Source organism: Aotus nancymaae, unplaced genomic scaffold (genome assembly GCF_030222135.1).
Source record: "Aotus nancymaae isolate 86718 unplaced genomic scaffold, 86718_ANA_hifiasm-v0.15.2.pri h1tg000053l, whole genome shotgun sequence".
Taxonomy (NCBI): Eukaryota; Metazoa; Chordata; class Mammalia; order Primates; family Aotidae; genus Aotus; species Aotus nancymaae.
In genome coordinates, this window is record NW_026988467.1 from 14,687,913 (window position 1) to 14,832,091 (window position 144,179).

Consider the following 144,179-nt stretch of genomic DNA (forward strand, 5'->3'; position numbering starts at 1 on the left):
CGAGACCAGCCTGGCCGACATGGTGAAACCCCGTCTCTACTAAAGATACAAAAAATTAGCTGGGCGTGGTGGCGTGTGCCTGTAATCCCAGCTACTTGGGAGGCTGAGACTGGAGAATCGCTTGAACCTGGGAGGCGGAGGTTGTAGTGAGCTGAGATCGCACCATTGAACTCCAGCTTGGGCGACAGGGCGAGACTCCGTCTCAAAAAAACAAACAACAAAAATCCGGCCCTGCCTTTGACGAGTTTGTTCCCTCCTCAACTCCAGCACTTGCTGGACTACCTGGGCGGAGGTGCCTTCCCTCTCTGGTTTGCTGTGTTCCCTGCTTCTCCACCATATAACCTTCCACAATTTAGGGAGTGGAGTTGGTCCTCATCTTTGCCTTAGAAACCAGGCAACTGTGGCTCAGAGGAGGTAGGTGACTTCCAAGTCATCTTCAGGTCCGTCCCGTCAGGCCCCTCCTGCCAGGTCCGCTGCCTCCTCCTGCCCACCTCTGCCCACTTCCTGCCACCTCTCCCGCAGCACCACGTCTCCCTGCCACACCATCGACTCGGCCTCGTCACCGCGCTCCTTGCCTGCCACCCCCCAGTCTCCCCTCCACCAGAGGGATATTTTAAAAATATAAATTAGATCAGGACATTCTTTTGCTCCAAACCCTCCAGGGGTTCCCATTACAGCTAGAATGAAACTCACTGCCCCGTATCAGAAGTTGGCAAGCTCTTCTATGAAGGACCAGATAGTAAATATTTTCAACTTGGTGGGCCATATGGCCTCGTCGCAATTATTTGGTTCTGCTGTTGTAGCACAAAAGCGGCCACAGGCAATTCGTAAGGGAGTGGGCATGGCCGTGTTCCAATAAAACTTGATTTACAAGCACAAGTGGTGGGCCAGACTCGGCCCGCAGTCTGTAGTTTGCTGCCCCTGGTCTACAGGTTCCTGTGTGAGCCCTCCCTGCTCCCCTTCCCCACACCTCACCACCCCTCGCTCCTCCTTGCTGCCTCTGTCAGGGCTACTCAGGCCTTCTTGATGTCTCCCAAACATGCCAGCCTTATCTCAGGGCATTGCATGTGCTGTTCCTTCTGTCCCAAATACGGTCCCGCTGGATCTTCATAAACTGATTCTGTCATTCTACACATTTCGGGGCAGATGTTATCTCCTTGAAAAGCCTTTTCTGACCAGTCTGTCTAAAAAGCACCTTCCCAAGTCTGGCTTTGCTGGATCCTGTTTTATTTTTTTCAGAGTGCTATCCTTCTTTGAATTTATTTGCTTATTTGTTTGTTTGTGAATCCACCATCCATCTGTCCATTCATCTGTCTATCCGTCCTTCCATCCATCTGTTCATCCATCCACTCATCCATCTGTCCATCTATCCATCCATCTGTCCATCCATCCATCCATCTATCCATCCATCTATTTATCCATCTGTCCATCTGTCTCAGTCTGTTTGGGTTGCTCTAAGAAAGTACCCTAGACTAGGTGGCTTATAAACAACGAAAGTTTATTTTTTACGATTCTGGAAGCTGGGAAGTTCAAGATGAAAGTGCCGGCTGGTTTAGTGTCTGGTGAGGGCCTACTTTCTGATTCATAGATGGCATCTTCTGTCTATGTCCTCCTCATCTGGCAAAGGGATGAGGGAGCTCCCTGGAGGCTCTTTTATGAGGGCACTAATCCCATTCATGAGGGCTCCCCCCTCATGACCTAATGACCTCCCAAAAGCCCCACCTACACACACCATCAAGCTGGGGATTAGGTTTCAACGTAAGATATTCAGTCCATGGCACTGTCCATCTACCTATCTGTCTATCCATCCATCCATCCATCCATCCATCCATCCATCCATCCGTCCATCCACCCACTCATCCATCCATCCATCCACGGTCTAACCCTCCCTTCTAGAATTTAGGCTCCATAAGGGCATGACTTCGTCTGTCTTGGTCACTAACACAGTCCCTGCATCAAGAGTTATGGTAGGCAGTGGATATGGTAAATAACTAGACTGCCTAGCTGCTTGTCCAAGGCACCAGCCTGGCTTAGGCGAGTGCACAGGGCATCTCCCCGGGGGCTTCTCCCACCTCTAATGTAGCAGCTCCCTGTCTCTTCTGTCCACTCTAGAGCTCTTTGCCAACTTCTGCCCCCTCCTGACCCCCCCCATCTCCCCCCTTCCTTCTCCAAAGTGAAAGAAATTTAAAGAAATCAAATGAAATCACCACCTTTGGGCACCTCCCTGTGAGCGCATTGAAGGTTAAGCTGAGGAATCTCTGCTCTGCAGACCGAAGTGACGTGGAGGCACTTGAAAATGAAGTGTCTCCCGTACAAGTGTTTAATTATCCTATTATAGGACAGTAACTGGGCGCTAGGATTTTTTATAATTATTAATAGAGTATTAAACAATGAATTACCAAGAACAATTAAAATTAATTACATTTCTTGGAATTAATGAAATTATTCTTTTGATAGGACAAGTGGCTAAGCAGACATAAAAATTAAGAACCAGTACACCAAAAGTCTGCAGGAGCGGGGTGAGGTGACGCTGGGTGCCTTTTCCTCTCCAGCCATGGGGAGGGGCTCCATGCACAGGCTCCGGGCCTCTGGAGAGGAGGATGAGCCTCATCCAATCCATCAGGCCCAGCTCTTAGCTTATCTCCTCCTCTCTACCCTCCTTTCCTTTCTTTATTTCTTCCTCCCTCTTAACCTTTTATCCTTCTTTTTTTGGTGCAGGCTAGGCCTGCCCCAGGCACTGGAAGCACAGGGGTAAATCAATCAAAATTCTGTTCCTTTGTAGACTTCAAGGTCAAAGAGACCTAGCATCGTCTTGATGCAGAGGGGTGAGATTCAGCTTTGGACTCTACTTTTTACCAGTGTGTGACCTTCAGAAAACTATTTACTTTCTCAGAGCCTCAGTTCCCTCATTTGTAATGTGGTATCTCCCTCATGGGGCTGTTGAGGGAAAAATGAGTTATTATGTGTTGACATGGTTTGGCTGTGTCCCCACCCAAATCTCATCTTGAACTGTACTCCCATAATTCCCATGTGTTGTGGGAGGGACCCGATGGGAGATAATTGAATCATGGGGGTGGTTTCCCCCATACTGTTCTTGTGGTAGTCAATAGGTCTCATGAGATCTGATGGTTTTATAGGGGGAAACCCCCTTTGCTTGGTTCTCTCATTCTCTCTTGCCTGCCACCATGTAAGACGTGCCTTTCACCTTCTGCCATGATTGTGAGGCCTCCACAGCCATGTGGAACTGTGAGTCCATTAAACCTCTTTTTCTTTATAAATCACTCCGTCTCAGGTATGACTTTTCAGCAGCGATAATGGACTAATGCATGTGTCAAGCATTTATTAATAGTGTAGTGCCTAGAACATAGCAAGTGCTTAATAAATGTTTGTTTATATCATTATCATTGTGGCTATGTATTAATAATTGCTGTGACAGCCATAAGCAAGGGAAAGATACCTAACCAGGCCTATTAAGGTCAGAGAAGCTTTTCTGGAGAAGAGATCCTTAGTTGAGTCTCTAAACATGGGTAGGCCTTGGCTAGGTTGAGACACAAAGGAAGAGCATCTCAGGCAGAGGGAACAGCATGTGCCAAGGCTCAGAGGTCTTCCCATGATTTGAACTGCAGTAGTTCTGTGTTCCAGGAGTGTCGCCTGAACACTGTGGAGTGGGGAAAGAGGCGGCTTGGGAAGGTGTGGAAGCAGCCTCCCAATGACGTCCTGCCCTGTCTCATCCCCCGCATGCTGTGCTGGGACTGGTCTGTGTTGAGATCCGGTAGAGGGAATGAAATGTCACTCTCAGGGCTCCTTCCTCAAAGGCACTCTGGCTTCCCCCTTGCTGTCTTGCTTTGGGATCAGTTGCTCTGGAGGAAGCCAGCTGTCATGTCATGCGACTCTATGGAGAGGCCCTTGTGGCAAGAGACAGAGGTCTTCTGACAGCCATCAGCAGGGAATGAGATCTTAGCCGGTGGCTGTGAGAATCAGCCATCTAAGGAGTGGGTCCTCCAGCCCCAGTTGAGCTACAGCCTGACTACAACCACATGAGGGCCAGAGCCAGCACCACCCAGCCAGCTGCTTTGATGTCTTAACCCACTGAACCTAGGTGAGACACTGACTGTTTCTTTTTTCCTTTTCCTTTTTTTTTTGAAACAGAGTCTTGCTCTGTCGCCCAGGCTGGAGTGCAGTGGTGTGATCTCGGCTCACTGCAGCCTCTGCCTCTGGGGTTCAAGTGATTCTCCTGCCTCAGCCTCCCGAGTAGCTGGGACTACAGGTGCGTGCCACCACGCCCAGCTAATTTTTTGTATTTTTAGTGGAGACTGGGTTTCATCATATTAGCCAGGATGGTCTCGATCTGACCTTGGGTGATCCACCCACCTCGGCCTCCCAAAGTGCTGGGATTACAGGCATGAGCCACTGCACCTGGCCTGACACTGACTATTTCTTGTTGCTTTAAGCCACTACATTTTGGGGCAATTTGTCACACAGCAGTTGATAACTAATACAAGTAGTTAGCAGAGCTACTAACCTGTGAAGGGTCTCATGGGAGCCCTTTAAGTGAGAGCTGAAGGTCAGATTTGTAGGTTAGGAATATCATTCTTTACAGCGTAGAGGATGCATTGGGGAATGAAAAATAGCTGTTAGTTATTGCTCATTTATTATGTTCCAGGCACAATTCCAATACTGCACACGACTTAGCTTATTTAATCCTCACAACAGCCCTATCAGGTACGTACTATTATTATGCAAATTTTGAAGATAAGAAAATTGAGAAAGCTTGAAAAACTCACTCCATATCACACACCTAATAGGTCACGACGATGCTGGATTTTGCACGTAGGCAGTTTCTTAACCTCTCTGGAGGCTGGGAGCACAGAGATAAGAAGGGCAGGAACAGCCGGGGGCTGTGGCTCATGCCTGTAATCCCAGCTCTTAGGGAGGCAGAGGCAGGAGGATAGCTTGAGCCCAGGAGTTTCAGACCTGCCTGGGCAATATAGTGAGACCCTGTTCTCCACAAAAAGGAAAAAAACAAAAAGACAAAAAAAAGGGCAGGAACAGATCCAGGACCGAATGAGACATGAGGGGTGCTTGAGAGCTGGACTTGGCACTGCTGGGACAGACAGTAAGGGAAAAGGAAGCCACCGGGATGCAGGTTCCTATCTTCACCTGTGTTCCTTTCTTGGGCTTAGAGTGGATGACCCTGAGATGGGGAAACCATAGCAGGGGCAGGTTTGGGGCAAAGCAAGGAGGTGTTTTGGGGATGTGTTGAGGTTAAGATGCTGAAAGGCATGTAGGTAACTCAAGGAGATGCTAGGGCTGGAGACCCCTCATGCCCCACCGCCCCCTGTTAGCTATTATCAGACCACATGTTCCGGTCTCCCCAACACCTCGTGTCATTCCCATACCTTGTGTCTGTGCCACCTCCAGCCGCCGAATGCCAAGCATGCAGCTTGGCCTACGGCAGTGCCCTGGGGTTGTACATGGAAGGGTCCACTGAGCTCCGGGTCTTGGGTCTGGTGCTGCAGGCTGCTCCGGGGTGGGCGTGATGGAAAATGTGGCAGGCAGGTGGGAGCTTGGAGCTGTGGAGCATATCCTGATGGTGTGCCCAGGAGTGTGGCTGGGACCAGCAGCTTCACCCCATGTGCTGTTCTTCCCAAATTGACAGCTGCTTGCTCCCTCCCCAGCCCAGGGACACCAAGCCTGACCCCCGGAAGAGCCCAGTGTGTCCCGTGGAGTGACTGCCGGGGCCTGGGCTCACAGAGTGGGGCCTGGTTCCTGGCTGAGGCTGAGATGCAGAGTCACCCTGGGCCTGGGGGCTGGGTCAGAGGGTGTTGGAAGAAGACCTTCCCCAAGAGATCTTGAGGCTCCTTCCATCACCCCTGCCCTCCACGGTCAGAGCGCTGCTTTTGCGTCTGTGTCCTGTGTGAGTCCAGAGTTTCTCTGTTGCTCCGGCCTTTGCTGGGTTTGATACTGCGGTTCCATGGAGCAACTTGCCAGGACTGACAGCCAGGCCCAGATGGGCAGATTCCCTTCCCATTCACAAGAACTGGCAAAGGCCCAGGCCCTCGCACCTGCTGAAAGGCCCCTCAAATGGCTGGCACGAAATCTTTGAGCAGAGCTCAAGGGAGCCCCATTGGCAGTCTGGGGCCTGGAGAAACTTCAAAACACAGCAAGAGGCCTAGAAAACTCTTCAGAGCAGAGATTCCAAATAGAAGAGGGAGGCAAAGGGAGAGAGTGGATTTTGCTTCCCAGGGGACAGTTGGCAATGCCTGGAGCCATTTTTGGTTGTTACACTAGGGGATGGGGATGCTACTGGCATCTGGTGGGTAAAGCCCAGGGATGCTTTCCTGCCCAGGAAAGACAGCCCCATTTTCTTTTCTATTTTTAGTTTTTTTCTGAGGCAGAATCTTGCTCTGTCACCCAGGCTGGAGTGCAGTGGCACCATCAGGGCTTACTGCAACCTCGACCTCCCAGGCTAAAGTGAGCCTCCTGCCTTAGCCTCCCCGACCCCAAGTAGCTGGGACTACAGTTGTGCGCCACCACACCTAGCTAAATTGTTTTTTGAATTTTAGTAGAGATGAGGTCTCACTAGGTTGCCCAGGCTGGTCTCAAACTCCTGAGCTCAAGTGATCCTTCTGCTTCGCCCCCCCCCCAAAGTGCTGGGGTGACAAGCGTGAGCACCTGCCAACAGCTCGCTGTCAATAGTGCACAGGTTGAGAGGCCCTGCTTTGGGGATCCGGAGCTTCAGGGGTGGGTAGCGCTACTCTGTAAATCCTGGGGACATCATGAGGTTCTATGCGGAGGTGCGTTTGCCCAGCCCTGTTCCTGGGACAGGACCCAGGGTCTCACATCTGCTCCAATCTGAGGCAACAACTCAGACTTCAGAGAAGAGATACAGCCCCAGAGCTGTAGAGGCAGGTCCCTACAGCCATCCCCTGTCGTACCGCTTCCCCCTTCGGCCTGGGGCAGAACTTTTCAAACTACGTTTCTAGAACCTCCCTGTGAACCAAGAGCGGGGGCTGAGTGGGTGGGATCCGGGGCCCGCTGCTCCCTAGCTGCTCTTTTTATTATTTTTAAATTGAGGGGCCATCTAGAGAGTGACTATGAATTTTCAAGCCACGTACTCTGGTGTGCAAAGAACTGTAACTTTATTTTTCTATCACAGAACTGAATTCCCGTCCCAGGTTCCCTTTCCGCCTGAGGGCAGAAAATGTAATCTCAGACAATTCCAGGTAAACTCAGTCATTTCAGGTTTAAGCTCAGTCGATCTGGGACTTCCCTCCCTTTCTGCTGCTCGGGATGCCATCTAAGTTCCAGGGCTGCTGTGGCATCTGCAGGCAGTGCCCGGTGCCTCGTCCTCAGCTTCTGTCCGCGAGAGCTTCTGCTGGGTGGGCAGTGCCCAGCCTGGCCCTTTGGTGCGGTCACTCCTTCCTGGAGCCATCTACCTTCCTAGCTGATCTCCAGGAATTAGGTTTGTGCTTCATCTCTGCCTCTTGAGGAACAAGACAGGAAAGAGGGTGCTCTCCTCCTCGTCCTCCTCCTTCCTCTTCTTTCTTTTCCCCAATCCCTTTCCTCTTCCCCCTCTTCCTCCTCCCCTCCCTATGCCTTTCCCCTCCCTGGTAGAATGTAGCAAATCTCTCCACTCTTCAGTGCAGAAGACCAGAATTTAACCCCCATTCCCGAGGGGCATTTGCCTGCTCAAGTTGTGTTTGCAAAGTGCTTCGGGATTCATTGGCTGGTTTCAGACATCTCAGGTGAGCTTTTCGGGGGGCAGAGCTCTGAGCTTTTGCATAAAAAGCCATGTTTACCCAAGAGCTCTGCGTCTCCACTCATCCACCATCTAGAGGCGCCGCTGAAGAGGCTGCCCAGGCCTGGAATGGTGGTGGGTTGCATGAGGAAGCCAGGTGCCCTGCGCGCACACAGGAGGCGGAGAGGAGACACCTGCCTTTCTCCAGGAGGGGAGACTGGGACTCAGAGAGGGATGGACATTCGTCAAGGTCATTTGGCAGCAAAGTGACAAGGCTGGCTTAGCATTCTCAGTGGCTGGGGAAGGGGGGAGGGTGTGGTGGCATTTGTGGAGGGGAATGAAAGTAGAATCTTCCCCATGTCAGTCCAAGCGAATGCCCTGCAAGAGATGGGCCTCTGGCTGCAGGGCCGTAGCCTCCCCTTCTCCCCTCTCCTTCCTGTGTACCAGGAGCCACCATCTCTTAATCCTCACAATGCATCTATGAAACAGACATTGCTATTCCTATTTTACAGGTGGGAAAACTGAGGTGCATACAGTGATATGCCCAGATCCCATTGTAAATCAGTGACAGAGATGGAAGTTTTAAAACTTGCCACTTCTTTATTTTATTTTTTTGAGATGGAGTCTCACCTGTTGCCCAGGCTGGAGTGCAGTGACATGATTTTGGCTGACTGCAACCCCGCCTCCCGGGTTCAAGCAACTCTCCTGCCTCAGCTGCCTGAGTAGCTGGGATTACGGGCACATGCTATCATGCCTGGCTAATTTTTATATTTTTGGTAGAGATGGGGTTTCACCACGTTGGCCAGGCTGGTCTTGAACTCCTGACCTCAGGTGATCCATCTCCCTCAGCCTCCCAAAATGCTGAGATTACAGGTGTGAGCCACCGTGCTTGGCCAACCATTTCTTTATTTTTAAAACATATGCTCATTAAAGCATTTTAAATAATTTCAAAGTATGTCAAATATTAATAGCCTTTATTACCTTTCTTCCATTTCCTGTTCAGCCAGTGCCCTGTCCCGGATGTAAACAATCTCCATTCACACCTATAAGTATATACAAACATATACGAACATCTGGGGACACTGGGAAAAATGTGGGGTGCTGCTGTCTACTCTGCAACTTGGTTTTCACTTTAATATATTTTTTCATCAACAATGTATTTTTTGCTTCACAGTATATTCTGGATACCTTAGGTCAATAAGACAGATGTCAATGACTCTTTTTAATCGTGTTTTAGTAGCCAGTAGCATGCATTAGCATAGCTATTCAGCCAGCTTCCCTTCTGATGCACATCTCAGCTGTTTCCAGGTTTCCGTTCTCACTATAGTGCAACAGCCACCGTGGAGTGGGTGTCCACTGGTGATGGTGCTTCAATAAGGATCGATTCTAGAAGTGGCACTGTGGTCAAGGGTTTTAAACATTTTATGTTTTCATAGATTCCAGAGACGGGATTTGAATCCCAATATGACTGACTCCAAAGCTCAGGCAAGACCCAGGGTAGGCCGGGCTCTGTGGCTCATGCCTGTAATGTCAACACTTTGGGAGGCTGAGGCTGGCGGATCACCTGAGGTCAGGAGTTCAAGACCAGCCTAGTCAACATGGTGAAACCTCATCTCTACTAAAAATGTAAAAATTAGCTGGGCATGGTGGCAGACTTGTAATCCCGGCTACTCGGGAGGCTGAGGCAGGAGAATCGCTTGAACCTGGGAGTCAGAGGTTGCAGTGAGTCAAGATCACACCATTGCACTCCAGCCTGGGCGACAAGAATAAGACTCCATCTCAAAATAAAAAAAGACCTAGGGTAAAAGATGATGGCGTGACCCCTGGACACCTTCCTGGAATTGAGACTTCCTGCCCCAGCTGGTCTGGAACCTCCGGCCTAGGCTGCGGGGATTCGGGCATTCCAGCCTTTTCTGAGCTGCTAGGCTGTGGGCCGCAGCCACAAGCAACCCCCTTTCAGACCCAGCCTCTGCACGCACAGCCTCACCTGTCTTTGGAGGCAGCCTGTGAGGTGGGAAGGGAGGAGGTTGCCATTGCATTTCCAGAAACTCCTAGGTTGCAGAGCAGCAGGAGAAGGGACCGATCTGGCAGGACTGGATGTCACAGACTCCAGGTCTGGTATGGCAGGAGAGAAGCTGGAGGGCGACCAGGGCTGTCAGGGGAAAGGCTGCCCAAGCTGACCGTTCCTCTCATTGTTATTTATCGAACAACTGCTATGCTTTGTACACTGGGCTAATGAAGTGCATTTTCACATTGAATCTTCCCAACCACCATATGAGTGAGGGTAATCATTATCCACACTTTACAGATGAGGAACCCAAGGTCCTGAGAGTGGATTCAGGCCGAGAGTGGAGAGCAGACTTACCCAAGGCAACGCGGCTGGTAAGTTGGACCCAGGAGTGGAACTGGCAAGCCAGGGTTTTGAATCAGGATTTGTGGCGCCGGGAGGTGGACTCCGCGTGCTCTCTTGTGGACCTGCCGACCCTCTGCCGTGGCCTGGTCCAGCTGTGGGCACTGCACCGCCGTGGAGGGAGCATGAGGCCATTGTGCTCCTCCCTCCCCGCCCACACAAGCGTGCGCACTCCCTTCTGCTCCAGCTGTTGGAGAGGCTGGGGCGGGCTGCGCAAGGCACCTGTTAGTGAGATGATAGATGTGCTGTTTGCTTCCAGGAGAAGGAGCCACAAGAGGGGATCCAGGGAAGGGACAGCAGCAGGGCTATGTGCTGGGAGAGAGGATCCTGCTATGGTGCCCAGAAGCCTTGTTCATAGTCACTGACAGATGGGGACACAGGAGGGCAGGGTGTTGCAGGGATAGGCAGTGAGGCTGAGGGAAGGTGAGATCTCCTAGTCTGATGGAGGAGGCCCAATTTCTGCCTTCAAGGAACTACTGGTCTGATAGGGGAGGCACCGTTTCTGCTTCCAGTCTGATAGAAGAAGCACAGCTCCCACCTCAAGAGTGTAGTGAGGTGCCAATCCTGGCCCTTGGGGACCTCTCAGTCTCATGAAGAAGACAATAGAAAAATATTAGAAAACCTTGGTGTAGTTTTCAGTCACTGAAAACTCTGTTTAAAAAACACAGAAAGTGACATCTGCCTCGAGGACTGATGCTATGTGATGGGCAGTGTGGCTGGGGGGGAAGTACACTGATTTTGGAGTCACATAGACTTGGGGTGGAATCCCTACCCCAAGCTCTGTGACCTTGGCTGTGTAAGTCTGCCTCTCTAAGATTATTTTCTCACCAAATGCAGGGTTAATATTTAAATCAGTGAATACTCCTAAAGCTCCAATTACGGTGTTTGACTGTGAGCACCCAAAGCTTGGTAGCTACTCTGTCTGATCTCATTTGGGTGGGTTTAAATCATGGAGGGCTTCCTGTAGGGAGAGAGCATTGAGGCTAGACTTTGAGGTCTTGATCTCCCTTTAGAGTTCCCCTGGAGGAGCTCAGCCACTGAATTGTTCTCAGCCCTTTTGGGCCTCCTCACCTCTCCTTGCACCTTTCCTGGGCAGCTGAGCCGAGCTGCTCAGGAGTGGTCATGCACTGAAAGCAAGAGGACATGTTTAAAGGCTGCAATGGAAAGGTGTAATGAACGTAATTAAAGGAGCTGGAAGACGCCCGCTGGAAGAGCTCATAATGGAAAAGCCATCAGGTTTGAGTAACCTCGTGCTCCCTAGTCATGAATACTCTCTGCCATGGCCACATCAGTTGCCTCCCGGTCACCTGCCATGGCAACTTTCAACGCAGACAAATTGGATGCTGGAGCCAGGCCAGGCAGGCGGAAGTTGGAGCGTTAGCCAAGCACCATGGATGAGCGAAGAGGCAACAAACAGGGACTGCAGAGGTCGGGAAGGGCTAAGAAACTCCGAGAGTCTTGAAATGTAGCCTGGGAACCAAGCCAGGCTGCTGGGAGCCAGTCCTTTTTGGATGCGTCAAGCGGGCTTAAGGGCTGGACGCTGCTTGATCCCCTCCCTGAGCTGGCTTCTCTGGCCTTGACCTCCAAGCCCACCTGACCCTAGTGACTCGCCACTCCCTCTACTTAAACTCCCAGGCTTTGCCATATGTGGCTTAGGTCCCGCGGCAGAGCCGATGGGCATTGTTGATACTAGGATGACCAAATGGGGACCTGTGGGAAGTCGGAGGGTCACAGACCCCAGGTCTGGTATGGCAGGAGAGAAGCTGGAGGGCGACCAGGGCTGGCAGAGGAAAGGCTGCCCAAGCTGACTGTTCCTCTCATTGTTATTTATCAAACAACTGCTATGCTTTGTACACTGGGCTAATTCTGTGCGTTTTCACATTGAATCTTCCAACCACTGTATGAATGGGATAATCATTATCCGCACTTAACAGATGAGGAAACCAAGGTCCAGAGAGGCTAAGTCACTTTCTTCAAGCTCACACAGCTACTCCGTGATGAAGCTAGGGTCAGATGCAAGTCTATCTCATCCCAAAGGCATTCTCCAAGCAGGCTGTTCCTAGGGGGAAGGCCATGGGTGGGCCTCCCAGGAAAACGATAGGGTTGGGGGAGTCAGCGCTGAGACAAGGGAGGTTGGCGTCCTCTCCGTGGGCAGGGCTTGTCTGCACCCTCACCCCTCCTGCAGACTCAGAGATAGGCCTGTAGGATGGAGTCTCCTCTGGCTGAAGGGTGCAGCTCTTTGACCCCAAGGAAGTGCCCCTTCCTGGTCAGGTTCGTTCTTTTATCTACCGTCTGTGGCCCTGTGCCTTAGAATGCTCCAGATATGACCAGCTCTGCCAACTCACCATGGGGCACTGGGGACACTTGGTGACAATCTCAGTCACCATCCCTGATAGCCCACTCCAGGTCAGTTTCCCCAAGGGTCTTCATTAGACTTTCCTCCCAGGACTCACTCTTGGGCCTGACTCTGGTTCCCTCATTCAGCCTGTACAGCTCTTGCTGCTGGCTTTAGATTTTCTCTCCTTCCTGCCCTACCTACTCCTGGGTCCTCAGAATGTGCATCTGGTCCAGTATGGCTTCAGAGTCTGCCTGGGCCACTGGCTCTTTACCCATCCAGAGGTGTCTGCTTCCCAGCCTGAAGGGGTTGTCCATCCTGTTTATTGAAGTCTATGTTGACAAGAACAGTGACGGGAAGGGTTAAGGCAGGTGTGGTGCCTGGAAGGAGGGGAGCAGGAAGAGATTGAGAGAGAGAGAGAGAGAGAGAGAGAGAGAGAGAGAGAAACAACCCAGCAGGCTGTTCCTTCCAAATCCTCACTCTCTAGGACAGGGCTGCTCACAGATAAATGGGCAAAATAGCACAAAGGTGCATACTGACATAGAGTTATTTCAAAGTGATTATCTGGGATAACAGTAATTATGTCCAAGAACAGAGAAGGTCAAACTGGCTGGTCCCACTGCTAGACTCCAACAAGATTCTTGCCAAGGGAATGCTGCTGTGTGGAAGGAGTGGTGGAGGCAAGGGCAGGGAGGTGGGAAGAGGGAGGAGGAGGTGGAGGAAAGCCTGGGACAGAGCCTAGTCCTTGACCAGGGACTCAGAGGAGACACAGAGCCCTGGAGAAAGCTTCGCTGTCAGTTCCTTGGGGCCCCTGGGAAGCCTGGCTTTGGTTGGTTCTTGGATGGGATGTGAGGGTGACTTTCTTTCCCCAGGAGCCTTAGAATATACCTCTGTGGTGGATGTGGGCTGGGATAAGCCCTTCCCTCTTTTCTTCCCTTCATTTCTTCTCTGCCCTGTCTCTTCCTTCTCCTCTCAGGCCGACACATGTGTTCATCACCAGTCACCTTACCATCTATCTACCCAGACACCCTTCCGTCCTTACCCACCCACTCACCTGCCTACCCACCCATCCTCTCACCTATATCCACCTGTCACTGTCCACCTTCCCACATTTTCAGTCTCCATATGTCTACCTGTTCATCCTTCCAGATGGTCATGTTAACACTCATCCATGCATCCAAATGCCACTCTCACATTTTCATTTTTCTCCCTATCCATCCATCACCTTTCCACCCTTTCATTCATCTACCCACCCACCCTTCACTTTCCACTGTCCCACCTATTCATCTACCTACCAATTCTCCCTTCACCCTTCCCCGTACCCTCCCCTCCCCACCACCATTCATTGTCTACCTGTACACCCATCTCCCTTTCCATCCTTCAACCTTTTCTCTTCCATTCATTCATCTACTCATACTTCATGTTCACCCTCTACCTATCCACATATCCAACCTTCCATCCATCCATCCAACCATCCACCCACCCACCCATCCATCTATCCATCCACCCATCCATCCATCCACCCATCCACCCATCCATCCATCCATCCATCCACCCACCCATCCACCCACCCACCTATTCACCTATCCACTCACCCACCCACCCACCTATTCACCTGTCCACTCACCCACCCACCCATCTATTCACCTGTCCACTCACCCACCCATCCATCTCTTCATCAAGCCACCCATCCACTTCTCTACCCAATTACCCATCCACCTCTCCACCCATCCAACTAACCATCTATCTACTCATCTACCTATCCATCCATCCACCTCTTCACCCATCCATCTCTCCATCCATCCATCCATCCACCCCTCCACCCATCCACCTACCCATCTATCCACTCATTTACCTATCCACCCATCCACCTATCCACCCATCCACCTCTCCATCTATCCACTCATTCACCTATCCACCCATCCACCTATCTACCCACCAACCTATTCACCCATCCATCTATTCCCCCATCCATTCATCCACCCATCCACCTGTCCTTTTACCACCCTGTTTGTCCATATATCCCTCCATCCACACTAATTCCTTCATCTCCTGTGTGAACCTTAAGCCTACTCAGTGCTTTTCATAAGCCTCATCATTTCCTATTTCTGTTAGTTTGTTGATACTCTACCATGTCTCTCATGTCCTCCTCCTGAACTCTGATTGTCGAAATCATACTCACTCCTCAAGGTTTATTTTAGAAACTCTATTTCCAGCAAGCACAGAACACTGGAAAATAGGTGACTCTGCAGCCAGAAATGAGTGTTATCATTCTGGCTCAGCCATTCATTGGCTGCATGACCTTGGGAAGGCTGCTCAACCTCTTCAAGTCTCAATTTCCTTTTATGGGAAAGGGGCTAATGATACCTATGTTGTGAAATAATTGAAGGGTTAAATAAGATTGTCTATAAAGTGCCCAGCAACATACATGGCACCCAGGGGACACTCAACAAATACTAAACTCCATTGAGGAGGAAATGCACAACTGATGAAAGACCTCACGTATATATCCGATGGCTCTCAAGGTATATATGAGATGGCTGGCTGGGGCAGACATGCTTCCTGAGGCTGACTTCTGCTTTTGTTCTCTGGCTTTGCGTGGTCTCCACTCCAACCACTGATCTATCCTTCAGAGTATGAAATGCAGGGACAAAGGGTGGGCAATATAGACAGCAGGACATGGTTAAATCAACTTCATCTCAGCAGGGGCCTGGGATGGTACTGCGGGCATCGTGCCAACTGCTCATTAGAGACGAGAGACCTGCTCTGACATGCATAGTAATGACTCTTGTGGGCTGGGCTTTGATATTTCCAAAGGGAGCTGGATGTCTGTGGGAGAGCACTTTGACTGAATCCTGTGGTCAGAGAGGCCCCCTGCAGAGATGAACAGGTCAGCTAGGCCCCAAAGGGAATGTGCGCTGAATTTCCCATCCCCCATAAGGAAGCATCCCCAGAAAGGATCAGAAAGTGCAAGGCTGGTGCTGGCTTCTGAAGCGAGATGTCCTTTTTTGAGTGAAGATGGCTTTCTCTCAGTTACGTACTGGCCTAGTGGAGAATCTGAAAACCATACTTTGATTATGTAACCATAACGTTGCTGGCACATGTTTAGTAACGGTCTCTCGGGGATATTAATAAAAACAGGACCTGGTTTGTAGCACTTGCCAATTCCTGTGATGTAAACACTCCCGCCATGTCTGATCTCAAGCCACCCAGTGTGACATCATTGAACGTGGAGTTGGGAAGGGAACCTCAGTAGGATATCCTAGAGTACCTTGATCCTGCAGATACAGAAGACATAAATAAGCTCAAAAGCACAGGTGGTACTAAATTTACTAAATTAAGTATAAAATGATGACTTTTGAGTTTTAATCATCGTTGTTTTTAAAGTGATTTAATTAATGGCCAATTATGTAATTTTTTTTGAAGAATTACATACGTTGTATTTATTACAGTTAAGAACAGGCAAAGTAAAATGACATTTTAAAGATGTAATACACAGATGGCAAAACTGTACAAAAGGCAAGGGGTTATTATGAAATTCAGAAAACTGCTAGTGGGAACATGGGTATTTGTTATTAAATTATTATTGATGATCATTAATTGTATTAATTATACCAAACACAATGTGTATAGTACAGTTCATAGTTTAGATAAATTATATAATTTTGAAATTAATAATATAACTAGAATTGATCTAGTCCACACTCTTATTCAATAGGGAAAAATACATTGTACAAAGAACAAATGGCATTCAAATTAATATCAGATGCTACAAATTATTAGTTAACACTAATTAGATATTTTTCCTCTAGTGAGAGATTCAGGTGCAGATTTTCAATCTCTTCTCCTACTTTAAACACAGTCCCAACAAAACTTAGTCCCCTGTGTCTTAGCATCAAAAGTAAAAGAAGGCTGGGTGCAGTGACTCACATCTGTAATCCCAGCACTTTGGGAAGCCAAGGCAGGCAGATCACTTGAGGTCAGCAGTTTGAGACCAGCCTGGCCAACATGGTGAAACCCCATCTCTATTAAAAATACAAAAATTAGCCCAGCATGGTGGCACGTGCCTGTAGTCCTCACTGCTTGGGAGGCTGAGGCAGGAGAATCACTTGAACCCGGGAGGTGGAGGTTGCAGTGAGCCAAGATTGTGCCACTGCACTCCAGCCTGAGTGACCGAGCAAGACTTTATCTCAAAAAAAAAAAAAAAAAACAAAAACGTGAAAGAATTGCTTTGAGGAAGTCTTACAACAGGGACAAGTTTCAGCTGGACGAAGATGTAGGCAAAATGTATTTAGTTTATGTGATCTGATTTTTAAAGAATGGCTGTGTTTGACAACAGGCTCACAGAATTCCTGAACACTTGACAATGGATTCTCACAAGCTCCTGGAGCCTGCACCAGAACACCACTTTTCCTCATTTAAATGAGTTTGTTTCCCCTCCCCCCAAGCACTTTTGACTTGGAGGGTTGGGGAGAGCATCATGCCAAGTTATTAGCTGGAGAAATGGACAAAACCACTTTGGTTTTGAACTTTTTCTGGGACAGTCTCCAAGGTGGGTAATCTACAGGTTTGAGCTGGCGCCATACTCCCTGGAGAACAGATGGGAAAATGTGATATTCTGCATCATTTGCTCAAGAGATGGGTGGTGGAAACTGACCTGGGTTCAAGTTCAAGTTTTACCATTTGGTAGTGATATGATATGACCTCATCTGTTGAGCCTTTTGAGTCAATTGAATAATTTATTAACTCAAAAAAATATACAAGCACCCATTTTATGCAGGGACTAGAGATAGAGACATAAACAACCGGACAAAAAAAAAATCCCTCTCTTCTTATAGCCTGTGTTTTTACTGGGCGAAGTACTCGACTGTCTGCCATATAGCAAGAACTTTCCAATGGTGACTTACTTATTATTTAGGTATTATTTCCTCCTCCCTCAGAGGTTGGATGAGGTGACCGTGGATGGGTTTCTGGTCTTTTTCAAGACAAGGACTTATTGCTAGCAAAAGCACAATATTCTCTTTCATAAGGCTTGGGCATTTGTAACTTTTTAAAATAGAAATTGACTCCCTGCCCTGGTATGATTTGTCTTACGTGGATTTCACATCATCTCTATGTAATGATCCCCTATCCGCCCATCCATCCACATCCATCCATGCATCCATCCATCCATCTGGGAGGAATGTGTCTCCAACTCCAATGTTCCTTCACAGGTGGCTCAATTAGTATAATTCTTGGCCGCTCTCCATTCTGTCCCAGGGGTGTAGAGTGGTTGATCTGACTGGTGAATCTGGCTTTTCCCCTGAAAGCTTGCTGTCCGTAAGAGGGCAGGCATTGCTCCCTGATCTTCTATGTGTTTTGCTATCTAATGTGGTAGCCACTCACCACTTGTGACTATTAGCATTTGAAATGTGGCTAGTCCCAATTGCCATGTGCTGTTAACTTTGGGAGGCCTAGGGAGGAGAACCTCTTGAGCTTAGGAGGTCTAGGCTGCCGTGAGCCATGATGGCGCCACTGCATTCCAACCTTGGCAACAGAGCTAGACCCTTACTCAAAAAAAAAAGTGCTGTTAGCATAAGATGCACTCTGGAATTTGAAAACTAGTTTTCAAAAGGAATGTAAAATAGCTCATCAATGATTTTTTTATATTATGTGTTTAAATGCAAATGTTTTAGAGCTATGGGGTTAAATATAATATATTATTAAAATCCATTTTACCTGTTTCTTTTTAAAAATGTGGCTACATGAAAATTAAAAATAATATATATGTGGCTTGCATTATGTTTCTATCGGACAGTGTTGCTCTAGACATGAGCTTTGTTCCTGCGAGGGGACCGGGAGATGGGTGGCCTGCCTCACCTCGGGCTGTCTGTGACAAGCTGGGCTGGTCGGCTTGATTGCGGAGTTCACTGCCTAGGCCCACTTGCTTTTCACACGGTTCTGTGTTCTGTTTTCTAAATTAGCCTTCACGTTGGCCTCCATCTGTGAATCCTTTGTCTTATTTCCCAATTTGTTCAGAACTTACGTGGAGAAGAGGCAAGCTCTTTCTGGGAGTCTTTAGGGTCCCCCTGTCATTCATCCAAACTGTGTACCAAATGCTCACTTTGTGTCGTGGCCTGTGCTGAGCACAAAACAGTCGAACAATTCAGGTTGATCTCTGGCCTTAAAACTGAACTGAAACTTACAATGGTTGTCAGGCTGGAAAAATTCATAAACACACATCTACATCTACCCCCACTTTTCCTTATGAATTTAGGGAGAGACCTCGGTTTCTGGAAGAATATCCCTGGGCCTTCTAAGGGTCCTAGAACCCCTGGTAAAAAACAAATAAACAAACAAAAAAAACAAAAAAACAACTCCTTGTTTAGGCCAGGCACGGTGGTTCATGCCTGTAATCCCAGCACTTTGGGAGGCCAAGGCAGGAGGATCCCTTGAGCCTAGGAGTTTGAGACCAGCCTGGGCAATGTGGTGAAGCCTTGTCTCTACAAAAAAATTAAAAAAGTAAAAAAGATAAGCAGACATGATGGTGTGCACCTATAGTCCCAGCTACTTGGGAGGCTGAGGTGGGAGGATTGCTTGAGCCCTGGAGGTTGAGGCTGCAGTGAACCATGATGGCACCACTGCACACCAGCCTGGGCAACAGAGTGAGACCCTGCCTCAAACAAGTAAAAATGAAAACAAAACCCCTTGTGTAGAGTAGGGTTGTTATTGTCAGCGCCATCGATATTTAGAGCTGGATGGGTCTTCGTTGTGGGACTGTCCTGGGCACTGTAGGATCCTTGGGGGCACCCCTGGCCTCCACTCGCTACAGTCCAGTAGCCTGACTGCCCATTCTCCCTGTTACAACAAACAAAAATGTCTCCAGACATTGCCAAATGCACCCTGGGGGATAAAATTGCCCCCTTGAGGATCACTGAGGTGGAGGGAGCTACATCTGGCTAGATGCAGGCAATACTATGGGATTGGCCTACTTCTAAACAGACCATGGGCTCTGTGAATACTGAGGCTGTATCTTACTCATTCTTGAACCCCACGTGCCCCAGTGCCTGGTCTGGCCCCCTTGTCCTGCCTGGTGCTGGACCCAGGATAGTTTTGTTGAACAGAGACTATGAGAACTGAGCTCCCCTCCCTGCCCGACTCATCCTCCCCTTCCCACTGGCATGTAAAACTCACTCTTGTACGTAGTCCTAAATTTACTATTAGGCCCTGGGGGTTGTACTAGCTTTAATTATTTTAAATTCAGACTCTGCTGAGACATCTTCTTCACTTCCCAACAAGAAATCACTGCTTCTGAGCAAGCAAGAAAGAAATGTCCCTGGAAAGCCTCAAACCGGATGTTCCTGGAGGTCCCCGCTGGCCTCTGCTTCCTGCCCCTGAGGCTGGCAGCTGTGGATCTGACTGACACACTTGGGCTGCACACAAGCATCGTGTCCCATACCCCACAGAACCCTTCTCCTGGCCTATGAGTGCCTTTGCTGACTCAGCACTGACCCAGGATCGGGGCTCTTCATGGCCTCCAGAGAGCAGGGTTCTAGCACCCTCTGTGACTCAGGAGTTGGGGAAGAGCTGGTTTCCTGGAGAATGAATCAATATGAAATCAGATAACAAAAAAGGCAAGAGCTTAAATGTCACCCAGAGCCAGTTGAAATCCCAGATTCCACACTCTTATCGGCTGTGTGAGTGCCTGCAAGTGGCTTTCCTTCTCTGAGCCTCATTTCTCATTTGGAAAGTGGGTATGTGGGTTGATCACCTCTAAGGACCTTCCTGCACTGATGCTTGAGGGTAATTTTTAGTCCGCATGGCTGACTTTGGCTCTTGCTTCACCTTGTCACAGCAAATTGATTTTCCATCATACAGAGTTTGGGGACAAATTATTCCATTTTGTCAATTATTCTATTTAGAGGTTTTTACTCCAGCCTTCTTCTGCCTCCTGTGTCCTCTCTGTTTTAATTTCTAGGCTCAGCAAACACTTGAGGGATGATAGGTGTTTTGCAACTATTTCATTCTCTCTTTGCCTCTCTATGCTTCAGTTTTCCCATCTGCACAATGGACATAATAATTAGTTTCTACCTAACAGGGTAGCAGTAATCATGATTCTCCCCTTTTTGTAGATGAGGACTTGGAAGCATAGAACGCTAACACGCCTGCCCAAGGTGACCTCACAGCCCATGGTAGAGCTGGGATTGAAACCTAGGGAGGCTGAGGCCCGGGACTTTGCCTATTTTGAGACAGGTCTTCCAAGTTAGAGAGCCTCTGTGAGTTTGCATTGAGGGTTTGCACGTGTGCGGCGCTGCAGATGGACCCACAGGTAGGAGCATGCACGTACTCACCTGTCAGCGTGATGCCTGAGGGTCCGCTGGCACATGCCATCATTCACTCAACAAATGTTGACAGAGCATGGAGGGTGTGGCAGGCACCATGTGGGAACGAAAGGGCTGCCCTTATAGTGCTTACAACCTAGCAGTAAGAGGTGGCTTCTGATCCTAATAACATGTACGTTATAGTGTCTGCAAGAGGTGAGAGGTGTCATCACAGGCAAAAAGCAGAAACAATGGAAACATCCATCAACAAATAAATAGGTAAGCAAAATGTGGACAGAGCAGGTAAGGAATTTTAAATGGGGCAGTAATAGCAGACCTACTATAATTTGGATATTTGCTCCCTCCACATCTCATGTTGCTATGTGATTCTCAGTGCTGGAAGTGGGGCCTGGCGGGGGAGGTATTTGAGTCATGGGGGTGGATCCCTTATGAATGGCTTGGTGCTATCCTCATGATAATGGGTATGTTCTCACTTCATTCATTCATGCAAGAGCTGGTTGTTTAAAAGATCCTGGCACCTCCTCCCTTCTCTCTTGTTCCTTCTCTCGCCAAGTGATATAACTGCTTCCTCTCCACATACTGCTAGGAGTAAAAGCTTCCTGAGGCCTCACCGGAAGCTGAGCACATGCTAACTCCATGCGTGTACAGCCTGCAGGACTGTGAGCCAAACAAACCTCTTTTCTGTGTTACCCAGCATCAGGTATTCCTTATAACAACACGAAGCAGACCAACACAAGGCCTAAGCAAGGAAGTATTAGGTTGGTGCAAAAGTCATTGTGGTTTTTGCAATGAATGATGAGATGAACAGTGACAAAAACCACAATGAGTTTTGCACCAACCTAATAACATATAAGCAAGGGCTTGAAGGAGGTGAGGGAGTTGACCATATGGGTGTTTGAGTGAAGAGTGTTCCGGGTAGATGGAACAGCTAGTCCAAAGGCCCTGGGGCAGGCATGTTGAATGAACAGCAAGCAGGTGAGTGGGGCTGGTGCAGGAGGAGCAGCGTTTTAGGGATCGGAGAAGGTCAGGGGAGTAATGGGAGTGAGATTGTGTAGGGCTCTGTGGGTCAGAGCGAGGACCTGTGCCTTGACTGGCAGCTCAGAGTAGAGTGAGCACCCTGTCTTTACAAGAAGGTCATTTTTCCACGGGGCCTAGCTCTGGTGGAGGGAGCTCTAGGACTCCTTGACAGCAGGGCATTTCTGTGGAGTCCAGGGGTGTGGGGGCCCTGTGGCCTTGCCCCTCAGAGGTGCAGAAGCATCCAGAACCCAGCACTCAAGCCCAAAGCTCTGCTTGCTGGGGCCCAGGGCCCAGGTTGGGCTCCCTGGACGCACCAGCTCAAGTCAGAGTTTCTCCTCCCCTCCCCAACAGCCTGGAGCTTTTCATCTTACGCTTTGTCCCGTTGGGCAATTATTTATTATTTCCTTCTCCAAAGTGTCTCTGAGACACGGCTCTTATGAAAGATGCTACACTGAATAAAGTGGGACGGCTTCATAATTCACCCTCGCTCCAGCTGAAATATTTGAACGACAACACATTACTGTCCAATTTCGCTGCTCTCCGCTTCGAGGGAGAGGCAGGAACCCCCACTCGGGGTGCTCCAAGCTCTTTGCAGAATTGAATGAAATGGATTTGGCAGCTGTGGTGTTGAACGGGAGCCACAGGGAGCCGCGGGTGGGGGATGGTCACGAGGCGTGGCTGAGAGAACCCTCTGCTTTGCTGCCCTGCCTGCCCCATTAGCCTGGGAGGTCCCGCAGGGCAGAGATCCCAGCTTTTCCTCCTTCCTTGGGCTCTCCCTTAGGGCCTGGTTCCGGAGGCTTAGTGAAGTGTGGTGGAAAGACCACAGCTCTGGGCTCAGGCTGGTTTAAGCCCCAGCCCCATCCCTTGCTACACTGTACTATCTTAGACCAAACCCCTGGGCCTCAGTCTCTGTACCTCTGTAATGCGGATGCAGGTGTCTCCACAGGGCTACACGTGACACAGCGACACAGCAGTGAGCAACAAATGGTGAAGAAAGCGAGAGAGCTATGCAGGTGGCAGCTGCGACGTCTTTCCCCCACCAGTGGTTTTAATAAATTGACAGAGTTGTGCAGCCATCACCACAACCACTTTTAGGACATTCCCATCATCCCTAAATGTTTCCTTGTACCCACTTATAGTAAATACCCATTCCCACTCTCAGCCTAGACAGTCACTCTTCTGCTTTCTGTTTTTTTTTTTTTTTTTTTTTAAATTATTTTTATTTTGAGACAGGGTCTTGCTGTGTTGCCCAGGCTGGAGTGCAGTGGCATGACCATGGATTTCTGCAGCCTCTACCTCCTGGACTCAAGGGATCTTCCAGCCTCTACCTCCCAAGTAGCTGGGACTACAGGCATGCACCACTGTACCCGGTTAATTTTTAAATGTTGTTTTGTACAGAAGCGGTCTCCCTCTGTGCCCAGGCTGGTCTCACACTCCTGGGTTCAAGTGATCCTCCTACCTTGGCCTCCCAAAGTGCTGGGATCACAGCCATGAGCCGCTGTGCCTGGCCTGTTCTGCTTTCTATCTGTACGGGTTTCTAGTCACTTCGTTGAAATGGAATCATAGAATAGGCAATGTTTTCTTTCTGGATTCCTTCACTTAGCAAAACGTTTTTGAGGTTCGTTCATGTTGTTGCAGGGATCAAGAGCTCCTTTCTTCTAATTGCCAAGTAGCATCCCGTTGAATGGATATACCACATTTTGTTTACCCATTCGTTTGTTGATGAGCATTTAGATTATTTCCAGTTTTTGCCTGTGATGAATAACATAGCGATGAGCATTTACATGCAAATCTTTCTGTAGATGTGTTTTCACCTCTCTTGGGTCGATTCCTAGGAGTGGACTTGCTGGGTCTTGATAAATTATTGTTTATCTTTTATAAGAAACTGCCAAATTGTTTTCCGTTTTAAATTCCCACCAGCAATGCACAACGGTTCCGCTTCCTCCGTATCCTCAACACTTGGTATTATCTGTCTTTTTGATTAAAGTCTTTCCAGCAGATGTGTAGTGGCATCTCATGGTGGTTTTCATCTGCATTTCCCTGATGATTAATTGTGTTGAGCATCTTCTCATGTGCTTGTTAGCTGTTTGTGTATCATCTTTAATGAAATATCTATTCAAATCTTTTGCCTATGTAATTTTTTGTCCTATTACTAAGTTATCAAAGTTTTTTTTCTTTTTTGAGATAGAGTTTTGCTCTTGTTGCCCAGGCTGGGGTGCAGTGGTGCAATCTCGGCTCACTGCAAACTCTGCCTCCCAGGTTCAAGTGATTCTTGTGCCTCAGCCTCCCGAGTAGCTGGGATTACAGGTGTGCACTACCATGCCTGACTAATTTTTGTATTTTTAGTAGAGATGGGGTTTTACCATGTTGGTCAGGCTAGTCTCGAACTCCCGACCTCAGGTGATCCACCTGCCTTGGCCTCCCAAAGTGCTGGGATTATAGGCGTGAGGCACAGTGCCCTGCTGAAGTTCTTTATATAATCTGGTTATAAGCCCACAATCAGATATATGATTTGCAAATATTTTCTCCCAGTCTGTGGCTTTTCTTTTTGTTCTCTTAGTGGTATCTTCTAAAGTATAAAAGTGGTTAATTTTAATGAAGTCCAATTTATCAATTTTTCTTTACATCAATCATGCTGTTGCTGTCATATATAAGAGCTCTTTGTCCAACCCAAGGTTGTAAATTTTTTTTTTCTGATGTTTCCTTCTAAAATATTTAGAGTTTTAGTTCCAAATTTTAGGCCTAGAATCCATTTTGAGTTAATTTTTGTGTATGGTGTGAGGTAAAGGTGTCAGTTGATTTTTTTAACATGTGAATATCCAATTATCCTACCACCAATTGTTGAAAAGATGGTTGTTTCTCCACTGGAATGTCTTAGGACCTTTGTTGAAAATCAATTAACCAGAAATGTGAGGATTTATTTCTGGACTCTTCATTCTGTTCTGTTGGTCTGTGTGCCGACCTTTGTGGCAATATCACACTATCTTGATTTCTGTGGCTTTATAGTAAGTTTTGAAATCAGGTAGTATAAGTCCTTTCATTCTGTTCTCTTTCAGAACTGTTTTTGCTGTTCTACTTCTTTACAGCATTTCCATATACATTTAGGGATCTGCTTGTTCGTTTCTACAAACAAGCAGGGATCTTGGTAAGGATAGCAATGTCTTTTATAACCTTAAGGGTATCACACCATAACCTGTTCCTTCAGTCACAGAACAAATATGGTATCATATCAATGCTGTCTTAGAAGTATTGTGCCACCCCTTGTTCTTGGTCACAGAGAACAACCCTGGCGCGATGTGGGAGGGGGCCATACAAGATATGAACACCCAAAGTTGGCACCATTGGAACCCCCACTCGGGGTGCTCTGAGCTCTTTGCAGAATTGAATGAAATGGGTTTGGCAGCTGTGGTGCTGAACAGGCACCACAGCGAGTTGTGGGTGGGGGACGGTCACTCAGCGTGGCTGAGAGGACCCTCTGCTTTGCTGCCCTGCCTGCCTCATCAGCCTGGGAGGTCCTGCAGGGCGGAGATCCCGACTTTTCCTCCTTCCTTGGGCTCTCCCGTGGGTCCTGGTTCAGGATGCTGGACTCCCACCTATTGGATGTGAACATTCACTGGAAATTGCTGGGACACCCAGGAGGGATTGTGCCGCGATTCTCCAAACGAACCAATCGACTTCCACAAGTTCTCTCATCCTTCTGATGATATCAATGTGAATGTTGAAGTCCAGGGCCTGAGGTTGGGATGCACCAGAACCAGGAGATGAAGGGCTGCCATGTAAGTTTAAGTTTGCCGGATGGACGTGGATATTTTCAAGGGAACTTTGTTCTCTGCCATCAGACTGGGAACATGCTACAAGCAACTGTTTGTTCTTCCGAAGGACTGGACATGAAGCCTGGGTGTTCGGCAGTGGTTGTGGAACTCAGCAGGTGTCTCAGTAAGTTGGGGTACTGTAAGTCACCTGCTACCGATGGATAATAAGGCACCAGATCATGCCACAATAGGACCGCATAACAAATCCCCCCAAAACTCAGCTGGATACCATGATAAGCATTTCTTCTCAAGTTCACAGGACTAGGGTTCATGGGCCTGTCCTATGGCTCTGTTTCTGCCTGCAGGTCAGGTGGGCTGGGCTCCAGGCTGCGGGCTGGGCTCAGGTCTGCTTCCCCTGTGCTCCTTCTGGGACTTGGGCTGAGGGGCAGCAGCTGCCAGGGCATGCTCTTCTCAGGCTGGATTACCGGGGTACGAGAGAGTGAGCGGAAACAGGGCGCACGATACAGGCTTTGTCGTGGAACTGGCACACCGTTGCTCCCATCCACAAGCCCTCAGCCAGATCACATCACATGGCCACACCCAATATCCGTGGGGAAGGAAGAAAGTCACTCTGGTCTTTCTAATGGGTGGTTCTGTGAGCGTCCACGACAAAGGGTGTGGAGGTATACTTTTATAGGGGGAGGGCGTGAAGGATGATGACTGATGTTCAGTCCACCACAAGTGCCAATGTACATGAATGATTTGCCTTAGAAAAAAGTTAGAGGCTAGGCTATCCCCAGATGCCCTCACTTGCACTCATGGGCTTTCTGGGAAGTACAGAAACGGCTGAGTTACAGTTAAGGGACTCTTGGGGGCTTGCCTGTAGCCGCTAGCCCTCCTCCCTGGCTGCAGATTATATCTGCATGAATAAGTGAATAAGTGATCTTTCTGTGTTCTTCCTCCCAGGGCCAGAGATGGGCCAGAAAAGCAAGCCTGGCTCAGGAAAGTCACCATGCAGAGATGCTGTTCCCATTACACAGGTGGGAAGACTGAGGTCCCCTCTTTAGGTCCCAATTCTCTATTTGGGAGACTTGGGCAGATCTCAAGTTTCCAACAGCTGGCAAATCTTTCATTCTCTGTTCCCTCTCCCCACTTATGAATATCATATGTCTGAGTGTCAGGGTGGGGACATTGGTGGAGACCTCCAGTGTACGATCGCTACTAACACAGCTGACATCCTTGGGCAACTGCCATATAGCCGGCAGCATGCTGAGTAACCAGCTCGAAGCTTCTTCACAACGACCCTGAGAGGTGAGCAGAGTTATTGTCTCCATTTCACAGATGAAGAAACCAAGACCCAGAGGGATGAAGGCTCTGCAGCTCACCTGGCTGGGATGGGCACACACACCTGTCAGATTCTGTCTACTGGGCTTTCCTGGACTTCCTTTTGGGCAGAGGTTTCATGAAGGTGGATTTGAACTCATGTCTATGGAAAGACTTTGTAACTTGTGGAGCTAGCTGGCAATAGAATGGATGTCTTATTCCTGGTACAGGGAAGTGAGTTCCCCATCTTTGGAGGTATTCCAACAAAAGCCAGATGGTCATCTTTCAGGGATGCCAGGGAGGAGTTTAGGGGGAGTCAGAGGCTGAACCAGTTCATACCACAGATGCCTTCCATGTTGAGCTCTGAGGAGTCAGAGGTTTTGTTCAGGCCACCTGGTAAGTCAATGCCAGGTTCACAGCTAGAATAGGTGCAGGTCTCTGGACTCTCAGTTATAACCGTGGACTGCTACTTCTAGAAGTCCCTCAGTAGTCATCTAATCCACCCCTCCTCCCATTTTGCAGAGATGAGGGGTAACTAAAGAGATGACACAGGGACAGCTTCATTCTTAGTGGCAAAGCTGGACTTGAACCTTGAACTCGGGTCTTCAGGGCAGCCATCTATCTGCCTCTCCCTCTGTGCCCCAGGCTCTCCGGGAGCTAAGAGCCTGCTGTCTTGCCTGCCCCAGGCAGGCGGGAGTTAACAAGATAACTAAGTGACAGTCACTCTGCACAGCGTTGGTTTCTCGTTTAGAAATGCAAATAGCTTGCAAGGCCACGCTCAATGCTTCGCCTTTTTTACTCCACACAAATTGCTCTTTTTCCCCCCTCCCTGTAAGACTTGTCTAGGATTGTTTGTACTACAAAAACCAGAGGGAATTGAGCCATTTGCTGGAACAATCCTGACAAATCCAGCCTCTGGGATGAGGCCTGCTTCAGCAAGGAAGTTCCTCCCCCTCCCTCCCGTCCTCCTGCTGGCTGTGAGGCCCAGCAGCAGGGACTCAGCCTCCTGACCTTTCTGTCTTCTTCCTCCAGGAGGCCAGAGATGGGCCAGAAAAGCAAGCCTGGCTCAGGAAAGGCACCATGCAGGTGCTATTCCTATTACACAGGGAGGAAGACTGAGGTGCCACCTTCAGGTCCCAATTCTCTATTTGGGAGACAAGGGCAGATCTCGCCTTTCCAACAACCGGCAGATCCTTACTTCCATTCTCTGTTCCCTCTCCCCACTAGCTTCTTTCTACGCCCTCGGCAAGGTACTCGCTGTCGTCCTGTTGTTCTGGGCAGCCCATCTGTGGTTTGCAATGTCATTCTGGTTATCAGCTTAATCCTTACCATGAGAATCATGACCTCTATTTCACAAAGAGGTGAAGGGTCGGGTTGAACCATATGAGGTTATCATTTTTGTAGGTCAGAAAATGGTTGTATATTGGATATTTCATGTGGTTTCAACTTAATAACTTGCCCCAGTTCATATAACGTTATCCTTTGTTTAATGACAAAAAAAATGCATCTAACGTGTTTCAGACTAGCCCTCTTACTGGTGATGGACTTAGCTGAATCACTGGCTTCTGTATTGATGAGGAGTGTGAATTTGTGTAAGTCAGTCTGCATTGTCAGAAGCCGTATATTTTGTAATAGTCATCTACGGTCAGCCAACATGTATCTGTGGACTCTTCAGTGCTATCAAGGCATGAGCTCTTACTCCATTATCCCCTCAGCTGCACTAGTTATCTGTTGCCATGTAACACATGACCCCAGAACTTACTGGCTTAAAGCAACCAACATTTATTATCTCATAGTTTCTATGGGTCAAGAATTCAGGAGGAGCTTGGCTGGGAAGTTCTAGCTCCGGGTTTTCATGAAGTTGCAGTCGAGATACTGAACAGGGCTGCAGTCATATGAAGGCTCGGCCGGGGCTGAGGGACCTGTTTCCGAGAGGGTTCACTCACATGGCTGTTGGCAGGAGGTCCTTATTCCTCACCACGTGTATCTCTTCTTAGGATTGGTTGAGTTTCCTCACAACATGTTACTTGACTTCCCTCGGAGCACAGGGTCCGAGGGAGACAGAAAGACAGAAACCACATGCCTTTTGTAATCTTCCCTTGGAAGTCACGGTTGGTCATTTCCACCACATCCTATATATGAGAAGCAAGGTGCCAAGCACAGCTCACACTCTAGAAGAGAAAAATCTGTCTCCACGGAAGGGAAGGATGCCAAATAACTTGTGGACTTATTTTAATATCACTCTACTCAACCCTGGCCTAGATGCTAATAAAATGCAGAGAGTGAAGAAACTTCCTGGTGTTCTTCCTGAAGTTCTGTCCCTAAGCTGACCCCTTTTTTTTTGCTTTTGAGATGGAGTTTCGCTCTTGTTACCCAGGCTGGAGTGCAATGGCGCAATCTCGGCTCACCGCAACCTCCACCTCCTGGGTTCAGGCAATTCTCCTGCCTCAGCCTCCTGAGTAGCTGGGATTACAGGCACATGCCACCATGCCCAGCTAATTTTTTGTATTTTTAGTAGAGATGGGGTTTCACCATGTTGACCAGGATGGTCTCGATCTCTTGACCTCGTGATCCACCTGCCTCGGCCTCCCAAAGTGCTGGGATTACAGGTGTGAGACACCGCGCCCGGCCCAAGCTGACCCCTTTAACATTCTTCTTTGTGAGGACACAACAAATAACGTGGACAGACAGTCTGTGGTTCTTCTCTCTGGGAGCACATGGTCTTGACCATTCCTTGTTATAAGTAGAATTTTTAATGCTGCAAAAGAAGTAGCACTCTAATGTAAATTTCCTCAGCAAGGCAATTTACTTCTATAGAAGGGTGTGGCTCACAGATGGAACAATGGTGAGTGCACACCTGGACAAGGAGGGGAAGGTGTACTTATGCCTGATGGGGGACGCCCCTACTGCTGTCATTCTCCTAGGGTTAGATCACACAAGCTAGACTAATCCCGACTGGCTATTTTAAAGAGAGCAGGGGTCTGAGCTGGAGTGGCAGGGTGGGTAGTTTGGCAGGAAGGATGGTTACAGGCGGGTCAGAGCAGGTAGCCTGGGTGACTGAGGTCAAAGAAGGTGGCCAGAGCAGGTGACTGGAGCAGGTGACTGGGATGAGTCAGGACGGAGCCAGGGGCCGGGGCAACGGATGTGAACTACTGATTAGAACCGGTAGGGAAAATTGTTTACTGGAACTACAAGGAAGTTAAACTTTAAAATAGAGAATTAAAGAATAAGAGAGCTGAACATACTCACATACTGATTCTTTGAAGAGAAATTTGGGGTTCACTATATCTAACACCCTTCTTCCTTTGGATGGCTGCATTATTAGTTGATTCCCTGGAGCTTTGCTGGGGGATGTTGTAGGGTATCCTAGGACGGGCACTGGTCAGTCTGATCTGCACAAATGGGCTGCAGGAATCTCTCTGGGCACTAATAATGAAAAATTCAGCCTAAACTGGCTTAAGTAGGAATAGAAAATTTAATAACTTATGTAAATGAGGGAGATCAGGGGTGAACCAGGCTCCAGGAGCTGCCATGGGGAAGCATTCCGTGACATGGAGGTGGAGGTGGCTGGCTGGTCATCCAGAGCCCAGGCTCTTTCTGTCACGGTCTAGCCTGTTGCTTAGATGCAGCTTCCCAGCCAGCCAGGATCTACATTTCCCAGCATCCCTTGTATTTAGGTGTGACCATGACCAGTTCTCACCAATAGAAAACGGTAGAGGTGGCATGTGACTCACTTCCAGACCAAGGAGCTTAAGAGGATCTCCAAGGCGCAAGAGATGGTGTAGCACAAGGTAGAAGGATCCTGGACCCTGAATTACCAGAGAGACTCATGTAAGACTATTATGTGAGCAGAAAATATGTTTTTTTTTGAGACAGGGTCTCACTCTGTTGCGCAGGCTGGAGTGCAGTAGTGCAATCACAGCTCACTGCATCCTCAGCCTTCTGGGCTCAGTCAATCCTCCCACTGCAGCCTCCCAAGTAGCTGGGACCACAGGTGCATGTCACCATGCCCAGCTAATTTTTTAATTAAAATTTTTTTTTTAATAGAGATGAGGTCTCACCATGTTGCCCAGGCTGGTCTTGAACTCCTGGGCTCAAGCAGTCCTCCCATCTTGACCTCCCAAAGTGCTGGGATTACAGGCCTGAGCCACCATGGCCAATAAATAAATTTTTATTATTTAGGATTTGAGGGTTTGTTACAGCAGCTAGCATTTCCCTGACTAATACAGATCTCATCAGGACCTCTTCTCTCTCCAGCTGTCTCTTCTGCTTGCTTCTCTACTGGCTTCATTCTTCAGGCCTATGGGATGGCAACATAGCTGCCAGCAACTCTAGAATAACTAGAAGTCCAGAGGGTCCTAGGTTCAAGACCAGCAGAAAAGATACCACCCTCTTAATAGTTTTAATGGAGTCCCGGACTTTGTATCTCATCAGTTAAATCTGTGAGCTCATACCAGGATGAATTACTGTGTTTGTAGGAGGGGTAGCAGCACATGTTCACTCATGGGGCCGAGGGTGGAGTTAATTGCACATGGACTGCAGCTTAGGGAGGGAACAAGATTCTGGGCATTTGTCCATTGCCATGAACTTGAGCAGTGCCCGGAAACTCCGAGTATCAGAGTCCTCTCCTGATTCAGTGAGGGTGCCGGACACACAGGTTTTATGGAGGGTTTGACTGGATGGAATGACCTTGCCGAACTACCCAGGCATGAAACATGTGACTTGGTGATGCTCAGATTTCCTTCCTGCTGGAGCATCGTGGAACTGGCTCATTTGGGCCTTGGGTTGACTCTCCCAGCTGAGCATTTTCTCTCTCCTCCGTCCTTTTGTTCTCCCTCACATCCACGCAGGGCACCTTCTGAAAGGATATCCATGTCTGTGCCCAGAGAGCGCGGTTTTGAACATCACTCGCTCAGCCTTGCCCGCTGCCAGCACTCTGGTTGGTTCCGCTGCCATCCCCTATCCTTTGATCGGAGGGAAGTGATGAGAACCTCTTTCTCTCCCTCAGAGGCAGCGGGTTTCAAACCTTGAGGCAGCATTTTCATGTCCTCACCCACATCGCCAGTCCAGCCTTGCTTAATGGGAACGTGATCCGTGTGGCAGATAATGAGGTGGATGGCTCTTTTAAACACCTCCACCCAGAGGCCCTCCAGACTGCTGCTGTCCACAGGGTGCTCTCTGAACTCCCGGGGGGCTTCTGCTTCAACACCTAATAGTAGCTTGTCCTCTAAGCAAACAGCTTCCTACTTCTTGTCTTGTGCAAAGTCATTCAGCACAAGAATCTATTTTCCTCCTTCTCTTGTGTTCTCTGTGGGTCTTTGGGTAGAACTGAACACAGAATCCAGGAAATGAAATAAAATCAAGATGAGATTTATTTAACACAGACTGCCAGACACGCCACCGGGGGTGTTTGCATCTAAGCTTTCATTTGGTTCCCACCAACAGCCCTGTGAATTGGATATTCAGACACATATTTTTACACAAAGAAACTGACACTTAAGACAGACGGTGTCACATGCCCAAGGTCACATAAAGAGCGAAAGAAGGGCTGTTGATGCCATTTCTGGGCTCTCATTCCTTTGGCATTTACAGAGTGTCTTCCAGGCACCAGGCTGTGGGCTCGGCTCCCTGGGGGGAAATACTGAACTGAACAGGAGGAATCATTAGAGATGAAGGGAGGGAGGTCTCTGGAATTGGGCTCTTTGGGTTCAAATCCTGCCTTGATAGCTTTTGAGCTATGTCCCTGTGAAGCAGGCATTTCCTCTCTCCAGCCCTAGCTGTCTGTGTGTGAGCACCTGGTAAGATGTCCAGGGCCTGTGTCCATACCACTGCCCCACACTGCCTCATTTATCAAACCCTTACGGAGCACTTATTTAGCACTTACTATATACCTGAATGACTTAAAGTGCTTTACAATTTTCTTTTTTTGAGGTGGAATTTCACTCTGTCACCAGGCTGGAGTACAGTGGGTGATCTCAGCTCACTGAAACATCTGCCTCCCGGGTTCAAGCGATTCTCTTGCCTCAGTCTCCCAAGTAGCTGGAACTACAGGCACGTGCCACCACATCTGGCTAATTTTATATTTTTCAGTAGAGGTGGGGTTTCGCCATGTTGGCCAGGCTGGTCTCGAACTCCTGACCTCAGGTGATCTGCCCACCTTGGCCTCCCAAAGTGCTGGGATTACAGGTGTGAGCCACCATGCCCAGCCAAGTGTGTTACAATTATTAACTAATTTCATGCTCATGCAGTCCTGTGAAGAAAGTGCTATTATCCTTCCTATATTACAGATAAGGAAACCGAGGCTCAGAGAGGCTGAGTGACTTGTCCAAGCATTGTGGCTAGGATTCAAACCCTGTCCACCTGGCTCCACAGTTCCTGTTCTTAGCTTCCATCTTTTGCTCTCTGTTCACTTCATAAATAGTGGTTGAATGGGATTGAATTAAATCACCCGCATGATTTTTGCCTGGTCTACTTAGGGGTGAGTTTTCATGAGTCCCTGAGGGGCTGAGCCAGCCACATCCATCTTTCCTTTGGACTCTGATTCAGGGAGTGAAGTCACACTCCCATGAGGGCAAGTTACCAGCCCTGTAGACAGGACAGTGTGACCTCCGTGAGGGGCCCTGGAGGCTGGCCTGCCCAGTGGTGGTTCAGAGGCTCTGAAGTGGGGTGCCCTGCTCAGACCTGGCTTAGTGGCACCATGAGCTGCCAAGCCCCCTCTGTGGGCTGCACACGCCCCCCCTCCAGCACTCCTGGCACCCCCATTCTCTCCATCCTCCCAGAATCTGCAAGGAAAATGCTTCCAACTCAAGGCAGTCACCAGCTCATGCTCTGGTGCCTGTACTCCAAGGCTTCCCCTTTAAAAACACAGCGGTTTTCAAAGGAGTCTTGTTTGATCTTGTGGGTCTTTTTTCCCCTCTACTTGACTGGAAGCTGATGGCAGTGATCAGACATAGCCTCTGATCTACCGATCGGGGCTGCTGAACAGTCCCTGGCATGACCGATGCTGGCAGCCAAGGCAGGAGAAACAAATCCGCCAGCCAAGGGTGGCAGGACTTGGGGACAGACGCAAATGTGCCTTCTTCCCGTGGGACTTTCTTTTCCTTCTTGGCTCTGCCTATTTGAGGTTCAAGATGCCCTTTGAGGATGGCTCTGTGCTTCCAAAGGCACTGGTATCCGGGGAGGGCACGGATGTACCCAGGGCATAACTTCGCAGCCTGGACACCCTCCACGGTCATGTCCTCTTTCTTCCTCTTCTGCATTTCCCAAGAAGTATTTCTGCACACAGAAAGGTGCAAAGAATGAGAGGAACCAAGCTCTACTTACTGGCCACTAGGAGCTAATTTCCCCTTTCAGAAGTGTAGTGTTTCACACTTATGCTCAGGGATGCACACACCCACCCTGTCCTGCAGCTGGACACTGTGTCCAAATTGTTTCCATGTCCCTTGCCTAATTTGAAGAAGGCAAATTGGTATAACTGCCCCCATTTTACAGATAGAAAATGGAGGTTCAGAGAGGTGAGCTGTGACTTGCCTTTGGCCATGCAGCCAGAGAGTGGCCAAGACTCCAAAGCAAGACCTGACAAAGTCCATCCAGCCTCTTCCTGCCTATTCCCCACCAGAAGCCGGCACCCAGGACAGGAGGGAGCTCGATAGTCAGTGTCTGCTGTGTGCGCCCATTGAGTGAGGGGCATATATTCTCTATGTCCTCAGTCCCCTGGCACCCACTGACTGTCAGGAAATACTTATTTGATGGCACAAAGAGATAATTGTGTGACTCTAACTGTGGAAAGGGAAGATTGCATGGAGGAGGCATCGGAATAGTCACCCTTGGATTCTGTATTTGTTTCCGGGGACTCCGTGACAAAATACCACAAACTGGGCATCTTAAAACAATAGAAATTAATTCTCTCTCAGTTCTGGGGACTGGAAGTCTGAAATAAAGGTATGGGCAGGGCCATGCTCCCTCTGAAGGCTTCAGGAGAGAATACTTCTTGGTCTCTCCAGCTTCTGGGGGCTGTCGGCAATGCTTGGCGTCCCCTGGCTTGTCACTGCATCACGCCAGTCTCTGCCTCTGTGGTGACATGGCCTTCTCCTTGGTTTCTGTGTCTCCACAAGTCTTCCTCTCCTTTTAAGAACACCAGTCAGGTCAGGCGTGGTGGCTCATGCCTGTAATCTCAGCACTTTGGGAGGCTGAGGTGGGCAGATCACAAGGTCAGGAGTTTGACACCAGCCTGGACAGCATGGTGAAACCCCATCTCTACTAAAAATACAAAAATTAGTCTGGCATGGTGGTGTGCACCTGTAGTCCCAGCTACTTGGGAGGCTGAGGAACTAGGATCACTTGAACCCGGGAGGCGGAGGTTGCAGTGAGCCAAGATCACACCACTGCACTCCAGCCTGAATGACAGAATGAGACTCCATCTCAATTAAAAAATGGAAAAAACAAACAACAACAACAACAAAAAAACAAGGCTGGGCATGGTGGCTCACACCTGTAATCCCAGCACTTTGGGAGACCTCGGTGGGTGGATGACCTGAGGTCAGGAGTTCGAGACCAGCCTGACCAACATGGTGAAACCCTGTCTCTACTAAAAATACAAAAATTAGCTGAGCGCAGATGCGGTGGCATGTGCCTATAATCCCAGCTACTTGGAAGGCTGACGCAGGAGGATCTCTTGAACCCAGGAGACGGGGGTTGCAGTGAGCCAAGATCACGACACTGTACTCCAGCCTGGGCAGCAGAGCAAGATGCCATCTGGGGAAAAAAAAGCACCAGTCATTGGATTTAGAGGCCACCCTAATCCAGTATGACTTTCACTTCACTGATGACCTGCAAAGATCCTATTTCCAAATGAGGCCACATTCTGAGGTTCCAGGTGACATGAATTTTGGGAGGTACTCTTGAACCTCTACAAATTCAGATCCATCACTTGTCAGCAGTGTGTCCTTGGGAAAGCCTTGATGGGGTTGAAATGTCCTCATTTGCCAAACGGGGCCAAGAGGGCGTCCTTGTATGGGAATTGTGAAATGAAGTGTGAGAAGAGCGCCGTGGCACCTGGCGCACTGCAGACACCAAGCAGCCGCGGTCTGCCTTCTTATTAATACTGCTGTTTCTACATTCAGTGAAATGTGAGGTGAGCGTAAGAGCATGGCAAAGTTTATGTTTAGAATGGGATATATTTAGAAGGTAGTGAATTCCAATAGGGGCAAACACAATCTATTTATTTATTTCTGTGTTTGTAATTACTGGGCAGACAGCAAACAACTTGTTACTTGCCCAAGTTTAGAACGAATTGAGAGACAGATGCCTGAGTCAGAGAAAGGGAGATCAGACATCATTCTGATTGCTGATGAAGCTGTCTGACTTGGTCTTCAGCAGGCCTCCTACTGCCCAGACCCTGGCAGAGTGGGCAGTGCCAGTTCTAACCCGTTTACTGGGCCAGGCAGTGCCCTCTGCAGGCAGAGGAGGGTGGGCATCTCATGCATCTGGGGTGCCCCCTCCGGACTCACCAATCAGAGGCTGGGGGAGGGGAGAGAGGGAAACTGTGGGAGAGGGGTTGGGTACACAGCTAGTGGGTGGGAGTGTTATCGGGACACATGAAACCTGCAGAAGGCATTTCCCCTCCTGATATAGATAAGTAATCCTGGTCCTGCCACCTTCTAGCTGGGAGGCCTATAGACACCATGAGCCTCTCTGAGCCTCAGTCTTCTCATCTGTAAAATGGAGATGATAAGAGTTTCTAGCTTATAGGTTTGTGTGTGAATGAGATGATCGAATACTTGCAAGGCACTTGGAACATGCCCAGCTTCATAAGGATGGCTTCTATTTTTATTGTTCTTCTGATCACCACTGTGCAATGTGAGGGTCGGTGAAAGGCACCAGACCCTAAGCATGATCATCAGATGCTTCTGTAATAGGCTCTGATTCTGGGAGGAAGCGGGCCCCAAGATTCTTGAGAAAATGTGTGTGAAGGTGAGTGATAGACTGTCAAGTGCTGTCTGAAATGAAGGGATTATTGGTGCTGTCGTGAGGTATGGGAGCTGTCCCTGGAGCCGCCCTGCCTGTCTCGGGGGACTGGCAGGGCACTGGGATAAAGCCCTTTCCTAGTGCTTGGGCTAGAGTGTGGGTAAGGTTCATGGGTGGGTAGGACATCTTGCCAAGGCCTCGGTGGGCTTGTGCACATGGAGGGGACAACACTAGGGAAAGCTGGGACTCTGGGCAGGAGGGTGACATCACCAGGAATCTCCTCATCTCTCTCCAGCCTAGTGGGTAAAGGAGAGACGTTGAGAGAGGCAGAAAGTGGCAGCTGGCTGACTGGGAGGTTTTCTTTTCCTGTAGAATCTATCAAACTGCCCCAGGAGCTGGCTGCTGCTGGGATCCACCCTTCTGGAGGTGAGTGGCACCTGGTGTGGCCGTATGAAGTAGATTTGGGCCCCTCATCAGTGGCTCTGCAGGTCAGCTGCCTGGTGCTATATCTGAGCCCAGGGGTGGGGCAGGGGTTGGGGGTCAGGGGGCAGATGGCATTTCACTAGCTCTGCCCCAAAGGTCCTCATCCTAAGATGTGGTACCTGAGGCAGTGTCTGGAGTCCACAGGTATTAGTGGCTCTCTAAGTGGTTGACCTCTTCAATACAGTCCAAAGTCAAACAGAACCAATGTTGTAAGGAATTTTTTGACTGCCTGGGCTCCAGGCTCTTGCCCTGGTTTGGACAAGGAAGAAACAACTTGAATTTGAATTACTGAACAAGTTACTGAATGTCTAGGAGCCTCAATCTCTTCATCCATACAATGGGGATAATGATAAAGGACCGTCCATCTTATTGGGATCTTTCTGGGGATGCCTTCACACTGGGCCTGGCACACAGTGAGTGCTCAGTGAATGTCAGCTGTGACAACAGTAATGGCGGTGATGGTGGTGGAGGCAGTGGTGGGAATGATGGGGTGGTGACGATGGCGGTGGTGATGATGACAGCGGTGGTAGTGATGGAGGTGGTGGTGCTGGTGATGAGTGTCAAGCCTGGGCTAGGTGCTGGGGATACAGAGATTTTTTTAAAGGCAGGAAAGAGAAACACAGAATTGGTCATTACCATACTTCGTGACAGTGAGGAATGTCAGAATGAATTGGTCAACTCTTTAAGGACACGTGTTTTGAAGAAGTAATGATCTGCCATATTTTTAAGGAGGAAAAGGGTATGGCATGGAGCGGGAACCATGCCTGCTGTGGCGTGAAAGTAGGAAATGGCAGGGGGATCACTGTTGCCGGAGCACGGAGCCTGGGCCAGGGTTGGGGTGGTAAGGCAGGGTCTGCAGAGGTAGGCAGGGCATTGACTGCCACGTCAAGGTTTTTGGCCTTGCTCTTTTTTTTTGAGACAGAGTTTCACTCTTGTTACCCAGGCTGGAGTGCAATGGTGCGATCTCGGCTCACCACAACCTCTGCCTCCTGGGTTCAGGCAATTCTCCTGCCTCAGCCTCCCGAGTAGCTGGGATTACAGGCACGCGTCACCGTGTCCAGCTGATTTTTTGTATTTTTAGTAGAGACGGGGTTTCACCATGTTGACCAGGATGGTCTCGATCTCTTGACCTCGTGATCCACCCGCCTCGGCCTCCCAAAGTGGTGGGATTACAGGTGTGAGCCACCGCGCCCGGCTGGCCTTGCTCTTAACAATGATGGGGAGGCACTGACAGATCAACACAACCAGATCAGCTGGACCTGAGGTCCAAAGACACCTGATGTCACCAGCTTTTACATGTGGTGGGGTAGGGTGGGGGGAAGGTTGGATGAGCCAGACATCTAGGAAGGATGGGTGTTGTCTTCTGGCGTACTAGCTCTCCAGGGTTGGAGGTGGCAGTGAGTTTGGAGGCTGGAGCATGACCCATGGCTGGGGAAATCAAGATGGAGACTTGACTACCAAGGGGGTCCATTGATTTTTGTTCAGTTCCCTGGCCCTGGTGCTCACTACAGAAGGGCTCCAACATGATTCTCAGACTGACTTACCACTGGACACAGGCTGTTCCTGAGCCAGGGCCCTGGCTATGCCACGAAGCTCGATTAACATTCATTCATTCATTCATTCATTCATTCATTCTCTATTTATCGAGCAAGAGGCATTGTTGTATGTCCTGGGGATTATAGTGGGGACGTAGGCAGACAATCTCTTGGCCCTCAGGGAGCTTCTGTTCTAATTGATGCCATCTTTTACGGCTGACCCTAACCCTATTCAGTCTGCCCCTCAACCTTGGTCGTGGATTAGGCCCATAGCCCGATCCTCAGTGGATGTCTGTCAAATGCAGGTCATTCATTATTGTGCCTTCAACATGTTTCATGGGCACTATTCCTGTTAGTAGCGGGCAGGTGGAAGAGTCTGCAGAGGCCCTGTAGGTAGTGAGAGGGTCTGGATATCACAACAGAATCCATTCTCACTGCTGGGGAAACTGCCCTCCATGTCTCTTTCAGCAACCTCAGGGAAGAGTTGAATGTAGTCACCTCTTGGTGATAGCTTTGCCCGCTGACTACTCCACAGTGCTGATGGGGTGGCCTCAGGTGTGGGTACCTGTGTGTTAATGGAGGGGGAGAGGAAAACCTTCCTGGAGACAGCAAACCCTGCAGTCCTGAGCCAAGCTTTCTGGGCTTAGTACCAATGAAAGGGAGCCCCGGCTACTCCCGGCTGGGAGGTGAGAAGCAGATGACCCCTAGTGAGGAGGTGTGGCAGGGGAGATGTTGCTGTAGGTGGTGATGAGTCCTTTAAAATCACATAAAGTCTGCCTCTGGTCTTCAGGGTGAAGGCCAACTATTCGTCAAGGTCCAGGAAGCCCCTCACGTGGAGACCCCTGCTCACCTCCTTTGCATCTCATCTCTTACCCCCTTCTCCCATCACACTTGAGGGTCTAGCTCTGCTGAGCTCCTGGCAGTTTCTCCAAAATGCCCAGCTCTCTCCAGGCCTTGGCACAAGCTATTCTCTGTGCCTGGGATGCTTTGTCTTTCCATGTCACTTACTGCCAATTCATTACCCTTCAGCCTTTGCTCAGCTATCACCCACTCTCCTCCCTGTCCGGATCGCATGGGTGTCTCGTCCTTGTGTCCCTCAACCACCCATGCCTCTTAGACTTATCACACTGACTGCAAATATGTTAGTCTCTTCTCTAGACCGTACTCACCTTGAGGGCAGGGGTCCAGTCTAACCACCATGTCCTCAGTGCAAGACATGGAATATTCTAGGGGCTTTGCTAATATGTGTTGAGTGGTTGAAAGGAAGGATGGATAGATGGGCGGATGGGTGGGTTGGCTGGTGGGTGGGTGGATGGATGGGTTAATGAATGGAGGGATAGAGGGGGCTAGGTTCAGTAGACAGGCAGCTTCCACCCTCTTTACTTAGAACCAGCATCTCAACCCCCTGGCTGGTTACTAAAGGCCCAGGCAGCCAACCCTGCGGAAATATAGAGCGTTATCTAAATGCTAAATAGCCGCAGTAACAGCCGAGATGGGCTCTATGAACAATGTGTGGGCTTATTGGCCATCTCCTGCCTGCCACCCTCCTCCCACCCCATTCTGCTCTTGAAAGTTGTCGGGCCTGGTTAGTGCTTACACTTCGTCAGGACTGTGCGGCTCTCTGAGGGGCCGAGGCCTGCACACACAGCTGGACTCTGCAGGCTGCAGCCCCTGGAGGGCCTGGAGATGGGGCGGGGTAGGCAGCCCATGCAGGAGGAGCTAGCCTGCCAATGTACAGTCCCGGGGGCACTGCCACTGGCCCTCGGATGACCAGCAGATGACTGACATCCCCATACATCCTTAGGTTCCTCATTTATTACGAAAAGGAATTTTCTTACTGTCACTGAAAACCTACTATGCACCGGCTTTCCTGAAATTAAATTTGTAGAGCAAACCTGGGACGTTTTCCATTGTACAGAGAGACTGAGGCTCAGATGGGGTAAGAGACCCCCAGCTAGGGAGCGTTATAAATAGGATTTAGCCCAAGGCCACCTGACTGCAGACCTCCACTGCTTAACACGAGGGGCTGGGCTGGATCAGAGGTTTGCAAAATGTTTGTAGTGGAGGGAAGCTTTGTTCAAACAAAATCTCACCCAGAAATGCTTTATAGAAAACAGATATAAAGTAGAGCAGACCTGATTGAAGCAGGAGTCGGGGTGGGTGAGCAGGGGGTCAGTGGGCCTTCCTTGATCCCTCCTTCCCACACTGCAGCTAACAGGGCCCCACTGGGGGGCTTCTGGGTTTCTAGCTTCCCCAGGGTGAGGCTCACCTGGACAGTGTGACAGCAGCCACTTGGGGTCACTCAGAGGGTTGTATGATTTGAAAGTTCATGAATCCATTCTCCCCAAGAGGGGAGACACAGGACTCGCAGGGCTTCCCAGTTTGCATGCGAGTGTCCCCACTGGCGTCTCTGTAGGTGACCTGAGGCCTGTGGATTATAGAGGCTGGGCCCCCTCCAGTCACCTCCTCCAGAGGGGCTGGACAGGGTAGTTCAGAGTCACTGCCTTTTGACCCTCTGATGTTAGAAATAGGGATTGGGGAGGGTCTTGATTCTCCAGCCTCCCACACCTTCACCCACGCTGTGCATGGCTCACTGTGGACTGACTTATGCTTGGGGGAAGCCTGGGCAGGACCCCGTGTGGGGTAGGAACAGGGCTGTGAAGAGGGTGTGGCCAGCATAGCTGGGGGATGTCAGGATGTGGGCAGGGATATCTTCTGGGCTGGCACTGGAGCCCATGTCAGTAGGCTCTGGAGATGAGGGACAAATTCCAGAAAAGAGCCCCCAGGCTCAGGGAAGGGGATATGGGCTCTGAGAGAGAGGAGGGAGCTGGAGAGGGGAGGGGCTCTTGGGTGGACAGTCAGTCCCTGCAGGGGGTCAGATTGCTCTCAAAAAGGTCGTTTTTTGAGGACAGTTTAAATCCCCCCTAAAGCAGGCTTAATGGTTCTTCTTCTGGGGCTGGGTTTGGAGTGGGTCTCCCTCCCAACCCCCGCACCTGAGAAGTATCTGAGCTCCAAGTTTCCATTCTTTGCTCCTTCTGCTCCGCCGGCTCCACCCACTTCATTTCTCCACCCAGTAGTCTTGGGCTTATCAGAGCACCACCACTGATCCCAGACCCCAGCTCTGACCCACACCCACCTGGGACCTGGGAATCCTGGGTTCTAGTCCCAGCAGTGCCTCTGCCTGGTCCACCCCTGCCTCAGTTTCCTCACCTGTACATTGAGGGTGTTGGGAGAGTGTCCCTGGGCCTGGGTGATTCTGGAAGCCTGTGACTTGAAGCGACTTGAAGTCGAAATCTGTGCTCGCCTGTGCCCCCTCCCCCTCCAGCTGGCGCCCGGCTCAGTAGGAAGGAGGCCAAGGAGCCGCCAGGATTTCACGCTGTTTCGCCATCAGTCACTCTGGGTGGACTCTGAAAAGCCCATTTGGTTTATTAACACAAACACTCTTGGCATAAGCCCGGGAATGGCAAATTGGATGGGAGTTCACGGAAGTCAGGGGATGTGTTTATTGCCAACAGCGCTGTCGCTGCTCCTGGCAGCCGGGGAACGACAGAGGCTGGTCGCGGGGAGAAGCGGGGGTCGATGAAATCACCTCCAGAAAGCTACTTGTGCCTGACTGCAGGTTGCTATCTGCCTGGTGGCCAGGGATCCGCTCTCTGATCTGGGTTCTGTGGCCAGCTGACCAGTGCATGACCTTGGGGAAAGTCCTTCTCCTATCTTGGCCCCAGTGAACAGGGCCTCGAGGAACTGCTGGATTAGCCTGGACTGTGGCATCAGACCCTTTTCTGCTGGAGGCTGGCTGAGCGACCAGAACGCAACCTCCCTCTCCTCCCTCCACCACTGAGCCTCACTTTCCTCAACTGTAAAATGGGGATACTGATTTGTCTCGTTATTCATTAGCTGTTTATGATAAGCACCTCCTCTGTGCTAAGAACCATGTTGGAGCTTCAGAGATGATAATAGTAGTAGCTAAATATGTCGAGCATTTTGTGTACTCTATTTGTATAGTGTATTAGTCTGTTTTCATGCTGCTGACAAAAACATTCCTGAGGCCAGGCATGGTAGCTCATGCCTGTAATCTCAGCACTTTGGGAGGCCGAGGTGGGTGGCTCACCTGAGGTCAGGAGTTCAAGACCATCCTGGCCAACACGGTGAAACCCTGTCTGTACTAAAAATACAAGACTTAGCTGGGCGTGGTGGTGCATGCCTGTAATCTCAGCTGCTTGGGGGTTTGAGGCAAGAGAATCACTTGATCCTGGGAGGTGGAGTTTGCAGTGAGCTGAGATTGTGCCATTGCACTCCAAACTGGGTGACAGAGCAAAACTCTGTCCCTGCCCCGCCCCCTAAGAAAAAAAGACATAACTGGGACTGGGAAGAAAAAGAGGTTTAATTGAACTTACAGTTCCACCTGGCTGGGAGGGCTCAGGATCCTGGTGGGAGGTGAAAGTCACTTCTTACATGGCAGCAGCAAGAGAAAATGAGGAAGAGGCAAAAGTGAAAACCCCTAATAAACCCATCGGGTCTCGTGAGACTTATACATTATCATGAGAATAGCACAGGAAAGACTGGCCTCCATGATTCGGTTACCTCCCCCTGGGTCCCTTGTCCCTCCCACAACACATGGGAATGCTGGGAGATACAATTCAAGTTGAGATTTCGGTGGAGACACAGCCAAACCATATCATATAGTAAGTGATTAAACCCTCAAAACAATGCAATGAGATGAGTACCGTCCATTGCCCCATTTCGTAGATGAGGACCCTGAAGTACGCTCGGTTACAAGTTCTAATGAGGACAATGGCACAGGTGACATTATGCTGTCACCACTGTTGACATCTTGGAGGGGTTGTTGCAGGGGCTGTGGGCTGTAAAGCACAGGGACATCAGTCCCACCTAACGAGATCAGGAAAAGCTCAGCGAGAAGGTGACATGGAGTTGTGGCCATGGGGTGGACGGTCACCCCTGAGACAGAAGGGGCTGGGGAGAGGGCATTCCAGGCAGAGGGAACAGTGTGTGCCAGGGTCAGCCCAGTGTGCCTGGAATCAGCAAGTGGTTTGGTAGGAAAGAATTCTGAGAGGAGAGAGGCCTGCATGTGGCTGAGATCACGTCCATCATCTTCAGAGCATCTCTGAAAAGATTCAAGGGGGCGATTCCCACCCAGTGCAGAGCACCGTGCCTAGGATTGGAGTTTGATGGCCTTTCTGTTCTCTGACTCCCAAGACTGTGGCGTGGAGAGGATGGGATGGGTACTTTGCAGTCTTCAGGAGGGTCACGTGGCAGAGGAACACTGCTCCTTGGGAGGAACTGGGCTTTTTAGAGCCTCCTGGGCAGAAAGAAGTGGGCTGGGCTCCCTTACCTGGAAGCCGAGGGTCCCATTAAGCTGGGAGCCATTTGCATTAATTAATGCCTTCTTTTGGTCCATTAATCTTGACAGCAGTGCGTGCCTGTTCCTGCCTGCTGGGTGCTGGGAGAGGCAGGATTTGTTCTCACTGCACCTCAAGAGGCAATTCCTCCTCGGAGAGCCAGGTCTTGGGAAAAAGGTGGGGGCACCTGGGGTGGTGCAGGAATGCCGTGGTCTTGGAATCAGGCTGCCTCCAGCCCTATTGCCATTTTCCAGATGAAGAAACTGCAGTTTGGTGGGAGTGTTCTTAAAGTGACTTGTTCAAGGTCATGCAGTGGCTGTGAGGGAGTTGGGGGTGGCACCCAGTCCCCCAGAGCTAGGTCTGTTCCCTTGTACCAGAAATCCCTACACAGTAAGCTGCTCTTCGACAGAGGCTGAGGGACCCAGCCCTGTGCCCTTCCCTCTCTCCCGCCCATCCTCCCCCCTCCACTCTTCCCACCCGTGTTCTCCTCCTCCCGCCCGACCTCACACATCTCTTTCCAGTCCCCCCATTCTCCAAGCCCCTGGACCAGAGGGAGCTCAGCACTGCCTGCCCAGGCTTTGTCTGTGAGGACGAGCAAGCAGGGAATGTAGGTCAGGGAGATGAATCGTGCAGTGGAGGTGAGCACGTGGATGAGGGAGGGGCTCCAGCGCCTGGCCCTGACGGCTGCATCCTCTGGAACACTCAAGAGCAGAAGTCGGAGGACTGGCCCCCACCAGTGGGGTCTGTCTCTTTCAGCAGAGGCAAGGGAGGGTGTGGGAAACTCGTTCTGAGGTTGCCTACTCGTCCTTTGAGCATCTCCGGTATGCATCTGCTTCTCCGGTATGCATCTGCTTCTCCCAAACATTTTGGCGGCTCTGCTCAGCCCTGTCCCTTCGTGCACTAGGACCCCATAAACACTTCCTCATCCATCCTCCTTGATGCTGTCGGAGTGGCCTCTCTAAATCTGACCATACCCCTGCCTCGCTCTCACCCCTTCCATTACTCCCCATCACCTGTTGGACTTGAAGCTGGAGATCTCAGCTTGGCAAAGCCCTCCCTCTGGGATCAGGCTCCTCCCACCTCCAGCGTTGCCCCATCTCCCCCCACCCCGCCCATGAGCACCCACACATCACACTTGCAGTTCCATGGCAGGGCACACACTCACTCCCTGGAGCATCGGCTCTGGGTCCAGATCTCAGGCCTGTCACTGACAAGCTGAGGGGTGGGCAAATCATTGACCCCAATATGCCCTTGTTTCCCTATCTAGAAATTGAGGAATGTAACAGCGCTCCGCTCATGTGAAGAGCTCTCACGGCGCCCAGCAGAACAGAAGGGAGGTGCAATCGAAGAGCTATTTATTGCTGCTGCCGCTGTTGTTATTGTTACTATTAGCTCCTGGGATGGCTGGCCTGGATGCCCTCAAAGGCAGAAACCCATTTTATTTCCATCTTTGATTCTGCCCAGTGCTTGGTGCAGTGCCAGGTATATAGTACGTTTTTCAATGAATGCTGATTGAACAAATCAATGAGTGAGGAAGGATCTATTCTCTGGGGACCCCCAATCTGATAGGGAGAGGACACACCTCAGACCTTGGGACCTCACCGGCAGACAAAGGAGGCAGGTTGCGCTCATATGCAAACATTGCGGGGTTTCCAAAGGTATCACTATTAGACTCTTTTGGCGCCCACAGTACACCGGCGGGTCTGAAATAAAATCAGCCCACAGCAGCACCGGGGTGGGAGGGGCGAGGAAATTCAAGAGGACCCAGCTGATGTTTAGCACAAGCAGGTTTGGGGAGACACCCCTGCTGCATCTGTGACGGTGTTCCCTGGCCGCCTGTCACAACCCCCTGCTTGAGTGGTCTCTGCTGGGGAGCAGGAAAAGGGAGGTGAGCTAATGTTCCTAGACAGCCTCCAGGCCAGGGAGCCAAGGTTGGCTGCCATTGGAAGCTTCCTCATTGCCCAGCCCCTGCCTTCCAGAGGCGTCTGTCCTGATGTCCTCCCACAAGCCTAGTTAGCTTCAGCCTCCACTTCAGCAACCCCCACCCCGCAAATCCACACGCACACACCCTGATCCAGGAGCATGCTCTCCTTTCCAACAGCCTTTCCGGGTGACAGCAGGAGCTCAATTTTTACACTTGGGAAACTGAGTCATAGGTGCAGTGACTTGCCCAAGGCCACACAGCCAGCAGTCAGCACAGCTGGGACTGGAACCAAGAAAAAGTCCCCTCCCACTTCCTCTCAGTGTCCTGCACCCTTCAACTCTGGAGATGGTATGGAGGTTTTCCTGCCTCAGTTTCCCCATCTGCAGAGGTACTCTTCCTCTGACCTCTGCTTTCCTCTCTGGGCTCTGCAGGGTTAATCTGAGCCAGCTCCAGGAGCACCTGGGACAAGAGGTGCTATAAATAGAGTTTCTGTGGCAGGTTGCCATCAGCCACCCTTGGGCTCCAGGGCACGATTCTGGTGCCAGCTGTTTGCCAGCCAAGCAGGGGTTGCTGCTGGCAGCTCAGCCCCTTAGCAGTTTGCTTGCCTGGGACATCTCTCAAGAAACAGGATGTCCCATGTGGTCTCCTCTTTTCTCATGCTGGAAATCTCTTTTCTCTGATGCTTTTTCAGCCTCTTCCTCCCCAAGGAGGCTGGGTGGAGAGGCTGCTCTCACATCAGGCAGAGTCTGCAAATCTTCTAGGCCTCAGCTTCCACAGGTGGAAAACGGAGCCACACACCCTCAATGGTGTTCCCGAGGATATCAGGTTGTAATCCCTGGAAACTGTAAATGTGGCCTTATTTGGAAAAAGCGTCTTAGTGGATGTGATTAAGGATCTGAAGATGGGGGATTACCCTGGACTATCTGGGTGAGCCCTAAATGCTACCACGAGCATCCTTGTATGAGGGAGGCAGAGGGGATTTCACACACACACAGCGGAAGGCGCTGTGACAGTGGAGGCAGAGGCTGGAGTGACACCGCCATGAGCCGAGGAACGCTGACCACTCCCCGAAGTTGCAAGAGGCAGGGAATGCGCTCCCCTCCGTCTGCAGCCTCTGGAGGGAGGGTGGCCCTCCTGGCACCTTGAATTTGGCCAAGTGATGTTGATTTCAGGCTCTGGCCTCCAGAACTGTGAGAGGATAAATTTGTGTTAAGTCACCCAGTTGTGGTGGTGATATGTTAAGTAGCTTCAAGAAGCTAATACTTTGTTTATGAAGACGTGGCCAGAGATTCTTGAGAGAGAAGGAAGGGAGACCGAGGCCCGGGGGTGTATGGGAGAGGGGAACTGGGACCTTAGGGCCCTGGAAGTGTGAGACTGGTGCCTAGAGGGGCTGTCTTGGAACAGGCTGGGCTCAATAAGGGAGCAACGAACGCATTCATCAAAAGTGAAAAAAAGCTTCTTAGTGGACCTCCCCTCCCTCCCTCAACCCTCCCTTCCCCTCCCCCCTGCTCCCCTCCCCTTGTCTTCCCATGCTCTCCCCTCCCCTCCTCTTCCCATCCCCTCCCTTCCTGTTCCTCTCCTTTCCCCTCCCCTCCCCTCATCTTCCCATCCCCTCCCTTCATCTCCACTTCCCTCCCCTCATCTTCCCATTCCCTCCCCTCTTCTTCCCATCCCCTCCTCTCCTCTCCCCTCATCCTCCCATCCCCTCCCCTCATCTTCCCATCCCCTCCCCTTCCCTCCCCATCTTCCCATCCCCTCCCCTCCCCGCTCCTCTTCCCCTCTCCTCCCCTCTTCTTCCCATCCCCTCCTCTCCTCTCCCCTCATCCTCCCATCCCCTCCCCTCATCTTCCCATCCCCTCCCCTTCCCTCCCCATCTTCCCATCCCCTCCCCTCCCCGCTCCTCTTCCCCTCTCCTCCCCTCATCTTCCCCTCCCCTCATCTTCCCCTCCCCTCCCCTCATCTTCCCCTCCCCTCCCCTCATCTTCCCATCCCCTCTCCTCCTCTTCCCATCCCCTCCCTTCCTCTCCACTTCCCTCCCTTCTCTGTGTAGTGGCAGGTGCTGTAGGGCAGAGCTTCTCAAACATGATGCATATTACGATCTCCTGGGGAATTTAAAAAAGTCTTGATGCCCAGACTGCACCGAAGCCTTATTAAATTGGAGTCTCTGTGGCAGGACTTAGGCATTAGTACTTTTGCTTTTTTTTTGTTGTTGTTTTTTTGAGACAGAGTCTTGCCCTGTTGCCCAAGCTGGAGTGCAGTGGCACAATCATAGCTCACTGCAGCCTTGACCTTCTCAGCTCAGGTGATCCACTCTTGGCTTAATTTTTACACTTTTTTGTAGAGATAGGGGCCTTGGTATGTTGCCCAGGCTGGTCTCGAGCTCCTGGCATCAAGCAATTCTCCCATCTCAGCCTCTCAAAGTGTTGGGATTACAGGCGTGAACCCACACGCCCAACCAGTACTTTTACTTTTTAAAGCACTATAGACGATCCCAGCACACAGCCAGAACCTCGGGCCGGGGTTGGAGAGTCAGGTACCTGGTTCTAGCCCTGCTGTGTTCAGCCTCGCTGGGTGGAGTGGATGTTGGTTGCTTTACCTGCTCATGCTCTGCACCTCCTTCCTACGCAGCAGCATCCCCGCCTCCCTTCAGCGGGCCTCCCTCCCCGACTCACAGTCCATGTGGGATGGATGGGACTAATCTCCCTCCCCTGGTCCCAGGAGTGGGACGTGACCCAGGCCTGAGCAACCAGCACACCGCATCCTCTCTGGCTACAGAGATTGGCCACAGAGGACACACAACTTAAATCAGTTCGACCAGTGTCCACAGCCACAGGACTGGCTGCGGTTATCAGCAACAAGCTGTGCTCTTTCTGCTAAGGCCGCTGAGCTCGGGGGATTGAGCCTGCAGCTGCTGGAGGCTGCCGGGTGGACAGAACCTGGCCTGAGAGTACGGGTCAGCACAGAGAAGGGCAGGGCTGAGGCAGAGAGAGATCAGAGCGGATGATTCGTGTGAACCCTGGATGCAGCGGAGCCTGACAATGTTCTCCTGGGCACCTCAGCTTCCTGAGCCAGTTATTTCTGCTTTTGTTTGTTTAACTTAGCTTGAGCTGAGTTTCTGTCATTTTGCAGTAAGAGTCCGGACTAAAACACTACGTGACATTGGACAAGTCTCCCTCGGGCCTCTGCTGTCTGTATATAAAATGTCCAGGTCAGTTAGTCATTCTCCAGTGTCCCCTCCAGCCCTGGCACGCCACGCCTCACCTCTCCACCTGGCTCCTGGACAAGGAGGTTTCTCTGGCTACATCAGGGTGAGCATAGCTCTGGGAGTCCTTGTGAGGCCAGAGGTGCTATGGGGGGCTGTGGGCAGCATGGGTCTCTGTAAACTGGAGGTGTGACTAGAAAAGGGGGTGCAAAGGGACATGGTTACAGATGCCCAGGCTGTCAGTGCCCCTCTCTTTCCCCACCCAGCAGCTGGGCAGCAGAGCCAGGTGTGGGAGAGGCTGGGGGCTGGTCTGTCAGGCTCAGTGTCTTTGGAACCCCTCATCCAGGCCCCTGCTGACTATACTTTCAAATTGTGGCCTGCCACCTCCCTCTCAGCTTCTCCGTGGCTGTCATGCCTCCTGATGGGGGCCTAGGAGCACTTGCTGCTCTCCTGGCGCATCCTCTGGGCACCCAATATATCCTCCGTGGAACTGAAGGCTCCTGATATGAAGGCCGTCAGGTCACTCCAACCCTGCATTCCCAATGAGGAGAGTCCACAGGTCATGAACACAGGCTTTGGAGAAGGATACATCTCAATTCAACTCTTGGTCCTGCCATTCACTGGCTGAGCAATTTGGGGCAAGTTGCTGGACTTTTTGAAGCCTGTCTTTCCTCTCTGTATAAAATAAGGGTAATCATGTTTCTTTCTGCAGGATTATGTCAGGATGAATGAGAACAATGTAGACAAAGCACTTGTCTTTTGCTCCATGGATGTTATCTGCACTCCCCAAAGTCCTTTTGTGTGTTCTTGAACCGTTTTGTGCATTTTTGTCTTGGCACTGGACCAGCCAGGATTACTGAAATCTCTCCTAAATTGTCCCTCAAACCCCAGAGAAGAGTTTTCCAGGGCATTCCAGAAGGTACCAGAAATTTGCTGAATGAGACAGAAATGGACTTAGTTTTCCCAGGAAGGAAACCCATCCCGCTAGCTTCCGATTCCCACCACAAGCAGAAGCTGGTCCCAGAGAGGAGCCAACAAATGTAGGTTCTTTTCTCCTTTGCCAGATCTGCCCTTCAGGATGTGCTGAGGTGCTGTGCTAGAAATGAGAATCCCCAGACGGCCTTGAGGAGCTCCCCATCCAGTTATTTTTACCCCTAAGTCATGCATTATTGGCCTGAGCCCCAGGGCCTCCAGACCAGGGCCATAACTTGAGTGGAGACCAATTTGTAAGGGGGTATTTTAATTTTATAATAAGCATGGTGTTTGACTGCTTGCTGTTCCTATCCCAGTAGGGAGTAAGGATGTGATCTGGACAGGATTAAAGCATGATTCCTGGGAACAATGCTTTCTAGGCCTGCTCCTTCCCTGGGTCAAGGGCCTCACTCTTTTGGACTCCTGTTGGCTGCCTGATTGGAATATATTCTTCTTCATTGTATAGATGGATAAACTGAGGCCTAGAGAAGTCAGATGATAAAAGCCTTGGCCAAACCATGTAGACAGTTAGTGGTGGTGCTGGGACTAGAACCTGTGCTTCCTGACTCCTGGTTTGGAACTGTCTACTCAGAGGTCTGCTAGCAGATGGGAATTATGGCCAGGATGGCAATTATTGCTTTTTTTAAAAAAAAATGCAAGAGAAAACAAAAAAGAGCATGAGTCACTATTCTCATATCAGATGAAATAGACTTGAAACCAACATCAGTAGAAGAGGGCAAAGGAAGGCATTACATAATGATAAAGGGTTCAATTCAACAAGAAGCTAAACTATCCTAGGTATATACACACCCAACATTGGAGCACCCAGATTTAGGGAACAAGTATTTCTAGACTTAAGAAAAGACTTTGATAGCCACACAATAATGGTGGAGGACTTCAACATCCCACTGCCAGCAGTAGACAATTATTGAGGCAGAAAGCCAACAAATATATTTTGAACTTAAATTTGACACTAGGCCAGTTGGGCCTAATAGACATCTACAGAATATTCCACCCAACAGCCACAGAATATACATTTTTCTTATATGTACACAGAGCATACTCTAAGATTGACCACATGCTGAGTCATAAAGCAAGTCTCAATAAATTCAAACAAATTGAAACCATACCAAACACCCTCTTAGACCACAGTGGAATAAAAGTAGAAATCAATACCAAAAGGAACTCTCAAAACCACACAAATACGTGGAAACTAAACAACTTGCACCTGAATCACTTTTGGGTAAAAAAAACTAAATTAAAGCAGAAATAAAAAAAAATTCTTTGAAACAAATGAAAATAGAGACACAACATACCAAAACCTCTTGGGATGTCAAAAACAGTGTTAAGAGGAAAGTTTGTAGCCTTAAATGGCTACATCAAGAAGACAGAAAGATTCCAGATTAACAACCTAATCTCACAGTGAAAGGAACTAGGAAAACAAGTCTAAACCTAAAGCCAGCAGAAGAAAAGAAATAACTAAACCAGAGCAGAACTAAGTGAAATCGAGGACACCCAAAAATGTACAAAGGATCAATGAAGCAAAAAGTTGGTTCTTTGAAAGGATAAACAAGGTTGATTGATAGACTGCTACCTAGATTAGCAGGAAAACCAGAGATTGAAATCAGCACAATCATAAATCACAAAGGTGATATTACAACTGATCCTACAGAAATGCAAAAGATCTTCAAAGACTACTATGAAAATCCTTATGCACACACACTGGAAAATCTAGAGGAAATGGATAAATTCCTAAGAACACACAACCTCCAAAGATTAAGTCAGGAAGAAACAAAAATCCTGAACAGTTCGATAATAAGTAATGAAACTGAATCAGTAATTAAAAAAAAAAATCTAACCAAGGAGGTGAAAGATCTCTATGAGGAGAATTAGAAAACACTTCTGAAAGAAGTTGTAGATGGAACATACAGATGATGGAAAAACATTCCATGCTCATGGATTGGAAGAATTAATATCATTATGATGTTCACATTACCCACGGAAGTCTACAGATTCAATGCTATTCCTATCAAATTGCCAACATCATTTTTCACAGAATTAGAAAAAAATTTTTCTAGAATTCATTTGGAACTGAAAAAAAAAAAAAAAAAATCCAAATAGCTAAAACAATCCTAAGCAAAAAGAATAAAGCTGGAGGCATCATATTACCTGACTTTGAACTATACTACAAGGCTACAGTAACCAAAACAGCGTTGTACTTGTACAAAAACAGGCATTGTCTGGACCAGAATGGAGACCTCTGAGATAAAGTTGCACACTTACAACCAACTGATATTTGACAAAGTCAACAAAAATAAACAATGAGGAAAAGAGGAAAAGATACCCTATTTAATAAATGGTGCTGGGGAAGCCGGCTAACCAGATGCAGAATGAAACTGGATCCTTATTGCTCATCATATAAAAAACTCAAGATGAATTAAACACTTAATGTAAGACCTCAAACTATAGAAATCCAGAAAAAAACCTAGGAAATACTCTTCTAGACATTGGCCTAGGCAAAGAATTTATGATAAGACCCCAAAAACAAATGTGACAAAATTAATAATAGACAAGTGGGACTTAAATTAGCGAGCACAGCAAAACAAAAACCAAAAAACTATCAATAGAGTAATCAAAAAACCTACAGAATAGGAGAAAATATTTTCAAACTATGCATCCAACGAAGGTTTAGTATCCAGAATCTATAGGAAATGAATGAGCAAGAAAAAGAAATAACTCAATTAAAAGGTGGACAAAGGACATTAACAGGCACATCTCAAAAGAAGACATACAAGCAGCCAATAAACATATGAAAAAATGTTCAACGTCACTAATCATCAGAAAAATGTCAATGAAAATTACGATGAGATACCATCTCACACCGGTCAGCATGGCTGTTACTAAGAAGTCAAAAAGTAACAGGTGTTGACCATGTTGTGGAGTAAAGGGAATGTGGTGCAAACACTCGTGGTGGGAGTGGAAATTAGTTCAGTTCTTTTAGACAGCAGTTTGGAGATTTCTCAAAGAACAAAAAAATCAAATTACCATTCAACCCAGCAATTTCAGTACTGGGTATGTACCCAAGAGAAAGTAAATAATTCTACTAAAAAGATACTTGTGCTCATATGGTTATCACAGCACTGTTCACAATAGCAAAGACATGGAATCAACCCAGGTGCCCGTCAATGGTGGATCAGATAAAGAAAATGTGGTACATCTATACCACAGAATACTACGTAGCCACAAGAACGAACAAAATCATGTCCTTTGCAGCAACATGGATCCAGCTGGAGGACCTTATCCTGAGTGAATTAACACAGAAACAGAAAACCATATATGGCATATTCTTACTTGTAAGTTGGAGCCACATGAGTTGGAGTACACACAGATACAAAGAGGAAAACAGTAGATACTGGGATTTCAAAAAAGGGGAGATGGTGTGAGGGGAGTAAACATTGAAAAATAACCTACCAGGTACTACGTTTGCTACTTGGGTGGTGGGGGATTAGAAGCCCAAACCTCGGTGTCATGTAATATACTCATGCAACAAACTTGTACATGTATCCCCTGAATCTTAAATTAAACATTTAAATAAATTGATAAAACTTATGGTAAAATACATGTTACATAAAATTTACAATCTTAACCATTTTAGCTGTACAGTTCAGTAGTGTTTAGTATGTTCACATTGCTGTGTAACCACTCTCCAGAACGCCTCATCCTGCAAAACAGAAATTCTATAACCATTGAACAACTTCACATTTTCCTCCCCCACCCCCCAGCCCCTGGCAACCACCATTCCATTCTCTGTCTCTATGAATTGAATATAACAGGTACCTCATATAAGTAGAATCAAACAATATTTATCTTTTAGTGACTGGCTTATTTCACTCAGCATAATGTCTTCAAGTTTCATCCATGTTGTAGCCTCTGTCAGAATTATCTTCCTTTTTAAAACTGAACAATATTCCACTGTATATGTTCCACATTTCATTTAATCATCATCCATCCATCTACTGACACTTGAGTTGCTTGTCCAGGACTTTTGAATTCTGTCTCCACGACTTCTTAGCTGTATACTTTGGACAAGTGACTTAACCTCTTTGTGTTTCTTTCCTCCTCTGTCAAGTGCAGATTACAATAGTATCTTCCTCATGGGATTGTTAATCATTTTTGGAGATACTGTTGTCATCTGCCGAGATCCTCTGGTTCTCTTTTACTTATGTGTGCCCAGCCCCTAGTTGCTGGGGGTGTTACTGCTGAAAGCACAACTACCTCTAGAGGGTAGCCCTTGGGTGACTAGAGCTACTAGCCTGGGCGATGCCCTTACCTCCAGGGGTGGCCATTGGACATGGCTGCACGGGGAAGGGTGAATACCCTTGTGTAGGGGATACGGGAACCCAATTTCCTCTTCTTAAAGTGGGACACACTCTACAATGCAATTATGTTCTTGAACTCCCTGTGGGATCAGGCTGAAGATAGACCTTGTCTGAACTGCGTCTTTGCTTAATTTCTTGCTGTTCTCTTCCTATTTCCCTTACACCCTCTCAGATTTCTCTTGAGAGCATTCTTTGAAAAAAAAAATAGTCCCTTGCACACAAATTCCCATCCAAGGCTCTAAAAAACCTAACCGAATAGCTACCATTTTATCGAACATTTGCTCTACGCCAGACAGCATTCTAAGTGCTCCGCATATATTGACTAATTTAATCCTCTCACACATAGGCACTATGAAGAACAGTCTATGATGTATAGTAAATATTCCATTAAAAATTAACTCTTGAAAGAGACTACCAGTAAGTCAGCCAAAAGACAAGAAGCTCTCTCTGCCATGTGAAGACACAGCAAGAAGGTGGCTGTCCGCAAGCCAGTAAAGGAGCCCTCACCAGCAACCAGATCTTGATCCTAGACTTCCTAGTCTCTAGAAATGTGAGAAAGAAGTTTCTGTTGCTTAAGCCCCACAAAAAGAGAAACGTCAACATAGCTCTTATTACCATTATTGCCGCTCCAGTTGTTGGCTTGTCTGTCTGTACTAAAGAGGGAGCTGGTCGAGGGGGAAAGGAGAAAGAAAAATGAGAACCACAGAAGCAGAAAGATTATACAGTCCCACATGTTTCTAAGTGGAAAGAGAAAGCAAGACAGTCCACTGACAGCATGAGTTGAGCATAACAATCTCTCCAGGCTTGTTTTCTCATCTATGAAATGTTGGTCTAGATAAAGAACAGACATAGATTTCATCTTAGGAGTCCACTGTGATCAATTAGTAGTGGTTTCTTGAAGTACTGTTGGGAAAATGATTCCTGATTTGTATCTTTGCCCTGAAGGAAAAGAGAATGATGATCTATTGGTGATGTCTATCCAGGGGGTGGGAGAGAAGAGGGTCAGTGAGCATGCTGTGTATTTGCTATTTATGGATGGTTGAATTTGAAGGCCTCTTCTAACTCTGATGGCCTGTGCTTCTGTGATACTAAATTATAATAGTGTTTAGAAGGCTCTGCCAATGTGTTTGGAGAAAAAAGGGCAATAGTTAAGAAGAGAGATGAAAGACTAGCAGTGTGCAAGGGGGAGGCCAAGGCCAGTTAACAGATAACTACTGCTTTCTTACTGCTCCGTCCATTCCGTCTTGGATGGAATCCACTCCCTCTGCCTTCCTAATCCACTTCAGGTGGAATTAATCTCTGGATCTAGGGGTGGACATGTGATCTAGTGACTAAGATCATTGGATTCCCTTGGTTTTGTGTGTGACATAACCAGAGTTAGTCAGATGAAATGAGGCATTTGTTAGGACTCTTTTCTGAGAGAAAGGCAGTGTTCTTTTCCACTGGACTTGCACCTGGGAGGTTGCAGCCTGGATCTTCTGGCAGTCCTCCTGTCACCACGGGTTGCTTGAGAATGAGGCCAATATGAAGAAACATAAAGTCAAGAGATGAAAAGGGATTAAGTAATGGAGACATATCTGTGGCCCCTGGATCCAGCCATACTTGATATGGAGATCTGAATTCTTTAGTTATACAAGTCAATAATATTTGTTTTGCTTAAGTTAGTTTCAGCCTTAAAGGACATACCCAATATCATTACCATCAGTATCATCAAACCCTCATCTCCATCTACCGTGAGTGGACCTCTGTGCTGCACAGACTGAAATGTGCTATGCCCCAGGCTCCCACTGCCACCCCTGCTCTTTAAGACCCTCACAATTTAGGAGGCTCTTTTTTGAGGCCCTGGAGGACTCAGCCTTCATTCAGTCTATGAACTCTCCCTGAGCTGGATTCCCAAGATTAATTACACCATTCCTGAATGCTTCGTGGCAGAGGAGGAAACTAAATAAACAAAAGGAGCCTGGAACTCCTGTGATAGGTCCTGACTTCTGAGTTTCAGAAGGGACTTTGATGAATAAAGTTACTTTATTTTTAGGATCCCAAACTTGCCAATAAGGAAATAGAGGTGCAGAGGGGTGCACCGACATTTTCAAAGTCTCCCAGCTTCTTCAAAGCAGGTTTTCTCCTCCTGGCTGCAAGCCCCGGGCTGTCTCTACTCCCAGTTTGCTCACCTGTCAGCAATGCCCCAGGGCTTGCCTTCTTCCATCTTCAATTGGGATAGTGGTGCCAAATTCCACTGTTAGGGACTGTGGAAAGTGCTGATAGTGGCTTGCACACAGTCTATGCTCAGTAATTGTTGATGTGTGAGTTGACTGATAGAATGTCTTAGCCTGGGTTTCTCTCAAAAGCAGAGTCTGGAACAAAGACTTAAGTGAAGATCATTCATTTGTGAGTGTGACTCCAAGGCAGAAATGAAGTGGGGGTAAAAAAGGGAGGAACATGGCCACCATGAGGTCACCAGCCTCCAGGATAGCCCCAGTGAGCTGTGCATCCTGATATTAATACCCTTGTGTTGTAATCCCCCAACACTGAAGAGCCCTGACCTTTGTGACCCTATGGTATTGGAGAAATGATAATATGTGGCTTCCAAGGCTGGGTCATAGGAGGTATTGTAGCTTCAGTTGTGCTCTCTTGGATCACCTTCTCTCAGGGAAGCCAGGTGCCATGTCATGAGGACATGACAGTTCCCCCTTTGGGGAAGTCTATTTGATGAGGAACTGAGGCATCCTGCCAAGAGCCAGCATGAACCTTCCACGTGTTGGGCATAAGAGTGCACCAACTTGGAACTGGACCCTCCAGCTTCAGCCAAGCCTTCAGATGAGTGCAGACCCCAGCCAATATTGTGACTGCAACCTCATGAGAGACCCCAAGCCAGAACAACCCAGCTAAGCTATTTCCACGTTTCTGACCCACAGAAACTAAGATTTTTTTTTTTTTTTGGTATTTATTGTTGCTTTTAGCCATTGAGTTTCTGGATGATAATAAGTTTTGTCATTGAACTGGTCCCTGCTATCAGTCACTAGTTGTTTGATTCCAATAGACCTCTGTGAAGCCTGTAAAAATGTATCTTGAGACTCTCTGTCAAGGGGAAGACAGGGGAAGCATTAACCCACTGACTTCCATCTTCCACTGTCTGAGGGCTGCCTCACAGGCATCGTCTCCTCTGCACTTGTGGTCACACAAGTGTGTATGCAAGAGGGTTCCTGTGGGCATCTTACATCATGGAGTGAGGAATTCTCCAGGCAGGAAATGAGAGGATGTGATTAGGTCTGAGGTGAGAAACCACTGGCTCACATCCACACAAAGCTGACTGACACCTGAGGAGAACTGTTACTAAGTGGTGGCTGGAGCAAGAGGTGGCTGAGAGGATAGGAATTGATTGGGTGCCCTAGAGGGGTATGGTGCACGGAGTGACTGACTGCTGAGTAGGCCAATGTGTAAGTGAATGACTAAGTGGATAATAGAGTCAGCAGGGGAGGGAGGAGGAGATGAATGAGTCTACGTTGGGGCAGTCACCAACCTGCAAGCACAGCAAGAAAAATCACCCTCCTGGCCCTTTGGCGCAGTCTCAAGGCCCAGGCACAGCATGAGCCTTCCACATGTTGGGCATGTGAGTACACCATCTTGGAATTGGACGCTCCATCCCCAGTCAAGCCTTCGGACGAGTGCAGTCCCAGCCAATACTGTGGCTGCAACCTCATGAGAGACTCCAAGCCAGAACAACCCAGCTAAAGGGAGTGAACATACGAGAGCCTTTACCTCCTGATCCTGGCAGAACCCTCTCTAAGTGAATGGCCCCTTGTTCCATTCAGCTCTATCCCCTCTTTATTCTCTGCACAAAAGTCAATGAGGAGGTGTTGAGCATTGCCACTGAGCTCCAGAGGAATGAGATTTCTAGGACAGAGAGAAAGGAGAGAGAGGGAGAGAGAGAGGGAGAGGAAGAAGGAGACACCAATGCCTCCAGCTGGCTGGCACTTAGCACAAGGGAGAGTTGGGCCAGAGGGAAGAGACCACAGCACCTTTTCTTCCCAGCAGTGTACTGCTAGAGAAGTAACCTTGTTCTCTGGGAGGGTGACAGGAAGATCACAGACCTTGAAGACAATTTCACCACCTGGAATCTTGACCAGAACAACTGTTTGTGGGGCTGGGAATGCGAGGCTAGATTTCTAAGAGTATCAGATCAGTGGCCACTTGACTCAGCATCTCTGCCTCCCTTTCCCCCTAGAAGAAAAGAGATCGCAAAAAAACCTCTCAAACCTCACGCCATCCACATTATCATGATTGTTCCCATTTTACAGATGGACAAAGTGAGGCCCAAAGTGAGCAAGTGATTTGCCTGAGGTTATGGAGTTGTATGCGTGTGGCAAGAAGGGAATGGAAATTTGTTAGGGTTCTTTTTCATCCTCCCCCAAAAGAGTTTATAAGATGATTGATGTCACGAGGAAAAGGAAAATGCATTGTAGCATGGTTTTAAAAAAGGGTAGCAAGAGCCCTAAATCAGAACCCTGGAGACCTGGTTTGAACTCAAGCCCAGTCCCTAGCTGTGAGATCCTGAGCAAGTGATTCCCTACACTGCGTATTCCCACTCCCCGTGAGGGAGGAGGGAGCTGGGCTGAATGCACAGTTGTAGTTCTTCTGCCTGCAGCCCTGGCCAGGAATCTCAGTGGAGTGCTAGCTCACGTGCCAGTCACGACAAACAGCAAACATGCTTGTCCTCATAACTTGGTGAGGCTGGCACAACCAAGCACATTTATAAACCAAGAAACAGAGGCTCTGAGAGATTAGCTAACTTGCCCATAGGCACAGAATGGCTAGGGTATGGAAGCCACATCTGAGCCCAGGTCCATCTAGCCATCAAGCTATGCAGCTTCCTAAGGAAAAGCATTTAGTTTTCTTTCGGTGACTGCTGATGATGATAACATCAGCAACCACCATTTATCGGGCATCCTATTCGTCAGGCATTATTCTAAGCGATTTTACTTGCAATGTCTCTGCATCAGCGGCCACCTTTTCATTTGCAAGTGAAGAAATTCCACTCAAACTTGTTCAAGTAAAATGTTATTTATTGGCTCATCGAATTGGTAAATCCAGGGGTGGATCCCTGAACAGGCAGATCCAGGGGCTAGAATCCTGCCTTCAGTTTTCTTCATTCAACTTTCCTGTGTGACTGCATTTTCTCCTATGGGAGCTAGACTTTTTCTGTGTGGCTGCCCCCAGATTTCCATTCTCCCAACTTAATCACCCCAGTGGAAGAGAGATTCTCTCTCACCCAAAGTCTGTACAGTCATTCCAGGGAAGGCCTGTGATTGGCTCTCCTCTGAAGCATAACCCCATCTCTGGGCCAATCAGTGCTTCCAGGGTGATGGGATTTTGTGATTGGCCAGACACCCACCACATGCCCACCCCTGAGGGTGTGGTGGGGTGGAGATGGGGTTCAGTGATTGGCAGGCTCACTGGAATCACAGTGCTATGCACAAAAAAGACAATCTATGCCCAGTTCAGTCTCATTCACCCTCACATAGATATCCTGTGAGAAAGGTACTATGACATCCTGCACTTTACAGATGAGAACACAGAGGGTCAGAAAGGATGAGTAACCTGTTAAGGTCACACAGCCGACCAGTGACCCTGGGCAAATCATTCAGACTCACCAGAATGAGAATCTGGAAGACTGGAACTCAGTTAAATTGAATGAATAAAGCATTATTGAGCACTTACTATGTGCAAGGCTGCAAGGAGGAGCAGGAGACTTGCCCCTGTCAGCGAGGCGTCTCCCATTTACCCAGGGAAAGCAGAGTTAAAAAACAGCAATGGATTTGAGCAGTCTTTGGAGGCAGCAACGGAAGGGCTGTCGCAAGGCTGTCGGTGATTAATTGCTAAATGAGTGGTACAGACAATAATTGCTCCAGGAGTTCAGAGGAGAGAGTGAAGACTGTGGGCTGCAGTCAGGAAAGCGCTGCTGAAAGAGAGAAGCTCGGGACTTGGGCTTGAAGGACAAAGGTACTTGCAGAGGTCGTGAGAAAGAGGCAGGGCTTCTTGCGTGGCTGAGAGGGTGTGACAGCCAAGCATTCCGAGCTCTGCAATTCTGTAGCTTGGAAAAAACAAAATCTAGGTCCTGTTTAATATCTAACAAGTTCTAACCTCAGTTCTGCCACCTCTGAGCTGTGTGGCCTTGGGCAAGTCACTTCACCTCTCTCTGATCCTCTGGCTTTTCATCCGTAAACTGGGAGATAGGATTCCTCACCAGACTGTTGTGAGGATGGAATGAAATTAGGTGCATGAAAATGCCTTGGAAACTATAAAGTACGGTAAATAGAAGCAATGATTATAGATGGGAGGCCAGACACATTTATTCTTAGCCTGGGGGCTCCCGACAATGTGTCAAGGAAGACTTGTAATTCTTTCCTCTTATGTCTTGAGTCCTCAGGCTTTATTGTAGGATGGCCCAGTGCATAAACAGATTTGAAGCCAAAATTATCTGATTCCAAAGCCTGGCCCTGCCACTTACCTCAGGGGATTTATTTATTCATGTCTCTAAGCCCCACTATGAGGATTAAAAGAGACAGGGCATGAAAGTGCCTAGTACAATGCCTGGTATCAAGTGGGTGAATTTATTTCACATGCTATTACCTGGTAGGGGATGCCCTGCCCAAAGCACTTATTTTATGTTTAGAGGCAATGTACGGCCAGAAAAATGGAAGGCTCTGATTGGCCAGACCCAGGTCACATGACCAGCCGTGACCCTGGACATGTGGCTGGAGAGTGGAGGGGGAGGGTATTTATTTTTCCACTGTTGCAGCGGTCAGCAAACTACTGTTCAAGGGGCAGATCTGGCCCACAGCTTGCTTTAGTGCTACCCACAGCTAAGGATAGTTTTTACGTTTATAGAGGGCTTAATAAAAAATCACAACAAAGACTGCTACCAAGACTAACGTGGCTACAAATTCTAAAATATTTACTATCTGGCTTTTTATAGGAAAAGTTTTCTGACCCCTGATCTATCTCGTAAACAGAACGAACCAGCTAGCCTCAGATCCAACATTTAATAAGTCTAATGAGAGGGTTCTTCAGAGAGCAACAGAAGGTTATTTATGAATCAGCAAAGGTTTTGGGAGGTGTATCGGTCAAAACCCAATCAGGAAGACAGAAGCTGCTCTGGGTGAGTATTTAAAACAGCAGGGATAGATAAGGGCTTACCAAGTAAATCGGCATCTACAGGTGATGGAAGAGCTGGAAAATGAAACATTGGAAAGGAAGTTGCTATCAGCTCTAGGCTGCAGGGAGAAGGGAACGGGTGGTGGGACAGGAGCCCCAGATCTTGGGCAGCCAATGGGAAGCTGGAACCACAGCCACCCTGTCTCTGTCCAGTGGGGCTAGAGTCGTGGAGTTGGGGTGGCCACAGGAGAACTGCTTAGCAGAAGGTAAGAGGGAGAATGACTCTAGCTTCTCTTCCTCCTGCCCTTTCAATTTTCCAAAAGTGCCTCCTACTGGTTAAATTCCACCAGAAGCCAGTCCTCTCAAGAGTCCGCAACTCAGCCTGCAGGGTTGGGCTCTCCCCTGCTTAATAGACCAAACATAGGTTAGGCGGAAGGAGGGATGGGCAAACAGGCCCAGGGTCAGCCAGAAGGGATACATGGCTTCTGCTAAAATTCAGGCCCTCTGATGACCATTGACAAGGCTGAATGCCTGGGACCATGAAAAGAACATCTCTATGGAGGGAGGGGAGGGAAGGGTGAGAATTTGCACAGCGTCCGTGTTCATTGCAGTGCCCACCTTGGTCACTCACAGGAGCTAGTACCTCCCCATTTAGTGACTCTTGTTTGTAATTTGCATTCAGCTTTTATTAGTCCTAAATGTTCTTCCTCTTCTGACTTGCTGCCATTCCTTTCTCAGTTCAGGATTTCCTCCTCTTCCTGCTCACAAAGGTATAAAGAGTTTCTCAACTTCAGACATTCTTTGACCCTCTTCTCAATGTTCCTTACTCAGATATATCATGACTTCTGTTGTGTCTGTGTACCATTGTTTTATCCACTCTATGTTTGAACACATTAATGAATTTAGTAATGAAGAAAACTTCTGATCGCTGCTGTACATAGAAAATCAGAATCATACGCCATCAATATAAATAAATACCGTGAAACCCAATCAGTGTTAATTAAATTCTGGCTAGATCCTGCAGCTTAGGCAAAGACTGTGAGTATGAGGCTCTTTGTTAAAAAGGGAAAATGTTAAAAAATAAAAATTATAAAGAGTAGCACCAAGGGAGATGACTTGTTGGTGTAATCAGAGGGACTGAAATAGAATTTGAGAGGGATTAGCTCTGACCCTCTGTGATTTGGGGGCTATCAATGCCACCAATGCCATTTCTCCTTCCACCTGAAATCTGTGAAATGAAAATATCCTGGGCACCCAAAATCACTGAAGAAAACTCAAGCTGGGAACTGCTTAGGGCAAACCTGCCTCCTCTTCTACTCAAAGTCACTCCTCTTCTCATGGAGATAGATGCATGTCTGATTTGCCTCCTTTGGAAAGGCTAATCAGAAACTCAAGAGTCAGACTGGCAGTGTGGTGGCTCACACCTGTAATCCTAGCACTTTGGGAGGCCTACATGGGTGGATCTCCTGAGGTCAAGAGTTCAAGACCAGCCTGGCCAACATGGTGAAACCTCGTCTCTACTATAAATATAAAAATTAGCCAGGTATGGTGGTGGGCGCCTGTAATCCCAGCTACTCGGGAGGCTGAGACAGGAGAACCACTTGAACCCAGAAGGCAGAGGTTGCAGTGAGCCGAGATCGGACCATTTGTACTCCAGCCTAGACAACAGAGCAAAAACTCCATCTCAGAAAAAAACAAAACAAAACAAAAAACTCAAAAGAATGTTATCATTCGCATATCACCTGTCGGTGACCTGGAAGCTCCCTGCCTACTTCCAATCTTCTTGCCTTTGCTTCGAGTTGTCCCGCCCTTCCAGACTGAGTCAATGTCCATCTTACATATACTGATTGACGTCTCATGTCTCCCTAAATGTGTAAAACCAAGCTGTGCCCCGACCAGCTCAGGCACATGTCGCCAGGACTTCCTGAGGCTGTGTCACAGGCGCGTCCTTAACCTTGGCAAAATAAACTTTCTAAATTAACTGAGACCTGTCTCAGATTTTCTGGGTTCACAAATCATACTGAAATCACAGAAAATCTGCTATACACAGAGACGTGCCACACCTCAGGAAACTCAACACAGGGCTTTCTTTCACTCGTACGCTCTGTTAATCCTGCCTCTTAAGTTTTATTAGCCTTTCCCTTGTGTTTGTCTGAGTTCTTGCGTACCATTCAGCCGTTTTTCTTCTCTAAAATTTTTTGCGCAGTGAAATCTCTGCTGAAATCAATGGATGCTCGAAGACATTCCACATTCTTTGATTAATTAGACCAACACCCAGAAAAGAGTGAAACGCTTGGAAATGATTTATTTGCTGAATCAGGGCAGAGCGCTCATGTTGACTCTTCCACCTTGTAAAAATTCTAAGTTTGTTTTTAAGATGATTAAGTGATAAACAGTGACTTATAAATAGTTACAATCTACCTGTCATCTTTAACTATCATCGTTTATGACTTGATGACAAGGTTTTTATGCTATTACTGGTGTTTGTGGATATTTGCCTAATTGTTGGCATGTTCAGCTGGATTTTAGGGAAACATTTAAGTTGCGTGTGTGTATATCATATTACATATTGCATAGGATATATTGCAGATTATGTGAGATGTATTCTATACCTTTGGTAGTTACTATATGTTGGGCTCTGATTGTAGTGTTTTACATGACCTCATTCCTCACTGCAACCCCATGGGATGGTAACTGCCACAATCCCTCTTTTTCCAGAAAGAAACTGAAGTTCAGCGAGGTCAAGTTACTTGCCCAAGGTCACAGGCTACTAAGCATCAAAACTGGGTTTGAAATCAGACCTGTCTGGCCCCAGAGCCGACGGTCAAAACCACAGCACTGCATTGCATCTCTCATCTCCTAATCCCTCATGTGGGGAAACTGAGGCCAGAGAGGGGACCAGCCTTGCTGTCTCATCCGCACTGTCTGAGTCTGTGCCGAAGCCATCCCTCTGCCTCCTGCTGCCCTGTTTTAGCCACTCCAGACTCTTGCAGTCCCCAGCACGGGACGGGGAATCAGTTTTCCACCTGCTCCTCTGCACAAGCAGAACTGTGTCCGATCAGCTGGAAATATTGCTGCAATTTCTTCCAATTCTCCTGGTTTTTCTTCTGAAGACAGCGCGAAGCTTTTTTTCCTCCTGCAGGCCCTAATGTGATTATTTGTGTAGCAGACAAACATACAAATGTACATGACTTTGAATTATGGGGAGTGCCAGGATAGACTGTATTTAAAACAACAGCTCTATTACTCATAGCTTAAGAAGACGGGGATAGCATTATTAGGAGGCTTTCTGCCGAAGTTTGTTACGGGATTTCATTTGCTGATATTTTAGGTTGATCGTGCCTCATTCAGATTTAACTAATAATGATCAGTTGGCCTATTAAGTGCAAGCCTGAAAGCTAGACCTGAGGAGGGGAGGGACATAAAGAGAAACAAAACTTTCTGGTCTTGAGATGCTTCCTACCTTCCCTGCCATCTTCCTTTCTTTCTTCCCTCTCCTACTGCCTTCCTTTCTCACTCCAGCCGTTTTTTGGGGGGGGTCCCATTACTCTCTGTGCACCCTCATAAGGTATTCACACACTTTGACTCTGTGTCTCCACCCAAACCTCATCTTGTAGCTCCCATAATTCCCATGTGTTGTGGGAGGGACCTGGTGGGAGATAATTTAATCATATGGGTGGGTCTTTCCCATGCTGTACTCTTGTAGTGAACAAGTCTCGCGAGATCTGATGGTTTTAAAAATGGGAGTTCCCCTGCACGAGCTCTCTCTCTTGCCTGCTGCCATCCATGTAAGACGTGATTTGCTTCTCCTTGCCTTCTGCCATGATTGTGAGGCCTCCCCAGCCACGTGGAAGTCCATTAAATGTCTTTCTTTTGAAAATTGCCCAGTCTTGGGTATGTCTTCATCAGCAGAGTGAAAATGGACTAATACACATAGATAAATCGTGATCCCTTTCATGAAGATGCTAACAATGTCCTAGAATTGGAGGGTGCCTGAGCTGGAAGGGTCCTTGATGCCATCATCTTGTTTTAGAGTTGGATGAGCAGAGTAACTGGAGGGGTGAGTTGACTTCCCCAGGACCACACAGCTGGAGAGCCGCAGCTCTGGGGTTCATGCTGGGATCTCTAGGATCTGTAGACCACAGTTCTTTCTACCACAGTGGGAGAATGCAATTAGGATTTATACAGATTTGAGGAATTAAAGTGATATCATGTCCTTTGAAAGACCTGCCATGGCAGAAAGGAGATGAAGAGGGGATCAGCTAGCAGGAGGGAGACATGTGCAGCCATCAGGCATCCAGATGCCCTGGGAGGAAAGGGGATCCTCCCAGCCTCCGGTTAGCAGTAGGGAGACATGTGCAGCCATCGGGCATCCAGATGCCCTGGGAGGAAAGGGGATCCTCCCAGCCTCTGGTTAGCAGCTCTGGTGGACTCTGCATCTTCCCTTGGTTAGAATGGACTCCTGGCTCTACGTAAAGGGTCTAGAGGACCCTCTGGGGCACTTGCTGTGAGTCATGACAGAGCCTCAGGGAGGTGTTCCTTTGCCATGACCTTTTGTCTGCCTTGTCCTCTCTTAGGCACACTGTTCCCTCATGGCCTGTGACCCTGGCACAGAGCCATCTCATGCTCCACCATCAGGCCATTCTTACCTCCCCTGCTGAGACCACCTGGGCTCAGACTCAGCATTCTGGTCATGGTGGGCCCCGGACAGAGCCCTGGCAGGCAGCCTGTCCCATTCAGGGTTGACCAGAGTCCTCCTTAGAGACAACTTGGTCCAGCCAGTCAAGGCCAGCTGATGACAGAACAGCCCTAGAACAAGTCCTAGGCAGGACCCACTGGTCACCAAGTCCTCACCTTGCTCTCCCACCTGCACACTGCCAAGCTGTGGTTACCAAGTGACCCCATGGTGCTCCCCCAAGCCCTTGTCCCCAGTGTCCCAGGCTTGCCCAAACTTAAGCAATAAAATTATAGAAAGAATTTCTCTGCAGTGGGTTCAGGTTGTGACTGCAAGCCCCTGGCAGCTCTCTGACTGCCTCTCCTTCATTTGCTTATGATGACACTGCTTTCCACATCTGGGCAGCACAGCGAGTGGGGAGGAGTTGGCTCTGGAACTGGTTCCACCTTGAGCGAGTGACATATCCACTCCGTGCCTCAGTTTCTTCATCTGTAAAATGGAGGTGATAAGAGGACCCACCTCATAAAGTTGCTTCTGTAAGGATTAAATTAGTTCATGGGAAGTACTTGGTACAGTGCTTAGCATGCAGTGAGTGCTGGGTGCTCAAGAGCTTTGGTTTCCATGACTACAGTTGGCTACTCTGAGTCTTAGTCCTTGGGGATGGCTCAGTCCCCCTCTTGGCATCTAGGTCTTCTTCTGCAACCCACACTCACATTCTCCTTTCTTTCTTTTTTTTTTTTTTTGAGATGGAGTCTTGCTCTGTTGCCCAGTCTGGAGTGCAATGGTGCAATCTTGGCTCACTGCAACCTCCGCCTCCTGGGTTCAAGTGATTTTCCTGCCTCAGCCTCCCAAGTAGCTGGGACTATAGACATGTGCCACGACACGTGGCTAATTTTTTGTATTTTTAGTAGAGACAGGATTTCACTGTTAGCCAGGATGGTCTCTGTCTCCTGACTTCCTGATCCGCCCACCTCAGCCTCCCAAAGTGCTGGGAGCCACCACACCTGACCCCAAATTCTTCTTACTGCATCCATCAGTGCCCACCCGTGATCGGGCTCCGAACCTCAGCTTCATGGAAGACATAGCCATGATTGAGCTCCCACTGTCTACAAGGCTCAGTGAGGGACAGCAGCTGTGACACCCCAGGGAACTTAGTTACCCTCTTTGTACCTCATTTTCCTCATCTGGAAGACAGGCCTGTAAGTAGTCTTCACTTCACATGGCTGTTGTCAGGAATTAACGAGTTAATTGCAAGGGTCACAATTCCTGGCCCATAGTCTGAGGGTGCAGAAAATAATGCAAGCTGTGGGGATTGTTATGTGCAAGGTCATGGGTATCTGGGGGGTGTCAGCTGTGGTCCCTGCCTTCTGTCCTCCTTTGTCATAGACCCTACATCTCTTACTGCATCTAGCCTGCCTCCCCGAATTTAGATGAAACACCACGCCCTGTCCTGGTCTCATTCCCAGACTTGGAGTGACTTGTTTCTCCTGAGTCTCTGCCATTTGTTTGCCAAAGGGCTCCTTACGTGGGCAGAAGTTATACTCAGACCTTGTGGGCTATGAAATCTCCCTCAGTAGCTCCCTTTTGTGGAGAGCTTATCACGTTCTAGACACTGGGCTGAGTAGTTGACAAATATCTCATTGAATTTATAGAATGGTCCCATTTTACAGGGAAGGAAACCGAGGCTCAGGGAAGTTAAGGAACCTGCCCAGGGTAGCTAGAGCACTGAAAGGCAGAGCTGCCACTCCAGTGGCCAGAGCCTGAGCTTTTCGCCTTTAGGTCACTGTTTCTCCTTTCTGGTCTCCTGTCCCACACGCTTTTCTCCTGCAGATTCTCTCTGCCCAGCTCTGGGAAGGCCATCTGCCCCTGTCACGCTTCAAGCTGCTGCATATATCCCTGAGGTAGGGCGAAGACAGTCTCTGGGAGCTCCAGTTCTGCCCTCTTTCCAGTGGAAGGGCTTTCTAAACAGGCTTCCCATCTGTGAAAGGAAAATATCTTGGGCCCTCAAAATCATGAAGCTGAAAGGAAAATTCAAGCTGGAAACTGCTCAGGGCAAACCTGCCTCCCATTCTATTCAAAGTTATATTATCTGCTCACTGAGATAGATGCATATCTGATTGCCTCCTTTGGAGAGGCTAATTAGAAACTCAAAAGAATGCAAGCATTTGTCTCACTTACTGGTGACCTGGAAGCCCCCTCCTTGCTTGTCCCCTTGTCTTTCTGGATGAAACCAATGTATATCTTACATATATTGATTGATGTCTCATGTCTCCCTAAAATGTATAAAGCCAAGCTGTGCCCCAACTGTAACTGAAACCTGTCTCAGATTTTCTGGGTTTACAGATCTGACGCTCACTCTGCTCTCCTCCTACCCCTGCCCCTGGACCCTCTCTCTGCCTCCTGAGGTCACTCCTTCCATGGTGCAGCTTTGTTCTGCTGAGACTCTCCCATTCTGCTTCCCTTTCTGAACACACACCGTCCCCAGAGCGGGTGGTTTATGCCCCTACAAATGCACATGTTTACAAGAACCCTGAGTTCTCTCCAGCCAGGCCTCCCCAGAGCACAGAAGAGTGGGGAGGGCTTGGTCATTTCGTAAATCAGTGTGTTGATGTGTGTTCCAGTAACCCAGCCTGTGTAAGCCAGCCTCCAGACAGGAGTTCCTTGCCCAAAAGTCTCAGGATAAGCAAACGGCCACTCCTTGAGAAAGTCTCAGAATAAGCACACAAATTTAATTTTGTTTAATCTTACTTTCTCCAAAGAAATTTAACTCTAGGACTTTTCTTTTTCCATTTGCAACTCGAGTTAACATCTCAAAGAAGCTCTAGGCCAAATCCTGATGTGAAGCAGTTCAGAACCCCTGCCCCCCCGCCCCCCAAGTCTTACCTTTGCCTATGAATCCGACTCATTGTTCAAGGCCCTGTTTGAATACCCCTCTTCCAGGAAGTTTGTCCTGATTGCTTTAGCTACAACCTTTTCCTTGTCGGAAGCTTCATGTCAGGGACTTTGTTGAGTGTCTTCAGGGCAGACCCTGGGTGGCATGGTGGTTGAGACATGAACTTTGGTATCAGATGCAAGTTTGAGACCTGGTACAACCTCTGAAGAGCAGGGTGACCTTGGAGAGCATTACTCAACTTCTCTGAGCCTCATCTGTGAGTTTCCTCTACTGCAATATGGGATAATAGTAGAACCCAGTTGCAATGTTTTCACATGAACAGCTCAGCAGAGTACAAATCACGTAGTAAGCATTTAATGAGTGGCAGTTGCTACTATTACTGCTATCGTTATTATTATTATTATTACCACCATTAGGGATGTTAGTATCTCTTTGTTGAATTGATTTCAGTCCACACCAGGACATCACAGGGCCATTTGGAGTGTGTTTCTAGCCACAGACGTGAATTTGAAGGTAGGCAGTGCTGACCTCGCTTAAATCCCTGCTCTGGGAGATGCTCTGGTGTCTGGGGTGTCTCATGCCTTGAGTCAGATCCAAGAAGGAGGCTGAGTGAGGAGGCTGGGCTTCCCCCATATGAGAACCCAGAGATGCCAAGGCCTCCCTCTCTCTGCACAGGGCAAGGAGGGCCCAGAGCCTGGCGTGGGGTTAATGAGTAGCCCTCGCTCTGTAATAATCTGATAAATGGCTCTTCCTCCCCCGGATCCTCTATGGAACCTTTTGCTCCTTTCTTGGGCTGGTTGCTCCCTGGTGGAGACCTCTGAGCAGGCCATTATTGCTTAATTACTGGCTAAACGCTCCCATTTGTTCTCCATTTGTCAGTGGTGAGTCCCAGCCAGGGCAGCAGAGAGAATTTTGAAATTCCTCATGGAGCTTTGGCTTTGGGAAATAAAGACACCCATGTCTCCTTCCCCGCTGCCGCCCTGTAGCCACGCTGGCCACAGAGATGGCTGAGCGGCTCCTGGAGTTGGTGCTGGCTGTTGTCTCTACCACCATCTGAACTGCTTTCTTTGCTCTCCTGTTTGCTTTTTTTTTTCCTTTCTTATCTTGGCCTGTCCACTCCTTCAGCCTGGTGCGGGAGAACCTGGATTCCGCAGCTGGGAAACTTGGTGTGAAATCCCGGTTTCTAGATCTACTCAGGTCTACCCCTGTCCAGGTGGGCGACTGGATCTCCATATCTTTATATGCAAAATGTGTGCACCAGTAACACGGTACAAAATGGGTGCACCAGCCTCACGGGGGCATGGGGAGCAGGACGTCAAAGTGAGTGGGGTGCAAGCAGGGTTTCCACTGTCAACTAGGGTCGGGCATGCTGTGCGAATGCATTAATTCTCTTTTCTTCTATGTGCATGACCCGCCTCATATCTTTGTGTCACTTTCACAGGCCTCCTTCACAAACGTGGGAGGATTTGGCCCAGATTCCCCACTCATGCTGACGTGTCTCCCACCTCTTGTCCCCCTGGTCTTTCCCTTCTCCAATGCGGTGTTCTACTTGGATGGTCTGGGTGCAGGAGGAGATATTTTTCCTCTGCAGTAATGCTGTTGCAAAACCTCTGTGCTCCTTCTCCTACATGGAAAATCAACTTGCTAACATACAGCTCATCAAAAGTGCTAGTACATACTTGGCCAGTGGGTAGGCTGACTGGGCATCTCCACTAAGTAAGGTTGGGCATTTAAGACTGTTGCGAGTTGGGAACCACAGGAAGGAGACTGCGAGATGGAGCTTAGTGTGCAGGATGTTTATTAGGAAGCGCTTTTGGAAACACCACCCATGGAAGGGAGAGGATGGAAACAGGACTGGTCAGAGGGAGAATTTGAGCAGGGACAGAGTCTGAACATGGTCTTGGCCAATGGCAGTTGGCTAGCCAGAGTTTGAAGGGCTCTTTAGAGTCTGGACAAGTTGAGGGTGAGGGCTGGGTGTGGGCCTTTCTGGGGAGTGAGCAAGACTTGGGTGTGGTGACTTTCTTTAACTGAGGCAATCCTCGAAGGGGGCTGGCAATTAGGATCTGTGAGTCAAGAGCCCTCCCAGTGGCTGGGTGCCCGGCCTTTCACTCCTGCAGGACTACTTGGGTAGCAAGCACATCACAGAGCTCAGCCCAGAGGCTCCCAGATGTCTCCTCTAGGTCAGTCCTGCCCTGACCACTCTGGGACCCAGGTCTGCTTCTCCTGGCGCTGCTGTTCCAGGTCTCACTTCCTTGGCTGTACCTTTTACCCACGGGGTCCTGATCTCTTGCCTTCAGACCCAACCTGATAATCAGAGATGGTTACTAAGTGCCTGGGGAATTTCTCCTCTGCCTCTGGACTTCCCTCTGACCCCAGTGAAGCCTTCTCTACAGGAAGGACATGAGCCCCTATCTTCACCAGCCAGCTCCTGGTTTTTGCACTTATGGAAGGGAGCCATGTCACCAATCATGCAAAGCAGCAGATAATACAGAAGCATTTACATTTGCCCTTCAGTTGCAGTACGTGATTGCAAGGGGATGGGAAAAGTGTGGCATCAAGTAGGTAAGTGCACTCTGGATAGAGACCGCCTGAGTGTGTCCCTCAGCTCTACCACTTACTAGCTGCATGACCTTGAGTAAGTTCTTCAGCCTTGCTTTGCCTCAGTTTCTTAACCTAACACAAGGGGAATTTAATATTGGTACCTATTTGATAAAACTATTGTCAGCATAATAAATCATTACATATCCAGACCTTAGAATGGTGCCTGATTCATAGTAACTGCTCAATAAATGTTTGCCTTGATGTTAATGTTTGGTAGAGAGTTTTGTTAAAATATTTACTTGTATTAATATTTTTCAGAGACAGGGTCTTGCTCTGTCACTCAGGCTAGAGTGCAGCGGTTCATTCATAGCTCACTACCACCTCAAACTCCTGGACTCAAGCAATTCTCCTGCCTCAGACTCCTGAATAGCTAGGACTACAGGCACGTGTCACCATGCTTGGCTAATTTTATGTTTTCAAAAAATTTTTGTAGAGATGGGGTTTTGCCATGTTGCCCAGGCTGGTCTCAAACTCCTGGCCTCAAGTGATCCTCCCACCTCAGCATCCCAAATTGCTGGGATTATAGGCATGAGCCACTGCAACCGACCCAAATGTTTGTTATCTGCCATCATCTTCACTTAGTTGAAGTTGACCCAGAAGATTTGGAATGGCAGGAGAAGTTTTTCTGGCATTAAAGGACTGCCATGAATGTTCTAGAAGAAGATCAAGCCCAGACAACCATCAGTAGACAGGATACTGAGAAGAGTCAGCACCAGGGACAGCTCCCAATCACCAGCTTAAGAGAGATTTTTTCTCCAAAGGACAATGATCCACACAAACCTTGTCAACTGCTCATCCTCCAGGCCCCTTGACAAGCTAAGGGTCCCCCAGAACTAGGCCCCAAATGTTCATCATCCAGCAATGATGAGATTATCTGTGTCTTGATTGCCCACAGGAGCTATGGAGAAAAGACCAAAGAAGCCAGAGAGAGGGAACTTAGAGTCCTGGGTCCATCCTCACCAGTGCATGTACCTCCCTGCTCTGGGGCACCCTTTTCTCATCTGCAAAGCAAGGGGGTTTGTTCTCCCAAGACTTGCCGGGCTTTGGCGGGCTTTGGGTCCGAGCTGGGCCTTTGGAGATGGAGGCCATGAGTCCCAGGGGCCAGTAGATGGCACCCTCTGTCCTGTGTCCACCCCTGGGGCAAGCTTTCCTGGCTGGCAACCCGCAAGACACTGCTGAGGATCTCAAAGCTGGCTGGAGTGAGTGGAGTCCTTGAACCCTGCGTGTCTCCACTCTCCATTATCTCTTCATTATCTGCTTCCTGAAACCCCACCTCCTGCCTCTCATCACCATGGCAGCAGGTGCTGAGGCTGTGCCTGCCTTTGAGGTGAATGTTTGCCTTGCTTTTCTATCTGACCCTGTATTGCTGCCTGGTCCTCCGCCTTCCCCTGAGAGGTCTGCATTGCAGGGCTTGGGAAACAATCCACCCAGTTCCTTCTCCTCTCCCCCACCCCTCCTGTCCCCCACTGTAGGATGCTCTGGGTTGGTCCAGCACAGTGGAGCCGTGGGTTAGAAGGGAAAGGGAAGATCCAGCCTTGCCTCCTGTCCTGTAGTGCTCTTTTGCTCCAGGAGGGGCTTGTGCTTGCTGGGAGCAGGAGGTGATGTTCTCTGAGTCACAGGGAGGTCAAGAAGTGGAAATGAGGTCCTAAGACATGAGAGTGATGGGTACTTCAGTCTTGAGCACTTTCTCAGGGCCAAGCACACGTCTCACTTACAGAACACGATGCAGGCACCATCATTATGAACAAGTCTCTGGCCATAGAGGTTGTAGCATTTAGCAAAGGGCACACAGCTAAGAAGCGGCAGGGCTGAGCATCACGCCCAGTCTCTCTGACTCTGAGGATGAATTACAAACACAATGTTGTGGGGAGGGATCTTGGCCAAGAGTCAGCCAAATGGTTCTGATCCTGGCTCTGCTCCTGAATGCAGTTGTGTGACCTTTGATGAGGAGCTTCCTTGGTTTCCCCATTGGAAAACAGAAGGATTGGACTAGGATGCTCTCTAAGGATCCTCCAGCTCTAACAGTCTATGAATAGACTTTCTCTGGGATGAGAGCTTTTTAAAAACTGTTTGCAGGAACCCACATATGTGCAAGCCCAGCCTTATGTACAAATGGAGTAGGCGGCAGCCTGTATGGTGTGAATGATGGCTGCTGGGAAGGGCTCCTGCCCAAAATATTTCCATCGCTCATCCACTGCCAATGTGCTCAGAGTCCGCCATTACAGAGCCGTGCCTTCGCAGAGTTCCTATTTCAAAATGCAAGCACCCGAAGGAGGCCTAAGAGATTATGTCCTTCCTTTCTGGGGAAAGGGAACTTTTGTTTCGATGGATGTCAAAACTGGTTTGCATTTCCTGAGTTCAAAGTAATTCTCTTGCAGGTGAGAGTATCCTGCCCAGTGCCAACTGGGAGAGGAGAGCCTTCCTTTCATTTAGTAGTGGGGAGGGAACTGAGGAGGCTGCTGGAGGATGCCTGCTGCTTTATGGAGCATCCTCAGCTTTGGCTCCAGGTAGACATGGGCTTGAATCCTGGCAGCCAGGTGACCTTTCGGGATACACTCTGACTTCCTCCATCCTGGAGGAATGACTTCTTCTGGAAGAGGAGGTATCAGCCTTGCTGAGTGGGCATGTTCCCAGGAGAGGCTCTGAGGCTGATGCCTGGGAAATGCCACCGCCTCTCCCCTGGCTCCTCCTAGCAAGCCTGTCTCTGCACCCCTCCCTGTCTTTCTAGCAGCCTGTTGGAGGCTGATGGACAGGAAGCTGTCATCTTCTCCCCCCCACCCAATATCACCACCACTTCCCTCACCCTGTCCCTTCCTGGCTCCGGGTAGCAGTGAAACTCTTCCCAATGAGGTGTACCTGTACCATCCCAACCCTCTTTAAATGGAGAGCAGCTGTGCTCCGCGGGGCAGGTAAGATGATGTGGGAGGTGCCTGGCATGTGATGGGTGCTTGATGCATGTTGGTGATACCCCACCCCTTTCTGTCCTCCTTGCATTTATGAGGTCAAGTTGAATATGGGGCTCACAACCACATGGTGAGCTTGTGGCTGAGCTATGGCCACATGCACTCTTTCTCTCTCATAACCCATTGGTCCATTCAGCCCTGGAGATCTTGACAGAGGGCAACTGTCACAGAGCCATGAAATAGCAGTAGGGGACATTGCCTGGCACAGAGTAGGTGCTTGACGGATTGTGTCATACTTGGGATAACATCCAAAGTCCTTCCTGGGCACCTCTAGCCTCTGTAAGGCCTATCTGGCCCCTCCCCAGCTCTTTGACTTTGTGTCTTGCTACCTTCTCGCTTGCTGATTCTATCTTAGCTACATGGACCTTCTCTAACTTTCTGGAACGTACTAGGCCCTTGCAGCCCTCGCTCTGGAATGGTCTTCCCCAATATCTGCATGACTCATCCCCTTGCTTCCTTCAAATCTCTTTACATGTCACCTCAGCAGAGAAGCCTTCCCTGACCACCCTAACTAAACTAGCACCCCCATCACTCCCTCTTCTTCAAAGCATTTCTCTCCCTTACCTTACATACTTCTTTGTTTATTTGCTTATTGTGAGAATCTAGTGTCATACCTGATAATTTCTACAACTCATTTTTGTCTGCTGCTGTATCCTCAGCACTGAGAACAGTACCTGGCACATAGCAGGTGCTCAGTAAAGATCTGCGGCCTGAATGAATGGATGAATGAATGATACACGTGGGCAAGATCAATGTTCCTAACACAAGTTCTCCAGATCTCTAGAGGGTGCTGGAGGCTGTCCCAGGGGTTCTGCAGCTACTCAAAAAAGAACAAAGGGGACTAAGAATTTACCTGGGATTCAATCCACATTGGCTATTGCTTAATAAATGAAGTTCGGTCTATAACCATTCATTCAGAAAACATTTATTGAGCATCTACAATGCCAAGCATCAGCATTACAATGCTGAGAGAGACAAGCACATTCATGCCATTTTGAAGCTTGCAATGTCATTGGGGAGCTGACGGTGTTCAGAGTGGGATCCCAGGGTGCCTGCACCAACAGGATTTCTGACTCCATCTCCAGATGGTTCTGACAGTTTTCTTCTGCATTTGGAGCAAATCTGCCTCCTTGAGAATGTTTTCTTCTTCACCCCAGCCTTGGCCTTCCATTTTATAAATGAGTCATTGGTACAGGATGATCCTTAAGAACCTCTCTGGCTCCCACGTTTCCTTGTTTCCTGGGAAGAACTCAGGAAGACGGAGGCTTTGGGTGCTTCTGATCTTGGGTGAGCCTGGGACGTGGAGGGGCAGCTTAGCGCTGGGGTCCAGATGAGGACACTCTGATGCCAGGCTTGGGGGATGGCTCCTCCCTGCTTCCCCTTTGTGTGGGGAGATGGTTCTTTTCCTTTATCAGCATCCTGGCACAGCATGCAAGGAGCCGTCTTCCCTTGAGTGGCAAAAGCCAGGCCGAGTGCCAATTTGTTAGGAATAGCTTCACCACTACCCGGAGCCAAGAGGGGCCAGAGTGGAGGATGCAGTGGGGATGTTGGGTAGGGGGAGAGGATGACAGCTTCCCATTCATCAGCCATCAGCCTCTGACAGGCTGCTGAAAGAGAAGGGAGGGGTGCAGAGATGGGCTTGCCATGAGGAGCCAGGGAGAGGCGGTGGCATTTTCCAGGCACCAGCCTCCAGGCCTCTCCTGAGAACACGCCCACCCAGTGAAGCTGTTGCTGGCTGGATCCCACCACCCCTGGAAGAAGATATTCTAACAGCCTGTGTGTGCTGAGTCCTGAAGTGAGGGATTTGGCTTGGGAGGGAAGAAGTCAGAGCAGAGCTGGAAAGGAAGACTTTTATGAGGAGAGTGAGGACTGTCTTTATAGGGCCCCACCAAAAAAGCAGGAAGTGTTTAAGTCAGATACCAGGAAGAACATCTTGGCAGGACTTATTACATTATCAAAGACGACTGTGGATACCTGTGTGGAGGTTGCTGTTTCTGATTTCTGAATCATCCACCTGAGCTCTGATTCATTCATTCATTTATTCATCCATCCATCTATTCATCCATTCATCCATCCATCCATCCATTCATCTATCCATCTATCCATCCATCCATCCATCCATCCATCCATCCATCTTACTGTGTGCCAGCGCTGAGCTCTGGGCAAGGGAGATACATAAGACCAAGTCCCTGCCCTCCAGGAGTCTATGAGTGAGACAAGGCACGTGACCAGCTAACTAAAACACACAGCCAAAGTGGGTGGTGCCATCATAGAAGGACCAACAGGAGTTTTGAAGAGAGATGACACTTGGAACCAGGTGGTCACAGAAGGCTTCCTGTAGGAGGTGGTATTTCAACTGGGCTTTATAGTATCTCAGAATACCCAGGAAGAGAGGACAATGTGGATACAGACTCAGAGGTGGGAGAGTACAAGGCCCAGGCAGGAGTGTCAGCCTACTATGTGTCTGAGGCATGTGGTTTTGGCAGGGATGCTGAGGTCACCTGACCCTGGCCTTGGCAGGAAGGCTGGGCCACCTGACCCACGTCTGGCCTATCAGTAAAGTCCATTCTCCTGGTTACGTGATTGGTTCCAGAATGGCCTGTGATCCAAGGTGTTCCAGTGAGAATCAGCCATGGGACTTTTGCTGGAACCACCCTCATCCTTATGTCATTTACAGCCAATGGAGTTATTTTCTACACAGTCACTGGTGGAGAGATACCCAGACCAGGAATTGAGGTGTGGACTTGAGCTCTGGTTCTGTCCCATACCCAATATGTAGACATGGGCACACTCCTGCCTCCCTCTGGGTCTTCGTTTCCATGTTTGTAGAAGAAGGAACTTAAGGCAGATGACCTTCGAGGTGCTATAACTTTTTCACTCTGGAGTTGTACATCTCTTGGGCCCATCTCCCCTCCGTCCCGATCCCACCATCTTGTGTGGAGGTGGGTGGGAGGGGAGGAGTTCTGCTGTGTGTCTGAGCACATGAACACAAAAACATCCAGCAATTGTTATTATCTGCAATTTCTTGGCTCTTCCTTGCTGTGCCTCTGCTTCCCTCCATTTTAACAAGATTGGGGGGAAATTGACGAGGCTTTGCATATTGAAAGAAGCTGAAACCCCTGCCTGTCTCTCACCCTCCCTATCTGACTGCGGCTCAGGGAGGATGGGCTGCCTGCCTGTCACTCAGCAGAGCCCAGCTCCAGCCCACAGTGTGGAGGCTTGGGGGTTCTGTCTCCTCCTGGCACCTCCCCTGTCTCTGTTCCCCGTAAGACTTGGGAAGTTCATTATTTCCCTGACTGGCTTTTCTGGCGAGACTCAAATTAATTTTCCATCTCTCCTCTCTCAAGCTTTGCAATCATTAAATGCCAGGGAAAGTTAAATAAACAGCTGATTTACAGAAGCATTTTCTTTCTTTCTTTCTTTTTTTAAAAGCAGGAACCTCTCTTAATCAGTTGAGCTGAGAGCGGTCTGATTAAGCAGTTGGCACGCCCTTCAGAGGACCAAGTGTGGGGTCAGAGGGCCAGCAACTGCCAAGGGGCTCCTGATCAGGAATAAAAATAATGCAGGCCCCGGCCCCCTCCCTCTTTTCCCCATGGAGGTGGGGGGCAGGTCTTTTCTGCCTGGAGGGATGAAACAAGCTACTTGGCCCAGACCTATGGTCTCTCTGCTATCCTGAGCTGGAAGAGTTAAAAAAAAATATTTTCACTCAATTCCACTGTTATATAGAGACTCAGAGAGGGGAAGGCACCTACCCTGGGTCACAAAACAAGGTCACGGCAATGCTGGGATTAGGATCCTGCATTTCCATTTGGAACTGAGAGATGAGGAGGTTTCTCGATTTGCATGCCTTGAATAATTTGACAAGAAAAGGCACCCACGTCACATATACTGGCACAGTCAGGGAACCACAAAGAGAACATGCACAGAAATGCTTCTGGACATTCACACGGAGGCATCCCCAGGTGTGTGTGCACACAGGCACAGCTGCTCCTGGAGCTGGTACTTGAATTGAATCCCTGGAGACCACAGTGATTTTTTCCGTCTGCCCGGACAGGGTGCCCCACGCATAACCCCTTCCTGATGGTCCTGGCTGGGTAGAGACCCTCTGACCACCATCTCCCACTCCACTTAGTCTGGGGCTTTCAGACCTTAAACCCCGTTTCCAGCCTCATTGTGAAGCCAGCACAGCCAGCAGTTCCACGAGCAGAGTTAAGAACCCTGCGTCCTAGCTGTCGCCCTCGATGGCTGGTGACTCTGGGCCCCCTGAGACTCATCAAGGACGGTAAATCTCCCCTTCCCTAAAATGGAGACAGAAGTTCTCACTTCTTAAGGCAGTGGTGGGAATTAAATAAAGGTTTGTAAAGCACTTGCCCTTGGATTTGTTCAGCAAAAGTGTATCGAGGGCCCTGTTCCCCAGGGGCGCTCCATCTCTGGTCTTCCTGCCTTGACACATAGTAGGTGCTCAGTAAACAGAAGCGGTTGTCAGTATCATTCGCCCATCAGGTATTGGCTGAGAGTGACCTCACGCCAAGGTCCTGGGGCAGGTTCAGGTTCAGAGGCAAATGTCTGGAAGAATACAGCCGGGAGTCTCCAGGGAGGAGCACCCAGGGTAGCAGGTGAGAAGGACACATAAGAAGCTTATTTCAAATGATATCCAAAGTGCTATTAAAGTCGAAACAGTGCTCACCATGATAATTAGAGCTCACGTATCTAGGTGCTTACTGTAAGCCCAGGGGATGTGCCAAATGCTTTGCTTCTTTGCCTTAGGAGATTCTCACAACAACCTCATGAGGTGAGTACTGTTATTTCCATCATTTTAACAGATGTGGAAACTGAGGCACAGAGAGGGCGAGTAACTTACCCACGGTCACACAGCTGGTACGTGGCAAAAGGGGTAGTGAAAACACAAGCGTAACTAACTCCAAAAGGGGAGTCCTGGAGCGGGACACCTCTGAAAGGGAGAGCTTTGAGGTGGGCCTTGAATCCGGAGACCACCCCCACCCTTCCTTTTCTGCTCAGCAATGCCATCCTGTCCTCTGCTTCTCCCCCAGGGAACCACCCCCATACTTGACTCTCAAGAGGCAGTCACATGACTGTGCTAGGCGTGGATGATGGGACCTGGTGCACATCTGACCAACGAGACTGAGATCAGACCTGAGAATGTAAACCCATGTAACCAGGGAGCAGGAGGTGTGGTGGCCTCAGACTCGAAGCTCAGAGAGCAGCTAGAGCTGAGGAGAGAAAGAGAGTAGGGCAGAGGCCAGGGGTCGCGAAAGAGAGAATGTACCTGGTTTGCGTCTGATTCCTTACCATTTCTGAGTTCTAGAGGCCCAGCTATTCTTCTGGCTCCTGGGGCTCGTGGGCACCCTACGGCTTGATAATCAAATCCCTGGGGCTTAAGTGAAGCTAGCATGACCTCCAGTTTCTTGCCCCCAAATAATGCCAGGCCTAGGGCAGGTGAATGGACAGGTTCGTGCTGGCTGGAGGAACAGGAAAGGGTGCCCCTGGAAGGGAGAGGGGCTCCAGCAGAAGCCTGGACACCTGCAGGCTGCAGGAAGGGTGCGAGGGGGGGGTGTCAGGGGTTTTGGGAAGAGACAGCTCAGAGCCTTTGTGCCCCCCGCCTTGTCACAGAGGCCCCGTAACTCATTTTTAATCAGGCCCTGTCCCCAGCACACAGGCAGAGTTAATTAAACATAGCCTTCCCTTTAGCAAGGAAATAAAAAACAACCTCCTGATACAACAATTAGTGTTTACAGCCCCGCCCCCTCTCTTCCTTCTCCTGCCTTCTCCTAATACTGTGCCTTCATTATCTCAAACTTGGAACCTGCTCTGCCTGCCGTCCATCAGTTTAGCCTGAAGAATTCAGGAGGAGTGAGGGGAGAAGGGAGAGGGCCCTGGAATGGGGAGACTGGGCCAGCTGCAGCGCTGGCGGGAGCCTGTGTTCAGGGGTGGAGAGCCAGGCTGCTGAGCTGCTAAGAACAGGTGTCTCAACCTTTCTGTTTTTTCTTCCATATCACAGAGATTATACAGACATATATTAGACCCCAAAGTATACTTCCCAGTCAAAATGGCTGGCCTAGCACCAGCCCCTGAGTTAGACTGTATCATCCCATTCTCAGAAGCTCTTTTCTCTTCCTTCCTTCCTCTCTCTTTCTCTCTCTCTTTTTCTTTCTTCCTTTCTTCTTTATTTTCTTTCTTTGTCTCTCTCTTTCTTTCTTCTTCCTTTCTTCCTTCCTTTCTTCCTCTCTCCCTCCCTCTTTCTCTCCTTCCTTCCTTTCTCTCTTTCTCTTTCTTTCTTTCTTCTTTCTTTTTCTCTTTCTTTCTTTTTCTCTCTCTCACTTTTTTTCTTTCTGTCTTTTTATTTCTCTCTCTTTTTCTCTTTCTTTTTTCTTTCTTTCCAGGGGTTCTTGCTCTGTTGGCCAGACTGGAGAGCAGTGGTGCAGTCTTGACTCACTGCAGCTGTGACCTCCCAGGCTCAAGCGATCCTCCCACCTCAGTTTCCCAAGTAGCTGGGAACACAGGTGCATGCCTACCTTATAGGACTGTTGTCAGGATCAAATGAGATGTGTAAAGAAAGTGCCAAGCACAGTACCTGGCATGGACACCTGTTTTCCTCTTGCTCCCACAGCAGGTAAGACCAGAGACCTGGGCTCTAAGCCAGCAGGGCCACAGCCTTGCTGTGTGGCATCAGGTTGCCTGCTTGGCTTCTCTGGGCCTCTGTGTAAAGCACGTTCTCTGGAGAGCCGGAAGGCAGGCAGAAAGAAGCATGTGACCCCGCCTGACTGCTGTGCTCCAACCCTCCCTCACTCCACTGTTCACTTGCTGCATGAATTCATGCCAGCAGTCTTCAACTCCATGCTTCTCTTTCCTTGACTGTACAATGGAGGTGATGCCTGCTGTCCTTGAGGGGTGAAAAGCATTAGTGTCTGAATATTCAGAGCAGCGCTCAGCACATGATCTGTGCTTGAGAGATGTCAGCTATCTGTGTTCTTATTTTTCATCGTATCCAGCCCCTGCCACCAGACAGTACTGAAGCCAATCCGTGGAGCCTATTCTTAGAGGCTGAATCTGGAGTTTCCCTCACAAGTGATTCCAGAAAGGAGAGTCCCCCCTCTTGGACCACTGTTGTGAGATCTGAGATTGTGAAGGCTCAGGCGGGTTCTTCGGTGCCCCAGTTTCATCTTTTATGAAACAGAGCTGCTTATGCCTACCACGCAGGGCTGCTGGGAGGATGAAGAAGGATAAAGGTGCAGAACTCCTGCTCTGTGGCTCTTCCCTCCGTCACTGCCACCCTCAATGGACTAGCAGGCCCCTACTACCCTGAGTCTCCAGCAAACCAGAGCACTGTTGAGCACCTGCTGTATGTGGGCGTGACGCCAGCCTCTGGGACCGGAGGCAGAAGACAAACCTGGAGCTGTCTGCTCTCAAGAGCAGAGGTGCAAACCCGACATGCATTAAACCAAACGGTAGCTTCGGGCTCTGGGATATGATGAATCCTTCCCAAGGAGCAATAAATCTACAGCTGAGTGGTGAGATACAGATCCAAGCTCCGGAGGAGTTGAGGAACAAGAAAGGAGCTTCTGAGAAATGGATGGCACACTCTCACTCAGGGGCTGGCACTGGCCCAGCCATTTTGAATTGGAAGTGCACTTTGGGGTCCAGCCTGAATCTTTCCTACTGCAAAAAGATACTGTTTTCTCCTGATCCCATCATCCCAATGATGAATATTGTCAACTAGAAGCGGGGTTGACAAATGTGAGGTCAGACTAGCAAATAATTAGGTGGACTTCCTTATGGGACTCAGCAATGACTTGGAAGGCAATTCCCAAAGCAGGTCCAGCCGTGTCCGGAGCCCTGGCAGTGCTGAGCCCCCCATCAGGACACCCTGGAGGGGCGACATTGATGGCAGTAGGTGAGCATGGGACCATTGGTGCCAAGATCCATCTCTCTGCCTCACATGTACCCCTCGGAGGTGGATTTTCATTTAAAAAATAATTTTAAGAATTTTGAGATTTGCTAGAGTTGGGGTCTGGACACACTCAGAAAGGACAGGATTGTCTTCGGCCTCAGCCCCCTTCCCCAGTTGCTAATTATCACTGAGCTAATGGTCAGTGAACCTGGATGAGCTGCTCTCAAACCCAGTTCAAAATCCACCCCATTTTGGGAAAAGCATCTTTCTGATGCGTGTCTGAACAAGGCCGATGAGTAGAACAGGCTGTGATGACATGGTTTTCTTTCCCTACTCGCCTTTGGGGTGAATGACCCTCCCTTCCTCCCTGTCTCCTGGCCCAGCTCCTGGCGTGTTTGTTTCTGGGTCAGCTGAGGGATGGGGGATGATTCTTCACTTGACGGTCACCCCTGTGATGTGCTGCTCAGAAAAGTCCCCTCTTCCTGCCCTGGCCTGGGCACTGCTTCCTGCTCCAGCTCTGATTCCTGCCTTCATTTCTGCATCTGGACAGCAGGCTGGGCTGAGCCTGCCAGTGGGCGTGGTGGCTATGTGGGTGGGCAAGTGATTTTGCCTCCCTGAGCTCCAGTTTCCTCAACTGCAAAATGGAGATAATAAAGATGGTGTCTTCTGTGAGAGAGATGCATTTAAGGCACTTAGAACAACATCCAGACATAATACAAGTGTTTAGTAAATGAGAGCTGTTATTATTTCAGTTCCCTGTCTCTGGGACTGGCTGGGAGGTCTCATTCCAGGCCCAGGGGATCTGACAGATCCCAGTCCAGGACTCCAGGAAGAGCAGGAGGGTGACAACAACCATATGGCTGCCAGTGGAGAGGCTTCTCTGTGTTTCATCACCCTCCGGCCCTGCAGACAGAGAAGCCAGCAAGACCTGGGAGGTCCTGGCCCTCATGAATTTCACATTCTAGTAGCAAGAGGAAACAGACAGATAACACATAAGCTCCTCAGTCCTGACCCACTGCGTCCTCCATGTATCACCATCTGCCTCGCTGCAAAGTTGATGTATCTGGTGTGCCATCTTCTCCAAACACCAGATGCCAAGCTTCCTGTGGGCACAGACTTGGACTTGCCCATTGCTGCATACCCAGCACCTGGCATAGTGCCTGGCACAGAGAAGGCGCTTTCTAAATACTTGTTGAAGGAATGGGTGGCTGCCTGCAGGCAGGATGCCCTTGCAAGTCTTTCCTGGGGCAGGGGATGGCCACAGTCTGTGGCTTTCTGTCTCCCGACTCTGGGAGGTTCTGTCTTCCTTGCTGTAAAGTGGGAAGGCTGATCTGTTCTCATTACTCCTGGTCTGATTTTCAGCTGGGGCTGAGGTCCTTGGCTGGGTCCCCTCCTGTGGCTGTAATTCCCCTCCCTGCCACCCAGCCTGAAGAGGAGAGCCAGTGGCTTCCCTCTGCCTCTGCCCTCCCTCCAGAACTGGGTGGTAGACTCTGCCCCATCCTCTCTGCATGCACCTCATCTCATTGGTGAATCCTGTGCCTGTCATTCAATGTGGAGTCTTGGTACCCAAAGGTTAATTACCAAAAACAGACCTGGCTTCAACCCGCCATTTACCCATGTGTGACCTTGGCCAAACCCCTTCATCACTCTGGTTCTTGGCTTTCTCATCTAGATAATGGGTAGTAGCAATTCCAATCCCAAAGAATCGGTGTGAGGGTTAAGTCTGGAGACAGTGTCCCATGGTGGTTGAAAGCCTCACCTTTGAGTTTGTTAGAGGGGTTCAGAAACAGGTGTGGACAATTCTTAGCTGTGACTTTGGGCAAATGACAGTATGCTACTAAACACCAAGCTATTTCTATAGAACAGGGATGATTAAAAATAATACTGAATCCATTACTTTTGTGATGATTAAAAGTTAAGGCATGGAAAGTATATTAGCCCATTCTCACCAGAGACTTGATAAGTTATTTAAAAAAAAAAAGATTTTTTTTTTGAGCTGGAGTCTTGCTCTGTCACCCAGGCTGGAGTGCAATGGTATGATCTCGGCTCACTGTAACCTCCGCCTCCCGGGTTCAAGTGATTCTCCTGCCTCAGCCTCCCGAGTAACTGGGACTACAGGTGCCTGCCACCACGGCCAGCTAATTTTTGTATTTTTAGTAGAGACGGGGGTTTCACCATGTTGGCCAGGCTGGTCTCGAACTCCTGACCTGTGATCCACCGGCCTCAGCCTCCCAAAGTGTTGGGATTATAGGCATAAGCCACACACGCCTGGTGGAAAAAGAGATTTAATGGACTCACAGTTCCCCGTGGTTGGGGAGGCCTCACAATCGTGGTGGAAAGTGAAGGAGGAGCAAAGGCCCATCTCACATAGTGGCGGGTGGGAGAACTGTGTTCTCAGCACAGTTCCCTGCACAAAGGCTGTTCTATTAAGGAAAACTGTTCTATTAAGGAACTGCCCTTAATAGAACCATCAGATCTCGGGAGACTTACTATCACGAGAACAGCATGCGAAAAACCCACCCCTATGATTCAATGACCTCCCACCAGGTCCCTCCCACAACACATGGGGATTATGGGAGCGACAATTCAAGACGAGATTTGGGTGGGGACACAGCCAAACTGTATCAGAAAGCGTTTGGTATGGTGCCTGGCACATCAATAGTTTATGCCCATTGGTTCCTCTTTGTCTCTTTGGCTGGGCATTTAGTAGGTGCCAAAAAACCAATAAGTACTTGCACTTGCTCTCTTTAGGAGTCAAGGCTTTTGTTGTTGTTGTTATGAAGATGAATATTGGGAAGATTTGAACGTGCCGATTTCTGCTGACCTGGGAGGTTTACTGTCCTGGGTGTGGCTCTCCCTCTGTGATTGTCAGCAGAGCTCTCCTTGCCGAATGAATATCGACAATAGCAGAATCCTGTCAAACAAGTGTTTAGAGCCCTTCCACACCTCTCATCTCACTGTGTCCTTCACTATCTATCCCCATTTGACAGGAGAGAACATCAAAGCCCAGAGAGGTTTGGCAAGTTGTCTGGGGTCACACAGCACATGGATACAACCAACACTTCCAGGCTCTTGTTAAGGGATCTGAGTACCAGGCCACCAGCATCACCGTCATCACCATTACCATCCCCTATATGTGAATGGGGTACTAAGGTCTTCCAGCTATTTCCATAACCACCGTCTCACATGATCCTTTCAACAACCCCATGAGCTGTGCAGGACAGGACCAATCACGTGGTATTGCCGTTTTACAAAGAGGGAAATCCGAGACTCAGAGGAGGCTCAGATGGGCCGAAGGTCACAAAGACCCAGTGGTCTCCTGACACCCAGCCTGGTGCGGTGGCCCCCCACAGTGGTGTTGGCCTGGCTTCCCTGTGCCATCCACCTCCCACTCTCCAGCTTCTTTCCCACCCATCCCCCCACTCCCAAACCCCACTCTGGGATGCCTCAGCTGGGAGCATTGAAGGACTGGGCCCCTGTTATGAGACCTCAGAAACTGCATTACGGACCTCAGATCCCCAAACACTAACACGCAATGATTTTTCTCCTTCTCTAGAGGAGCAGAAGAGATTCATAGCATGCGACTATTGACTCTGCTTTTAACCAAGTTGCGTAGAAGCAACGAGTGTCACTTCTAGGAAGATGGATGATGTCTCTGCAGCAGGGATGAGAGCCCAGAGGTTTGCAACTTCGCTGGTAAAAGTTTTTTCTTGTTTGGAAATCACCTCAGGGTTTGAAAAATATGGATCCATTGGAGAACGTGGTGAAACTTGTCACGGGGAGTTTCCAGTGAGTTAAGGAAGCTGGGACTTAATGTCATTCCGGCCCCATCATTTCTTCCCTAAGGAGGGTAATATACGAGGTCAGACCAGCTCCCTACACTGGGAACATGCACTTGATCAAGTCCCCGACAAGCTCTGAGGCCTGGAACCCACCAGACTTTTCTGAGGATTAAATGAGTTGATGTAGGCAAAGCACTTGAACCCCTGTTCAGCACATAGCAGGCTCAAGGTCAATGTGAACCATTTATTATTACTATTCAGAGTATTCCTAGAACACCAGCTGGAGGAGAGGAGCCATGCAGGTAGTATAGTCTTATTTGAGTTTGCTGGAGGGAATAAAAGGAGAACAAATCTCTCCTGTCTCTGTTTCTGAATCTCGGGGTCCTGAACCTTGCATCCCAGTTGCATTTAATAAGAAGAGCACTGACAATAGCAACAGCAGCAACACCAAAGCAAGGCTCAGCTCAGAGAGGGGCCTCCATGTCCCAGCAGGTTCTCAGCCAGAAGCCCAGGAAGAAAGCCCAGAGGTGGAGCAGCAGTGCCAACACCAATTTCACAAACCAGCTGTTTCACCGGCCGTGAAATGTCATGGGTCTCTGGGCTCCAGGCTGGGAGCCTGTGGCTGGGGCCTGCAGTGCTGTGTTTAAACATCATAGGCTGTGATGGGCTTGTGTGCAGGGAGCTGAGACTCGGGATGCACTCAGGAAATGTCATCTCCGAGCCTGGGGCGCTGTATCTGGTCAGGAGAGACCCGAGCTGATAAGCCTTCCCCATTAGCTCCATCACCGGCTCCTCTGGCTTGGAGGGGGCATGGCTGCATCTCCCCTCCAGGACCAAAGCTACCGCTCTCTTTCTTATTCCTGCCTTTTGTCTGCTCTTCTGTCTTGCCCAGAAATAATCTTGGGGAGAGCAGGGCTGTCCAAGGGAGTGGGGACTGAGGTGTCTACTCCAAGCTTTTGTGCTACCTGGACCCCTTCCTGCACACCCCGCACCTGCTACCAGGCTGGGACAACCTCCTTCTAGATTCCAGGGCTGTCAGCTGGAAGGCACAGGGCTGTGACAACACGTCAGTAGAATGACTTTCAGAAAGCGCTTATTGTGTGCCAGGCATCAACCTGCAGGGTCTCTTTTCAATTCTCCCAGTAGCCCGCTGAGGAAGGTGTGCTGATCCCATTGTAGAGATGGGGAAACTGAGACTCAGAGAGATAAAACAAATTGTCCCAAATCATATTTTGAAAGAAGCAGAGTCAGCATTTGAACCCAGCTATGTGTGATTCTGTTCTTTTTTTGTTGTTGTTTTTTCTCTGTCGCCAGGCTGGAGTGCAGTGGCACAAACTTGGCTTACTGCAACCTCCGCCTCCCGGGTTCAAGCAATTCTCCTGCCTCAGTCTCCCGAGTAGCTGGGACTACAGATGCCCACCACCATGCCCAGCTAATTTTTGTATTTTTAGTGGAGATGGAATTTATCATATTGGCCAGGATGGTCTCGATCTCTTGACCTCATGATCCACCCACCTCGGCCTCCAAAAATGCTGGGATTACAGGCGTGAGCCCCCATGCCCAGCCGTGTGATTCCATTCTTAACCACTGCACTGCCATGTGCTTTATAAAATGGAAGTTTTGGCGTGGTGGCACACGTCTGTAGGCCTAGCTAGCTTGGAGGCTGAGGAGGGAGGATCACTTGAGCTTGGGAGGCCGAGGCTGCAGTGAGCTATACATGCACCACTGCACTTCAACCTGGGCAACAGAGTGAACTCTTGTCTCTAAAAAAAATAAATTAATTAAAATAAAATAAGATGGGGAATACTGGACAAATGTAGTTTTATTTCTAATTAAAAAGAAAATCCCTCCCCACTGCCCTTTTTAAAACAGATTTCAAAGTTTCCCCACTCATTAATTGACTTGATCCTCTGAGAAGGGCTGGGTGATTGCTTCCCCACTTCAGTGATGAGAAAGGTGAGGCCCAGAGAGGTGAGGTGGCCACCTCAGCCCCTGCCACTGGCATCGAGGTGGTTGTGTCTCTGGGAGGAGCCATCAGGGTGCTCTGCCAGCAGAAGGAATGCTTATCATAAACTCATTTCCCAAAGTATCATTCCCTTCCTCTCAGAGATTGGATTTCAGTCGTTAATAAGGGCAGCATTCTCCAGCCTTCCGTCCCCACCTCCAGTTTCTGAGCTTCCTCCCTCTGCAGCAATTTAACCTAGTTATTCATTAACTGTTATGCACCCAGAAGGTGTTTTTATCAACTGCGCATTTGGAAGTGTAGCAGCCTTCGAAGCATGGGTAACAAGTGGATGACCTGCCTGGGGACAAGGTAGGATCTAGGAATCCTGCTTTGCCAGCCTCGCCTTTTCATGATCCTGAGTGTGCTGAAGATAACGAAAGCCTTGATAATGGAAGCCTTGTGTCAGGCAGGGGATTGACATATGGGAGTATTGTCATTCCCTCACTTAAACCTTTCGGTGGTTCCCCATCTTCTAGCCAGCTCCTTCCTTCCTTCCTTCCTTCCTTCCTTCTTCCCTCCCCCCCTTTTTTCATTTCTTCTTCCCTCCATCCTTTTTTTCTTCCACCCATTCAACCATTTATTTTTCCATCCATCCATCCATCCATCCATCTTCATTCATTCATTATTTAATTAATTCATTTACTGACGGACTACCTCATACTGCTCTAATTTTCCTGTTTGCCTTTTTAACACACTTATTGCCTTTTTAACCCACTCAGTTATCTATCTGATATGGCTTGGTTGTGTCCCCACTCAAATCTTATCTTGAATTGTAGCTCCCATAATCCCTATATGTCATGGCAGGGACCCAGTGAGAGGTAATTGAATCATGGGGGTGGGTCTTTCCCATGCTCTTCTCATGATGTTGAGTAAGTCTCATGAGAGCTGACTGTTTTATAAATGGCAGTTCCCCTGCACGTGCTCTCTTGCCTGCCACCATGTAAGATGTGCCTTTGCTCCTCTTTTGCCTTGCACCTCCCCAGCCATGTGGAACTGTGAGTCCATTGAACCTCTTTTTCTTTATAAATTATTCAGTCTTGGGTATTTATTTTTAGCAGTATGAAAATGAACTAATTATCTATCTACATATCATCACTATTTACTGTTGTTCTCCCCTCACCACCATTTTCCATATCACACTAAAATAAAAGACCCACAAGGGCAAGAATCTCGTTGTTATTTACTGGTGTTCTAAGTGCCATCCAGGAGGTACTTAATAAGTATTTGTTGAACAAGTAAATGAACATGACTATAATACTGAAGAAGATACCAATTTATAGGAATTAAGATAAACTGGAGACTTCGAAGTATATAAAGAAATCCCATTGTCTATGCCCTGATAGATCATATTTCCTTCTATCTGCCTTTAGTTCTCATGAGGGAAAGTTTGAGACCACCTGCCAGTAGGAAGAATTCAAGCTTTTCACCTATCATCCTGAGCTCCCCAGCGTCCCACCCCTGCCATCCTCTCCTATGATTCTCTAAAAGGTCCCCCGCCCCACCCCACAGCTGGGGTTGGCTGCCTGTTCCAAACACACTCTCAGGCATCTTTCCCTACGGCAGACCCTTTGCATGTTTTTTCTCCTTCAGGAATCTCCTCCACCCCATTGTTCATCGGGAAAACCTTCTGCCCACTGTTTGAAACTGACTTCAGATTATATCTCATCTTTGAAGTCTTCCGGGTCTTTGTTCTCCCCAGTTAGGGCAAAATTAGATCAACCCTTCCCCACTTATAACTCTGTCTACTGAAGAGCATGGCAGGTGATAAATTTGCTTATTTCTGTCTGTCTCACCCACAAAAATGAGAGCTCTTTGGACCACAAACTGTTTCCTCAGCACCTAGGACAGAATGGTATTTGTGGAATCATTTCAATAATAACTTTTTGTGGAATTATTATAATGTTGGTGGCTATCTACTATCTATCAGTGACTGGTCTAAGCACTTCGACGTCAATACTCACAGTAGCTCTGTAAGGTAGAAACTGTGATTATATCACTTTTATAAATGAGAAAACAGACACAGAGAGATTGCAGTTATTTATCCAAGGTTGTAGTTAATAAATGATGGAGCCAGAAACAGAACCTTGGCAAGCTGGTTTTACAGCCTTTAAGCTGAATGTCTTTGTGGTATGGACCACTCTTTTCACATGTCTGGGTCTCCATTTTCCCATCCGTACCGTGAATTGTTATGGAAGACAAAGTTTAAGAATTCTTTCATTGAGAACTCTCTTTGGATTCTCTTCTATCCAAGGATGATGTCTCCATAGTCAGCAGCCTCCTGCTTGTAGAAATGTGGCTGGGACCCTACAGGGCTGGGGATGAGAGTACCAGCAAGTTCTCATTTCTAGGACAGTTTTGGTCTAGAAGGATGAACAGGAAAATGGGTGATAGCTTGAATACATCAGAGACCCTGGACTGTGTTAGATTATATTGTTTTTCCTCAATTCTTTCCAGCTCTCCCTTGCCATGACTCCTTGCCATGCATAGAATATACTTTCGCACTGACTTTGGACTTGGCCATGGGACTTGCTTTGGCCAATGGAATGTGGGTGAAAGTAATTCTGTGCTGTTTCCAAGACAAGCTCTTCAGAGCCACAGCAAGTTCCCACCAGCATTCTTGATGCTCCATTCCCCATGGGAAAGCCTGAGCCTTGGTGGTTCCTAGAATCAAGACACATGGAGCAGACCTGGTCCTTGTGAAACCTTCGAGTCCAGCCTGGCTCAGCTTAACCCACCCAAAATCAGCCAAACTGTATTTGACCTAGAAACCTGTGAGTATGAAATACGTATTTTGTGGTATGAACCACCAAGACTTTGGGACTGTTTGTTACGCAGCCTTAGCATAGAGGAAACCTGACCAACATGTAGATGAAGTACCAGACCAGTGTGAGTGTAGCATCCTTGTTGAATTATATTGTTCGTAATCAGAATGAGATCTAAGACTAGCAGTAACCCTTAAGCAAACAGATAACATTCAGACTTTTCTTCCTATCCTGGTCCTTGTTAGGCAACATCTTAGGTATGGCCTGACCAGACAATAGAATGACTTTTTTTTGTTTGTTTGTTTTTGAGATAGAGTCTTGCTCTGTTACCTAGGCTGAGTGCAGTGGCATGATCTCAGCTCGCTGCAACCTCTGCCTCCCAAGTTCAAGTGATTCTCGTGCCTCAGTCTCCCAAGTAGCTGGGATTACAGGTGCACGCCACCATGCCAGGCTAATATTTGTATTTTTAGTAAGACAGGATTTCACCATGTTGGCCAGGCTCATCTTGAACTCCTGGCCTAAAGTGACCCACCTGCCTCTCCCTCCCAAAGTGCTGGGATTACAGGTGTGAGCCACCGTGCCTGGCCTAGAATGACTCTTCTTCGTTCTTTGTATTATAGCCAATGAAGCTGCATTTCCTCTGATAATCAAACATGCCTCCAAATGAAGTACTCAGGCACAGCCTTGTAGAAGAAAAGGCTTGAGTGGGCAAAGCCCATTTCTTTGCCATTTGCCCTGTCCCCTCCATCACTTGGGAATATTTCATATACAGCCAGGACCTTTGTGGTTTGATCCAGGGCATGGAAGAGTCTGTTTCAGATGATTTGAAATGTTAGCAATGAAGGGTGATATCTCAGGAAAAAAGGCTGATGTGTCCTTTCTGCTCCCCAAATCTGTTGTACGGGTGTGGGTGGTTTCAGTGAGAGGGAGAGGGAGAGGGAGAGGGAGATGCTGAGAGGGAGATGGAAATGATGGGGAAGGAACTTGAAAAATTTCTATAATTTTGGAACTTACACAATCTTTAAAGAAAATCTCTCTTTCTGATTCAGGCTTGGTTTGGGCATTACCCAACTCCCTTGATATAGCACATGCCAATAAAATCTTCTAAGATCTTGCCAGCCTGTTGCCTTAGTTCTAAGGACCTGACCCTGGGGCCCTGGGGTCCTGGGGCTGTGGCTACAGTGGTAAATGGGTCCCAGTGTTCACCACTCACAGACACCATCTCACTGAACCCTGTATTCAGTTCCCACTGCTGCTTAAAACAACACACGTTCACTCTCCTACGATCTGGAGGTCAGAGGTCTGAGAGCAGTTTCACTGGACTAAAGTCAAGGTATTGACAGGGTTGGTTTCTCCTGGAGGCTCTGAGGGAGAATTTGTTTCCTTGTGATTTCCAGCTTCTAGAAGCATCTGCAGTCTTTGGTTTTTAACCCCTTCCTCTCATCAGTCCAGCCTCCCGCTTTCATCATCACATCATCTACTACTGACTTGAAGCCTCCTGTCCCCTTCTTCTAAGGCCTCTCGTGATCACATTGGGCCCACCCAGAGAGTCCAGGACACTCTCATTTCAAGATCTGCAAAGTCCCTTTTACCGTGCTAAGTAACATAGTTACAGGCTCCAGGAATTAGGATGTGGATGTCTTTGGGAGGCCATTGTTCTGCCAGACAAAGACCCTGACATTCCCTCCAAGGTAGAGAACACAGGTATTATCACCCAGTTATTGCCATTTTATAGTTGAGGAAACTGAGGCCAGTAAGTGGTAGATCCAGGACCAGAACCCGGATATCTGACTCGTACTTTTTAAGCTCTTGTTATTATTAATATTTACTCTTAATAATTTAATTAATAGTAATGGGTTAGATGAATTAGAATACTTTTAATTCATCAAATGTTTGCAGTGTGCTCAGCACTGTTCCAAGACCATTTACATATGTTGTGTACTGTTGTAGCTCTGATGTTACAGATGAGATAACTGAGGTCTAGGGAATTCGGGAAACATTCTTGAGCCGATAAGTGGTGGAGCTGGGATTAGAACCCAGGTCTTTTAATATCACTATGTAGTAGATGCTGTTGGTGATGCTTCCAGATCCCCTTTACCAGGCCAATGCACTGATCTCCAGCTGCTGGGAATGTTGGCTGCTAACAGCTCACAGGTGCCCCCTTCTCCTGAGAATTGCCCTCGGATCCCAGAAGTCATTTCACCAGGAAATGCCTGGAAGATTACACCTGGGTAGCTCCAGGAAGTAGTAGCTGACTGATACAGGTGAATACAGGTGACTACTGCTGATGCCCCTCACTCAAGGTGGGGCAAGTCTTTGGTGTCACGCTCCAGAGCTCCCATGGGATTAGGATGAGGTTAGACTTCAGCTGGCCCCACATCTTCATTTTGTTTCCCCCTGCCCTATCGTATTTTTCCCCCTCCTAAGTTTCCTGAGAGTGCTCCTTCAACCAATTGCTTACATGGGAATTCCCATCTCAGGCTTTTCTTGTAGGAAACCTGACCTAAGACACCATATCAGGTAGGTTTGGTCCTGAAAGCAGAACTAATAGGAATGATAAAGAATATGAATTTGTTTTAGGGATTTGACCTCTTGCAACCATGGGGATGAGTGAAATAGTCTATGCAAGGTTGTTGCTTCTGCATCTGGTGTAGATCCTGAAGTCAACCAGCCAGCAGGCAGCAGGGAAAAAAAGATGCATGTGAAACGGGGAAAACAATGACTCCTGCAAAGAACGAGCTAGAACTCACAGTGATGAGCTGGAACTTGCGTGTGTCTCTTATCACCTGCCAGCTTGCAACTCCCATGATGCAGGTGACCTGTGGAAGAAGCCGGCATGCTTCACCGTGGAGCTGCACAGCACCCAGCCTAGGACCCAGAGGTGCTGGCTGAGATGTGACAGGAGCTGGGGTTGCTGTGGGCCCAGCTGCTGCCCCACCCCAACAAGGTGAGCCAGGAGATTGGCAACCATGTGTGAGAATAGCAACCGTGCCTGATCCTACCCTGACTTCTGAATGCAAACATGGCTGCTGCTTCACATCATTCCTGCCTTCCAAATTCCAAGGAAATTTCTTTGCGACCAACCTAACTCAGAAGCAGAAAGTTGGAGGCATTCTAAGAAATGTATTTCCAGCTTAGTTAAGTTGACCCTGTATAAAACCACCGTAGGCTACCTCCCACATGCTTCTTTTAACCATATTTAACTTCCAAATTAAGATTATAGCAAAGGCATGCTTCCTCCTAGCATAACGCAACTGTCCCTTGTAAAACTGAAAGCATGCGACACTAACCTTCTTTTCAAAAGAATACACCAAGTCCCTTCGTCCCTCCTCTTTGGGTGAGGTTCATTCCTTTCGTAGCTGAGTCAGATTCCTTCTTCCATCTCTTATTTGAATTCTGAATGATAAGGTTAACTACTGTTAACAAGCCCTATGTTAGAAGGTAGGGGAATGAGAGAGGAGGAGAAGAAGTAATTAACATATGCACAAAAATTTCATATCAAAATAAGGAAGGAATACTCACTGTCTATTACTGTCCTCTTTTCTTCAACTGGTCATGTGGTTGTAGTTGGTATTTATAATTTCCTTCTTCTTCTACCCATTTCTTATCCCATTTACTCTCAGCAAGAACCTTGACCTCTTATGGGTCCTTGCATGATAGGGTGACTCAAACCTTGCCTATTTAAGGATCCAGACTATTAGCTGTCCTGTGTCACATGGGTGGTTGTAGTTTTCATTGATGTTATCACAGGGCATGCGTATACTGACAGATGACCATTGGGATATCTTCCAATCAAGGCATCTTCCTACTTATTTGCATTGTATAGTAATAACCTATATTTCTCCTTGATAGTCAGCATTGATCACCCCAGCTGGCATAGAGACCCCTTTCTATACCCATTGATTCATTGACATGGGAATTCCAAGTTTTCAGATAGCACTCCCACTCCAGTTTAATGGGAGCACTGTTATGTCTCAGTGGAGGCTTTCCTCACTTGGGAACTGAGACCTCTGGACCAACATAGGGACAGAAAGCAAACATTAAGCTAGTGGATTACATAGGATAATGGTGAGAGGAGACACTCTCATTTCCACCCCTTGAGTCCCAGACCCGGCAATTTTGGTTGTGGGATGAATAGCACCATATCTTGGTTGCTGGTTTAAGAGCATAGACTGCATCTTGGAGGGCATTGCCCCAGCATTGCAAGGTGCTACCATAAGGCTGGTGTCTTAACTGAGTCTTCAAAGCGCCATTCCATTATTCCATCAGGCCAGCTGCTTCAGGATGATGAGGAACATGGTAAGACTAGTGAACGACCTGGATTTGGCCCCACCTGGTGCCCGTCTTGTGCTATGAAGATTTCCTGAGTGAGAAGCAAAGCTATGGGCCTGCTGATGGTGAACGAGGCATTCTGCAAGGCCACAGATGGTGGTTTTGGCAGAGGCCCTGTGGTCAGGGAAGGCAGATCTGTGTCTGGGCAAGGATGTAGGTAAGTGGATGAGAGTGAAGCATGGGGCCATACCATGGGGCCATATTGGGAGTTCAGTGTTGGGCTCTGCTGTTGGTGCTTGGGCATTGGCAGTGACTGTAGCCAAGTCAGCCTGGAAGAGTGAAAGTCCAAGTTGCTGAGTCTGTGCATAGTTTCCATCCCCTTCCCTGTGGCCATTTTTATCATAAGCCCATTGGGTAATGATGGGGGGTGTGTCTTGGGAACCAAATGGATCACCTTGTTCACTCAATTCCTAAGATCCTCCTATATTGAGGTCCCGCTTCTGTGAATATTTACATGGGGAACACATATTGTCACCCTGTCTGCCAGTCAGAAAGCTCTCAGTTTTCCAATTATGGAAAATTATTTTGTAATAATAATTATTATTATTTCCAATTATAGCCCAAGGACCTGACTATTCAGCCAGACCACGAGCCACAGCCCATGCATCCACAGGCGGTGGTCGTCTCTCCCCGCAGGCTAAATAAACACTCAGGTTCACTGCTCAGTGATGCCCCTGGAGGACCGTCCGTCACCACTGTCCCAAAGTGCAGGCTGTGCTGTTTCAGTTGCCCTCCTGGGTAGCACCAGCATGCTGTGCAGGACTATCTGTAGCCAGAATCAGTTGTGACCTTTCACAATCAACTTATCTCAGGGCTTTCCACATGGGATATCGGTGTGGGGTGAGGGAGAGGAAGGATGCAGGCTGAGAGTAGATGGGGCATGTGAAGTGTTCGCTCATACCACTGCCTTGCATCTTCATGGTCTGTTCAAACTGATATTGCATACACCTACACCACTTCTATTTTATGATACAATTGCTGTCATGCATGCCTGATTTTATGGTTGGTTAGACCAAATCCAGTGTATGCCAGGCAGCTCAGAAGACATCATGACTTGTGGCTTGTCTTCAAGCTTTCAATCTCTATTAATGCCCTGTAGCAATCCAGAAGCTGTTTCTCAGAAGAAGAATTATTTTCAGAGAATGTCATACTTTCCCCCCAAATCATAAGGGCCTGTGCTATGAGTCACCCAAAGGCCCCTGCCAAAGTCTCCATACAGCGTCCCTCTCAGCCACAGACTTTGTCTGCTGGTCACACAGCCCATGTGGTAGAGCAGCTTGCATGGCGGCCTGCACCTGTTGGGGGATGGATGCACAGGTCTTGCACGATACATCCACTTCAGCATTCCAACACTCCCAAGGCTTTGGATACCTTCCTTTACAACCTATCAAGGAGATGCTGGCATTAGAACTTCATTTAGTGTAAGCCACCTCTGCATCCAGGTTTTAGTCAATCAACCAAGCAAATGGTTAGAGCCAGTCTCAGCTGCTTGAGCCAACACATTGAATCCAGAGTCTCTGTTTAATGCATCCATGGCAATGAATTTGGCCTGACCCAACACCCTCAGGGGCCGTTCCTAGATCTACACAGAGAAGGGAATTCTGGGAAATGTAGTTCCAACTGATTTGGATGCCACAGTCCAGAGCATTGCGGACACACTGCCTTCCTCTACTGGCTCTTTCACCTTCCAATGAAATTAAGTCTTGTTTTCACCTGCAGTGGAATGAGTGTCTTTTTAGAGCTATGAGGGTAAGTGCAATGGCATGATCTCCCCAGATTAAAATAGAGGGTCACTGCCATTTCCTTTTAGGCCTCAGAGTCACTGCCATCTTGTATTGGGAGTCCCTCTATGGCCAGGCATGGTGGCTCACACCTGTAATCCCAGTGCATTGGGAGGCCAACATGGGAGGATTGCTTGAGGCCAGGAGTTTGAGACCAGCCTGGTTAAATAATAATAAGAGAGTCCTGCTATCTCCATATTGATAATAGCTCCCCACCTACAAGCTCCCCTCAGCAATTGACACACACCCTGCCACTTAATTCTGACCACTTTATGCTGAAGGAATTGTTATCCCCATTTTGCAGATGTGGAAACTGAAGCCAAGAGGGCAAGCTAGTGTGATTGACAAGGGATAGAACTGAGATTCAAAAGCAGTTCCCTGCCTCTGTTGCCAGGGCAGGTTGTAGGGAACTTTCTGCACTCCCCCATTTTCTTTTGTCCAGCTTCTGTTAAAATCCACTCCAGGTCACTGGTGAGGGATTTGATATGGAATCCCAGAACCATAGATTGTCCTTGCTGGATGGGGCCCTCAAGAACACTTTAGAGTTGGGAAAATTAAAGAAATTGAAATTGCGGCAGTTTGTCCAAGGCAAGCCAATGGGTCATTAGCAGGACCTGGGCCAGAGGGTGATGGCCAGATCTGTGTCTAGGGGCTGAGAGTGAAGTCGGGGAATGAGCTTGCAGTTCCGAATGTGCCTGATGCTGGGATTCACATCCGCCTTAGACCAACATTGTGCCTGTTCAGGGAATCACATTCTTTTTCCTGTCTTACCCTCCGGTCCCAGCAGGCAGGTACAGCTGACCAGCTTGGTTGTAACCAAGCTTCACCACCTGCCCACCTCACTGGCCTGACAGCCTTAGAGAGAGTCCCTTTGGGCCAGTCCCCAGATGTCACTCAGATTTCCTTGGCCTCATTTGGTACCAAGGGAGCTGGGAGTCTCTTCTCAATTTGTTTGTTCTAGGAGAAGAGTGAGGGGTCCCTTGGAGGCAGATGACAGATTCCTCGAGGACTGGCCTGACTGTGTGCTCAAATAAAAACACACAAGCAACTTGGTCTTCTTTTGAGCTCATCTAAACCCATCTAGCTGGTGTGGACACTCCTATTCCAGTGCTGGTATCTGCAGTTTAGTGGGGGAAGTTCTCTGGGGTGTCCAGTGAAAGCATCATGGCCCGGACCCGTGGGCCTTTCAGGTCTCTATCTCTACTTAATGCTCAAGGAAACAGCAGGCACTGGCTGAATAAGGCTTAGGTGGGATTCACGTATTCATTCAACAAACACCCTTGAGCTCTTTAGTGCGTGGGCCAGCACTGCCAGCGAAGAGGTATCAGTGATAGAGCAGATGATGCCTTGCCCTTGCAGAGATACATTCCAGAGGGGAAATCAGGCAGCTAAGCAAAAGCAAAATAAATAGCTATATTATATGCTGTGGTAGAGGTAATAGGTGATATAAAAGGAACAAATACAGCAGGGTAAGGCGGAGCAGGGATGAGGAGCAGGGGGACAAGTTGCAGAATTAAGGAGGTGGTGAGGGAGGCGCTTTGTGGGTGTCTGGGGAGGAGCATGTCAAGGAGAGGATACAGCAAGGGCAAAGGCCCTGGGGCAGGGAAGTGCTGGTGTGTTCCAGGAACAGCTAGGAGACCATTGTGGGTGGAGCAGAGGGAAGGAGGGGGAGACATAGGAGAGGAGGTCAGAGAGGTGGGAGGGATGGGGGCAGATGCTACTTCTAATTCAACCATGGGAAGGATTCAGCTTTTTCTTTTCTTTTCTTTTTCTTTTTTTTTTTTTTGAGGCAGGGTCTTGCCCTGTCACCCAGGCTGGAGAGCAGTGGTGCAATCGTGGCTCACTGCAGCCTGGACCTCCTAGGCTCAATCCATCCTCCCATCTCAACCCATCCTCCCTGCCTGAAGCTGGGACCACAGGCATACACCACTGCACCAGGCTAATTTTTGTATTTTTAGTAGAGACGGGATTTTTCCATGTTGCCCAGGCTAGTCTCAAATGCCTGACCTCAAGCAATCCTCAGCCTCCCAAAGTGCCAGGATTACAGGCATAAGTTACTGTGGCCAGCCTTTGTTTTTTTTTTTTTTTTTTTTTTTGAGACAGGGTCTTGCTCTGTCACCTAGGCTGGAGTGCAGTGGTGTGATCATAGCTCATTGCATCCTGGACCTCCTAGGCTCAATTGATCCTCTTGTCTTGGCCCCCTGAGTAGCTGGGACTACAGGCATGCACCACCACACCAGGCTAATTTATCTTTGTATTTTTTTGTAGAGATGGGATTTCTCCAGGTGATCCAGGCTGGACTCAGCTTTTGCTCTCGGTGAGATGGGGAAGCGTTACCGAGTGTTGAGCTAAGGAGTGGCGGGATCCAACCTACCTTTGTCAAAGGTGCCTCAGGCTGCTACACGGAGAACACACTTCGGGGAGTCAAGGGAGGAGGGTGTGGCAGTAACCGGGTGAGAAATGATGGGGACATAGACCAAGATGTCCTGTCCATCAGTGATGCAGGAAAGAGACAGACCAGCTTGGGAAGCACCCGGCTGGCCTCTGACGCAGCTGTGCCCCTCGCTGGCAGCGTGACCCCGGGAGAGTCACCTAGCTTCTCTGAGGGATTGCTTTGAGGATGGGAGATGATCCCATTTGTATGTGTGACCCAGAGTGGAAACATTTTCTCAGGAACCGTGGTGGTCTTTTGACTTCCTGACATCAAGGGCCCAACACAGAGCTTAGCACGTGACAGGTGCTTGGCCATCCAATTTGAGGATGTATTTTGAAGGTGGAACCAACAGAATTTGCTGATGGTTTAGAAGTAGGGGGGTGAGAAGAACAGGGTCAAAGATGATACCAAGTTTTTCAGTCTGAGCAACTGAAGGGATGGATACCAAGTGGAATTTCCTGACTGGCTCTGCCACTTACTGACTAAGATACCCTGGGCTAGTTAGTTACCTAACAGCTCTGTGCCTCAGTTTCCCCAAATGTAAATTTGAGAGAATAGCGGTTTGAGCTTTGTGAGGTTATTATGAGGACTGACCTGGTACATAGTGAGTACTCAGTAAGCATTAGCTGTCATCATTATTATTAATATTATTGTTGTTGCTGGCATAGAATCTAACCTGGGAGTCAGCAGACTCCAGCCTGTAGGGTGTGTTTCTCTAAAGAACCACTGGGCCAGGGCCATCCTCATTTGTTTACGTATTGTCTGTGGCTGCAGTGGCCACGTAGAAGAGCTGCAGAGCCAAAAGCATTTTCTGCCCAGCTCTTTACCGAAAGTTTGCACATCCTGGCTCGACGCCGAATTGACCCTTTATCAGAGCATGTTTCAGTGCAGGTTTCTCATGCTTTTTCAGAGGTGGGGATTGGATTAATCCTGCACCAGGAGGTGGTGAGGGTTCAGTGGACGATGTTCCTGACCCCCTGCCCTCACCCTGAAACTGTCCCACCTGGGCCCAGAGCTCAGTGTGATGCTGGCTCTGGGAGAGATGCCTAGAGGTGCGCGTCCCACCGCCCCATACCCTCCTCCCTCCGTCTCTCCTGAGCATGTTGTTTGTGGTAATCACATGCCCATCACAGCACTTGGGCGACATGACACTATAGAATTACATGGCTGAGTGGAGGGATTAATAGCTGATGGAGCGGGTGGCCCTGGAGAGCCAGATGCTGATCCGCCAGTAGCTCTGGTGTGCACCCCACCCCCGTCCCTCCCTCCCTGTCATCGTCTCAGGGACTGCAGGGGCCTCTCCAGGCACAGGCTTCCATCAGTGATGCAGGAAAGAGACAGACCAGCTTGGGAAGCACCCGGCTGGCCTCTGACACCACTGTGCCCCTCACTGGCAATGTGACCCCCTGGGAGTCACCTAGCTTCTCTAAGGGGTTGTTTCAAAGATGGAAGATGATCCCATTTGCATGTGCAGCCCAGAGTGGATACATTTTCTCAGGGACCATGGTGGCCCTTTGACTTCCTGCCATCAAGGGCAGGAACTCAGCATGTGACTGGTGCTCAAAAAATAAGAGCCGAGTGAGTAAAGGGGTGGAGCATAGAGCCTGCGTGGGTGTGGTGCCAAATCACCATTTCTATTGATGACAGTAATCATCTTACTATTAGCTGTTTTATTTATTTGCTATTGATGATGGTAACAATTTTACTCCGAGGTCGATTCTTGGAAGCCTTCCTTTGGCCAGCCTGCAGGAGAAGGCATGAGTTTCCAGACACTGGTGGGGGTTTTCCAGCAGGGAGTAGGAAGAAAAGGGCTGTGGTTTTGGAGGACAAGGCTGCAGAGGGTGAATGCCTTTGGATTTCCACTGGAAGGTGGGCGAGAGAGAGAAGGCACAGGCAACTCTGACACATAAAGACAAGTGATGGATGGAAAGAAAGAAAGACTGACAAATAAATAGAAGACGGAAGCAAAGGTAGACAGGTTGCCGGGCAGGCAGATAAATAGATCTGTAAGTGATGGCTGGTGCCCTCTGCTCAGCCCCCACTCCTCCCTCGCTCGTCCCTCCGCTGTTGCATACTCATCGTAAGACAGAAAAAGAGCCCGGCATTGACTCAGCACCTTAGGGGGCTGAAGCCTTAGGGGAAATTCTGAGAGCAGCCGGGCCACATCACCTGTGTCTGCCTTTATGGGAAGGAACTAAAGATGCAGATCAAAGGGTGAGTCTGGACCAAAAGAGGCAGACTGGTAGGGGCGTAGGCTGGAAAGAGGAGGGGCTGGAGGCAGGAGCTGTGGATTTGAGACCCAGCTTATCCATCTCTTCCTTTTTTCTCTCCTTCTTTTTTCCTCCTCTCTTCTCTCCTCTCTCCTCTCCCCTCCCCTCCCCGCTCCTTCCCACCCCTTCCTTCTCCTTTACCTCAACTGCCTCTTTCTTTTCTTTTTTCTTTTTAAATATATGTAATATTTATAATATATAATATATTATATTATAAATATTATATATATTTATTGTACTTTAGGTTCTGGGGTACGTGTGCAGATCATGCAGGATTGTTGCATAGGTACATACATGGCAAGGTGGTTTGCTGCCTCCATCCCCATATCACCTATATCTGGCATTTCTCTCCATATTATCCCTCCCCAACCTCCCCACCTCATACTGTCCCTCGCCTAGCCCCCCACAACAGACCCCAGTGTGTGATGCTCCCCTTCCTCTGTCCATGTGTTCTCATTGTTCAATACCCACCTATGAGTGAGAACATGCGGTGTTTGATTTTCTGTTCTTGTGTCAGTTTGCTGAGAATGACAGTTTCCAGATTCACTCATTTCCCTACAAACCAATGAGCTCCTTCACAGAACTGGAAAAAAAACACCTTAAACTTCATATGGAACCAAAAGAGAGCCTGCATAGCCAAGACAATCCTAAGCAAAAAGAACAAAGCTGGAGGTATCATGCTACCTTACTTCAAACTATACTACAAGTCTACCATAATCAAAACAGCATGGTGCTGGTACCAAAACAGAGATATAGACCAATGGAACAGAACAGAGGCCTTGGAGGCAACATCACACATCTATAACCATCTGATCTTTTCTTTTTCTTTTTTTTATGAGACAGAGTCCCGCAGTGGCTCATGCCTGCAATCCCAGCACTTGGGAGGCTGAGGCATGTGAATCACAAGGTCAGGAGTTCGAGACCAGCCTGACCAATATAGTGAAAGCCTGTCTCTACTGAAAATACAAAAATTACCTGGGCATGGTGGTGCACACCTGTAATCCCAGCTACTCAGGAGGCTGAGGCAGGAGAATCACTTGAACCCAGGAGGCAGAGGTTGCAGTGAGCCAAGATTGCACCGCTGCACTCTAGCCTGGGTGACAGAGTGAGACTCAGTATCAAAAAAAAAAAAGGACAGAGTCTTGCTCTGTTACCCAGGCCTCACTGCAGCCTTGACTTCCTGGGCTCAAGCAATCCTCTCCCCTCAGCCTCTTGAAATGTTGGGATTACAGGTGTGAGCCACTGAGCCCGGCCAGCTACCCATTTTTATTTTTTTACTTTTTTTCTGATTGTGTGACCTTGAATAAGCTCATGCTTTTCTGGGCCTCGGTTTCATCTCCTGCCCTTTGAACTGTTGTGCAGGTCATGAGGAGAGGTGCCATGCCACTACCAGGGGCAGTGATTACAGACACCCATCTGACATTGGGCTAGGGGAGTTGAGTGACAAAATGCGAAGCGTTCAGTGATGATGTGGACACTGTGGGTGTATGCTCACCCATGTGTGGGTCTGTTGGCCTGCCTGGGTTGGAACTCGACTGTGAAGCTGGGTGATATGAGTCACGGTCAGGCAGACTGTCTGCCTCGTGGGGGAGCTGTTGGTGTGGGATCGCGGTTCCCTTGCATCACGGCTATTGCTGGCCCGGCCACGCCGCTGGAGTCAGGGCATACTTTGCTGGCCCCTGGTCTCACCATCATCCTGCAAATTCACCTTGACATCTGGAGGAAGGAGTGGCTGTGTAATTTGCAGAACCCTGGGCATAATAAAAATGTGGGGTCTCTTGCTAAAAAATTATTGAGAATTTCAAGATAGCAACAGCAGGAAGAGTAAACCAAGCCCCTGTGCCTGTACAGCGGCACCCCGCCAAGCCCACCCTGCCTGGGGCCACACGGTCCCTTGACTAGTGAGGTCAGGGTGAGGACAGGGGCTATGAGCTGTACTCTCCTCAGTTTTCCCACTCACTAGGTCTGTGAAATTGGACAGGCCACTTAATCTCTGTGCTTCAGTTTCCTCATATGTAAAATGGGGTTATGATAGCACCTACCTCCTATGCTTTTGTGTCAATTAAATGAGTGAATATACCTTCAGCACTGGGCACTGTGTCCGCCACAGGTACATAATAAATATCAGTGATTGTCATCATCCTGCTGGCCAAGTTACAGAGCCAGTAGGTGACAGGGTCTGAAGATGGAACCAGAGCTGCACAAACCCAAACTTCTTCCTCCAGGACAGATTCCAAAGTTAGCCTTTCCCAGGCTCTGGGGCCCAGAGATGAGCAGGAGTTTGCTTTTTCCCTAGAGGAGCTCATGGCTGTCCCTTTAAGAGAAAATCTGTGGCCCGCTGACACTGGCTATGAGCCCTTATCTACTCTTGAGTCATGCGCGGGGCTGTTCCTGGTGGCTTTCTCTTCTTCCTCTGTCAAGGAGCTGCCAATGCTCACTTTCCCTGATCTCACCTGTGTCTGAAGGTAGGGCCTGCAGAGGGGAGGCTCAGGGACAAGCGAAGGCTAATGAGGGGTGCCCGCAGGGGAAGGGGTAAGTGGAGGAGTGTTGGTGGGAAGCAGGGCAGGTCTGCGGTGCTTGGAGGCTCACCTGTATTCAAGAGCTTACCTCTGCGCTCAGGAGACTTTGGTCCAACCTTATATATGAAACTTAGACACATATTTAGCTCATAGATGAGCACAGATTTATATTTTAAAGAACAAACTTGGGCAGGTATTGCATACATTGACATGGGAGATAGACCAGCCTTGGGCAGGAGCTTAGATAGGAAGCACTGAGAACTGGGCAGATCAGGGAGGACTTCCTGGAGGTGATGTGGGGCTGGCAGCCATGTCTTGTTGTGCAGCCTTTCCCCTTCTCAGGGACAGCATGTTGCATGACAGCAGCCGGCACTGAGCCGGGGCACCGGAAGGGTATAGAGCACCACTCTCTGCGTCTAGGGGTCCACAGGTCTGGGCAGATCGAACACTGTGGGTGGAGACACCAGCGTGGACTGGTTGAGAGAGGGAGAGGCTGGTAGATGGCTCCTCGGGGCCTGTGGGCTGGGGCCGGAGTTTGGCTTTTAGTGTAAGTGGTAGAAGTTCTTTGTGGAGTTCTAGGTAGAAACATGACTTGATTTGACTTATGCTTTAAAAAGATCACTCTGGTGATTGGTTGGAGAGTGTAGGGTAAGGAGCCAGGAGTTCAACTGACAGGCCAGTTAGATGGATTTTCTCCTCATCCAGGCAGGAGGGGAGGGACTTGGGGGTGGGAGTTGGAGGTAATATACCTGTTGGAGATTGACTTTAGGCACTGAATTCCCACATCATGCCACCAGTTTTGAGGTGGGGGTTGCAGGAAGAAGGATCAGGTGTGGCTCCTAGGGAGTAATGGAGGCTGGAGGGGAGGAGGAGAGGGAGGGGAAGATAACATCTTGTTTGGGGCTTGTGGAGTCAGACGTTTGTGAGGCATGGTTGGGGGTGCTGATGAGGCGGCTCGGGACTTAGGGGAGGGGAACTCATTTCCTCACCTCCTGACTTAAGGGTTGAGTCCTCAGGAGTTTATTCTCCTCCCTGACAATGCTCTGGCTGTTGCGGAGAGACCTGAAGGTGGAATTCAGGTAGCAGGTGTGGGAGGTTGAGGGACTAGCTGGGGTGAGCACTTTCTTCAGGGGCCTCAGATCCTCTTGGCAAGCACTCCTCTGTGTTGTCTTGGGGAATGGTGGATCCCAGCTCTGAAATGAAGGATTTTATGTAGTTGGGATGAGGAGAGAAAAAGAAGAAAAAAGTGGGCCAGGCGTGGTGGCTCACACCTGCAATCTCAGCATTTTGGGAGGCTGAGGAGGGCGGATCATGAGGTCAAGAGGTGGAGACCCGGCCAGCATGATGAAACCCTGTCTCTACTAAAGATACAAAAATTAGCTGGGCGTGGTGGTGTGTGCCTATAGTCTCAGCTACTCGGGTGGCTGAGGCAGGAGAATTGCTTGAACCAGGTGGCAGAGGTTGCATGAGCCAAGATTGTGCCACTGCACTCCAGGCTGCACGACAGAGTGAGACTCCATCTTAAAAAAAAGAAGAAGAGGGAACCCAGAAAATGAGACAAACAAATGAGGTCAAAATGCAGGGGTGATGGAATTAGGAAGACGGAGCTGGAAAGAATAAGGCAGAAAGACAGAGCAGGTGGCAATGGGGTCGAGGAGCAGGTGCTGGTGGGGCAGGGAGAGGGAGACAGGGATACAGGGCGTATCGGTCAGGGTCTCCAGAGAAACGCTGGTCGCAGTCAGGTGTAACTGAAGAGAGTTTAATGAAGGGGTCTTTTATAGAGATGTGGGCAGGGTGAGGGGAAGCCAGGGAGAGAAAGCGCCCAGGGAGCCATGACTGTGAGGAGCCACAGCCCCTTCCCCAGCAAGCCCAAAGCCCAAGGTGGGGGGTCCCGCTTCCAGAACCCAGCAGGTGATGGCAGGGCCGCTGGATAGGAGCTGCAGCTGGGGGAAGAGAGGATCGGGCAGTGCCTGAGGGGGCCCCAAGGGAGAGAGAGGGGGGTCAGGCCTGGGGATACTTTTTCCTCCAGCCTCCAACCCACCAGTGCTTCCTGGGTCAACTGAAACCAGGGTCAGGAAGCTCTGGAGATGCACCTGAGAGGTCAGCCTCTTGAGGCATAGAGCCAGGCACAGAAGGGCAGGGCAGGGGTCTGGAAGGGCAAAAAGAGAAAGCCCAGCACAGAGAAGAGGAGACAGAAAGCACAGCAGACCCACAGAAAGCTGGAGGAGGAGGGGAGCTTAGAAGGTAGAGACAGGAATGGGAAAAGCTGACCCAGGGCAATGGAGATTGACATTTAGGAAAGAAAATGGCCATCAGCTGGGGATGGCACCTGTGCTGACCGATTTCCTTAGAGCCATGGCACTGGGTTCCCGCATAAACCCTTTTTATCCTTACAGGCAGGGTCCAGTAGCCAAGCCAGAGCCTTGGGGGGCTGCAGACCCTGTTTCCTCCATAGAGGCATTTGTCCCGTCCCTCATGATAACAAATGCCAGACAGCTAAAAGGAAATTCCTGCTTTGGGGTTTTAATATAGTTGATTGCAGGCATTCCTGCCCCATCTTGCCATTCCCTCTGGGGGCCAAGGATGGTCTGAGGATAAGGCGTTTGTTTTCTGAGCATCCTAATGCCAGCTGGTGGTTGGACCTCCTGCCACTCTACCTGGACTGAATTAAACGTGTGGGCCAGGACGTCAAAGGTGAGCCTTCAGGATGCTAGGTCCAGAGTACAGGCCAGGGTGTCCTAAGCCAGCTCCTGGCTGGTGAGGTGGCTTAGGAGTGTCCAGGTCTACAAGGCACCCTCCCGCCCCCCATTGATATGGAGTAATCGGGGCATGAAGTTTCTGCATTCTGATGTGCTTGAAGAAATGTTTCCCACAGGTTATGGGGCTTCAAACTCACTTTTGCTAAGAGAGAGAGGTGGTGGGAATCCATGCAGATAAGTCCAGAAAAGACCTGGGCAGCATGGGGGACCTTTGAGTTGCTGCCGGCATTTATTTATTTATTTATTTTTGAGACGGAGTCTTGCTCTGTTGCCCGGGCTGGAGTGCAGTGACATGAATCTTGGCTGACTGCAACCTCTGCCTCCCGGGTTCAAGTGCTGCTTCTGCCTCAGCCTCCTGAGTAGCTGGGACTACAGGTGTGTGCCACCACGCCCAGCTAATTTTTGTATTTTTAGTAGAGATGGGGTTTCACCATATTGGCCAGGCTGGTCTCAAACTCCTGACCTTGTGATCTGCCTGCCTCAGCCTCCCAAAGTGCTGGGATTACAGGCATGAGACACCACGCCTGGCTGCTGCCGGTAGTTTTTTTTTTTTTTTTTGTGGCAACAAAGCCCCATGTAGCGGGCAGCGTCTCTGCTTCTGTCTCCTGCAGCAGCAGAGACCACAGCCCCTCCTGGAGTAGCCCAGCCTTGGCCTCAGTGAGGGGAAGAGCAGGGAAATTAACACTGATCAAGCTACCGAGCCCATGCTGGAAACCCTCCCCAAAGAGCAGAGTTAGAGTAGAGTCTGGAGCCAGATGCTCAGGGTTGAACGGGCTCTGCCTCGGACCAGCTGTGCTCTCTTGAGAAAGTTGCTCAAGAGGTCCTCCTTGCTCCCCCAAGTCCCTTAACTGAGGCAGTGCTGTGGCACATCCCAGACTCACGTGGACAGCCTGTCCCTTGGTCTCATCTGGGCCAGCTGGGAAGTGGGCAGCCCTTCTCCTTGCCTCCCAGACTGCCAGATGCACTCTAGCCCAGGGAAGCAAGCAGCCAGCATGGGGCTTCGAACTCCCTCACTAAGGAAGTGTCTTCCCAGCTTCTCTAACAGGCTGCCCACAGTCTCTTGGCTCAGGAGCCAGGGAGACAGGTACCCAAGGATGGATGGCAGGCCCCACAGGGAGGGTGACAGGTAGTGGCCAGCTCAGGTGCCCACAGACAAGCTTTCTGCCCTGACAGCTGGCTCTGATGCTGCAGCCTGGCTACCCTGGCTCCAGGATCCATGAGGAATATCTCCCAGAATGGGTCAGAGGAGAACGGGCTAGATGGGAAGGATGGAATTTACAAGTGCCATCATGTTAGGACAAGGATGGTAAAGCAGGTCTGTTGAGTGAGATTCCCCTCGCTGTGCCAGGAATGACAACTTCTGACTCTTAATAATCTTAGAGTTGGGAATACAAGGTGAAGATTTCTTGGTATTATGACTTCATTTTCCAGATGGGAAAACTGAGGCTTGGAGATTGGACATTACTTACTCAAGGCCACATGGCAAAACTTACATGACTGAACTGGACTTAGAGCCCACATTTCTAGAGCCATAGACCAGCCTGCCTCTGCAGAGCTTTCCGGTCCTAGTCAGCATCAGGTCTCTGCCAAGCCATCCTCCCATGCCCCTGCCCCAACCCCACCATGCCAAAAACAGTAACTAATATTTATTGAGCACTTACGGTGTGCCAGTCTTTGTTCCAAATACTCTATAAGTATTCACTTAAATTTTATCTCACTTCTTAGGAAGTAGTGGCATTATCTTCATTTCACACATGGGGAAATCAAGTCACAAAGACTAACTTGCCCAAGATCATCTTACTAGGAAATGGAAGAGTCAGGATTTGAACCCAGACCATAGGGCTCCAGACTGAAAGTGTCTGACAGCTTACGAAGAGACAGCTTCTTAGGAGCCAAAGCCCATTGCCCTCAAGTCGTTACCCACTTACAATCTAATTGCTATTGCGTGCCACTGAATTCCTTTATAAAAGTCCTCTTGGCTATGCCTTCATTGGAGGGTCTCAGGGCTGAAAGTAGACAGATTCGAAGTGGTTTCATGAAATATAATAGAGGAAAATGATATTCATCTGTGGGAAAATCCTACAGCTTTAGGGAAAAAGATCAGAGCAAGGAGCCACAGAGAAAACTTTCATCTGGTGACCGGCCTGGGGCAGGAGGTAAGACAGGGAGCTGTAGTGACTGCTTGGTCCCTCCTCAGTGTGTAAACTTGGTCTCTTCCCACCCTTCCCTGGACCTCAGAATCTGTAAAGGGAAACATTGATCTAAGAGGTTTTCTCTCCCAAGGCTCTTCCAGCTCTGATGTTGGAGAGTTGAGTGAGTTCCTTTGGACAGTTCCTCTGCCGCCCAGTGGGTTTGCATGAGAAAGGCCCCTTGAGAATTCCTTCCACAGGAATCTGCTCTCAAGTGAGGTTTTCCCATCTATCCTGGGGCTGGACAATTTCTTTCGTAGGGAAGATCCCCTTAGGTCCAATGTAAGAGCCCCCACTCCCATTCTATCTTTCTTTCTTAAGGATCCTTCCTGCTGTTTTCTTACTGCCAGACAAAACTCAGAACGTGATTCCAGGCCCAAATTTGCCATCGTGTGCTGGGGCGCGTCCAGGCCTGTCAGAGATGCCACTGATGGCTTCGTTATGCTGTTGCTGAGCAAACTGAGCCAGAAGGGGAGAGGGTGTGCTCTTTCCCCCACCCCAGCTCGAGCTGCTCCCTTCCCTCCAGCCAGGCAAGATGAGGGGGAGCAGCTAAGCCCGCCTGCCACAGTGTGAACCCCTCAGCCAACTCACCCCATGACCCTGGTGAGGGGGTCAGCTCCCTTGGGAAAGAGAGAATTGACCTAGTTCACTCCCCATTCTTCTATTTTTTCCTTCAATAATTTGGGAAATATTTACTGAGCCCCTGCTGTGTGTCCCACTCTGGGATGGCATTTGGACTCTCTGGAGCCTGTGGATTGGTCAGAAGAAGCCTGTAGCCTGGATTCAGCTGGACCTGGGTTCAAGTCCTGATTCTTGCACTTAACCAGGTGTAAAATTTAGGGGGGCTGCTTCCCCCCTCTAATCTTCCATGCCTTTACTTATAAAACAGGCATATTAATATCAACCTCCTACAGTGGCTGGGAGGGGCCTCTCTGTTATCTGTTTGCTACCTGGCATGGGGTTGCATAACTAACTGTTAGCTTCCTTTTTCTATACTCTCCACCTCTGCCTTCACCCTCAACTCTACATGTAGTGGCTTTTGCAAGTATGTTTTCTACTCACCGGATCAGACAGGCTCTTAGTGTGCTCTCTCCTCTTCTACCAGCCCCTGATATGGTCTGGCTCTGTGTCCCCACCCGAATCTCATATTCTACTGTAATCCTCCCTAATGTTGGAGGAGGGGCACGGTGGGAGGTGTTGAATTATGGGAGCAGAGTTCCCCCTTGCTGATCTTGTGGTAGAGTTCTCATGAGATCTCTATCTTCCCCCTTAGCTCTCTCTCTCTCCTGCTTTGCCATCTGTAGAAGGTGCTGGCTTCCCTTTCACTCCTCTGCTGTGATTGTAAGTCTCCTGAGGTCTCTCCAACCATGCTTCCCATACAATCTGAGGAATCCTGAGTCAGCGAAACCTTTGTTCCTTATAAATTACCCAGTTTCAGGTAGTTCTTTATAGCAGTGTAAGAACGGACTAATACACCCCTCAAAGCAGGATCAGACTTTTCCTTTCGGACTGGGAGCTCCTTCTCCCATCATTCAGCTGATGATCCCAGGAGTACCAAACTGGCTAAGCCCACAGTAAGGAATTGAACAGGAGCTGACCAGGGTGCTGACTTGTTCTAGCTGCTCTCACTCAAGTGGAAGGAAACTGTACTCCACAAATGTCTCCACACTTCTACCTTCTGGCTTCTGTCTTCACAAACATTTTCCCAAGTGTGAAAAGCTCTTTCAGACTCGGCTTGTAGGAACAGGCCCAGAGAGGTGAATGGGTTAAGGTGACAGATCAAACCAAGGGTGCCAACTCCTCCTGCCCCCACTTCTCAGGTGATGGAGGATGGGGGATGATGTGAGTGGAAAACCGCAAAATGCACAAAAAGACAGCAATGAGATATCTTCTGCCTGTCTTATCTGTTGCATGTCCTTCCTTCAACCCAGGCAGAATGCTGCAGCCAGATTCATTTTCTTTTAGGTCGGTACAAATAAATAATTGCACCATTTATTTTTGTGTAAAGAAATAATGATAATTGTGCAAAGAAAAATCACACAGTTATTTTTAATGGCATCACTTTTAATGGCAAAAATGTAATTACTTTTGCACCAATGTAATACAAGTCTTCCTATTATCCGAGGAAGACTCACAGAACATTAAGAGCTAGAAGAAGCCTTTGAGAACACAGAGCTTACCTCTCTCATTTGATAGATAAAAGAATTGAGGATCAGGGTGGCTAAGACATTTTTCCATGGCCCAAGATCCAGTGAGGGTCAGAGATGAGACCAAGACCCAAGAATCCTAAACACATCTCCTTCTTTTGTACGGAGCATGGCAATTTTCAAATTGCTCTATAGTGGCTTATTAACCTTTATTTCCCTAGTGCCTGGAGCAAAGTCTGGCACAGATACATATGAATGAAGGCTCATGATGTTACCAACTTCTCACATTTAGGTTAAATAGGCAGAGTTTATGTTCCCATGAGGCTTCCGGGGTGGTGGTGGTGGTTTGTCTAACATTACCTGTAGAATAAGTGACATTATCTGCAGTATGTCTTCCAGATGTCACACTTTCCTCAATGTTCCACTTCTGTTGACAGCTGAACAACAATGAGACTCCGTAGCTTGGCAATTCAAGGGCTTGGGAATGTGGTCCTTGGGTTTCATCCCTTCACACTGGATCAGAAGTCCCTGATCTAGCCAGACCTCTTTCCTCATCACCCTACAGCCGTGCCTTAAACATGTGTGACCCACATTGTTTCTGCACACACAGGTCGGCAGTGCAGTGTTTCTGCACACACAGGTCGGCACAGTGCTGCTACTATGTGAGCTCACAATAAGCATTTGGGGAACGAATGCTCACTCCATCCTCCCCATTTGTGCCACCTCTCCCCTTCCTTTTCTGTTCAGATACTACCCATCGTTCTAGGCCTCAATCAAATCTCACCTCTTCCTGGAAGCTCTCCATGATCACCCTCATCCCCAGGGGTCGCTCCTTCTTCTAAATTCCTATATCTTGTCCATACTCATTTGACAATTAATCACCTACTCTGGGGCATTCTTTTGTTGTTTTTCTCTCTCTCCAATGTGTCCATAAGCTTCCAGCCAAGAAGATCCTTGTATGCCTTGACTTCAACTCCCCAGCCTGGAATTGAGAAACAGCCCATGCTTGATCAGTATCTGTTGAATACTAACAGTAAGGACTCTGGTACCCAGACTAAGGGAATGCCTTACAGAATATCCCTCAGCCAGCCGGTGGCAGTACTTAACTCAAATGCCTGCTTTCTGGACTCACAGTCCGCACCCTTCCTACCAGACTGAACCATGTCTGTCCCAAGCTTGCTTTCTTATCTGTTTACCATTGTTGCCTCCTCAGTCTCACTCCAGGCTGGGTTCTGTCATCTTACAGGTGGCCTTCAAGGGGAAAATCCCTTGCCTCAGAGTCAAGAGGGGCTGAGTTCTGATGTAGGCCTTACAACTGGCTCACAGCGACACCACGTCAATCCCCTCCCCTCTCCTCCCCTCTCCAGGTCTCAGCCTCCTCATCTGTAAAATGGGAATGACAGATCACTTCTGTCCTACCTATTCCCTGCTAAGATAAGATAATGAGATAAAGAAGCAAAAGACACCCTGAGGATGCAACCCCTGCAACTTCTCTAAAGCTGTTCTTGCCTCCAGACTGGTTTCTCTCCCATCTGTTTCCTGCTTAGGAGCTAAAGGGACCTTTCTAAGGTGCTGATGTGTCCAGATCACCTGGCCTCAAACTCTTCCATTCTTCCCGGTGCCCTCAGGTGAGATTCAGGCTCCTTGCTCTGGCTTGCAAACCCTCCATGGGCTTCCTGCCAGTCTCTCCAGTCTCAGTTCCCCCTCAGTGCTCTTTGCTATCAGGCACCACCCAGAGTAGATTTCTCCATGCTTCTTTTTCCCCTTGAGATCACCCACATCTTTGAGGAATTTGACCATGGTGTTCCCCCACTTACACAGGTGGCTTCATGCCACCCCCTCCAGGAAGACTTCCATGATCACCAAGATGAGGTTGGCCCTGTGCTCTCTGGCTCCCACAGACAGCTGCTCTCACACTGCTTCTCCCATTTAGAGGTGGAGCTGATTCCTCGTCCTTTGAATATGGGCTGGACTTAGTCACTTGCTCAATCAGTAGAATGCTGTGGCAGTGATGCTCTGGGACCTCCATGGCCAGGTCATAAGTAGCAGCTTTACAACTTCTGCCTGGGTTTCTTAGAATGCTTACTCAGGGGAAGCCAGCTGCCATGTAACAAGTCTCACTGCCCCAAGTCTGCCGTGCTAGGAAGGTCAGTTTGGCCAGGTTGGGAGAGACAGAGCAGCTTGGCTAGCATCAGCTGATCTGGCCGTCCCAGTTGCGGTGTTATACATGTGAGTGAAGAAACATCCTGGACTCTCAGCAGTTGTGGCACTCCCACAGTGAATACTGCCCAGTATTTCGATTCACTAAGTTGCAAGGGTGGTTTCTTACATGAGAGCTCATCCTCAAAACAGGTCCCTTGCTGTGAGCACCCACAGGACCCTGAGCTTCTCCTCTTAAGCATCCATCATGCGTTGTGATGACTCGTATTGGCAGAGAGGTTGACTCTTCAACCAAGACTCTGCTTCCCTTACGTAGGTAGTGTAGTTGTTGGGAAGTGGTCACGCAGCCAGAGGCTACCTTTTCCCACCCCCTTTGCAGCTTATCAGGTCCTGAGTTCTAGCCAATGGATTGTGAGCAAAGGCAATGTGCACCCCTTCCAGTCCTGGCCTACAAACATGTCCTATGCCGCTTCTGTGCTTCCTGTTTTCCTCTGCCTGTCATTTGGATGTGACTTTGGGCACCATACATTGAAGATGAAGGTGCTTCCATCAGCCTGCATCCCAGAGAACTCCCTTCCTCTTTGTAGTATCCCTAAAGGGATATTCTTTAGGCTACCTAAAGATTGACTTTTAGGCAGGAGAGAAATAGACCTTTACTTTAAGCCACTGAGATTGGAGGATGGTGGTGGTTCTGCTACACATCACCTTAGCAATACACTTGTTCATTGACAATTAATTACGTACTCCGGGACATTCTTATGCTGTTTTCCTCTGTCTCCCCAATGTGTCCATAAGCTCCCAACCAAGAAAACCCTTGTGTACCTTGACCTCAACCCCTATCTTGGAATTGGGAACATCCCAGGCTTGATCAGGATGCATTGAACAATAACAGTAAGGACTCAGGTACCCAGACAAAGGGAATGCCTTAGGCACGTCCCTCAGCCAGCCAGGACATGAGACAGTTTAATTCTCTTGTCCCCAGCTAGATTGTAAGGACCATGGTGGCAGAGACAGCCTCTGCCTTGCTCTCCATCATAGTGATGCACTAACCCAAAGCCTGGCACAGAGCAGACATTCAGTAAACACCTGGTGAGTGCAGACTATTTATTTTCCTGCCTGGGTTATCTGAATCACATGTCACCTCCAGGCTAAGCTTTGATGGCTCGGCTATCGTGCCCAGCCAGGTGGCAAACCTGAATGCAAAAATTCCTTGTAGGAAGCTGGGAAGTCCAGCTTTCCATTCCCCCTATTGCTTTGGCTTGATTTTAATGACTGATTTTTTTTTAAGGTAGGGAGGGTTAGGCGGTGGTAGCTTCATTCTAATCAGAAGCTAAAAGGCTCATTGGTTTTTCTGATATCCTTTGAATGGGCTCCTTCTCCATAGACAGCTCCTCACAGCTGTTAGGACTTCAAATTCCTCATGCATTGAGGGGGGCAGAGAAAAGATATGAAAGGCTTTTCGGCTGACACAAAAGAGGAGAAAAACGTGGAATAAAAACGACAATGTGGTTAATACATAAAATGGTGAAATTTCTGGCACTCGCTGTATCATTAATCTGTCTAAAGTGGCTTTGATCTCCTCTGCTTTAATTAACTTGTAATTATAACATGATGATTTCTGCAGTGGGGGGAATCTGGGAGCTGGGACCTGAAAGAGACTTCAGCCTCTGAGAGGCAGCCTAACAATATGTGTGGCACCTGCCTGTCAAAGAGAGTGTTTCTCATATCTGCCCTTGCATGTGCACACACACATACATGCACACACATGCACACTCAAGACTCCAGGCTTCCCATCGCACGCTGTCACAGGATAGTAGCTATGCGTTCAACCAGCTGCCTGGATCCTACATCTGAGCTGGGGGTTATCTGGGCAGCATCTCACAGGTTGAGTTGGTAGAGAAGCAGGGGATATCATCTCTGAATGCCAGTTCAGACCAGGAGTTTGAGACCAGCCTGGCCAACATGGTGAAACTCCATCTTTACTAAAAATACAAAAATTAGCTGGGCGTGGTCATGAGTGCCTGTAATTCTAGCCACTCACAAGGCATAAGAATTGCTTCAACCCAGTAGGCGGAGGTTGCAGTGAGCTGAGATCACACCACTGCCCTCCAGCCTGGGCAACAGAGCAAGACTCTGTCTCAAAATAATAATAATAATAATAATAATATTAAAATTAAAATTAAAGAAAATGACATCATGATATATGCCATTCATGGCATATCATGTGTGAATATGCATATCATGGCATATCATGAAGTGAATCTTGAAGATTCACTTCAAGACAGAAGGACCGGGCAGGGGTAGCAGTGAGGCAGCAGATTGCAACACTAAGGCTCTGAGTAGTGAAGCCCCTGGGAGTGGAGGCCTCTACCTTCTGAGACTTTCCCAGAGCCCATGGGAGCCAAGCACAAATGAGAGAACGATGAGGAGATCGCCTTTCTGAGAAGGAAGCTAACATAAGAGAAATCCAGCTGAAGAGGGAGGAGAGAGAAATCCAGCTTTGCAGACACAGTCTGAGCCCCTGGATCAGGCTGTGCCTGAAGTCCATCCTGTCCTAGACTTAGGAGTTGATTGAGCAAATAAAATCCCTCTGACCTGGGCCAGTCTGGGGCTGGGTTTTTTCATCATGAGGTTTCACTGCCTCTAAGCTCCCTGGCAAACAAATGCATGTTTGTCCAGAAGAGGCTAAAATTAAAAGACAATAATTCAAACAGTGATTTTTTTTCTGGTAATTTCTTCTTGGGGTAACTACTGGTCGTATGTTTAAAGATAGGGTGGGTTCAGGGCTGAAAGGATCCTGTGGTCTGTATTCTCTCATCCCACCCGCTCTGGCCTCTTTGATACTTTGCTTCCAGTGCTCTGGGCCATGAATTCAGAACCAGAGACCAGCGTTCTGCTGTTGAAATGTGGTGGGACTTTGAAGAAGTCAGTTACCCTCTCTGGAGTTCAGTCCAATTTGTGCTTGTGGCTTCAAAAGGGGTCTCAGGTCCCTTCCAGCTCCCAGGCCCCTTGCCTCCAAGCCCGCTGCAGGTGGGTCCCTTTCTGCCGGAAACACCATTTCTCCTCATCTAGTTGGAATCATCTTTCCAAATTCAGCACAGCTCACCTTCCTCAGGGAGGCCTTGCTGACTTGGCTCCTGCCCCATCTAGCGTGGGTGTCCCCTGTCTGGGCTTCTGATGGTTGCAGTCAAGTGCGTGGCGTTTTCCTCTGTGCAATGCTGATGGGACCGTTCAGAGATACAACTGCAGACTCTGGCACTCTAAGTACATGTGGACCCACCCTGATGCTGGGGAAATGAGCCTCTATTTAGCGAAAAACCTCTTGTTTTGGCAGAGTTTGGAGCCAGAGACTGTGGAGGCGGCCCACAGCAATGTGCAGTTACCAGCATCTCTCTTCCCCAGCCCTGCCTTTCCTCTTCTTTCTGTCTAGACTTTATGTGTATTTCCACCTTCCCTTCTTTGTCCTTGCTCCCTCTCCTTTTCATCCTTCCTCTTCAATAACCTCACAGACCCAGGGCCACAGTGAGCTCAGTTCCTCCAAGAAACCTGAGTCCCTGGCATTGCACCTGGCGGGCTCCAGCCCCCTGCACGTCTCTTCACTTATTTCTTGTGAGAGACAGCCTTGTTCTCCCAACCTGACCATGAAGTGGAGCTCAATCAGTTCAGTCATCCTAGCCAGGTCCCATACCTGAGAGAACCCAGCCAAGATCAGCAAAGCCGCTTCACTGACCTGCAGCCGACAGACTTGTGTGGACCCCACCCTATCCGGCCCTTCCCACCTCCAGCCTTCTCTCCTTCCTGAACCCAGCTTCCATCACAAAGGCCTCAACTGATGGCTCCTGGCCTTCAGATTTCCCATCTTTCCAGTTCCTTTCTTTCTTTTTTTTTCTTTTTGTACATGCAGTGTGTTAAAACTTTAAACACAGAGTGTTAAACATTTAAATATTGGATGCTCACATAGAATCCTTCTTTTGAAAAATCAGATCTTGGCCAGGCACAGGGGCTCATGCCTGTAATCCCAGCACTTTGGGAGGCTGAGGCAGGTGGATCGCTTGAAAATGGCAGGACTGAGTCTCACCTCTGGCTCTCCAGCATTTGGCTCAGGGCTGGGCATAAAACTGGCTCCTGGTAAACTGTTCAGTGACACGTATTTGTGTTTCTAGTTGTGCTCAGTGAAAGGCTGGAGACACATATGTCCTGGTGACTACAGGAAGGTGGGCGGATGGACTGAACTCACGCTGAGTGACTAAAGTACCACGCCTTGCAAAGTGCCTTGTGGATAGCATCTTGCCAATCTGCTCAGCAATTCCATGGGGTTGTCATTCACTGATTCATTCATTCACTCACTCACCCAGCCAACATATTTCTTGAGCACCTTCTATGAATCAGGCACTGCACTGGGCACTGGGATGTGGTGTACTTCCTGTGAGAAATCGAGGCCCACAGTGATAAAAGGGCTTGCTCAAGGCCACTCAACTGGTTTGAGGTTTTTAGGATTCAGACCCAGACCTGTCTCACTCCTAGTGTTGAGCTCCTAACTGCTGTGCAAATTGCATCTGCAGACCTCGCTTCCCTGAGCATGCTCTTCCTTCCAGGTTCTGACTCTCTCCTTTTGCCGTGCTGTCATTGCTCACCCACTCACTCACTGGATATTGCTAATTCAATCACCCATTTACTCAGCATGCAAGTATTTATTCACTCTTTTCTTTCTTTCTTTCTTTCTTTCTTTCTTTCTTCTTTCTTTCTTTCTCTCTCTCTCTCCTTCCTTCCTTCCTTCCTCCCTCCCTCCCTCCATCCCTCCCTCTTTCTTCCCTTTCTTTCTTTCTTTCTCCTTCCTTCCTTCCTCCCTCCCTCCATCCCTCCCTCTTTCTTCCCTTTCTTTCTTCCTCTCTCCTTCCTTCCTTCCTCCCTCTTTCTTCTCTTTCTTTCTTCTTTCTTTCTCTCTTTCTCTCCTTTCTTCCTCCCTCTTTCTTCTCTTTCTTTCTTCTTTCTCTCTTTCTCTCTCCCTTTCCTTCCTTCCTTCTTTCCTTCCTTCCTCCCTTCCTCCCTCCCTCCCTCCCTCCCTTTCTTCTCTTTCTTTCTTTCATTCATTCATTCTGGCTCTTCCTCAGCTCCTGGCCTGCCCAGACAACGTGCTTGGCACTGAGCACAGACAACATCAATCCTAGAGTCCATCTTAGGGTTTCCAGGGGCAAGATCCCAGCAGCATTGTAGGAGGAAGAGAGGGAGAGGGGCCCGCTCCCACCAGGCCTGGGCCAGCCAGGTGTGCCGGGTGTGGTCAGCCCCAGATAAGGTGAGCAGGTGAGATGACAGGGGTATAGAGGACACTGTTGGGCGCCCTAGAGAGTCAGGAGCAAAACTGTAGGCGAACGTCAGTATTTTTGGACAGGAAATAAGTGCTATGCAAATGAAATGCAAAACTATGCAAATCATGAATATTCGATTTCAGTCCAAAGCTACTTTTGGTAATAAGTCTGTGGCAGGGCTGGTAATTGGGGGGGGGGGGGAGGGGAGTGTGCGTTGCATGTCCCGCCTTTGAGGGGAAGGCAGAGCTGTGCTGGGGGGTTGTGCTCTGAGGCATTTTGTGATAGCTGCTGAAATGGGGGGTCATTATGGGGCTGGGCAGTGTGGGGTGTGAGGGAAAATAAGAGCAGTCGTGACTGGGATGAGGAAGGATTTCTGGAGAGAGGCAGGGTTTGAGAGGAAGATACAAGTCTGAAGCGAACACCAGCCGCTGAGTAGGGAGGCACTGGTCAGGAAGGGGAGCTCAGGAAAGGAGGCAAAGTGAGTGGTTGTCTGGGCGTGGGATTTGGATGCGTGGACATGGGGTACAGAGAAGCCAGGAAAGGTGGGTAGAACCACAGTCTGAAGGAGTTTGGCCTAGAGCCAGGGTGAAAAGCCCAGATGCCTCCAGAGGCCAGTATTAATGGGAGAAATCAGCTGTTGTCTGCATTTTAAATACATGGAAATATCCATCACTTCCACAAAGAAACATGCTGTCTTTATTTGCTTTGAATTCATAGGCCCTCAAGGTCTATCTTTTGTTTGCCAACTTTTGACAGAGACACATACAGAGAGCTTTGCCTAAAACCATGAAGCCAAAAGCATTAGATCCGTGGTGACTGTGCTCAGACTCTGCATGGGAGAACGGGAGTTGGTGACGAGGACAGGGTCAGAGTGCGGGTACTGTGCATGTCCCCATCTAGTGGGGTAGCTGCTCCTCAGGCCCAGATGGGCGGCGCTGTGCAGGAAGGCAGGGGACAAGATCTGATTTCTCATTTTTGTTTTTATTTTATTTTTTTGAGTCAGGATTCCACTCTGTCACCCAGGTTCGAGTTCAGTGGCATGATCTCAGCTCACTACAGCCTCGACCTCTCAGGTTCAAGGGATCCTCCCACCCCAGCCTCCTCAGTAGCTGGGACTACAGGCACAAACCATCATGCCTGGCTAACTTTTGTATTTTTCATACTGACACAATTTCACCATGCTGGCCAGGCTGGTCTTGAACTCCTGGGTTCAAGTGATCCACCTGCCTCGGTCTCCCAAAGTGCTGGGATTACAGGCACGAGCCCCTGTGTCTGGCCAAGATCTGCTTTTTCAAAAGAAGGATTCTATGTGAGTATCCAATATTCAAATGCTGGGTCAAACAGTTTTAAAGTTTGAGCATACTGTATGTACAAAAGAAAAAAAAAAGAAAGGAAGTGGAAAGATGAGAAATCTGGTGGTCAGGAGCCACCAGTTGAGGCCTTTGTGATGGAAGCTGGGTTCAGAAAGGAGAGAAGGCTGGAGGTGGGAAGGGCCAGATAGGGTGGGGCCCACACAAGTCTGTCGGCTGCAGGTCAGTGAAGCGGCTTTGCTGATCTTGGCTGGGTTCTCTCAGGTATGGGACCTGGCTAGGACGACTGAATTGATCGAGCTCTACTTGTTCCTCCAGCATTCTCTTCCAGGAATCTTCTCAGCAGAGGTAGAAAGGCAAACAGAGGTCAAAAACTCAGGTAACTCAAGACACAGGTTTGAAACTGGCACGTAGGCATGACCATTGATCAAACAAGCCTTGTGGCCAAACCCAGATCCAAGGGCAGAGCTGCACAGTCCCATTGCAAAGGGCGTGGATGCAAGGATAGGTGGAGAACTCCGGCCATTTTTGCAATTTATTTACAACAGCAGAGCTTTGGGTAAGTCTCTTGCTCTGTCTGGCCCTGTTTTAACATCTGTAAAACATGGAGGTTGCATAGGGTGATCCTTCTACTTAGATGACCTGAGGACCCACTTCATCTCTGGCTTCCAGGGCCCATCTGGATACCAGACAACTTTCTAGTATCTAGTGTGCAGGCTCTTGCCTCCATCTCTTCTCTGCTGAGCCCAGCAAGTGCCTGCTTTGGGATCCCGGGCACCTTTCATCTGAAATCAATAGCTCTTCTTGTTTCTTAATGGGCTCCCTGATGGTCAGCAGCTGTGGTAGAGTCATGGGGAGAGATGCATTAATCCCTCTCATGCCCCTGAGGGGCATTCATCCTTAATGGAGGAAGGGATTTGGTGGATTTGGTCTCCTCATTGTTTGAGATATTAATGAGGTTTTTATGGATGCCACCTTGCTGGGGAGGGTGACACAAAGGAGAGGACTATCTTACAGACCCAGTTTCCATGTGCTGAAGTCTGTAAGAAACTGCATACAAGGGATTTATTTCATGCATGCGTGCATTCATTCATTCATCCACCAATGCATCCATCCATCCATCCATCCATCCATCCATCCATCCATCCATCCACCTAAGCATCCATTCATCAGTCTTCTTAAGGCCTTGTATGTGGTAAGCCAGCTACAAAGAGTATAGAGATGAATAAAACATAGCTCCAGCCCTGTAGAGGAGAGGACACACAAGTAATCAGTCAATGCACCATTCTGGGTGTGGGGTGCAGCCAAGCATGGAGAAAGGAACCAGATAGAGTAAATTCTGTCCCAGTTGTGAGAGGGAACTGTATCCAGGCTGAAACCAAGGGATAGATGTGGCTGGCTTTCTGCAAGCTCAAATCACTGTCCTATTGATGGATCCCACACTGCCTTCCAACATGTAAAGGATGAAGGGTAATCTCAAGATGGTATATGAGGATCAGAGCCTTGCCTATCATGGACCAGCATTTAGGATGCTGACCCATGAGAGTCTTCATGGGTGAACACCATGGTGATGGGATATGTACCTCCTGAAGCCTTGGTGCTAAGCTCCTGACACAGTCCTGTGGCCTGGGCCCTAAGGAATGACCACTCCCTCCTGTCCCTGCTGCACTTGATCAGGTGTGAATAAGGATCCCAAGCCCCTTGCTTTGTGGCCACCCATGGGAAGGGCTACTGAGTAGCTAACTTCAGGTAATAGTTGTATAGATGGAGTGATGGCCCTGGGCTCCATCCATAACAAAACTCTCCCTACAAGAATGGGTGGAGGTAGGGGCCCAGAAGACAAGGAGACCCTTTTCCTCAGTAAGACAGAGCGCAACGCAGACTCTTAAATAGATGATGTTACCTTCTTTTCAGTCACAGAAAAATGTCTTTGCCCTCAAAATTATGCAAATAATTTTAGAAAAACCCCTAAAGTCCACCTTGAACCTCAGGATGAGAACTCCAACCTAAGGAGATTAGTTCAACTAATTAGAGTTCCAACTCAGGCCAGTAAAACTTTCTAGATCATTAGAGAAAGCTGGTACCCAAGATGGGAAGGAAAAGGCTTTTGACTGTAATTTTCAACTGCTGGCTCCCTGCTCCTGGGAGATGTACTGCCCAGGAAGAACAAGGAAAGCAGTCATTTCTCTCTGTAGCTAGAACCAAGACATGCCAGGCAAGGGGGAAATTTCACATCCAATGTGAGTCTTTTGCCATGGAAAACCTCAGTATCGATTCATCACTTATTACCTCTCTAGTTGCAAAGATGGATTGTGTAGATATGTAAAATAAGTGTAACAAATAAAGGACATACATTTAAAATGTACAAGAATTGGCCAATTTTGCAATATTTCACCTCAATTTTATATGCTGTCAAATACACTTGAAATACATGTGCGCTAAGCATGACAAATATATAGAAACTAAAGCTCTATTATTTTGCTGTAATGGGCCGGGGGAATATTTCTGAAATAATATTCTTCTGTCTGCAATAAAGGCTTTTCTCTGAAGCTGTCTTAACGCTGTGAACAAAACATAGAGATCTCTCAAGGGCTTCCTCCCTTGAATTACCGCCCCTCTCACGGCCTTCTGCCATGATAAGTTCGGCAACCACCTGGCGGGTGGATAGGGACCGAGCCGGTGAAGCGGCAGGGTTAAGGGAGCATGAGCTGCCGGGCACAGGCTGGTAGGCGTGGAGAGGATGGGTGAGTGTGAGAAGGCACACCCAGAGCCAATGGTGTCTGGGTGGCAGGCATGCCATGTTCAGTGCCCACACCTTGGAGACACACCTTACCTGTCAACATCTGCACTTAGGCAGCAGCCCTCAGGAACGTTGGAGGCAGATTCAGCTTGAGAGCATGACTCCTCTTAAGTGACCATGTGGCATGGCAGCTTGCTCCCCGACAGGAGGCAGGGAAAGAGTCTGAAGGCCTCAGGGAATCGGACTCTGCAGTCAGCCGGTGTCAGAGCTTCACTCTGCCGTTCACGGACTGTGCTCTGGGTCAGGTCTCGTAACCTCTCAGAGACTCACTTTTTTTTTTTTAAGACAGAGTCATACTCTGTTGCTCAGGCTTGAGTGCAGTAGGTCCATCATCGCTCACTGTAGCCTCTACCTCCTGAGCTCAGGCGATCCTCTGCCTCATTCTTACCAGTATCTGGGACTACAAGTGTGTGCCAGTACCCCCTGCAAATGTAATTAGTATATATATTTTTTGTAGAGTCGGGATCTCACTGTTGCCCAGACTGGTCTGGAACTCCTGGGCTCAAGTGATCCTCCTGCCTCAGCCTACCAAAGTACTGGGATTACATGTTTGATCGCTGTACCGGGCCAAGACTCATTTTTTTGGCTGTAAAAAAGCCATAACAATTCCAGCCTTATAGGATTGTTGTCACCTCACCCTACATCTCCAAGGGATGTTATTTACTTTGTACTCTAAGTAGATGATGCTCCCTGAAGTCGTGCAGTCTGCAACTTCTGCAGCAGTGCGTGGCAGCTGTGTATGATATAAAGACCCTAGTGCACAGTAGGATGTAATAGGTAATAGCTGTTATTATCATTGTGATTCTTATTTCTAAGTACAACTAACTTTAGAATGTTGGATTTGGAAGGGGCCCAGAGGGAGCTGTTTCGCAGAGTGATTAAAAGAGAGGACACTGGAATTCAGACAGGTCTAGATTTGAATCCCTGCTCTGCCCCTTCCTAGCTCAGTTATTTGTGAAAGTTGCTTAGCCTCTCTTTGCCTTAGTTGCCTCCTCCATAAAATGAGGATAATAAGAGAGCTCATGGCAGAAGTTGCTGTGAGGATTAAGTCTGATAATTCAAGTTCGAGCCTTTGTTGGACAGTGTCTGGCACAAGGGCGGATGTCAAAAATGTTAGTTTCCACGGAGTAACTGGGTAATAGAGGGAGAGTGTGTCCATCTTGAGGCTGAGAGAAGTCAGCGGCACCACACCAGGTGCACCCACAGCCACGTGGATCAACTGCAAAAATCCAGTGCCAGAACAGAAACGCCATTTAGTATACTAAAAATGCACACGCAAAACAGCAATGTGTCTTTCATAAAAGAACATACGAACAGGATGGCCACGAAACATGTCAGAAGGGTTGCCTACTGAAGGGAAGGTAACGGGAGTGGAAATTGAGGATAAGGGGGAATAGGTAGTTGAATAAGAATGGGGTGTGACAAAACCGTAATTAGCTGGTGTCAGTCTCTGGACAGGGCTCTTTCTTGGAGCCTCAAGTGGCAAATCACTTTCAGGTGCTTAGTCCTTCCCTCCTAGGGTACAGAAACTCTGTCAGCCCTCGTGGAATGTTTTGATTTTTCAACTAATCAGTTTGGGGATGTGCTCCTCAGCCCATTTAAATTCAATCGGTTACTTTTCTTTCTACCTGCATAGCTTTTGTAGACTTTTCCAGCACTGAAATTCGACCCCCACTGAATTTCAGAGCTTGGAAAGTCCACAGAAGCCATCCAGTGCACTCAAATTCCAGACAAGTTGACCAGGCTGGTCTCGAACTCCTGACCTCAAGTGATCCGCCCACCTCGGCCTCCCAAAGTTCTGGGTTCACAGGCAAAAGAAAGACAGTGGAGTGGACAAGTATGGCCTATGAGGCCAGTGACTGTGGAGAAGTTTCAATATGAACGATGCTGAATGCTCCACGGTAACCTCACCTTGCAATGTGGTAACCTTCCCACCAGCACTCCACATATGGAGTTGAGCCTGCTACGTCCAATGCCTCCAGTGGTAGTTTTGGAGAAAATTAGGAAAATGGGACAGGGTTCTATAGCTGGACCAGTGCAGCTGCAGGGAATGACAGAGTCTGATGGGGAGAAGAACGTGCTGGAGGTGACCACATGCACCTGATCCCCTAAGAGAGCTCAGAAAGCGTGAGGAGGGCATGAGGCTCACCACAGAATGTCTGCTAAAAGGCTTGAGTCAGTCACATTTTTATATTAAAGGCCAGGGCTCCTTGTCTCATACGGGGCCATAAGAGGAAGCTGGAAGCATCACCAACCAGCACGTCCCTGGGGGTCTCCCAGCATTTTGTAGGCATGTCACTAACATTGCAAAGGAAGCAGAACTAAAACTGCTGGACTGGGCAGTGTCAGGCAGAGACAGGAATGTCTTTTAGTTGAAAAATGAATGAATGAGCTGGCGGATGTTCTGTGCAGCATCTGCTACCTAATTTCGTGGAATTTTCCCATTTTTCAACTAATCCATTTGGGGATGTGTTCCGTGTTCCTTGGCCCATTTTTATTCAATTGGTTACTTTTCTTTCTGCCTGTTTCTCATCCTTCTCTCCATCCTCTTTCTCCCGCACCTGTGCTGTCTCCTGTCCCATCCACCCTCCTCACCTCCTCCTCAGCATGGAGACACTGCTCTGTGAACCTGCCACGATCCCGGTCTTTGAAGATGCTTCGCCATGTAGGAAAAAAATCATATTGCCCAGAAGAGCCATCTTATTTATTTATTTATTGTTTATTTATGAGACAGGGTCTCACTCTGTCACCCAGACTGGAGTGCAGTGGTGCAATCTTGCTTCACTGCAACCTCCGCCTCCCAGGTTCAAGTGATTCTGGTGCCTCAGCCTCCCCAGTAGCTGGGATTACAGGCACGCACCAAAACTCCCAGCTAATTTTTTGTATTTTTTGTAGAGATGGGGTTGCGCCATGCTTCCAAGGGTGGTCTCGAATTCCTGGGCTCAAGTGATCCACCTGCTTTGGCCTCCAAAAGTGCTGGGATTGCAGGTGTGAGCCACCACGCCTGGCCCCCAGAAGATCCATCTGCCTCAGCTGTCCACTCAGCCTCCTGCCTCCCAAAGGAGACAGAGGGCCTTTTGTGTCACCAATGAGCTGGCAAGGGTCCTGCATTCCACGAGGGAAGGGCTAAACACCTAAAAGTGTGTACACATGTGCACATTCTTGCATTCCTACAGAGTCAGAGGTGTAGATGCACACACAGCAACACAAACACGGGCACACAAACACACAAAAGCACGCCTTAGGGGCACCATGTGCATATATGCTCCTAAATATAGATGCACACCCAGACATGTATGCATACAAGGACCCACATGTAGGTATGTGCACATATATGCATATGCACCTAAGCATACAAGTGGCAATAGCTACACATCTATGTGCAACCAGGCATTTACAGCCAGGTGAACCAGGAAATGGAAGAGGAAAGGTCTTTTCCACCCACCCACTTCATACAGGTACACAAACCGACATGTACCACACAGAAAGCACCACACAGGTGATCAGCGTGTACACAGCCAGCGGTCCTCTCCCTGCGCCTCCTCCCCTCCTGACATTTGTGGGGCCTGCCTGCAATGAGCTGGGGGCTACAAGAAGCCAAAGCAGAGAGATACCTCATGGGACCCCCAGGGAAGCTGTGATGTTTGATCACGTGAGCTCTAACCCCCTCTGCCTGATCTAAAATTGCATCCCACCACAGTTTTGATCTCCTTCTTTCGCTTCATTTTTCTTCATAACACTTCCCACCACCTAACATGTGATGTGTTTTATTTCTTTTTCTTGTCTGCTTCCTGTCTCCCCACTATAACATAAGCTCCATGAGAGGGGGGTTGGACTCGCTCTGTTTATTGCTTTACTCATCCACAGTGCATAGCAAGTGCTTAATATATATTTGCTGAATGAATGAACGATCCTGCAAGGCAGGTGTTTTCAACTCAGTTTTGCAGATGAGGAAACTGAGGATCCTAAAGGTGCAGTGATTTGTCCAAACTCACAAGGCAGGGAACTTGAATTTGAACCCAGGCTGATCTGGTTCAGAACTCAAACATTGTATTTACACCACCTGGTTATCATCTGGCTGTTGGTAACCATGTTCCAGGCACCTTGCCAAAATTCCAAACATTTGGTTGTCAAACTTTGGTGTTCACCAAAATCAGGGAAGATCTTGGGGCTCCCCATAGCTCTAATGAAGTCAAATGGATGCTGTGGAACAGCTGGATACTGTTTTCTCAAGAGACCCAAAGACCCAAGATGTTACTTGCTAAAGCCTCCCACCACATTCCTGAAATCACTACCAGCAACACTGTCTTTTTGAAACTTACCTGTTTGGGTAGTGGTAGTCACAGCCAATTTTTTTTTTTTGTCTTTGAGAATGATTTTAGGAACATCACCTGTGTTGAGGAGACAGCCTGTTGTTATAGCTGTGTGCATGGACTCTGAACTCAGACTACTGGGTTCGAGGTCTGGTTCTATCACTTTTGCTAACTGTACAAACGTTGGTGACTTATTTAACTTCTCTGCACTTTCACTCTCCTACCTATGGAGTGCTGACTTTGGTGTAGATGATTGTCTCCCATATTTCTTTCTTTTTCTTTTAGTGATAGAATTGCTGCATTTCAGCTGGGCACACGGTCCCCTGATAAAGACTACATTTCCCATACTCCTGTGTTGCTAGGTATGGTCATGTGATTAGGTACTGACCAATACAATTTCAGAGGAAGTTCCAGAAACAACTTCCAGGTCATGCCCTTAAAATAAAAGGAAATATCCTCCACTTTTCCTCTCCCCTCTGCCTGCTGGTGAGAATGTTGGGCCACCAGGTGGAAGCCACATGTTGTCAACAGCAGCGAATAAAGTTGGAGGCCTTGTCCCTGACATTGGAAGCTACCTTATCAGCCCTGGATCGGCTGTTAGTTAAGAGAGAAACTTGTGTCTTATTTAAAGCACCCCTGTTTTGGGTTTTGTTACAGCAATTCAGTCTGTATTTTGACTCAAATTGACTGGTTCCAGAGTGGGTGCAGCCATGACAAGACTTAAACCATGAGGCTCTGGTTCAGTGGCCAAGGAGCAGGTGGTGAAGATGGAGATATCGCAGGATAGGAAGACGTCTCTTGTTATGATGAGGCGAAACATCTGGTGTTGCCTGCAAAACCTCGGAGGCAGATCATGTGCCAATTGTGTGTCCCTCTCGAGGTCTGTTGGAAATCCCAGAATGTAATATGTATTGACTTATTCTTTCGTGCTTAGCAGAGTCCTACAGGAGGGATAATGTCAGGCTCATTAGAAAGGGATTCAGAAGAGGAAGACTGAACAGGGGCAGGAGAGAAGAAGACTGAAGCTCAGACTTTTCTCGGGCATCTCCAGCCAGACCATGGGATGAAATATGGCTGCAAAGGTCACATTAGGGTGATGTCTTCCCACCCAAGCCCAGTGTCCCACATGGACCCAGGAGGCCTCCTTCAGGTTGGGGGATAGGAAGTTAAAGACAAGCATTTTCAATCAGAAAAATGGTACCTGGAAGAGATCTTGATTGTTGTTATTTGTGCATGGAACTGAGAAGAAGTAAATTGAATGAAACCCATGCAATTCTTGAGGGAATTATATTGCCAAAGAAACCGTGCATTTCTCTGGGACAAGGTGACTGCCCTAGACAAAAGTCTGCTGCTTTCTGGCATGAGGCTGACAATGTATCCAGGCACCTCTAGTCAAGACCACTCACTCTTGGAAATGTGCATTCCTGCCCTGGCAGGCTAGAGCTGGGCCCCGGAGCTCATCTGGCTCACTGCTCTCCCTTGTTTTGCATATAGGGAAATGGAGGACCAGAGAAGGACAGTGGCCAGCCACAGAACACACAGCTTTACAGTGGATGGATTAGGGAGCAATGACCCCCATTCCAGGATTTGCCACAGATTTCTATCTGTTATCCACTCCTTTTTGCATAACCACACGTGACAAAAAGAAATGATGCTCGTGAAAATAAAGAGTGTAGGCTGGGCATGGTGGCTCATGGCTGTAATCCCAGCACTTTGGGAAGCCGAGGTGGGTGGATCACCTGAGCTCAGGAGTTTGAAACCAGCCTGACCAACATAGTGAAACTCCATCTCTACTAAAAATATAAAATTAGCCAGGCATAGTGGCACATTCCTGTAATCCCAGCTACTTGGGAGGCTGAGGCAGGAGACTCATTTGAACCTGGAAGACAGAGGTTGCAGTGAGCCAAGATTGCACCACTGAACTCCAGCCTGGACAACGAAAGTGAAACTCCATCTGAAAAAAAGAAAAAGAAAGAAAAAAGAGTGTGCAAAAGTGAGGGACTGTGAACCAAGCTAGTGGCATCTGCAGAATTGCCACCCCTTTTCTGAGCCCTACTCACTCTGCCTCCTTCCAGGGCTGTGGAGGATGCACTGGCAAGACGAAGGGAAAGGAGCACCTAGGCATGAGTACCACTGCCTGGATGTGAGTCCTGATCGTGCCACCTACTACTCATGTGACCTCGAGCAGGTAATTTACTTCCACAGGCCCCAGTCTGTGATGATAGCACCCATCTTGTGGAGTTGTTAGAAGGCTTATATGAGGAAATAATACAAAATGCCTAGTATGGTGTCTGGCACGTAGTAAATGCTCAATGAATGTCAGGTATTGTGTTAGGGTGATTAATGTGAGCTGCTAACTCGAACATTAAGTGGCTTCATGCAGTTGTTTATTTCTCACTCATATCAACCTGATGACAGCCAGTGGCTCTTCTCTATCTTCTCACTAGTTATTAACACCAATCAAGGTCTTTAGGCAGGGAAGAGAGAGATGGAAGATGTTTCTAAGGGCCAGGCCTGGAAGTAACACACATCACCTCTGCCCACATCCCAGCCACCAGAAGTTGTCAAAGGCACCACTAAATTGTTAGGGAGTCATGTACCACGTTCCCCGGGTGAGGAAAGAGCACTGTGGCCATCAAGGCTTCCGCCACAGCTGGGCTGTAACACTGACTCTGCTCCTTGTGTAGTGTGTGGAGCTTGACATGTTCAACCTTCTGAGCCCGTTTTCTTGTAAATGGAGCTACTGACACCAGCATTATTATTGTGAGGTTCACATGAGGAAAGGTAAGTTCAAGGTACCTGGTGCATGGAAGATGCTTGGTGAATGTCTCTTTCCTTCCTTTCTTTCCACAACAGGCCTCCTCTTCCTCTCACCTCCAACTTCCCTCCTTCCCACCCCTTCTATCTTCTCCCCTTCCTTCCCCTGTGATGAGCCAGGTGACAGCTGGCAGGGCCTCTGGTCTGCAACCAGCAAACCTGCCCATGTCCAACCAAAGGGAAAAAATGGCCAAAGAAAATCCAGAGAGCAAAGGTGGTGGCACGGAGTGGATGGCTGGAGCCACGTCCCCTGCTTCCCAATGTAAATCTTTGGGAAAACCATTAGCAGTGGGCTCTGCAGCTCAGAGAGAAATTACAAGGCAGCAGAATCAATGTTATTTTTTCCACAAGCTAAATTCATAACGGTGTATGGCAAAATCAATGCAAATCTTCATGAATAAAGTGATGGCAGGTGCACATTAGAGAATAATAAGGGAGGAGGGGGAGGGGAACCTCAGCCAATCAGCAGTGGAGGTGGGGCCCACAGGGAGCTGGAAGCAGGTACTCTGGAGCCACCTGCACAGCTCCTGCACAGTCAGGGGATTTGGTTCTCTCTGCAGTGCAACGAAACCCCTCCCAGACCAGCCCTAGCCTGGCCTGAGCGCCCTGGGAGGGAAGGGTCTTAGGGGCTGGGAGAAGTTAAGAGCTGACATATTTCTTGAGAGCTTTTCCAGACTTCGTGCTTGACCTCCATGGTCCTAGTGGATCCTCAGAACAGCTCTTGGAGGTAGATGCCATTATTATCCCCATTTCACAGTTCTGGAAACAGAGGCTCAGAGTGGTGAAGCCATTTGCCTGGCATCACACAGTTAATAACTAGGAATTCCTGGAATGGAATGCAGGTCCTCTCTATTCCAGAGGCCCAGAGGCACTTGTTTAAACAAGCTTTGCCTCTCTGTCTTGTGCTTTTCTGCCTCAAGGGCCTCTGCACATGCTGTGTCCTCTGTCCTGGTGCCCAAGTCTTCTCTCTTCCACCTGGGAAACTCCAGAGTGGCTCTCATCGACTGGTTGTAATGTCGCAGGGAAGGCGGGGCCTGGGGGGAGGTTCTGTGATGTCTTCAGCTGGCATTGTCATGCCTTGCCCGGGTGGGCCCCATGGGATTTTGCATTTGTGTCTAGTGTGGACTCTAGGATAGTGTCTAGGGAGTGTTTGTTCTCATGGTACCTTACCTAGTCTGTGAGCCACTGCAAAGTTGGACTGTATCCTAACTGATCATCTCTTTTTCAATTGGCTCACTGGAATACTGGCATTAACATTCATCTCTCCACCTGTTCAACCATTCATTTATCTGTCTGTCCACCAACCAACCAACTATCCCCATTAATTCATCCATCCATGCATCCATCCATCCATTAATCATCCATGCATGCATGCATCCATCCATCCATCCATCCATGCATCCATCCACCCATCCATCCATCCATTAATCCATCCATGCATCCATCCATTAATCCATATATCCACCCATCCATCCATCCATTCATCCATCCATCCATTAATTCATCCATCCATCCATCCATCCATTAATCCATCCATGCATCCATCCATCCATCCACCCATCCATCCATCATCCATCCATCCATCCATCCATCCATTAATCCATCCATGCATCCATCCATCCATCCACCCATCCATCCATCATCCATCCATTCATCCATCCATCCATTAATCCATCCATCCATCCATGCATCCATCCATTAATCCATCTATCCACCCATCCATCCATCATCCATCCATCCATCCATTCATCCATCCATTAATCCATCCATGCATCCATCCATCCATCCATTAATCCATCCATGCATCCATGCATCCATCCATCCATTAATCCATCCATGCATCCATCATCCATCCATCCACCCATCCATCCATCATCCATCCATCCATTAATCCATCCACCCATCCATCCATCCATCCATCCATCAATCCATCCATGCATCCATCCATCCATCCATCCATCAATCCATTCAAGCATCCATCCATCCATCCATCCACCCATCCATCCATCATCCATTCATCCATCCATCCATCCATTAATCCATCCATGCATCCATCCACCCATCCATCCATCCATCCATCCATTAATCCATCCATCCATCCATTAATCCATCCATGCATCCATCCACCCATCCATCCATCCATTAATCCATCCATGCATCCATCCATCCATTAATCCATCCATCCACCCATCCATCCATCATCCATCCATCCATCCATTAATCCATCCATCCATCCATCCATCAATTCATCCATTAATCCATCCATGCATCCATCCACCCATCCATCCATTCATCCATCCATTAATCCATCCATGCATCCATCCATCCATTAATCCATCCATGCATCCATCCATCCATCCATCCATTAATCCATCCATCCATCCATTAATCCGTCCATCCACCCATCCATCCATCATCCATCCATCCATCCATCCATTAATCCATCCATCCATCCATCCATTAATCCATCCATGCATCCATCCACCCATCCATCCATCCATTAATCCATCCATGCATCCATCCATCCATTAATCCATCCATCCACCCATCCATCCATCATCCATCCATCCATCCATTAATCCATCCATACATCCATCCATCAATTCATCCATCCATCCATAAATCCACCCATCCATCATTCATCCATCCATCCATTAATCTATCCATGCATTCATCCATCCATTCATCCATCCATCCATTAATTCATCCATCCATCCATCTGTCCATCTGTTCATCCATCTCTCCGTTTTCAGGTAGTTCTCCATCTGTCCATCCGTTCATCCATCTCTCCATTTTCAGGTAGTTCTCAATACTTGAAAAATTATCAGACTTTATTCTAACACATGCTACAACATGGATGAATCTTGAAGACATTGTGTAAGTAAAATAAGCCAGTCATAAAGAGAAAAATACTGTATGATTTCACTTATATGACATACTTAGTCAAATTCATAGAGACAGAAAGTAGAGTGGTGGCTGCCGGGGGCTGAAGGGAGAGGAGAATGGGGAGTTAGTGTTTAATTGGGACAGATTTCAGTTTGGCAAGATGCAAACATCCTAGAGATGGATGGTGGTGATAGTAGCAGAACCATGTGAATACACTTAATGCCACTGAACTAAAAAGGGCTTAAAAATGGCTTAGAGTGGTAAATTTTATGCTATCAATACGTTGCCACAATTAGAAATAAATTTTTAAAGTATCAGTTTCACAAGGAGGCTGCAGCATTCCCTCCATAAAATTCCACTCCCTCTCTTCCTACCTGCTCCAGTCAGGCCCTACCTTAAGTCTTGCCTCCTGGAGCAGCACCAGCAGGCTGCCCCAGCCCTCTCCAGCTCTCCCGTCTCCAAATACCCCAGGCGCTCATGGTTTTTAGACCGCGTTAATAACAGTGGCTAACACTCGGTGAAGGTGTCCTTCTGGGGCAGGTTGTAAGTGTTTTGCCTGGTTCATCGCATGTGCACTCTGGGAGCTTGGTACTGTCATTAGCCACATTCTAAAGATGAGGAAACTGAGGCCCAGGGAAGTTAAGTAAGTTGCCCAAAGTTCCTCAGCTAGTAAAGCTGCAGGGGCAGGATCAGGCCCAGGCACTCTGACATGACCACGGGTCTGCTCTTAAACCTACTGTGTGTGCGTCTCACAAGCCAGTGCTCGCTTTTCTACTCCCTGAGGTACTGAGTTTACAGAAGTCTTATTTCCCTAAGACCTTGTGAATTCCCTAAAGACAGGGGTTGGGTACTTACATGCCTCGTTAGCCACCTTGACCTTGACCCAGGACGGACACCAAATAGGGACTCTGTAACTCGGGGCCAGGGCTAGAGTGAGGAGAGTCTCCTCGGGGGCAAAATTTAAGGGGGGTCCAAAAACTCAGTAATTAAGGTAAATGATATTTTAATGCAATATTTAAAAATATTGATTTTGTGTGAAAAAAATCCATGATGAACAAAATGTTAAAATTTTAAATAAAGACAAGATCTAATCTTATGTGATCCCACCTCATTGGGATCTTGGACCTGTGGGGCTTATTTTTTAAGATGGAGTGGTGGTCTAGCATGTTATTATATCACTGAAACCACTTGCTTGAATAAATAACCACTCCCCTGATCCATTTGGCAGGAATTCTATGCTGTGGGGCAATAGCACACAGACCCCGAAGTCAGTCTTATCTAAGAAGAGTGTTTTTGTCCAGGCCTCTGTAGCTGTGTGACCTCAGGAAAATAGCTTAACCTCTCTGTGCCTCCATTTCCTCCCCCGTAAAGAGTGCTCCTAATAGTGCCAACTTAATCATGCAGCCTTGCGGAGTAAATGAGATAAAGCATGTAGACAGCGTAACACAGTGCCTGCCCCTTGGCTAACTAAAAAATGTAAACTCTTGTAAAAATGATTCCACTCATAGACTGAGTCACCGAATGAAAAGAAGGTGTAACACGTGAAGTTATGTTAGCAGGCATTAAAAAACCCTCAGCTTTTCTTTTTCTTTTCCCTGTTTTCTCCCTGACATTTCTCGACCACTCCTGGCACAGAGAAGTTGGCAGAGGCAGGGATGAGACAGCAAAGAATGGGAGAGGGGCTGAGAGAAGGCGAGACAGTGAGTGGTTCATGGCTTATCAGTGTAAGGCAGATGGCTGCTTTCGTCCCCCACAGTCTGGGTTCTGCATGTTTATTCATTGGTTTCAATAGGAGAAGTTGTTTCTGGTTCTCCAGATGTGTGCTCTGTATAGACTGCCACACATCTGGAAGAAAAAGTGCTAGGGAAAATGTTTTATCCCTCCATGCTGCCAGGAGTGCTCAGACAGCCAGATGTCCAGTGGCCGGTGGTCACATCTGGAAGGCAAGCTGAATCTTTTCAACCAGCTACATCAGATGTTGGGGTGATTCAGGGACACTCAAGGACCCTGGTCATGGGGAACAGCAGAGGAGTAGTCCATCGGATTCTCCATGGCCTCTCAAACCAAGGGTAGCTGTTGTCTCCACCCCTTTCTAGAGTAGACCTTGAGTGAGATGCTCTTTCTCTACTTTCCACTGCCCCTGACCCCCATCCACCTGGAGCTGAGGACTCTGTCTTGACTTTCCTGTTCATGAGCAGTCAAAGGGACAGAACCCAGGCCTGTGGTGGCAGGAAGAGAGCAGAGCTGGCCGGATTATCTCAGGTTGGTTAAAGAGGTGCTGGCCCTTCAGCCATCTCATGCATTTGCCAGTCTTTGAAAGAGCCTTGGGAGGGAGAAAAGTGGTAATGACTTTCCTCATATAAGATAGGGAAACTGAGGCTTGGAAAGGTTTTGGGATTGTATTGGGTCACCCAGTAATAGTGGGCAATACTAGCATGGGCACCATGGTTTGTGGACAGTAGTTTACTTCCAATATGCCAGGCTGATGACTTGGCCAAGATGGCGTGATTCTGCCTTCTAGAGACCTTGACTTGCCCCTCTTTCCTGCTGGTGGGTGGGAGAGTGTCAGGGTCAGGCTCGGTTCTTCACAGCAGCCTCAGAGTCATCCTCATTCACAAGGCATCTTAGCATCTCAGAACATCAGGGCTGGAAGGGACCCTGCTGTTTCAGTTCAGCTTCCATCCCTGCTCCAGTTGGAGACTCCAAGGCCAGAGACAGGAAGCAGCCTATTGAGGAGAGGCAGATGTTTAATAATGGAAGAGCTATGACTATTAGCCAAACCCTCTGATCCCTGTGATCAATATTCTTGACTGCACCTGGCACAGCCTCCCTGGGTGAGGCCGGACCCCCTCTAGCTCACTCTATGAGCACAATCAGGTCCCTGATCTGTCATTTCCCCACATGAATGAATGGGAGTACAAGTTCCAACCCCATCCAACTCAAGGGGCAGCTGGGAGGCTGGATTACAGCCAGGTATAAATGTAAGGGCAAAGACAGCTGACATCTCAGTTCCTACTGTGTGCTGCACCCAGGGCTGGGCACTTGAATTATGAGGTCTTGATGACTCTGCCATCATACTCTCTGCCTGCCGCACACCATGGACTCCCTCTCCTCTTCTGACACCTTCCTCCAATTACTTCATCTGGTTGACACCCAGATGAGGTCTCATCTGATTGCTGAGGTCTCATCAGATGTCACCTTCTCCAGGAAGCTCTCTCTAATGACCGATGTTCTGTCTTTGTGTTCCTGTGACAACTGTGCATCCTGGCATAGCATCGATTGCAGAATATAATCATTGGGTGTTTAAATGTCTGTACCCCCCCCCAGTAAACAGTGGGCTCTCAGAGGGTAGGAAGGATCTGGGTCTTCTGGATTCACTGTGGTATCTCAATGCTCATCAAGGTGTCTGGTACATAATATGTATGCAATATATACCTGGCGAGTTTGACTAGTGAGGAATCTGGGAAAGTAGGTATGAAAAAACCGCAAATTATAAGGAGTTCTTTACTTCAAAATGAAGGATAGGGTGGCATGTGATGTTGCAATTCAGCAATCTACCTACAGAGGGCGACGCTGAACCCAAGGGACTGCTCCAGTGAGGATGGCGTTTCAGCAGAGTTGGGTGCTGTGGTATTTAAGGGAAAGGGAGGTCTATGCCACAAAGTAATGATGCAGAGCTGGCTCCAGTGATTCCTAAGACCCACATGGGTTAATTCCGGCAAAGGAACGATTCCCTGGGTTTCAGCTCCTGGCCTGGGAGTCGTGCCCAGCTTGTGGTCATGGGTGATCAATCATAGCTAGACCCTATTTGTTATTTTGACTGCATGTTCTTTCTCTCTCCTTTCCCGTTTCCCCAATTAGATTTAATTAGATATTGATAATAGAGGCGGGTGGAATGAGTCTCTGTGGTCTCATGCTGGAGCTGCAGTGGAGAAAGGGGACAGCCAGCCCCTGGGGATGGGACCTGTGGAGTCCAGGCCTTAGGAACTGAGTGCCACTCCCAGTTCCTTTGTCTTTATGACCCCCTCCCTATGAAAAAGGAAATGCTTCCAAGGCTCCTCCTATCAGTTTCTGTCCTCACCCATGTCCTCTCTCTTTTCCTTTGGGATCCATAGCCCTGACCATGCCTGCTGGAGCTGGCCCCTCCTCTCCAGCATGCAGTTTTATTTTCCTAAGCCTCAGGTGTTTGGATGCAGGTCTTGCCTGGAGGGAGCAGGGACACTGAGATTACCCATCAGCAGACATGCTTCCCTCTCCTCCCACCGTGGTGCCCATCACCCCTTTCCACTGATGTGGAGCTTAGCCATGTGTCTTGCTCTGGACAGTGGAAAGCCAGTGAACATAACCCAAGCAGAGGCCTTAAATAGGCATGTGTCAGTTGGCCTGATTTCTTGCGCTCCTGTGACCCAACAGGGGAAGAAGATGCCCAGAGTGGCCACGGCCTCACAAGACCAGGCTCAAGAATTAACACACAGGGGGCCAGGTGCGGTGGCTCATGCTTGTAATCCCAGCACTTTGGGAGGCCAAGGCGGGCTGATTGTAAGGTCAGGAGTTTGAGACCAGCCTGGCCAACATAGTGAAATGCCATCTCTGTTAAAAATACAAAAATTAGCCAGGCATGGTGGTGCGTGCCTATAGTCCTAGCTACTTGGGAGGCTGAGGCAGGAGAATCGCTTGAACCCAGGAGGCGGAGGTTGTGGTGAGCTGAGATCATGCCACTGTGCTCCAGCCTGGGCAACAGAGCGAGACTGTGTGTCCTCCACCAATACAAAACATAATTAACACACAGAGATCAGACTTGAACCCAATCTACAGCTTACAGTGGAGCAGCCCAGCCGGGTCCAGCCTAGATCAGCCAAACCACAGCCAGCCTGCAGCCGCACGAGCACAAGAATAAACGCTCATGGTTGTAAGCCTTGGAGATTTTGTGCTATTTGTTTGCATCATTATTTCTGTGAAGGTCTGGCTAGTACAGAGGGTTGAGTGGGAGCTCAGAGGACAATACAACAGAACTGATTATTCCAGATTACAAGGCAGAAGACCTGGGCTGTAGTCCAAAAACTGCCGACTTCCTCTATGCCTCTGGAGGAGAGGAAAGAAGCCACCATCTGTGGATCATCTGCTATAGGCCCAGCACTGGACTAAACACCATCCACGTATCATGCTATTGTGTCACTACCATGTGTCACTACCATGTCTCTCTTATTTGGATCCTGCTCTGTGCCAGGCGTTGTGTTAAATGCTTATGATGATACTTAGGATTATGCTAAAATGATACTGAAATGAATAATAGCTTAAAAAACAGCCATCGTTGAATACCTAGGATGGGTCAGGCCTGCATCTGGTTATTTAAATGTATTGTTTCAATTTACCCTCAGCACGACCAACCCAGTAGACTGTAAACTCCATGAAGCAGACATCACATCTGTTTAGTTCACTGCTGTGGCCCCAGGGCCTAGTACGTGCCTGGCACATCAGTGCTTAGTAAATTGCTGTTGAGATGGAAGTCCTGTGAGGTGGATGATAGTGTTACCTCTGTCACTGTCCCCTGCCCTCTTTCTGCGGCTGATGAAACAGAGGCAGATGGGCTGGTCTAAGCGATGGTCCTAACATCTCAACTAGAGGCGGTTTTGTCTCCTCAGAGGACATTTGTCAACGTTCAGAGGCATTTTTAGTTGTCGTGACTCGGGGAGGGGGTGCTACTGGCATCCAGTGGGTAGAGTTCAGGAAAGCAGCTGTACATCCTAAAAGGAAATCCCTTGACAAAGAATGATCTGGCCCAAAATGAAAACAGTGCCGCTGATGGAAAACTCTGGCCTGGCTATCAGGGGAGCCTGGCTCTTATGGCCTGGCAGGAAATTAAAGTCAGATTTGTTTTGTCCCAAAGCACCTGAATTGGTTTCCCGTGGCAGGTGTAACAAACTGTCACAAACTGGGTGGCAACAGCAGCAGAAGCGTGTTTGCTTTCGATTCTGGAGGCTGAAAACCTGAAGTCACGGTGTAGGCTGGGCTGGGCTCCACTGGAGGGTCCAGCGGACATCCTGTGCCTGGGGTCTTCTGCTTCCCGGTGGTTGCTGGTGTATTAGTTCGTTCTCAGGCTGCTGATAAGACATACCTGAGACAGGGTAATTTATGAAGAAAAAGAGATTTATGGGACTCACAGTTCCACGTGGCTGGGGAGGCCTCACAATCATGGCGGAAGGCGAAAGGCACGTCTTACATGGCACCAGGCAAGAGAGAGAATGAAAGCCAAGAGAAAAAGATTTCCCTTTATAAAACCATCTGATCTCGTGAGACTTACTCACTATGATGAGAACAGTATGGGGGAAACTGCCTCTGTGATTCAGTTATCTCCCACTGGGTCCCTCCCATGACACATGGGAATTATGGGAGCTACAGTTCAAGATGAGATTTGGGTGGGGACACAGCAAACCGTATCAGGCTGCATCACTCCTGTCTCTGCCTCTATCTTCATGTCACCTTCTCCTCTTCTGTCCATCTCAAATCTCTTTCTGTCTTCTAAGACCTCCTTGTCATTGGATTTAGGGTTCACTTGGAGACTCCAGAATTATCTCCTCATCTCAAGATCCCTTATCTTGAATCTCATCTGCAAGACCCTTTTCCCAAACAAGGTCATATCCACAGATTTCTGGGATTTGACATGGAGGGACATTTTTGAACCTACCCCAGCACCCCTTGTTGAATGTGGACCTATCCTGCTCTCCCAGAGAGACTATGTAAATTCTCAAAAGAACCCTCGGAAGAGTTCATCTTACCTCTTCACCCATGAGGCACTGAGGCTCAGAGAGGTTGTATAATTCTCCTGGGAGAATCAGCACTGGGGTCAAGATTTGCTCTCCAGCTCTGAAACTCTTGTTCTCACCCTTCAACTTTCTCCTTAAACCCTGCTGGGCTCAGAGATGCCCACACATTCTGCAGAGCACCCGGAGATGCCCCTTGGACCTGCCTGCACCTGGCAGTCAGTGGGACACCCCCTTACCCTCCAATGCAGGAGGAAGGACACAGGAGTCGCCCACAGCCTTTCCAGGCAAGTGAGTCTTTCAAGTGACTCGGGAGAGTAACTCACCAAGCAGTGACTCACCAAGAGCACCAGAACCAGCAGCTCCCCACTGGGGAGGGAGAGCAGGAGGCCTTATCATGGGGAGTCTGCTGCAAGAGTCAGGCTTGGCCAAGCCAGGACTTTCAATCGCTGCTGCTCTTCTCCTTCCTGCCTTCCTCTGAACTTTTGCCAGCAAATTTCGGGGTCTCCCGGATGGGATGGCTCTGGTCAGTGTTTGATGGTTTGGAAGAAGCCAATCAAAGGCGGGAGACCCACTACCCCTTACCCACCCTTTGTAAGGAAATCCCACAAACACCACAAAGATGGAAGCGTCAGTCACTGTGTATCACATCATTTAATCACCTCATTAAACTTTCAGTTTTCTCCCATTTTTGTAATAGCATCCCTGAAGGATGATTTGTACATTGGAAACTGCACATCTTTAATAGATTTGATAGATTTTGATATAAATATATACATATACACCCACAACTACACCTGTAAAACCATCACCGCAATCAAGATAGAGAATACATACGTCACTCCCCAAAAGTTTTCTCCTGCCCTTTCATAGCCTTCTCTTTTTCCCTTCCCCACCGTCCCTACCATTCCCAGGCAGCCACCGATCGGCTTGCTGTTGCTATAGATAAGTTTGCATTTTTTAGAGTTCTGCGGAAATGGAATCATTCAGTATTGGCTGTTTTTGTACGGCTTGTTTCTCTCATCGTAATTATTTTGAGATTCCACCATGTTGTGTTGTGTGTCAGTGGCTCCTTCTTTTTATTGATGGCTAGTATTCCAGCTCGTGGCTGAGCTGCAGTTTGTATATCTATTCATCCATTGATAGACATTGGATCTTTTCCAGTTTTTGATGAGTATGAATAAAGCTGCTATGAACATTTGTGTAAAAGACTCTTTGTGGACACATGCTTCCTTTTGTTTTGAGTAAATACCTAGGAATGGCTGGATCATATGGTAGGCGCATGTTTGACGTAAGGAAATGCTGGGAGTGGTGGCTCATGCCTGTAATCCCAGTGCTTTGAGAAGCCAAGGCAAGAGGTCAAGACCAGCCTGGGCCACATAGCGAAACCCTATCTCTACAGAAAATTTTAAAAAGTAGCCGGGCATGGTGGTGTGGTGGTGCACACCTGTAGTCCCACCTACTGGGGAGGCTGAGGCAGGAGGATCACTTGAGTCTAGGAGCTCAAGGTTATAGTGAGCTATGATCGCACCATGGCACTACAGCCTGGATGACAGAACAAGATTATCTCTCTTAAAAAAAAAAAAAAGAGAAAGAGAAAGGAAAGGACCAAATGGTTTTCTGAAGTACTGGTACCGTTTTGCATTTCCACCAGCAGTGTGTGAGATTTCCAGCTGCTCTGCATCTGCGCCGCCAAGGCTTGGCGTGGTCAATCTTTTACTTTTAGCAACATAGTAAGTATGTTAGCATCTCTTGTGCCTGTAATTGACACTTCCCTGATGCCTAATTGTGCTGAGTGTCTTTTTCTCTGTTGACTTGCCATCTGTATATCTTCCTTGGTGAAATGTCTGTTCAAGTCTTACTCATTTTGAATTCAGTTGTTTGTTTTCTTATGATTGAGTCTTGAGAGTCATGCCTATATCCCAGGTACTAGTCCTTTAGCAGATACTTGACTTGCGAATACTTTTTCTGTCTTTGTCTTATCATTTCATTCTCTGAACAGGATTTCAAAGATCAGGAGATTTTCATTTTAATGAAGTCCAATTTATTAACTCATTATTATTATTATTATTATTATTATTATTATTATTATTTGAGATGGAATTTCGTTCTTGTTGCCCAGGCTGAAGTGCAATGATGCAATCTCAGCTCACTGCAACTTCCACCTCCTGGTTTCAAGCAATTCTCCTGCCTCACCCTCCCAAATAGCTGGGACTACAGTCGTGCACCACCATACGTTAAAATGCAATAGAGAAAAAGTGTTATACTTTGGTCTTGACATTTTCCTTTTATTAACATAGTCTAGCTAATTTTTGTATTTTTAGTAGAGATGGGGTTTCTCTGTATTGGTCAGACTGGCCTCGAACTCCCAACCACAGGTGGTCTAATTTTTGTATTTTTAGTAGAGATGGGGTTTCTCTGTATTGGTCAGACTGGCCTCGAACTCCCAACCTCAGGTGACCCACCCGCTTCGGCCTCCCAAAGTGCTGGGATTACAGCCTTAAGCCACTGCACGGGGCCAATCAACTCATTCTTTAGTGGATCATGTTATTGATGATATATGCAAGAAATTTTTGCCTAACCCAAAGTCTGGAAACTCTCTCAAGGTAGTAAGCTGGGGAAGCTGAGGGGCCTACTTCATGTATTTCTTGTCTCTTAGGGATCAAGCTCCTTCACTCTCTGATGACCAGTGTCTTGAAAATCGTTGTTTTTAATATTTTGTCTGTTTTTTGTTGTTTCATCCAGGAAGTAAATATGATTCCTGTTACTCCATCTCGGCCTGAAGTCCCAATAAACTTTTAAGGTAGATATTATTTTACTTATACTGCCTCCTATTTCTTCATGGAGGAACCAGAGCTCAGAGTGGTGAAGCGTCTTGTCCAGTGTCACACAGCAAAAAATGGTAGCATCAGGACATAAACTCAGGCCTACCAACTCCAAAGCCGGGCGCTACAGACCAGGCACTCTCAAAATTTTAATATGACGTCAAGTTCCACTTTCTGCTTGAAGTTTCCGAGTCTGGAATGCATCTAGGATCTGGAATTGGCTAGACGGGGACTCTCATTCAGTCTTGCTGGCTTGGCTCTCTGAGATCCTGGGGCAAGTTTCAGTTGTCTAATCTGCTACCAAAAATGTTAATTTGGACTCGGTTTTCTCTGTAAGAGATGCAATAAAACGCAATCACAAAACCATAGGATTTCTGAGACCTTGTGGAATATAGGATCCAACCTTCTACTAAATGCCCACTTCTATAGCAGGATTAAGAAGTGTAAGATGCACCTCACTTTCCACCCAGTACCCCTTCTGTGCCCATTGCAGGCATCACTAATCAATGATGGAACTCTTGTTCACCAAATCCAACCTTTCTTTAATACTCAACATGCCCACCACCAATTGATCAGATTGGCACATGAGATGAAGACCATTTCTGTTCCTAATCTTTGGTGTTCTGGTCAGATGACCATCTGGTCTCACACGCACATCTCACTTAACCAAACCTTCACTACCTCCTAAGGTCATCTATTTCATTACCATCCAGCTGCAGTGCTTGGAACTTTCTGACACATGACAAGCAAACCCATTGTCCAGCCAGCATTGTCTATTACATTAAATTGTGCCTGCTCGGGGCTCAGAGATCAGACATCTTCATCCTTTAGAAAGTTCTTCAACTATAATGTGATGGTAAAGGTCGTGTCCCCTCTTCATCAGGGGAAATATCTCCAGTTCTTGACATGTGACACAGGGTCCTTTAGAGTCCTGTTTTCCCTTATTTTTCCCTTTGCCTTCATCATCTTCCTTAAAATGTAAAATCTGAGTTTGAAAAAATATCCAATGTATGATCCGATTAGAATGCAATAGAGAAAAAGTATTATACTTTGGTCTTGACATTTTCCTTTTATTAACATAGCGTAGGATTTTATAGCTTTTAAA